The sequence below is a fragment of the Triticum urartu genome, chromosome 2A (genome assembly GCF_056163025.1).
Source record: "Triticum urartu cultivar PI428250 chromosome 2A, HENAU_Tu73, whole genome shotgun sequence".
In the NCBI taxonomy this organism is placed as follows: Eukaryota; Viridiplantae; Streptophyta; class Magnoliopsida; order Poales; family Poaceae; genus Triticum; species Triticum urartu.
This window is the reverse complement of record NC_141874.1, coordinates 389340052-389484230: the sequence shown is the minus strand read 5'-3', so window position 1 is coordinate 389484230 and position 144179 is coordinate 389340052.

Genomic DNA, 144179 nt, shown 5'->3' with positions numbered 1-144179 from the left:
TTTAGCAGCAATTGTCTAATGATCACATTCATATTAGCCTCGATATATAGTGATGTTAGGGGGAGGGGGCAGGGCCCTTACTGCCCCCTGTCTTCGCCATTGTGCACGCGTCTGAGAGATGAAGCAGAAGGCATGGATGATGAGAGGGGGCGTTGGATATATAATTAATGTGGGTGTATTAGCTATATATGTTAATCCTATATAGAGAGGTATAGATTGATCGATGTGGACGTGGGAAAGAGGGTGAGACCTCATGGATATATCGATTGATCAGTTTGTGTGGAAAACTATGACAGACCTAGCTATATACACACATACATAGAGGAACATCGATCGTTGCGCATGCACGCGTGAGAGATAAAGAATGCCCGATATGATGGAGAGGGGGATGTGTGTGGGTGTGTGCCTTCATGGGAGACCGACCTGAAGAAAAAGATTGCATGCGTGCGATGGATAATGCCGACTGGTAGTGTGTGTGCATGCATGCACGAGAGAAATTTAGTGGTACAATTATATAGAGAAGACTACTGTGTGGGTGTAAAAGAATAGGTGAGGTCATAATCAATGTAAAGTTGAATTCAAATATTTGAATAAGATATCCTGATGTTTGAAACACATGCATGCATGAATATAACGGAGATCTGCGCGGTGTGGTTTGGAAACGAGTATGTTGTAATGTATACACATTGAACAAGGTCAGACTGATTTGAATTTGAGATACCGATGGCAGACATCATTTGGCCACGTCACATCCGTGCATGGACACACTATTCTAATTGGAGATGATGGGCGGCTTTCGCATCACATATCTATATCTATACCCCTATATATATTATATTTTATATTTTTTTATATTGTGTGCGAGTAACTTTAACTTTGAAAGATGGTCGTTGGATGAGGTGAATCCAATGGTCCAAAGATGGAAAATTTGAGCACTACTGGCCGTTGGATATCATCTAGATTCCACCAGATTTCGCCACATGTATAATCTAGAAGACTCCATGGTTAAACTTTAGCATAATGCACAAACACCAAAACACAAGCACTTCTTATTTGTTCTAGAATCTTGCGTATCAGAATTGCCCAAATATTTTTCTACATGATTTGCCATTATTTGTTTTTACTTTATGTCTTACGACACACAACTCCATGAATCTTGAAATGGATTAGCTTTCTTATAAAAACTAGATGATTTTGAATGAAATGAACTGTAAGAATTAAACAAACATCTACATCATGCATATATGACTCAAAGCTTGCATGCTATAATGTGGTATTTATTCATAATTTGGTTGCCAAATCTCATGCGTGCAATGCACATGTACCTTACTCTAGTCTAAATGGTGTTTGTGTGTGTGTTGTGCGTGTTGAGGTGCAAATTGTCTTTTTTTGGGTACACATTAAGCTTGTTCTTCCGAAATTTCAAGCCCGCCTTGTTATGCTGAAAATTCAAGCTAGCGTCTCTGTCTATTGTGCTGCGAAACTCCCGCCTCTTCAACCCGCGCCTTGTTAGCCCGAAATATTTAAGATATATCTTTGTCTCGTTGTGCTCCGACAACTCCCTCCATCTCAACCCGCGCCTTGCTATTCCGAAATTACAACGCGCGCGAAAACTCCCACCTCCTGTGAAATCCCTACATGCGAAATGCCCGTGGTACCCCTGAACTGAAAGAACCGCGTCAAATCGGTGGGGTACTTTCGTAACTTACCCCACATTTCGGACAAGCGCGTCTCTAAGCCATGGTTCCCCACTGCCATCCCATCCGCCCACCCATTCATACACCGAGGCCGCGAAAACCTGCGACGAAACCCCACACCCTGCTCCGTCCGCCACCCAGCCGGAGCCTCTTCCCCGACGATGTCGTCCACAGCAACACCTCGACGTCCCTCATCCACCGTATTGGATGAGGATCCGCCATCAATCTCATCGTCCCGCCGGTTCAGCCACCCCATCCTCCACCTCCAAGGAGCTGCCCCGACGTTCCCCTCGTCTTTCGTGCCACCTCCATTCCCACACCGTCGTCTTCACCTGCACCATCGAAAGAGCATCATCATCACTGTTTCCTCGGATGAAGCTGCGGCCTAATCGGCGCCACCAAAGAGGTTGTACACTAATTGCCGCATTTTCTTCTTGATTCGATCTCAGGGTGCTGCCAGCGCTCGGTCCCGAGCCGACACGGCGCGGCTCCATCCACGGCGGTGTTGCCAGCCACTTCCTCCACGGCATCGCTCCCTCGGTGGCGACATCCACATCAGTAGGAGCTGCTGTTGCTTTAGCTCTCGCTCGCGCTGCTGCTCTGCTCTTGCACTCGGTCCCCTGCCTGGTCTGCTCTTGCTATTGCTCCTGCTCGCGTTGCTGCTCTCGCTCTTACTCTTGCTTGCGATGCTGCTCCGATTTAGCTACACTTCAGTCGACTGAATTGACTTTTGGGTCAGTCGATTTTCAGGGGGTGGGGGGCTCGCCGGGGTGAAGGAAGAACCAGCCGCGGTGGGGAGGGGGCTCGCCGGAGAGGTACCCCACTATCTATCTTAGGGTTCAAGATGGGGCGGTGGTCACTGGAGGTGGCGGGGCAGTGGCGGGGCGGTGGCGTGGGGATCGCCGGAGAAAAAGCTCGGCACTTGGGGGGGCTAGAGGGATGGCCGGGGCGGCGGCGGACCGGCGGTGGTGTAAGTGCATCTAGTGCCACCCCTAGTCGGTTTTGGAGTATTGACGACAAACCTAGTTGAGGGACTAATGTGTTTGTGAGAATTGCAGGATAACACAGGTAGAAGTCCCTCATTGATTCGGTTTTCCTACCAGAGATGACCCCTAAAAATGTATAAAGACATGAAGTCAAAGGTGGTATGTGAAGACATTCACATTGAAGACTATGACAAGAGAAGACATCGCGTGAAGACTATGGAGCGCGAAGACTTAGCAGTTTCGTCGTTCTGTGTTTTTCCTTGTTGAGTCATAGGAACCACCGTACTGTTAAGTGGGGTCCAAGAGAACTAGTCAGAATGACTGAAGTGATGCTTAACCAAAATCCTATGTCTTCGAGTGAAGACTATGAGAGCAAATCTTGTACAGAGTTGGATAAGTCAGCTTTGCTTGTAGCCCAAGTAAAGTTGTCGTGTGTGTTTGAAATCTGACCGTTGGAACACGTGTCAGTTCCTTAGTGACCCAGGGTCATTCGGACAAATCAGGTCGGGTTGCCTAGTGGCTATAAATAGCCCACCCCCTACAACCATAAACGGTTAGCTGCTCAAAGTTAAAGCATGGCTTTTGTCGTTTGAGAGAAACCCACCTCGAAGCCTTTGAGAGAGAATTCCTTGATAGGATAAAGCCCTAACCACCCAGAGCCAAAGAGTGTTAGGCATCACTTAAGTCTTCCTGTCTGTGTGATCTGAAGACTTATTACACTTGAGGACTGTGAATCCTCCAGCCGGTTAGGCGTCGCGTTCTGAGCATCCAAGAGTCATTGTGGATCGCCAGTGAACGAAGTCTGTGAAGGTTTGGAAGCCTACCTTGAAGACTTACTAGAGTGATTGGGCGAGGACTGGGTGTCCTTAGCTCAAGGGGAATAAGGTGAAGACGAGGTCTTCTGAGTTGAATCTCAGCCTCCCTAACCATACATACAGTTGTCATAGTAACTAGAACTGGTCCAACAAATCATTGTCTTCAACGAGTCACTGGTTTCATCCTTCCCTTCCCTTTACTTACTATTGGTCCTTGTGAAGTCATTGTACGATTGCATCACCATTTGGCTTCACTGAGTGATTACTTGTTCTGATTGGCTTCACAATATCTTCCTACCCGATCCTTACTGCCTAGCTGCTATTAGTCATTGTGCTTTCACTTCATTGAATACTTGACTATGGTTTGCCTAGTGTAGTCTACCTTCCGCTGCATGGTAATAGGTTTATTTCTATTGTTTGTCTTTGAAACTTACATGTTTTGAAGACTTTCCTAAAAATCGCCTATTCACCACCCTCTAGTCGATCACTAGCACTTTCAATTGGTATCAGAGCAAGGTACTCCCTTGTTCTGTGTGATTCGGTTTAACCACCTGGAGTTTTAGCTATGTCGACTGCAGGGATAATTAAAGTCTCCGCTGCGTGCCCCGTCTTCGATGGAACTGAATATCCCTACTGGAAGAATAAGATGCGCATGCATCTTGAAGCCATTGATGTCGACCTATGGTATGTCGTCAAGAATGGCGTTCACAAGGATGGAGAAGGTGTCACTGCTGCTGATGTCAAGAAGTTCGTTCAACTAGACTCTACTGCCAAGAATATCATCTGTGGTCATCTGACCAAAGGACAGTATGGCCGCGTGAGTGCTTTGGAAACATCTAAGCTAGTCTGGGACTGGCTCTCCAAGGTCAACGAAGGTGTCTCAACCCAGAGAGATCATAGAATCAATGTCCTTCGCAACCTCTTCAACCGCTTCAAGAGAAATGACAATGAGAATGTCCAGCTCACGTTTGATCGACTCACTGACATCACAAATGAGCTTCAAGCCCTCGGCGCTACTGAGATCACCAAGCATGAAGTCGTCAAGACACTCCTGAGATCACTTGACAGTTCGTTTGACACCCTATCCCTGATGATTCAAGAACGTCCTGATTTCAAGACACTCGATCCGTCTGACATACTTGAGAGGCTCAACACACACGAGTTTCAGCTTTCTGAGAAAAGAAACATCTACGGTCCCAACTATGGGCGAACTCGTGCCTTGAAGGCAAAGACTGTCTCCTCATCTGAAGAAGAATCTGACAGCAGTTCTGATGATCCTAAAGACATTGGAAAGGAGCTTGCTATGCTTGTGCAGAAGTTCCAAAAATTCACCAAGAAGAAAGGCTTTAGAAAGTCTTCACGATCAAGCTCAAGGAATGATGAAGCTTCTGCTCATGACTACAAGAAGAGAACATGTCACAAGTTCAAGAAACCTAGCCACTACATCTCTGAGTGTCCATAGTGGGACAATGAGAACAAGAAGAAGAAGAAGAAGAAGAGCAAGGAGTATGACTCCGACGACAAGAAGAAGAAGAAATACTCAATGTCTTCTTCCAAGTCTTCCGCCAAGTTTTCATCACACAAGAAGAGCTCATCTGGCAAGGCACGTGCGTTTGTTGGCAAGGAAATGGATTCTGAGGAGGAGTCCGCTTCTGAGGAGGCGGAGGTGGAGTCTGAGGAGGAGTCCGATTCTAGCGTTGCGAGTCTGGCTACAGCATACATTGCCAAGTCCATCTTCAACACTGAAGACAATGACTTCATCACCGCCACCGATGCAAATGACAAGGACTACTCCGCTCCTTCCTACTGCTTCATGGCACGCAGTGCCAAGGTAAACACACGCACTACTCACTATCAAACATCTAGTGACGATGACTCTGATTGTGGTTCCAAACCCAGCTACAAAACACTTGCTAAAATTGCAACTTAACAACAGAAAGCTATGGAACACATTCAAAAACTGTTAGACAAAAGCGATGATCTGTTAGACCCTGAAATGACTCGATCTCAATCCTTAATTGAAGACATAAAAAATCTTCATGTTAAGTATGAGGAACTTGAAAGTCGTCATGAAACGCTCTCAACAACTCATGAAAGGCTTTCCTATGATTATCTTCAAAGGAAGCAAGATCTTGAGAAATTGAGAGCGGCTCATGAAGATCTTCAAAAGGAAAACGAATCACTTCACGCCAAACAGATCAGTTCAGCTCAGGAAGGATTTGAACCACCATGTCTTAAATGCATTGAGCGTGATAACGCTACTTCTGTTGCTGAATGTTCTACTGCTGCTACTATTGCAATATCTTCAACTGTTGATGTGGTAACTAACCCCTCTGCTGAGGATACCACTGCTATTGCTGATGAGAATGCTAGGTTGAAGACACTGCTTGAAACAGGGATGTACAAAAGTCTCAAAGGGCATCAGACACTATGTGATGTCCTCAAAAGGCAGATCCTGAACCGAAACCCTAGGAAAGAGGGTGTTGGGTTCGAAAGGAAAATGAATGTTGATGGCTCTTACTGGAAACCTGAGCAATACCCCAAAACCACATGGGTTGCTGCAAAGGAACTTTCAGCGGATCCATCCACCCTATCTGGCTTCACTTGTGCTAATCGCATTGTTATTGATGAATCCTTTGATGCAAACTATAAACTGTTTAAGAATCATAATGGTGAAGTGTTTGCCAGGTATATTGGTACTAACTGCAGGAATGGACCGCCTATGAAGAAGATCTGGGTGCCGAAAAGGTGTTTGGAGAATCTTCCTGTGAATGTCATCATGACACCACAGGTGAAGAAGACAAACCCCAGACCACAGGCTTCATACGGTCCAAAGGCTTCATACAGACAGAGGACTCACCTGAGTCGCACTAACACAAATGTTTTGCAGGGAAACCATACTCAGGCATGTGAATATGAGCGCGTTTCATCAAACCGCCATGTTCATAAGACCAAGAACTATTCTGCTTATTCTTATGAGTACTATTGTCCACCTGCAAGACTTTTTGCTAGGGCTCCAAAGCCAAAGTTCTCAGATGCTGCACTTAGACTCATTGCTTCGAAGCCACCCTTGAAGATATGGGTGGCTAAGAAAGCTTAGCTCTCTTTTGCAGGGAAAGGTCTCCAGCCGAAAACCAAAATCGTCTGACACTATTGCTGGGGACCTTAAACATCTTGTAGGGTGCAAGATCAAATGCCCAAATGGTCTTATTATGTACTTTGTTCCTGAATCGCTTGCTACTTGCCCTATCAGTCCTAATCTCGATCTATGCTTTAATAATCCACTGGTTCGTCAAATGTTTTTGCTTCACATTCTCTTCGTGAAGCCTATCCCCCTAACTGCACTGTAGGGTACGACACCAGCTGCTTCAGAATGGATTATTGATAGTGGGTGTACAAATCACATGACTGGCAAGCAAAGCCTTCTCATGGACTGAACTTTACGTCCATCTGACAAAAGTCACATCACATTTGCTGACACTGGTAAAAGCAAGGTATTGGGTCTAGGTAGAGTTGCAATCTCAAAGGATCAACACATGGATAAAGTCATGCTTGTTGAATCCCTTGGTTTCAACTTAATGTCTGTCTCAATGCTTTGCGATTTAAACATGATTGTGATGTTTGGAAAATATCGTTGCCTTGTACTAATGGAATCTGACAAGTCTCTAGTGTTTGAAGGGTGTCGGAAAGATGATTTGTACGTGGTAGATTTCTCAACAGGACCGCAACTTGCAGTATGTCTTCTAGCAAAAGCTTCTGAATGCTGGCTCTGGCATCGAAGGCTAGGGCATGCTGGCATGAGGAACCTCCACACCCTTGCAAGGAAGAAGCATGTCATAGGCATCGAGGGCGTCAAGTTCAAGAAGGATCAATTATGCGGTGCCTGTGAAGCAGGAAAGATGACGAGGGCCAAGCATCCCTCGAAGACAATCATGACAACGACTCAACCCTTCGAACTGCTCCACATGGATCTTTTCGGTCCCACTCATTACTCAACCCTTACTACTACTGCTTGTCTCTATGGCTTTGTCATTGTTGATTATTATTCAAGATATACTTGGGTGCATATAATCCTCTACAAGACTGAAGTGCAGGATGTCTTCAGATGCTTCGCCAGTCAAGCAATGAACAACTATCGCGCCAAGATAAAGCACATCAGAAGTGACAATGGCACTGAATTCAAGAACACTGGCCTAGATACATATCTTGATACCTTAGGCATCACACAGAATTCTCAGCTCCGTACACGCCACAGCAGAATGGCATCGTCGAACGCAAGAACAGAACACTTATTGAGATGGCCCGGACGATGCTTGATGAATACAAGACTCCAAGAAAATTCTGGCCGGAAGCCATTGATACTGCATGCCATATCATCAACCGTGTTTACCTTCACAAGCTTCTGAACAAGACATCCTATGAGCTCCTTACTGGCAAGAAGCCAAATGTCAGTTACTTCAAAATATTTGGCGCCAGGTGCTGGATCAAGGATCCACATCACACTTCAAAATTTGCACCAAAAGCACATGAGGGTTTTATGCTTGGATATGGAAAGGATTCGCACTCCTACAGAGTCTTCAACCTTTTTCACTGTAAAGTGGTTGAAACAGTGGATGTGCGGTTTGATGAGACGAACGGCTCACAAAGAGAGCACCTGCCAAATGTGCTAGATGAAGTTCCATCCAACGAATCAATCAAACTTATGGGAACTGGAGAAATCATACCGTCTGAAGCTCAACCTGAAGAGGAACTTATCATCTCCGCACCTGATCAACTTGAAGACAATGCTCAGCCTGAAGACAATCCCTCTAACGATGACAATGATCAGCAAGAGCAAAATCTTCGTCCTGTACATCCTCGTGTTGCAAATGAAGTATAGATTGAGAGAATAATTGATAGCATCAATGCACCAGGTCCACTCACTCGTTCAAGGGCAACACAGCTAGCAAATTTCTGTGGGCACTTCGCATTCGTCTCAATATCTGAACCCAAGAAAGTTGAAGAAGCCTTCATGGAACCTGAATGGATTCAAGCTATGCAAGAAGAGCTTCAACAGTTTGAGCTGAATAATGTATGGGAACTGGTTAAGCGTCCTGATCCTCGCAAGCACAATATAATAGGCACCAAATGGATATATCGCAACAAGAAAGATGAGCATGGTCAAGTTATTAGAAACAAAGCTCATCTCGTTGCTCAAGGGTACACTCAAGTTGAAGGGATTGACTTCGATGAAACATTTGCTCCTGTGGCTAGACTTGAAGCCATACGCATACTGTTGGCCTATGCAAATCATCATAACATACTTCTATATCAAATGGATGTGAAGAGCGGTTTTCTCAATGGCAAGATTGAAGAAGAAGTGTATGTTGCACAACCGCCTGGCTTTGAAGATCCAAGACATCCTGACATGGTGTACAAGCTCAACAAGGCACTGTATGGCCTCAAACAAGCCCCTCGGGCTTGGTATGACACACTCAAAGACTTCCTGGAGAGCAAAGGCTTCAAATCTGGTTCCCTCGACCCCACTCTGTTCACGAAGACATATGATGGTGAACTGTTTGTGTGCCAAATATATGTGGATGACATTATCTTCGGCTGCACCAATCAGACACACAGTGAAGAGTTTGAATATATGATGCAAGAGCAATATCAGATGTCCATGATGGGTGAGCTGAAGTTCTTCCTTGGTCTTCAAATACGTCAGCAACGCAACGGCATCTTCATATCTCAAGAGAAGTACCTCAAAGATTGCCTGAAGAAATTTGGTATGCAAGACTGCAAACGCTTCACGACGCCAATGCCAGCCAAACATCATCTGGGTCCCGACGACAATGGTAAAGAGTTCGATCAAAAGGTATACCGCTCCATGATTGGTTGTTTACTTTATCTATGTGCATCCAGGCTAGATATTATGCTTAGTGTTTGCATGTGTGCTCGATTCCAAGCGGCACCAAAGGAATCGCATCACTTAGCTGTGAAGCGAATTCTTCGATATTTGGCTTACACCCCAACACTAGGATTATGGTATCCGAAGGGCTCAGAGTTTGATCTGGTTGGATTCTCGGATGCTAATTATGCTGGTGACAAGGTGGATCGCAAGTCTACATCAAGCACATGTCATTTTCTGGGACAATCACTTGTATGTTGGTCTTCAAAGAAGCAGAACTGTGTATCTCTCTCCACTGCTGAATCTGAATACATTGATGCTGGATCTTGCTGTGCTCAGCTTCTGTGGATGAAGCAAACACTCAAAGACTATGGCATTCATCTGAAGCAAGTGCCACTCTACTGCGACAACGAAAGCGCCATCAAGATTGCCAACAACCCAGTTTAGCACTCAAAGACAAAGCACATTGAAATTCGTCATCACTTTCTCAGAGATCATGTTGTGATGGAAGATATTGATATCATACACGTCAACACTGAAGAGCAATTGGCAGATATCTTCACCAAGCCCTTGGATGAGAAGAGATTTTCCAAGTTACGGTGTGAGCTAAATATCTTGGAATCCTCAAATGTCCTGTGATCAGGCACACATCCTAACACTTATGCATATTGATGACTTAGATGTGCAACACACAAAGTAAAGTATATCTTCAATCAATGAAGACATACATTCTAAGTGTGAATACATTAATGTGGAATTTGACTTCAGAGCTCCACGATAATTGTGCACCGTGTCTGGGTCTAATACTTCCTATACGGTGGGTAACGCCACCACCAAATTCTTCTGTTTGAAGTGTTTCACCCATGCGTTGCATTTGCTATGTCTTCACATTTGGTTTGGCTTCAATCTCAACCTGTCTTCATGATTATCTTCACTATGTTGATTATATATATATATACTAGTGTTCTGTCCTCTACAGCATTCACTTATAGCTATGTCTTCTTGTTGAATCTTTTGAACTAAGTGAATGTGATCGGACCCTAACCTCTCTATGCTTTCTATCTCAAACTATATCTCTCCAAATCATATGCATTCTCTTGAAACTGTCGAATGTCTTCTCTGCGTCCTTGTCAGCAGAAGATACAGAGACAAACATTAAGTCCACTTTCAATGCTAATTCCTTCACCTGAAACCCGGAGAAGTGGGAACGACCACCCGACAATCCAGACGTGCGTGGGAATGTGGAACAACCTCCGATATGTTGCATGATGGCCACGTGTCCTTCAGATGTGAATTGCCGGGGGCACCTGTGTAATAACACTGTGTCGTCCCTGTCCCTATAAATACACATCTCACCACAGTCATTATCCTTTCTTCCACTCTCGCACAAACCCTAGCGCCACCGCTAGCCCTCGATGACGCCGACGACGAAGCTCTTAGCTGTCGCGACCTCTCCGGCGCCGTCTTCACGCCGGCCGCGGACATCGTCTTCTCCGCCGTCGCCGTAGTTGTCCTCCGTCGCCAAGTTAGGGCACGGACGATCGAACTGCTCGGCCTCCTCTTCCACTCCGTCTAGCAGTTCTTCGTGTGGTAAATAAAACTTCCTTTTTACGGCCCCTTTGATCCTATAGATTCGTCACTGTCTACCACAAGCAGTTTCTGTTCACACAAGTTGGATCTATTTCATACTGCATCTCATAATATGCCTAGTATGTTCACTTATGCTTCACAAAGTAGTTAGATTCCTCACTTGTACTGATCCGTGGATTCGTAAAAATCTGGAACCAACTCCTTATCTATGAGTGAATGTCTTCGCACGATGAGGTCAATGTCTTCTAAACTGATTTATCTTCAAAATCTTCTGAGAATGCATATGACCTCTTCCCCTTCCCTCGCACCTTAATGCTGTCACAGGTACATGTCCGTAGGAGAATCCCTTGGTTCTCATAGTATGCATTCATTTGCAGAATTCTTACAGCATCATATAAATTCACCCGAAGCCAGTTCCTGTTTGTCCAGCAAGCGAAAGCCTTTGAAGCCTTTGAACATGTTGAAGCCATTTAGTTTGAAGTTCATGGCTGCAGAGAAATCAGTAAGGAATGGTGGCAGACAGCGTCGTGGGGGAACGTCAAGAGATTTGCCTGATGACCTCTTAGAGCTTTACAAGACAGATCCTGAAGAGGATTACAATCAGCGCAAGACCCGAATCCAATGGATTCGAAGATATTGGGCAGAACAATGGTTCAAGTACCGGTTTGTGACCAAGGAATATGCTGAGAAAAATGCCATAAAGCGACCTTGGGGAGACATCCTATACAGAAATCTTCAACCCAGGTCCAGAGATGAAGCCATTGAACAAGGCTTCTATCCCTGCATGGTCCGTGGACCATAGCCTGTGGATGCTCACCCATCGTCATTACTATGATGTCGTGACGACAATCTGTTCAAACGCAACTTCCAATTTGCCAAGAATTCGTCTAAGCAAAACAAGAAGTCATTGGGACTAGACTTCAACCCTGGCCCTTCTGCTCCCCGTGCCGATGGCACCCGCGAAGCTGAACCCAATCTTGTTGGGCCCTTCTATAACCTGGAAGGTCTCATCACTCATATCATGGTTCAAGGGACAGCCATGGATGAGCCTGCAGATGACGCTGAATCTGATGAAGCGCCTGCACTGACGAAGCCACAAAAACTGAAGAAGCCTAAAGCTTCAATGCCTGCCTCAGCACCAAAAATCTCACGGGCGAAGCCACTGGCTACTGCACCTCCTAAGACAGTGTGCAGTCTGAAGATTTGTCACGCATCTCCAAGCCCTCGAGAGTCAAGATGCCTTTGCAACACACCAGCCAAGAATTGACTGCTGCTGCTATTCTGTGCAACGACGCCATTGATCTGTCCAGCGATGAAGATCTTGTAGATGACGCTCTTGAGCAACTGATCAAGAGCAAAGAAGAAGCAGAAATCTTCAATGATTTGCCTCTCCTTGACGTGGCAATCATCCACAACTTCATTGATGAGTGGTTTGACACGCCCAACCTCAGCTTTGAAGATCTGCAACTTCCAATTGGCCTCAGTGTCGCCTTCCATGGCGCCATTGCTTCAGAGCTAGCTCTAGCTCAGCGCATTGTTGAACTGAAGCAAAAGATCAACTTTGAGAAAGCTCAGTTCAAGAAGCACATGGCCAAGCTCAGCATGGAAGAGGTCAAAAATTTCAAGATCATGTTGCACGAGCTCAAAGAAGCCTTTCTCAAGAAGTGTGAAGAAGCTCAAGGATCTCGTGAGCGCATGAAGAGCCTGGCTGACAAGTGTGTGCAAGCCTACAATGAGGCTGAGAAGCGCGAGGCCCTTGGTCATCCTGGCATCGATCCCAGGATGGCTGCAAAGAAGAAGAAGAAGCCAGCTGTGGCCGAACCCGAAGCACCAAGGCAGGAAGCACATCCCATTGTCTTCCCAGCCAGCATGACTGACTCGAAACCAAAGGTCAGGTCAACCGCTTCAGAACTGAAGAAGACGAGGACTGCTGAGGCTGAAGCGAGAAAGAGGAAACATCCTGAAGCCTTTGATGCTGCTCCCTCCAAGAAGAAGCGCAAGACCAAGAAGGATCGGGCTGCTCCCACAGAGCCCTTAGTTGTTGAACCTATCTCCATGGTTCGCCCTGCAACTGAACATCAAGAGCGCCAACTGACTGTCCATGAGCCTGCTTCCACAGAGGCTCATGAAGCTGAAGACATTCCAGCAGCTGATCCCACCGCTGCTGAAGACATTGGTCACCATGAAAATGTCGAAGATGATGTAGTTCTTCCTCAGATCGAGCACAACTTGGTATCATCGCCTGTGCTTACGCACAGCGAACTCATCAGCATTGGTCATCCTCTGAAGCCAATTGCTCAGGATGCATCATGGGCTGATCACCCACAACAACAAGTCACACCACCCCGGCAAGAAGAAGATGACTTTGAGGCCCAGCCAACTCCGTCTCCAGAGGCGTCGCCAGCGTTACGCAGGCTTCGCAAAGGACCAAGGTCTCAAGTCCCTCTTTCGAGCGTTCCAGAAGGAGAAGTGCCCCACCAATCTGTTGCACGTAAAGTGTTTCCAGATGCCACTCCTACTGTGAATGTCTCCGAGTCTGAGGCTAAAGCTGCTGAAGACATTCCGGCTACATCAGCCGACGACACACAAGAAGAAAAATGTGTCCCTACTCCCCCCATTACTGAAGAAGCTGTTCTCGAGGAGAACGTGTCTGTGCCCGACCCTCCAGCTCATCAAGTGGAGGTTGAGAATCTTGAGGCTGCCACCACCAACACAAATGAAGCCAATGACGTTGTCATGGCTGAAGCAAATGTGGAGCCTGCACCAACCAATGTGTCAGAAGTCAGTGAAGCCAATGATGCTACTCCTCCTGTTCCTGCGCCTGCTGCTGGTCCTCAGTTTGACTATCACGTTGAGCACAGGCCTCAGGTACAGAAGCCAATGCCAAGGTTTCCCAGGTTTCCAGGTCCTGCATCAGCACCCAGATCCATTAATGTCAACGGCTTCAAAGTAGACAACACCTTCTTCAATAGCGCCAAGAACCCCTACTCAAGGGAAAGAATATCTTCTTATCGGTTCTGGAGCTATCCGCAGCGAAGTTATTACTCATGCATTCTGTACAATCAAGGTCGCATTTCCCCTCATATGCGTCTTAACACTGAAGCCATAACTGGTCTGCCTTGCTTGGAAGAAGCTCTGGATTGCTTCAAAGAGTCTGGATTGTTGCCTTTCGTCACCGACCAAGAGCACTGGAACGAAGAGTTGCTGCTCCAATTATATGCCACTCTTCACATTCATGGCTACAACAGAGATCCGAAGACTTGGGTCCTTGAGTGGATGACCGGCAATGTTCATCACGAAGCCAAAGCCTTTGATATCATTGAGCTCACTGGTCTACCCACTCCTGGAGATCTTTATGAACCTGGTTGTCAGCTTCACAGTGCAGCTATGGAGAGCATCTTTCAGAAGCATGAACCGAACATGAGTCAGATGCTTAGCATGATGAAGCCTTTGCCTCCAGATGCTGCATATCCTAAGGAGTTCTTTGTTGAAGATCTTGAGTATCTGCCATGCACTATCTATCACATTATCAGGCGAACTCTCTGGCCCATCAAAGGACATTCTCCACATGCAAAGCTGGAAGGTGCAATGAAGACTTTGGTCTTTTATATTCTTCACGGCAAATGCTTCAATGCACAAGACTTCTTCATCCGCCAACTTGCTGCATCAGGATCTGATCTTTTTGGCTTGAAGTTTTACGCTCCATGGATAATGCGGCTGATCAAAATACACTCGGCTGTCTCATATCAGCCCTCTGCTCGCAATCATCGGATCCTTCTGCCTGACGTTGATATGTCCGTTGAAGCCATCTATCCAGAGCCTGCCAAGGAGCCTCTTAGTCTTCAGAATGCTGAGCATCAAAGTTTCTCTCAAAACATTGAAGGAGTTGAAGCAGTCACTTGTGTTTATCCTCTGGCTGGTACTACACGTGCACCTCATCATGCCCTCACTGAAGCCACCGGCCCAAGAAGCGATCTCGTGTTCTCAATGACCGAGAGCTTCTGGTTGCCCTTCATCAGAAACAGGATAGGCATCATGACTGCCTGAAGCGCCAAATGCAAAGCCTCTTGGTGGATGTCAACCGCATTCGCAATCTTGCCACCAAGAATGCCTTTGTTGCCCATGAAACCTGTCGGCGTACATGGAAAGGGCTGACGCTTATGTGTTCTGAAGATGATCTTCAAGAGGATGGCTTCTCTGAACGTTTCAAGTTTGACTCCACACCTCCAAGAAGGACTGTACTGCGATGAACTCCGTCTCTTGAAGACTCTGAGTTCTCTTCCTCCGCGGCAACTGTGAATGCCAGAGTGATCGAGGATGAAGACGATGCCACTTCACCGCTCCCTACTTCTGCACGCATCGACACTGCCCCGAGTTCGTCTGCACCGCCGAACAACACCGACGACCTTGCTGCTTCACCTACTCCTCATGGGAACGAGTAGACGCTCTATGTCTTCAAACCTTTTTGGTCCTTACTGACAAAAGGGGGAGAAGCATATGAGTTTGATAGTCTTCAAGCGGGTCCATATGGGCGGTTGCTTTATGTTTTGCCTAGTGTTTACAACTCTCGTTTTGATACATTTGGTTCTTTGAGTTGTAACACTTAAACTCGATGGTCGTCTGCTACTTATTTGCTATTCTGTGATGTGATGATAAATTCCGCATGTGCGATGATAAATTCCGCACTTAGATCATTTTGCAGACGTCCGTTTTTCATTATGCATGTCATTATCTTCACATACTTTTCATGCATGATGAATTGTCATCATAAGTTGAAGAGGATCTCCACAAGTACAACCTGCCATGTGCATTTGCATTCCAAAAGCAAATTACTTATATGCACATCTTCAGGGGGAGCCCTTGCAACTTATGAAGACAATTCCCTATCCTTTACAATTTCACATATTATATTCCCCGTTGAAAACTTCAACTAGTTTGTCATCAATCACAAAAAAGGGGGAGATTGTAAGTGCATCTAGTGCCATCCCTAGTTGGTTTTGGAGTATTGACGACAAACCTAGTTGAGGGACTAATGTGTTTGTGAGAATTGCAGGATAACACAGGTAGAAGTCCCTCATTGATTCGGTTTTCCTACCAGAGATGACCCCTAAAAATGTATGAAGACATTGAAGTCAAAGGTGGTATGTGAAGACATTCACATTAAAGACTATGACAAGAGAAGACATCGCGTGAAGACTATGGAGCGCGAAGACTTAGCAGTTTCGTCGTTCTGTGTTTTTCCTTGTTGAGTCATAGGAACCACCGTACTGTTAAGTGGGGTCCAAGAGAACTAGTCAGAATGATTGAAGTGATGCTTAACCAAAATCCTATGTCTTCGAGTGAAGACTATGAGAGCAAATCTTGTCCAGAGTTGGATAAGTCAGCTTTGCTTGTAGCCCAAGTAAAGTTGTCGTGTGTGTTTGAAATCTAACCGTTGGAACACGTGTCAGTTCCTTAGTGACCCAGGGTCATTTCGGACAAATCAGGTCAGGTTGCCTAGTGGCTATAAATAGCCCACCCCCTACAACCATAAACGGTTGGCTGCTCAAAGTTAAAGCACGACTTTTGTCGTTTGAGAGCAACCCACCTCAAAGCCTTTGAGAGAGAATTCCTTGAGAGGATAAAGCCCTAACCACCCAGAGCCAAAGAGTGTTAGGCATCACTTAAGTCTTCCTGTCTGTGTGATCTGAAGACTTATTACACTTGAGGACTGTGAATCCTCCAGCCGGTTAGGCATCGCGTTCTGAGCATCCAAGAGTCATTGTGGATCGCCGGTGAACGAAGTCTGTGAAGGTTTGGAAGTCTACCTTGAAGACTTACCAGAGTGATTGGGCAAGGATTGGGTGTCCTTAGCTCAAGGGGAATAAGGTGAAGACGAGGTCTTCTGAGTTGAATCTCAGCCTCCCTAACCAGACGTACAATTGTCACAGCAACTGGAACTGGTCCAACAAATCATTGTCTTCAACGAGTCACCGGTTTCATCCTTCCCTTCCCTTTACTTACTGTTGGTCCTTGTGAAGTCATTGTACGATTGCATCACCATTTGGCTTCACTGAGTGATTACTTGTTCTGATTGGCTTCACAATATCTTCCTACCTGATCCTTACTACCTAGCTGCTATTAGTCATTGTGCTTTCACTTCATTGAATACTTGACTATGGTTTGCCTAGTGTAGTCTACCTTCCGCTGCATGGTAATAGGTTTATTTATATCATTTTTCTTTGAAACTTACATGTTTTGAAGACTTTCCTAAAAATCGCCTATTCACCCCCCCCCCTCTAGTCGATCACTAGCACTTTCAGGTGGGGAGTGTTTTCAGGGCGGGCGGGGCGGCACACCGCCCGCCGCGGGCGGCGGGGGGCTGCTGTTTGGCCGGTGGTGGCTGGTGGCTCAGGGGGGTGGAGGTTGAAGATGAACCGCAGGCCCTTCATTTCGTATCCAACGGCTGCAAATCGACTGACCAGAGATGAAAAAGTCAGTCGACCGACGTGTAGCCTCACCTTGCTAGTGCGTTCAGTTTCGACAGCAAAATTCAGTTTCGACAGCAAAATTCAGTTTTGATAGTTAAGTTCAGTTTCGACAGTTAAGTTCAGTTTCGACAGTTAAATTCAGTTTCGATAGTTAAGTTCAGAGATGAACGGCTGATGTATTTTACATCTAGCACTTTGTGGTTATGTATTTTACGTCATGTATTGGAGATGCTATTAGAATTCCACTCAGGTTAACGTTGTTCGTTGTCTCTCTTGTCCTGCTTCAGCCTCGGCGTCGTACAACTCACCGGAGCTGCTCCAACGACGAAACCCTCCATCACAGCGGAGCAATACCTCGGGCTCCATCTCCAGACACCTAAGATCTTCTTCCCCTCCTCCGACAGCCAAGTCAGCCGGAGCATCCTCACCAGCCAACCCAATCACGCTGAGATCGACATGGCTTCGCCAAAGAGGTTGTACACTTGTTGCATCTCTTTTTACTCTACATGTTATATATATTGTCCACTGAGCACTCGTAGTAACGGGAAATACGATTATTTTATCCTACTATATGACAAGCAGTGAGGTACCAGGCAACTTAGCTATCCATGATGGACTCTCTTGAACGCCATCATTATTTATCTCTGCGCGTTTGAGCTGTGCATTTGTCGATGGGCCTAGGAGTTGAGCTAGTATGGCAGTGGCCTGGGTCCAAAGTAATAGAAGTAGCACAAAAACATTTTTTAGTGTAGGATTTTCCTTGCTCAAGCCTGCCTACTAGAATCGCCAGTGCTTGAAAGGAAAAGTGAATGAAAAACATCGGAATTGGAAATTTTCCTATGGTACTACTTTTCATGAATTTGGTGCAAAGGAATGGAGCAATGGAAAACTATAGGATTTGTTCCTTTAGTGTCTCCTTGAAAGAAAAACCGTAGGAATTCTAATTTCCATTTCTCCTCCTTTTCATATTCCTATTTATCAAGCACAAGACTAAGAGATAGTAGCATAATAGCATTATAACCGTACATTTTCTTGTGGTTTGACTTAATCTCACCATGCTTTTTTGCATCCTGTGATCTTCCAATTGTTGTGAATCAAACACCTAGATTGGCAGAAATCATGTGTTTTTAAATTCTCTGTTTTGCACGTGCATTCCTATCCTATTCATGTCTATTTCCTATCCCTGCATTGTTAGAATCCTCAAATTCAAACAAGCCCTTACTCAATTACTTCTGTTACAGATGTGTGTCCAATAAAACCTTGTGTGGTTTGTCCTGCTCCTGCGGCGCTGTGTTCCACCCCAGCTCAGCTGCTCCAATGACGGAAGGGTTCACCACAGCAGGGATCCGCTCTCCAGACTGTCTTTCGCCGCCTCAGATCTTCTTCGCCGCCGCCGGCAGCCACGGCAACTGCATTACCATCATCAACTGAGCAGATGACCTTGAGGACTACACGGGTCCGCAAGAGAGGTCGCACTCTTCCGTGTCTGCTTATGTTATGCGTCGCTTAATATGATGACATGCTACATTATCGTCGTGTTCACCTATTAGACTCCGAGTCATGTCCAAACTAATGCTGAAACTTGAGTTTTTAAATGGTTGTGGGGTACATATTGGGGCAGCAATCAGTACTATCTGTCTACTATCTAGTTAATCTCCGGTGTCTACTATGAGTTTCATGTTGCGTGCAAACAAACATTAAAGGAGCCATTATCTGTATTTTTAACTAAAGCTATCATCTGTCTGCTATCATTGGTTTTGGGTCTATCCACAGTTTGCTACCATCACTCTGGATTTGTGCATGCACTCCTTACATAATCTCACTATGTTATATTCCTATGCATGCCATTTATTATACACAATGGAACTGATCATGTAGAGCAAAAGAGACGAGCCTTGCGTGGCAATAAAATTTCATGCAGACGTCGTTCCATGGTGGGTGCAAAGGCAGCCCCCCTCCACACATTTTGGATTGTAATCAAGAGGAAGATAACTGTTCTGAGGGGGATTCAGAAGGAGAAGACCACTCCTATTTACCCCGTGAGGTCTTCGCTCTAACTTGGCATGCTGATGTTGGTAATATCATGCATATGGTGCCTTGCATTGCTTACTATATACATTAAAGATGTCATCTGCTTAGTTTAGACATGCTTTGTGTCAATGCCATCTATTTAGTTTCTTTATCGTATATGTGAATCATGCAATGCCATCTTGTCTAGCCAGGCATCATATATGTGAATTTTGCAATGCCACCCTGGTTAGCCAGTCATCTTATATGTGAATTATATCATGCCATCATTTTTTTATTACGTGTTAAATTTGTCAACGAAACAGAGACAGATGACCATGGAAAAATCTGGAGTGGAAACAAGGTCTTCAGAGCAGACAATGCTATCTGACGAAGCGCATGTCTTGCTAGTTACCGATAGCTCCTCAGAGGAGGATTCAGAGACAGATGACCAGTCATAGCCCCCCCCCCCCCCCCCGAGGTGCATGCCCTAACTTGGCAGGGTTATGTTGCTCATATCGTGTGTATGGTATCTTGCATTGCTATGTCATTTGCTTAGTTCAGACATGCTTTGTGTGAATGCCACATGTTTAGTGTCTAATTACCATATATGTGAATTATGCAATGCCATCTTGTTGCAAGACATTATATATGTGAATTATGCAATGTTATCTTGTTGCAAGGCATTATGTATGTGAATTATGCAATGCCATGCTGTTTAGGCAAGCGTCATATATGTGAATTATATCATGCCGTCCTTTTTTTGTATTTCTCATTGCTTTTGTCGACAATGTTTGTATATTCAACTGCACTTCCTGTGCATCAGCCATTTGAATTGGTGATGGAGAAATCTTGAGTGAAAACAAGGTCTTCGGAGCAGACAATGCTACCTGCTGAAGCAGATATCTTGCTGGTTACAGATAGCTCTTGAGAGGAGGATTCAGAGGTAGATGACCAGTCCTATTTATCCCGCTGAGGTGTATGCTCAAACTTGACAGGGTTATATTACTCATATAATGCATATGTTGTATTGCAATGCTTAGTTTTTACATCATATACACAATATTGAATGCCATCTCCTTAGTTGACACATCATATATGCGATTGCCCTCTGCTCACTTCCTTAGTATATAAATCATATATTTGAATAATGTCATGCCATGATGTTTACATAGACAGCATGTATCTGAATTATGGCATGCCAACCCATTTTCTAAAGACATAATATAGTTATATCATCTCATCCTGTTTACATAGTCATCATATTTTAAATTATGTCATTCTATCCGTGAATTATATCATGCCATCATGTTTCCATCGACGGCATGTTAGTGATTTATGGCATGCCAACCACTTTAATAGACACATCATATAGTTATATCATGTCATCTTGTTTACATAGTCATCATATTTTGAAGTATGTCATTCTATCCTATTTAGTTAGCCATCATACATGTGAAATTGTGTCATGCTATCCTGTTTAATTAGCCATCATATATGTGAAATTATGTCCTGCTATTCTGTTTGCTTAGACAACATAAATGTGAATTATTTCATGCCCTGTTTTCTTCCCTACTATCCATTGCACCTGTCTATCTTACAATGTCTGTACATTCAATTACTTTTCTTGTTTATCAGCCATTTCAATTGGAGGGAGTGATGGCAGTATATGTGGGAGTAAAAACACGGTCTTTATAAAAGATCGTGCTACCTGTCGATGCACACAGAACCACGGTTGTACTTGCCCAAGAACCAACCCCACCACACATAACCCACACTCATGCAGATTGTACCCCTACCCAGTTGGACAGAGAACCGGCTACACTCCTTCTCACCCCAACCCCGGCAAATAGACACCCAGTTCCCATTGACACAGCACCGTCTCCACCACAGAGCACCCAAACACGAGCAGTTAGTAAGGCAACTGCAGTGCCCAAATCACGAGGACCACCACTCCGAACCCGAAGTCAACGCTTAAAGAAGAAGAAGAATTGTTCTCAGGTCAGGTTCCGTAGCTATGGTTCATACTACTTTGCTCTTGCATCAGTGTATTTACTGATACCAACTAATTCAAATTTGAAGGATGCAATTGAAACTCCAATGGCGCAACAGGTATGTTTTAAACCTGTTTCTTCAACATGTTTGGCTGTTTGCTGTTGTAACTTGCTCTATGTTGATTTCAGTTTCAATTGAATAAACAGTTATGTTCTGATGCCATGCACATTACAAGTGTTGTTATTGCTGTGTAGTTTCCCACACTTATATTCTGTCTATGCTTCTTTGTCTTAAATAGATATGATTTGAACTGTATCTATCTTGATTTGGCAACATAAACTAGAATGATATAGACCATACAGTGACCATACTACATAGATATATGTTTGTTTCATGTTGTTATCCTGTCCACCTTACTACTTAACTGGTTTACCAAAATGAGTTTCATATACTACATTGTAAAGCTAAGATGTGTTTGTTTGTTTCTCTTTTAGAACGCGGATAAAATATTGGAGAAGAGTACCCTGTTATGCGATGGTAAAGGAAGTAATGCAGATAAGGTTCAAGATAGTGAGACATCCCTGTTGGTCTCCAAGAAAGCTGATAAAAACTATATTGAAGACACTGAGACAACCCCAAAGTCATGTCTTGATGTAGTGTTTGAGTTACTGGCTACCACTGCTGGCACCATCTCTTCGAACTCATTGCCTGAATCAGTTCGGCTTCTTGAGTCTCAACTTCAAGTTGAAAGACATCGATCAGATGTTATGCGACAGGAAGCCGAGGGACTAAGGAAGTCCCTGCAGAATTCAGATGCATACTTTCTGGTGCAACAGCAAGTGCTGGAGGACTTAAGCGCCAAACAAGAGAAAGTTAATAAGCTTGCTAAGCATCTTGCCAGCATTATGGGTACCCAGGATATTGTTTCTTGAGCTCTTCTGAAGTGGTTTCAGCTCTGGACTTATTTTGCTGCGGCGTTTATATGCTGCTGTGTTCCCTATATTTGCACTGGTGGCAAACTTTGATGCCCAGTGGATGTAATATGTGTAATAGTCGTGATAGCCTAGTGTAAGTTGCTTGCTTATTTATTTCCTTGTTGTCTTGTTTATTTGTTTGCTTGTAGTTAGTGCAGTTCTTTTTCTGCGGTTTGCTAGTGGCTGCAATAACCTATTTTTTAAAACTAGGCCACAATAATCATGGGCTAATATTTACTGTAGTGACACTGGGCCTCCTATGGGCCGTAGAAACAGTGGGCCTTCTACGGGCTGCATAAACAGTGGGCCTTCTACGGGCAGTAGAAACAATGGGCCTTCTACGAGCCATAGAAACAATAGGCCTTCTACAGGGCGTAGAAACAATGGGCCTTCAATGGGCCGTATCATCAATGGGCCTTATACGGGCCGTATGATCGATTGGCCAAACATGGGCCAAACAGACTGCATTCTGGCCGTAAACGGGCTAGAGTTGGAATTGTCCGTTCATGGGCCGACCATAATGGTCCATCGTTAATAGGACGTATTTGATGACGCTATGAAAACGTCCCAACATATTAACGGATCACAAACGGGCCGACTGTAACCACGGGCTGAATTTGGCCCACAAGAAGAAAATGACAGTAACGGGCCATAAGTAAACGAATGCTAGAAAATAGCCCAAGAATAAATGGGCTCTGAGAAGGCCGAAAGATAACATGGGCTCGAAACGGCCCAACGGAATAATGGGCCGTTAATGGGTATAAAGTGATACACTATTCTTTACGGGCCAGTTTCACCACGGGCCGTTAATGGGTGTAAAGTGATACACTGTTCATTACGGGCCAGTTTCACCACGGGCCGTTAATAGGCCAAGAGTTACATAGGGCCCCATATGGGCCGAAAGACGTCATGGGCCATATATGGGCCAGAAGTGAAAATGGGCTGGAATCATATTGGATGGCCTAGACGACGCTACTGGGCCTAATTCAAATAGGGCGTAACGGGCCTTGGGTTAGCGGGCTGTAAATGGGCTATATGCGAACAGGTCGTTAACAAGCTTTCCATGGGCCGGCCCGCCACCTTTTGACCAAGTCAAACGGGTCGGCCTTTTCACAGGAATGGGCCTCTGTAGGGCCGTGCCATGTGTCGACGTATCATAGGCGCCTTCTGTCCAATGAGTGGATGACATCTGTCCTAGCGATGAGCCGACACGTGTTTCCTCCAGCCAATGATGATTTTACACGTGGAAAATCCCCATTGGTCGAGGCTGTTAACGGGTTATCGGATCCAAAACCCGACCTGATAGCTTAACGGCATTCCATTACGGTGGATGCCACGTGTCGATCACCCTTGACGAAAGCACTTCTGTGACGCGCGATTTATCGTCATGGAAGTGGACACTTCCGTGATGATAATTTTGGTAATGTCATGGAACACTTCTACGACAGCACAGGTATGACTATCTTGATTCTGTCATAAAATCTTCATGGATGTACATGCATGACAGAAAATGTGACCTACTGTGACAAACACGTATCATCACGGAAGTGTATTTTTTTGTAGTGACAAGTGTGGAAAAATTTATTAGTTATCAAAACAAAGTACTACATGCATGCTCCTAGGGGGATAGATTGGTAGGAAAAGACCATCGCTCGTCCCCGACCGCCACTCATAAGGAAGACAATCAATAAATAAATCATGCTCCGACTTCATCACATAACGGTTCACCATACGTGCATGCTACGGGAATCACAAACTTTAGTACAAGTATTTCTCAAATTCACAACTACTCAACTAGCATGACTCTAATATCACTATCTTCATATCTCAAAACAATCATCAAGTATCAAACTTCTCATAGTATTCAACGCACTTTTTATGATAGTTTTTATTATACCCATCTTGGATACCTATCATATTAGGACTAATTCTTAACCAAAGCAAACTACCATGCTGCTCTAAAGGACTCCCAAAATAATATAATTTAAGCATGAGAGATCAATAATTTCTATAAAATAAAACCACCACCGTGCTCTAAAAGATATAAGCGAAGCACTAGAGCAAAATTATCCAGCTCAAAAGATATAAGTGAAGCACATAGAGTATTCTAATAAATTCCAATTCATGTGTGTCTCTCCCAAAAGGTATCTACAGAAAGGATGATTGTGGTAAAATAAAAATCAAAGACTCATATCATACAAGACGCTCCAAGCAAAACACATATCATGTGGTGAATAAAAATATAGCCTCAAGTAAAGTTACCGATAGAAGAAGACGAAAGAGGGGATGCCTTCCGGGGCATCCCCAAGCTTAGGCTTTTGTTTGTCCTTGAATTTTACCTTGGTGCACCTTTAGCATCTGCAAGCTTAGGCTCTTGCCACTCCTTATTCCATAATCCATCAAATATTTACCCAAAACTTGAAAACTTCACAATACAAAACTTAAACAGAAAATCTCATGAGCTCTGTTAGTATAAGAAAAAAACCACCACTTAAGGTACTGTAATGAACTCATTATTTATTTATTTTGGTGTTAAACCTACTGTTTTACAACTTCTCTATGGTTCATAACCTCTGATACTAGCCATAGATTCATCAAAATAAGCAAACAACACGTGAAAAACAGAATCTGTCAAAAACAGAATAGTCTGTAGTAATATGTAGGTTTCGAATACTTCTGTAGCCCCAAAAATTCTAAAATACATTCCTGGACGTGACAAATTTATCTATTAATCATCTGCAAAAAGAATCAACCTAATCGCACTCTCCAGTAAAAAATGGCAGCAAATCTCGTGAACGCTAAAGTTTCTGTTTTTTATAGCAAGATCGCAAAGACTTTCCCCAAGTCTTCCCAAAGGTTCTACTTGGCACAAACACTAATTAAAAGCATAAAACCACATCTAAACAGAGTCTAGATGAATTATTTGTTACTAAACAGAACCAAAAATCAAGAGAAAAAAATTGGGTTGCCTCCCAACAAGCGCTATCGTTTAACGCCCCTAGCTAGGCATAAAAAGCAAGAATAGATCTAGGTATTATCATCTTTGGTATGCAATCCATAAGGGGCTCTCATAATAGATTCATAAGGTAATTTAATTTTGTTTCTAGGAAAGTGTTCCATGCCTTTCCTTAACAGAAATTGGAATCTAATATTCCCTTCTTTCATATAAATAATCGCACCAATTGTTCTAAGGAAAGGTCTACCAAGAATAATAGGACATGTAGGATTGCAATCTATCAAGAACAATGAAATCTACAGGTACACAATTCCTATTTGCAACAATAATAACATCATTAATCCTTCCCATAGGTTTCTTAATAGTGGAATCCACGAGGTGCAAATTTAAAGAACAATCATTAAATTCACAGAAACCTAACACATCACACAAAGTTTTTGGAATCGTGGAAACGCTAGCACCCAAATCACATAAAGCATAGCATTCATGATCTTTAATTTTAATTTTAATAGTAGCTTCCTAATCATCATGAAGTTTTCTAGGGATAGAAACTTCCAATTCAAGCTTTTCTTCATAAGATTGCATTAAAGCATCAACGATATGTTTGGTAAAGGCTTTATTTTGATTATAAGCATGTAGAGAATTTAGCACGGATTGCAACAAGGAAATACAACCTATCAAATAGCAATTATAATAATTAAATTTCTTGAAATCCAAAATAGTGGGTTCATTGCTATGTAAAGTTTTGACCTCATCAATCCCACTTTTACCAATTTTTGCATCAAGATCTAAAAACTCCGAATCATTGGGACGCCTTTTAATTAAAGTTGACTCATCTCCAGTCCCATCATTATCAAGATTCATATTGCAAAACAAATATTTAATAGGAGACACGTCAATCACTTTTAGATCTTCATCCTTATTGTCATCAAAACTAGAAGAACACGATTTTATAAAGCAATCTTTTTTAGCATGCATCTAGCGGTTCTTTCTTTGCACTCATCAATGGAAATTCTCATGGCTTTGAGAGACTCATTGATATCATTCTTAGGTGGAATAGATCTAAGTTCCAAAGAATCAACATCAAGAGAAATTCTATCCACGTTCCTAGCCAACTCATCAATCTTAGACAATTTTTCTTCAATCAAAGCATTGAAACTCTTTTGCAAACTAATAAATTCTTTAATACTAGATTCAAAATCATATGGCATATTATTATAATTTCCATAAGAATTGTTGTAGGAATTACCATAATTATTAGAGGAATTACTAGGAAACGACCTAGGATTAAAATTACCTCTATATGCGTTATTACCAAAATTGTTCCTACCAACAAAATTCACATCCATAGATTAATTATTATTCTCAATCAAAGTAGACAAAGGCATATCATTAGGATCTAAATAAACACTCTTATTAGCAAACAATTTCATAAGTTCATCCATCTTTCCACTCAAACATAATTTCTTCTATAACATCAACCTTTTTACTAGTAGATCTTTCAGTGTGCCATTGAGAATAATTAACCATAATATTATCTAGGACTTTAGTAGCTTCTCCTAAAGTGATTTCCATAAAAGTGCCTCCCACGTCCGAATCTAAAAGATTTCTAGAAGCAAAATTCAATCCGGCAAAAAAATTGTATAATCATCCAAAGATTCAAACCATGTGTAGGGCAATTACGTATCATTAATTTCATCCTCTCCCAAGCTTGTGCAACATGTTCATGATCAAGTTCCTTACAATTCTTAATATCGTTTCTAAGAGATATGATCTTAGCGGGAGGAAAATACTTAGAGATAAAAGCATCTTTGCACTTATTCCATGAATCAATACTATTTTTAGGCAAAGAAGAAAACCAAGTTTTAGCACGATCTCTAAGTGAAAACGGAAATAGCTTCAATTTAACAATATCATTATCCACATCTTTGTTATTTTGCATCTCACACAAATCAACAAAGCTATTCAGATGGGTAGCGGCATCTTCACTAGGAAGGCCGGAAAACGGATCTTTCAAGACAAGATTCAGCAAAGCAGTATTAATCTCACAAGATTCAGCATCGGTAAAGGGAACAATCGGAGTGCTAATAAAATCATTATTGTTGGTATTGGAAAAATCACACAATTTAGTATTATCTTGAGCCATCGTGACAAACAATCCAACACACAAGCACACAAGAAGCAAGTTAAAAAGAGGCGAACGAAAAAGAGGCAACCGGAAAAGAGGGCGAATAAAACGGCAAGGGTGAAGTGGGGGAGAGGAAAACGAGAGGCAAATGGAAAATAATGCAATGTGAGGGATAAGATTTTATGATAGGTACTTGGTATGTCTTAACTTGTGCATAGATCTCCCCAACAACGGCGCCAGAAATCCTTCTTGCTACCTCTTGAGCACTGTGTTGGTTTCCCTTGAAGAGGAAAGGGTGATGCGGCAAAGTAGCGTAAGTATTTCCTTCAGTTTTGGAGAACCAAGATATCAATCCAGTAGGAGACTACACGCAAGTCGCCTCGTACCTACACAAACAAATAAGAACCTTGCAACCAAAGCAATAAAGGGGTTTTCAATCCCTCCACGGCCACTTGCAAAAGTGAGATCTGATAGAGATAATAAATATTTTTGGTATTTTTATGATATAGATTGAAAGTAAAGATTGCAAAGTAAAAATAGATTGGAAACTTATATGATAAAAGATAGACCCGGGGGCCATAGGTTTCACTAGTGGCTTCTCTCAAGATAGCATAAGTATTACGGTGGGTGAACAAATTACTGTCGAGCAATTGATAGAAAAGTGCATAATTATGAGAATATCTAGGCATGATCATGTATATAGGCATCACGTCCGCGACAAGTAGACCGAAACGATTCTACATCTACTACTATTACTCCACACATCGACCACTATCCAGCATCCATTTAGAGTATTAAGTTCATAAGAACAGAGTAACGCATTAAGCAAGATGACATGATGTAGAGGGATAAACTCAAGCAATATGATATAAACCCCATCTTTTTATCCTCGATGGCAACAATACAATACGTGCCTTGCTGCCCCTGTTGTCACTGGGAAAGGACACCACAAGATTGAACCCAAAGCTAAGCACTTCTCCCATTGCAAGAAAGATCAATCTAGTAGGCCAAACCAAACTGATAATTCGAAGAGACTTGCAAAGATAATTAAATCATACATATAAGAATTCAGAGAAGAACCAAATATTGTTCATAGATAATCTTGATCATAAACCCACAATTCATCGGATCTCGACAAACACACCGCAAAAAGAGTTACATCGAATAGATCTCCAAGAAGATCAAGGAGAACTTTGTGTTGAGATCCAAAGAGAGAGAAGAAGCCATCTAGCTAATGACTATGGACCTGAAGGTCTAAGGTAAACTACCCACACATCATCGGAGAGGCTATGGTGTTGATGTAGAAGCCCTCTGTGATTGATTCCCCCTCCGACGAAGCTCCGGAAAAGGCCCCAAGATGGGATCTCTTGGGTACAGAAGGTTGCGGCGGTGGAAATAGGGTTTCGTGGTGCTCCTGGATGTTTTCGGGGTATATGGACATATATAGGAGGAAGAAGAAGGTCGGTGGAGCCATGAGGGGTCCACGAGGGTGGGGGCGCGCCCAGGGGGCAGGCACGCCTCCCTGCCTCGTGGCCTCCTTGTTGATTTCTTGACGTCCACTCCAAGTCCTCTAGATCACGTTTGTTCCAAAAATAACTCTCCCGGAGGTTTCATTCCATTTGGATTCCGTTTCATATTCCTCTTCTGCGAAACACTGAAATAGGCAAAAAACAGCAATTTGCACCATGCCTTGGGTTAGTAGGTTAGTCACAAAAATAATATAAAAGTGCTTAATAAAGCCCGTTAAACATCCAAAACAGATAATATAATAGCATGGAACAATAAGAAATTATAGATACATTGGAGACGTATCAGCGCGCCCTAGGGGAGTCCTACTCCAACCGGGAGTAGGATTCCCCCCTTCCAAGTAGTAGGAGTAGGAGAGAAGGAAGGGGAGGAGAGGGGAAGTAAAGGGGGGGCCGGCCCCCACCCAATTCAGATTGCGCTAGGGGGCGCGCCTCCCACCTTTTCCCTTCCTCTCCTCTATTCCACTAAGGCCCAATAAAGCCCATATACTCCTCGGGGGGTTCCGGTAACCTCTCGGTACTCCGGAAAATGCCCGAACTCATCCGGAACCATTCCGATCTCCAAACATAGGCTTCCAATATATCGATCTTTACGTCTCGACCATTTAGAAACTCCTCGTCATGTCTGTGATCATATCCGGGACTCCGAACTACCTTTGGTAAAACAAAACACATAAACTCGTAATACCGATCGTCACCGAACATTAAGTGTGCGAACCCTACGAGTTCGAGAACTATGTAGACATGACCGAGACTCATCTTTGGTCAATAACCAATAGCAGAACCTGGATGCTCATATTGGTTCCTACATATTCTAAGAAGATCTACATCGGTCAAACCGCACAACAACATACGTTGTTCCCATTGTCATCAGTATGTTACTTGCCCGAGATTCGATCGTCGGTATCTCAATACCTAGTTCAACCTCGTTACCGGCAAGTCTCTTTACTCGTTCCGTAATGCATCATCCTGCAACTAACTCATTAGTCACATTGCTTGCAAGGCTTATAGTGATGTTCATTACCGAGAGGGCCCAGAGATACCTCTCCAATACTCGGAGTGACAAATCCTAATCTCGATCTATGCCAGCTCAACCAACACCATCGGAGACACCTGTAGAGCATCTTTATAGTCACACAGTTACATTGTGACGTTTGATAGCACACTGAGTGTTCCTCCGGTATTCGGGAATTGCATGATCTCATAGTCATAGGAACATGTATAAGTTATGGAGAAAGCAATAGCAACAAACTAAATGATCATCGTGCTAAGCTAACAGATGGGTCAATTCAATCACATCATTCTCTAATGATGTGATCCCATTAATCAAATGACAACTCATGTCTATGGTCAGGAAACATAACCATCATTGATTCAACGAGCTAGTCAAGTAGAGGCATACTAGTGACACTCTGTTTGTCTATGTATTCACACATGTACTAAGTTTCCAGTTAATACAATTCTAGCCTGAATAATAAACATTTATCATGATGTAAGGAAATATAAATAACAACTTTATTATTGCCTCTAGGGCATATTTCCTTCGCCCACTACCTACGGCATCGCTGCCCGGCGAACAGGCAAGGGTGTCGGTGTCAAAACAGGCAGATCTTGGGTAGGGGTCCCGAACTGTGTGTCTAAGGATCGAAGGTAACATGAGGCAGGGGACACGGTGTTTACCCAGGTTCGGGCCCTCTTGATGGAGGTAAAATCCTACGTCCTGCTTGATTGACTTTGATGAGTATAGGGGTTACAAGAGTTGATCTACCCCGAGATCATAATGGCTAAACCCTAGATATCTAGCATGTATGATTATGGCTGCCTCTACGGACTAAACCCTCCAATTTATATAGATACCGGAGGGGGCAAGGGTTTGTACATAGTTTGTTTACAGAGAAAGGAATCTTCATATCCGAACGCCAAGCTTGCCTTCCACTCAAAGGAGAGTCCCATCCGGAGATGGGGGAAGCCTTTTATCTTGTATCTTCATGGCCCACCAGTCCGGCCCACGTCACATAGCCCGGACGCCCGGGGACCCCCTAATCCAGGACTCCCTCAGTAGCCCCTGAACTAGGCTTCAATGACGATGTGTCCGGCGCGCAGATTGTCTTCAGCATTGCAAGGCGGGTTCCTCCTCCGAATACTCCAAAGTAGTTGATCAAAAGAACTATATCCTACTCTGCACAATAGTTGCAACCCTGGCCCTTGAGGGCAAAACACTTTAAAAAATACGTTATGTCTTCCGACAATTTTTTCGGTGAGGTATTGTGTTCCGGCCTTATTATTATTTAGAACCGTTTTCCAACCTCCCATTTCGCATTTTGAGACGCAGTATTCATTTACACGTCTTGTCAAAGCAGAGATCATGTCCCCTTATTGTGGGGTTCTCATCAATACAGATTTGGGTAATCCAACCGTGCCACTCACACGACTCCTAGGGAGTAGGCGAGTTTTCAGGCTCATGGGGGAGACGCTTGATATTCACTGCCTTTATAAGGAGACAAGGATCCACCTTTTTACCCCACGCCTTCTTCCTCCTCGGCCCATCTACCCTCAAGCTCCAGTGCCCAAGCTTCATCCCTTTCCGTCCCCCACAAACGCTCCAACCATGTCCAGATCTGGAGCACAGGGCAAGTGGATGGCCTCCTCCGTCACGGAGGAGCGCATCAAAGAACTCCGGGAGGCGGGTATTTAGACAAGGAAATTGCCCATCGGCTCCCTGCCAAAAAGAAGATCATTCCCACACGAGAGCCTAATGAGAGGGTAGTATTCATTCCCCACTTCCTTCGCAGGCTAGGGTTTCCTCTCCACCCTTTCCTCCGTGGATTCGTGCACTACTACGGGCTAGATTTCCATGATCTAGCCCCAAATTCATTCCTCAACATCTCGGCGTTCATCATCGTGTGTGAGGCATTCCTCCGCATCCCCCCACTTCGGCCTATGGCTCAAGGTATTCAATGTGAAGCCGAAGGTGGTCAAGGGTCAACGCGGGAGTGCGGCGGCGTCATGGTGACCAAGCTCCCTAACGTCACTTGGCCCAAGGGGGGCTTCATAGAGACCATAAAGTGGTGGCAATAGGAGTGGTTCTATGCTACGGAACCTCGCGAAGCCTCATGGGCCGCCACTCTTGAGTTAACCGGTCCGCCAAAGCGGCTCACATCATGGCTCAAGAAGGGCCTAGATTGGGCATCATCCGACGAGGTGACGACGCTACAAAAGCGCGTCAAGAGCATGATGGACAAGAACACCATCCTCGCCAGCGTGATCTAGGTGATGCTATTTCGTCGGATTCTCCCCTGCCAACGCCAGACTTCCCATATGTGGGAGTTCGATCCAGCAAGTCCTCGGACCTTGCAGCGTTCTTCGGCATGAAGCACGAAGACATATGGAAACTGTTGTTCAAGGCCCAAACGTCATGGCCGCCAACGACCGAAGACCTCGGCCATGACTGCGCTCACCTAGCCACTCCAGTAAGTTTTTCGGATTTCTAATCATATCCTTGATTTGTAGATCCAAGGAGTAAGTTCAACCCCCCCCCCCTTGTCTCCTAGGGCTGGACGAAGAAGGCAGAGCGGATCAAGGGTCCGGCTCCCTTGCCCGAAGACCCAGCTATTCCTCTTCTGACGAAGATGCTGGTTCCGGCACCGTACCACGCGCCGGAAAAGAAGGCCAAGAAGAAGGGCAAGGAGGCACAGAGTGGCCTTCGTGAAAAGTTGCTTCAGACATATCATCCGAAGACACTGAAGCTCTCTCCTCCCATGATGAAGACGAGGAGGAAGAGGAGGAGCACAATTCTCCTCCCAAGGGGGAAAAAGGGGAGCTTCCACAGATCTAGAGGCAGAAGCATCCAAGAAGGGGAAACTCTCCCTTTCAGACGATTCGAAATCGAACGCTGAAGCCGTCCCCGAATGGAACCCCAGGCCGAAGCCTTCGGCCGAATCGTAAGTATTTATGGATAATATATGTATCAGGCTTTATCCCTTGTAATTCTAACGCACAAAATCATGTATTGTAGTCCGGCCCGTGATCTCCCCCGGCAATCATCGTCCTCTGGGAATTCGCTGGGTTTGGACATGATGGCGAGCGAGTCGCCTCCACCGGCCTCTCCACCCACTGCTACGGACAACCCCAAAGTGTTGTCTCGAAGGGCCTCTCCAGGACACTGAGAGGTGCTGGAAGCCGTCAAGGTGGCGTCAGAGGGCAATACCTCTGCAGCTGAGAACATGGGGGAGTGGACCCCCGTGGAGACTCGCAACGGGGGCCATGCCCAATTCGGCCCCCAATCAAATATCATTTTGGAGGCCACTACAACTTCGGAATCAGGCGAGCAGCCTCCTTCGAAAGAAGGGGGTGTGTTGACTCCTCCGGCGACCTCTGTCAATCCGGAGGCGCCGGACACTCTGATGGAAGCACTTCAGAGCGCCTCCGTCATTGAAGAAAATCGTACCCATACTGGTGCGGTGGTCAAAAAGATTCGGTCCGCTAAGAGCGGATTGAACGAGGCCTATACTAGCCTTCTGACAGGATTTGAGGTACGTGGTTTAAATAAATTGAATGCCTGTGTATAGTTAGTAGCCCCTGAGACTCCGTTTGGCGTTCGCGAAGAAAAAGCCGAACAGAGGATCGAATATTTCGCAGGAGATTAACATACATGTGTGCTTGAACAAACGGGCATCGAGGTTGGCGGCAGTCGCCCATGCCAATGAAGTTTCTGAACTAAAGCGGCAGCTGGAGCGGGCCAATGAAGAGCTCATCCGCACCAACAAATTGTTGGCGGAGAAGCAAGGTATGCGATTCACATTTGACATGATATGGCTTGTTGTCTGTGTTGTCTTGCTGAGTTTTGTAATTATGCTCACAGTTGACGCGTCTGAGGTCGAGACCCTCAAAAACACACTGGCCGAGGCCAAGAAGAAGGTGGAGGGGGAATGAGCCACCCGCCAAAAGCATGAATCACGGGTGGAGGAAGTTCAGCAAGAGCTCAAGGATGCCATCGGCAAATTTGAGTCTGGAGAGCGCAAGCTTTCGGATCGAGATTCCGAACTTGCTGAGGCCCTCTAAAGTGTGAAGGCTGCCTAGGTTGAAGCCCAAGACGCCTGCCGGGAGATCCAAGAAGCGAAGTAGATCGCGGCGGGTAAGGCCTTTAACATGCAAAGCAAATTTGTAAGGAGGAGGTACATATTATTGACCCGCGTTTGGAGTTCTCCAGGGGCGTTTGTGGATCTACCATGGACTATTGTCGATGCTGCAGAGTTCTTCCGAGACGAATAGGGGAGTTCAAAGGAGAAGCTGTTCTGGAAGCAGTACCCTGCACCAGAGCATCCGGTGCCCTTCAGCGATCAGCTGAAGTAGCTGACCGAGCTACATAGGGTGGCCGAACTGGCCATGAAAGATGTTATAGTTCGACTTTGGCTAGCCGAACCCATACTCGACAGTTACTTCGGGCTCATGAAGTGGCTCGTCTGCGCCTGCCCCCGGCTTGATGTCATAAAGGGGTCGACCTGTATCGAAGGTGCCCGGATGGCCTTCGCCTGTGTAAAGGTGCAGTGGGCGAAGATGAACGCTATCAGCTGGCAACCGAGGGACTGCCCGCGGGAAAAGAGCACCGCACGCTGATGTCTACTACACAACCTTCTTCTTGTAGACGTTGTTGGGCCTCCAAGTGCAGAGGTTTGTAGGACAGTAGCAAATTTCACTCAAGTGGATGACCTAAGGTTTATCAATCCGTGGGAGGCGTAGGATGAAGATGGTCTCTCTCAAACAACCCTGCAACCAAATAAAAAGATTCTCTTGTGTCCCCAACACACCCAATACAATGGTAAATTGTATAGGTGCACTAGTTCGGCGAAGAGATGGTGATACAAGTGCAATATGGATAGTAGATAATGGTTTTTGTAATCTGAAAATATAAAAACAGCAAGGTAACAAGTGGTAAAAGTGAGCATAAACGGTATTGCAATGCTAGGAAACAAGGCCTAGGGTTCATACTTTCACTAGTGCAAGTTCTCTCAACAATAATAACATAATTGGATCATATAACTATCCCTCAACATGCAACAAAGAGTCACTCCAAAGTCACTAATAGCGGAGAACAAACGAAGAGATTATGGTAGGGTACGAAACCACCTCAAAGTTATCCTTTCTGATCGATCTATTCAAGAGTCTGTAGTAAAATAACACGAAGCTATTCTTTCCGTTCAATCTATCATAGAGTTCGTACTAGAATAACACCTTAAGACACAAATCAACCAAAACCCTAATGTCACCTAGATACTCCAATTTCAACTCAAGTATCCGTGGGTATGATTATACGATATGCATCACACAATCTCATATTCATCTATTCAACCAACACAAAGAACTTCAAAGAATGTCCCAAAGTTTCTACCGGAGAGTCAAGACGAAAACATGTGCCAACCCCTATGCATAAGTTCACGGAACTCACAAGTTGATCACCAAAACATACATCAAGTGGATCACGTGATATCCCATTGTCACCACAGATAAGCACATGCAAGACATACATCAAGTGTTCTCAAATCCTTAAAGACTCAATCTGATAAGATAACTTCAAAGGGAAAACTCAATCCATTACAAGAGAGTAGAGGGGGAGAAACATCATGAGATCCAACTGTAATAGCAAAGCTCGCGATACATCAAGATCGTACCACCTCCAGAACACGAGAGAGAGAGATCAAACACATAGCTACTGGTGCATACCCTCAGCCCCGAGGGTGAACTACTCCCTCCTCATCATGGAGAGCGCCGGGATGATGAAGATGGACACCGAAGAGGGATTCCCCCTTCGGCAGGGTGCCGGAACAGGGTCCCGATTGGTTTTTGGTGGCTACAGAGGCTTGCGGCGGCGGAACTCCCGATCTATTCTGCTCCCGATGTTATTAGGGTATATGGACATATATAGGCGAAAGAAGTCGGTCAGGGGAGCCACAAGGGTGGGGGCGCGCCCAGGGGTAGGGCGCGCCTCCCTGCCTCGTGGCTTCCTTGAAGCTTCCCTGACGTCTACTCCAAGTCTCTTGGATTGCTTCCGTTCCAAAAATAACTCTCCCGAAGGTTTCATTCCGTTTGGACTCCGTTTGATATTCCTTTTCTTCGAAACACTGAAGTAGGCAAGAAAACAACAATTTGGGTTGGGCCTCCAGTTAATAGGTTAGTCCCAAAAATAATATAAAAGTGTATAATAAAGCCCATAAACATCCAAAACAGATAATATAATAGCATGAAACAATCAAGAATTATAGACACATTAGAGACATATCAGCATCCCCAAGGTTAATTCATGCTCGTCCTCGAGTAGGTAAATGATAAAAAGAAAACTTTTGATGTGGAATGCTACCTAATATTTATCCATGTAATTCTCTTTCTTGTGGAAAGAATATTCAGATCCATAAGATTCAAGACAAAAGTTTAATATTGACATAAAAATAATAATACTTCAAGCATACTAACAAAGTAATCATGTCTTCTCAAAATAACATGGCCAAAGAAAGCTATCCCTACAAAATCATATAGTCTGGCTATGCTCTATCTTCATCATAGAAAATATTTAAATCATGCACAACCCCGATGACAAGCCAAGCAATTGTTTCATACTTTTGATGTTCTCAAACTTTTTCAATCTTCACGCAATACATGAGCGTGAGCCATGTATATAGCACTATAGGTGGAATAGAATGGTGGTTGTGGAGAAGACAAAAAGGAGAAGATAGTCTCACATCAACTAGGCATATCAACGGGCTATGGAGATGTCCATCAATAGATATCAATGTGAGTGAGTAGGGATTGCCATGCAACGGATGCACTAGAGTTATAAGTGTATGAAAGCTCAAAAAGGAACTAAGTGGGTGTGCATCCAACTCGCTTGCTCACGAAGACCTAGGGCATTTTGAGGAAGCCCATCATTGGAATATACAAGCCAAGTTCTATAATGAAAGATTCCCACTGGTATATGAAAGTGACAACATAGGAGACTCTCTATCATGAAGATCATGGTGCTACTTTGAAGCACAAGTGTGGTAAAAGGAGAGTAGCATTGCCCCTTCTCTCTTTTTCTCTCATTTTTTTGTTTTTTTGTTTTTTTGGACCTTCTCTTTTTTTATGGCCTCTTTTTTCTCTTTTTTCGTCCGGAGTCTCATCCCGACTTGTGGGGGAATCATAGTCTCCATCATCCTTTCCTCACTGGGATAATGCTCTAATAATGATGATCATCACACTTTTATTTACTTACAACTCAAGGATTCCAACTCGATACTTAGAACAAAATATGACTCTACATGAATGCCTCCACCGGTGTACCGGGATGTGCAATGACTCATGAGTGACATGTATGAAAGAATTATGAACGGTGGCTTTGCCACAAATACGATGTCAACTACATGATCATGCAAAGCAATATGACAATGATGGAGCGTGTCATAATAAACGGAACGGTGGAAAGTTGCATGGCAATATATCTTGAAATGGCTATGGAAATGCCATAATAGGTAGGTATGGTGGCTGTTTTGAGGAAGGCAAATGGTGGGTTTATGGTACTGGCAAAAGTTGCACGGTACTAGAGAGGCTAGCAATGGTGGAAGGGTGAGAGTGCGTATAATCCATGGACTCAACATTAGTCATAAAGAACTCACATAGTTATTGAAAAAATCTATTAGTTATCGAAACAAAGTACTAAGTGCATGCTCCTAGGAGGTTAGATTGGTAGGAAAAGACCATCGCTCGTCCCCGACCGGCACTCATAAGGAAGACAATCAATAAATAGATCATGCTCCGACTTCATCACATAACGGTTCACCATACGTGCATGCTATGGGAATCACAAACTTCAACACAACTATCTCTCAAATCCACAACTACTCAACTAGCATGACTAATATTACCATCTTCATATCTCAAAACAATTATCAAGTATCAAACTTCTCATAGTATTCAATGCACTCTATATGAAAGTTTTTATTATACCCATCTTGGATGCCCATCATATTAGGACTAGTTTCATAACCAAAGAAAATTACCATCCTGTTTAGGACTCACAAAATAATATAAGTGAAGCATGAGAGTTCATCTATTTCTTCAAAATAAAACCACCGCCGTGCTCTAAAAAGATATAAGTGAAGCACTAGAGCAAATGACAAACTACTCCGAAAGATATAAGTGAAGATCAATGAGTAGTCGAATAATTATGCCAATATGTGAAGACTCTCTAACATTTAATAACTTCATATCTTGGTATTTTATTCAAACATCAAGCAAAACAAAATAAAATAAAATGACGCTCCAAGCAAAACACATATCATGTGGTGAATAAAAATATAGCTCCAAGTAAAGTTACCGATGAACGAAGGCGAAAGAGGGGATGCCTTCCGGGGCATCCCCAAGCTTAGGCTCTTGGTTGTCATTGAATATTACCTTGGGGTGCCTTGGGCATCCCCAATATTAGGCTCTTGCCACTCCTTATTCCATATTCCATCGAATCTTTACCCAAAACTTGAAAACTTCACAACACAAAACTTAACAGAAAACTCGTAAGCCCCGTTAGTATAAGAAAATAAGTCACCACTTAGGTACTGTTGTGAACTCATTCTAAATTCATATTGGTGTAATATATACTTTATTCCAACTTCTCTATGGTTCATACCCTCCGATACTACTCATAGATTCATCAAAATAAGCAAACAACACAATGAAAACAGAATCTATCAAAAACAGAACAGTCTGTAGTAATCTGTATCAAACGTATACTTATGGGACCCCAAAAATTCTAAAATAAATTTATGGATGAGAGGAATTTATCTATTAATCATCTTCAAAAAGAATTAACTAAATATCACTCTCCAGTAAAAAATGGCAGCTAATCTCGTGAGCGCTAAAGTTTCTGTTTTTTACAGCAAGATCGCAAGAACTTCCCCCAAGTATTCCCAAAGGTTCTACTTGGCACAAACACTAATTAAAACATAAAACCAAATCTAAAAATAGGCTAGATGAATTATTTATTACTAAACAGGAACAAAAATAAAATTGGGTTGCCTCCCAACAAGCGCTATTGTTTAACGCCCCTAGCTAGCCATGATGATTTCAATGATGCTCACATAAAAGATAAGAATTGAAACATAACGGGAGCATCATGAAGCACATTACAAGCACATTTAAGCCTAACCCACTTACTATGCATAGGGATTTTGTGAGAAAACAACTTGTGGGAACAATAATCAACTAGCATAGGAAGGCAAAACAAGCATAACTTCAAAACTTTAAGCACGTAGAGAGGAAACTTGGTATTATTACAATTCCTATAAGCATATATTCCTCCCTCATCATAAATTTCAGTGGCATCATGAATGAATTCAACAATATAGCTATCACAAAACATATTCTTAACATGATCCACATGTATGCAAAGTTGACACTCTTCCAAGATAGTGGGATTAACATTAACTAAAGTCATGACCTCTCCAAACCCACTTTCATAATTATCACAATAAGATTCAACACCCTCCAAAATAGTGGGATCATTACTTCCTAAAGTTGACACTCTTCCAAACCCACTTTCATGAGTATAATCATCATAAATAGGAGGCATGCTATCATCAAAATAAATTTGCTCATCAAAACTTGGGGGGCAAAAAATATCATCTTCATCAAACATAGCATCCCCAAGCTTGTGGCTTTGCATATCATTAGCATCATGGATATTCAAGGAATTCATACTAACAACATTGCAACCATGCTCATCATTCAAATATTTAGTGCCAAACATTCTAATGCATTCTTCTTCTAGAACTTGAGCACAATTATCGGAATCCTTATTTTCACGAAGACATTAAAAAGATGAAGCATATGAGGTACCCTTAATTCCATTTTTTGTAGTTTTATTTTATATACTAAACTAGTGATAAAACAAGAAACTAAAAGATTCGATTGCAAGGTCTAAAGATATACCTTCAAGCACTCACGTCCCCGGCAACGGCGCCATAAAAGAGCTTGATGTCTACTACACAACCTTCTTCTTGTAGACGTTGTTGGGCCTCCAAGTGCAGAGGTTTGTAGGACAGTAGAAAATTTCCTTCAAGTGGATGACCTAAGGTTTATCAATTCGTGGGCGGCGTAGGATGAAGATGGTCTCTCTCAAACAACCCTGCAACCAAATAACAAAGAGTCTCTTGTGTCCCCAACACACCCAATACAATGGTAAATTGTATAGGTGCACTAGTTCGGCGAAGAGATGGTGATACAAGTGCAATATGGATAGTAGATAATGGTTTTTGTAATCTGAAAATATAAAAACAGCAAGGTAACAAGTGGTAAAAGTGAGCATAAACGGTATTGCAATGCTAGGAAACAAGGCCTAGGTTTCATACTTTCACTAGTGCAAGTTCTCTCAACAATAATAACATAATTGGATCATATAACTATCCCTCAACATGCAACAAAGAGTCACTCCAAAGTCACTAATAGCGGAGAACAAACGAAGAGATTATGGTAGGGTACGAAACCATCTCAAAGTTATCCTTTCTGATCGATCTATTCAAGAGTCTGTAGTAAAATAACACGAAGCTATTCTTTCCGTTCAATCTATCATAGAGTTCGTACTAGAATAACACCTTAATACGCAAATCAACCAAAACCATAATGTCACCTAGATACTCCAATGTCACCTCAAGTATCCGTGGGAATGATTGTATGATATGCATCACACAATCTCAGATTCATCTATTCAACCAACACAAAGAACTTCAAAGAGTGCCCCAAAGTTTCTACCGGAGATTCAAGACGAAAACGTGTGCCAACCCCTATGCATAAGTTCACGAAACTCGCAAGTTGATCACCAAAACATACATCAACTGGATCACGTGATATCCCATTGTCACCACAGATAAGCACATGCAAGACATACATCAAGTGTTCTCAAATCCTTAAAGACTCAATCCGATAAGATAACTTCAAAGGGAAAACTCAGTCCATTACAAGAGAGTAGAGGGGGAGAAACATCATAAGATCCAACTATAATAGCAAAGCTCGCGATACATCAAGATCGTACCACCTCAAGAACACGAGAGAGAGAGAGAGAGATCAAACACATAGCTACTAGTACATACCCTCAGCCCCGAGGGTGAACTACTCCCTCCTCGTCATGGAGAGCACCGGGATGATGAAGATGGCCACCGGATAGGGATTCCCCCTCCGGCAGGGTGCCAGAACAGGGTCCTGATTGGTTTTTGGTGGCTACAGAGGCTTGCGGTGGCGGAACTCTCGATCTATTCTGCTCCCCTATGTTTTTAGGGTATATGGACATATATAGGTGAAAGAAGTCGGTCAGGGGAGCCACGAGGGGCCTACAAGGGTGGGGGCCGCGCCCAGGGGGTAGAGCGCGCCTCCCTACCTCGTGGCTCCCTCGAAGCTTCCCTGACGTCTACTCCAAGTCTCCTGGATTGCTTCCGTTCCAAAAATAACTCTCCCGAAGGTTTCATTCCATTTGGACTCCATTTGATATTCCTTTTCTTCGAAACACTGAAATAGGCAAGAAAACGGCAATTTGGGCTGGGCCTCTGGTTAATAGGTTAGTCCCAAAATAATATAATAGTGTATAATAAAGCCCATAAACATCCAAAACAGATAATATAATAGCATGAAACAATCAAGAATTATAGATACGTTGGAGACGTGTCACACACCTGAGCGGTATTTCGATGAAGTCTTGGAGGGTTCCCGCATTGTAGAGTTCCAGTGTTTGAAGGACACTATTTTCGAATGAATGTACCTGTAATGCCCATACTTTGTATTATAAAACAAGGCTTATGTATGATGTGTTGCTTGTTTTATTTTGAAATCCTCTCCTCCTATGCGGCCGTTTACGGTATCTGAGAGTTGGCAAGTCGTCGGCTTCAGGCCCCATGTAGGTAGTACAGGGGTGTTTGGAATGGCACCTAGACACACTTGACCCAATTAGCATGGTCCTTGAAGGAGGTGTCAGTGCGGCGAACCAGCCAATCAGACTATATGGCTTTATCGCTCTCACTTAGCCATAGGAGTTTGACAATGAGGTTTATAGGTGTAGCCCCTGGTGTTGCTCGATTATCCGTACTTGGGTGCTATAGACGTCTGACCGAGCATAGACCGGTCCTTCCCATAATGCGAGCAAAATCGCAAGAGATTTGTAGTTAGTCGCCGAATAGCTGACCAGCTCTCGCCGCACCATGATAGTCAGTTTTCGTCTTTCTCTACTGAGGTGTTTATGCGGATGAGCCGGAAACACAATCGCAGTAGTTCTCCCTTTACTGCCTTAGCCGAAAAAGCGGAACGTAAGGCAATAACCACAGGAGCCGGGCAACCCAACTATTGACCAAAGACATGATTCAAAGCCGATGCATATAATGCTATATTTGTGACGCCGAATCTGCACTGCAAAAGTGTTTCAGACTTATTTTATTTTTAGGTCATGTACGTGGCCGAATGGAGCCCTGGCAATTTAGATAGTACCAAGGTGTACATGGCAATCAGACGGAGAAAAAAAACAAGGAATACAAGTTAGGAAATAAGCCAGTACCGAGTACGCTGGGCGAAAGACTGTTTCCATTATTGACTGATTGATACGTCAAAACATATTTTTACAAATGATGTGACAAGCATCCAGGCTATTTTACATGTCGAATACTAGGGAAAGTTGTGTACGAGTCCTAAAGAGGAAGAAGCGATCTTTAAAGATCCTTTAGATAATATGTCACATGTCTGCGCAGCGTTGCTCCTTGTTGTGTGATCCTTCAAGAGGATCAATGATTGGTTTTTCACAAAGGGACTGGAGACGGTGCCCTTGTTACCATTAAAAGTTGACGTGGGTTTAAGGAATCTGAAAAAGAAAAAATAAGGAAAAGAGAAATGATATGGGGGTCCACATAGGGTCGAGCCGTATTGTGGATTTTATTTTTAATATGCCTCTGTCTTTGCCCATGGTATCTTCAGTGTGTAGTTATGTACGCGTGGTACATATGCCGGGATGCGGTTGGGGATGAGACGGAGGCCAAACTGCTAATCGAGATCCTGACGATCTTGATCGTCGCTTTGCAGGGTGGTCCGGACACATTTAACAATGTCTGGGGGCTTGACTGCCGATGTAGTATTTGGCTTGATAAGGCCATTCTGGACTTCCGCTGCAAGGACCGCTGTGTGCTCCTCAGTACGGAGGGAGCGCTCCGTGTTTCCATTGACTGTTATGACACCGCGGGGTCCGGGCATCTTGAGTTTGAGGTAGGTATAGTGCGGGAACGAATTGAAGCGAGCGAACGTGGTTCGTCCGAGTAGTGCATGATAGCAACTGCGGAAGGGGACGATGTCGAAGATCAAGTCTTTGCTTTGGAAGTTGTCTGGCGAGCCGAAGCCGACTTCCAATGTGATTGAGCCCGGGCAACGGGCCTCTACTCCAGGTATTACTCCTTTAAAGGTAGTTTGGTGGGTTTGATTCTTGATGAATCAATACCCATTTTACTGATCGTGTCCTGATAGAGAAAGTTAAGACTACTACCGCCGTCCACGAGGACTCGCGTAAGGTGGAATCCATCGATAATCGGGTCGAGGACCAATGCGACCGAGCCTCGGTGACGGATACTAGTCGGATGGTCTCTGCGATCTAAAGTGATCGGGCAGGCTGGCCATGGGTTAAATTTTGGGGCGACTGGATCTATCGCGTAGACGTCCCTCAGAGCGCGCTTGCACTCCCGTTTGGGGATATGAGTAGCGTATATCATATTCACCATTTTGACTATGGGGGGAAATTTCTTCTATCCCCCTATATTCGGCGGATGAGGTTCGTCGTCATCATCCTTGCTAGGCGACCCCTTCTCCTTATGTTCAGTATTCAGCTTACCGGCATGTTTGAAGACCCAACAACTTATGTGGGTATGGTTGGCAGGCTTGTCTGGGGTGCCATGAATCTGGCAAGGTCAATCGAGTATTCGGCCCAAGTTAAATGAACCGCCTTTATTCTTTTTGAATGGCCTCTTCCATTAACCGGATTTAGAGCCACTGAATCTAGCGTTGACCGTTGTGTCTTCGGTATTATTATTGTTGCTCTGACGCTTGTGTTTGTTGCGTCGGGGCCTCCCGTTGCCGTTTCTAGTTTTAGAGGTACCTGCGTCACTGGTACTATTGTTGTTGCGGGCTAACCACCTATCCTCTCCCGCGCAAAAGCGGCTCATGAGTGTTGTAAGGGCTGCCATGGACTTTGGCTTCTCTTGGCCGAGGTTGTTGGGGAACGTACTAATTTCAAAATTTTCCTACGCACACGCAGGATCATGGTGATGCATAGCAATGAGAGGGGAGAGTGTTGTCTACATACCCTCGTAGACCATTCGTGGAAGCGTTATATCAACGTGGTTGATGTAGTCATACATCTTCACGATCCGACTGATCCAAGTACCGAAAGCACGGCACCTCCGAGTTCTGCACACGTTCGGCTCGGTGACGTCCTCGCCTTCTCGATCCAGCAAGAGGGGTGAAGTAGTAGATGAGTTACAGCAGCATGACGGCGTGGTGACGGTGTTGGTGAAGAACAATCTCTGTAGGGCTTTGCCTAAGCACTACAAAAACTATGACGGAGGACAAACTACAGGGGACGGGGTTGCCGGCACACGGCTTGGTGTTTCTTGATGTGTCTTGGGTGCTAGCCCTACCCCTCTATTTATTTGTTGAGCCCTAGGGTCGAAACATGGAGCAAAAGCCTCCTCAAAGTCGGTTCTGCCCGAAAGGCAAGAGTCCCACTCAGACTCCAGGACCAAGCTCCACAATCCTTGGCGTCTGGCCCAGACGCCATGGGCCTCGGCGTCTGGCCCAGGGCCAGATGCCAGGGTCTCCACAAAACTCCTTTTGCACCGACTTATAGCCCCGTGGGCCTGACCCCTTGGCCTAACCATATCATCCAATATATGAATCTTTACCTCCAGACCATTCCGGAGCTCCTAGTCATGTCTGTGATCTCATCCGGGACTCCGAACAACATTCAGTCACCAACATACATAACTCATATAATACTATCGTCAACGAACGTTAAGCGTGCGGACCCTACGGGTTCGAGAACTATGTAAACATGACCGAGACACTTCTCTGGTCAATAACCAATAGCGGAACTTGGATGCCCATATTGGCTCCTACATATTCTACGAAGATCTTTATCGGTCAAATCGCATAACAGCATACGTTTGTTCCCTTTGTCATCGGTATGTTACTTGCCCGAGATTCGATCGTCGGTATCTCAATACCTAGGTCAATCTCGTTACCGGCAAGTCTCTTTACTCATTCCGTAACACATCATCCCGCAACTAACTCATTAGTTGCAATGCTTGCAAGGCTTAAGTGATGTGTATTACCGAGTGGTCCCAGAGATACCTCTTCGACAATCGGAGTGACAAATCCTAATCTTGAAATACGCCAACCCAACAAGTACCTTCGGAGACACCTGTAGAGCACCTTTATAATCACCCAGTTACGTTGTGATGTTTGGTAGCACATAAAGTGTTCCTCCGGTAAACAGGAGTTGCATAATCTCATAGTCATAGTAACATGTATAAGTCATGAAGAAAGCAATAGCAACAACTAAAGGATCAAGTGCTAAGCTAATGGAATGGGTCAAGTCAAGTCAATCACATCATTCTCCTAATGATGTGATCCCGTTAATCAAATGGTAACTCATGTCTATGTCTTAGGAAATGCAACCATCTTTGATTAACGAGCTAGTCAAGTAAAGGCATACTAGTGACACTATATTTGTCAATGTATTCACACATGTAGTATGTTTCCCGTTTAATACAATTCTAGCATGAATAATAAACATTTATCATGATATAAGGAAATAAATAATAACTTTATTATTTCCTCTAGGGCATATTTCCTTCAGTCTCCCACTTGCACTAGAGTCAATAATCTAGTTCACATCACCATGTGATTTAACATCCATGGTTCACATCTTTATGTGGTAACCCCCATAGTTAACATCAACATGTGACCAACACCCAAAGGGTTTACTAGAGTCAATAATCTAGTTCACATCGCTATGTGATTAACACCCATAGAGTACTAAGGTGTGATCATGTTTTGCTTGTGAGATAATCTTAGTCAACGGGTATGTCACATTCAGATCCGTAAGTATTTTGCAAATTTCTATGTCTACAATTCTCTGCACGGAGCTACTCTTAGCTAATAGCTCCCACTTTCGATATGTATCCAGATTGAGCCTTAGAGTCATCTGCATCAGTGTCAAAACTTGCATCGATGTAACCTTTTATGGTGAACTTTTTGTCGCCTCCATAATCGAGAAACATATCCTTATTCCACTAAGGATAATTTTGACCGATGTCCAGTGATCTACTCCTAGATCACTATTGTACTCCCTTGCCAAACTCAGTGGTAGGGTATACAATAGATCTGGTACACAGCATGGCATACTTTATAGAACCTATGGCTGAGGCATAGGGAATGACTTTCATTCTCTTTCTATCTTCTGCCGTGGTTGGGCTTTCAGTCTTACTCAATTTCACACCTTGTAACACAGGCAAGAACTATTTCTTTGACTGTTCCATTTTGAACTATTTCAAAATCTTGTAAAGGTATGTACTCATTGAAAAAATTTATCAAGTGTCTTGATCTATCTCTATAGATCTTGATGCTCAATATGTAAGCAGCTTCACTGAGGTCTTTCTTTGAAAAAACTCCTTTCAAATACTCCTTTATGCTTTCCAGAAAATTCTACAATATTTCTGATCACCAATATGTCATTCACATATACTTATCAAAAATGTTGTAGTGCTCCCACTCACTTTCTTGTAAATACAGGCTTCACCGCAAGTCTGTATAAAACTATATGCTTTGATCAACTCATCAAAGCGTATATTCCAACTCCGAGATGCTTGCACCAGTCCATAGATGGATCGCTGGAGCTTGCACACTTTGTTAGCATCCTTTGGATCGATAAAACCTTTAGGTTGCATCATATACAACTCGTCTTCCAGAAATCCATTCAGGAATGCAGTCTTTACATCCATTTGCCAAATTTCATAATCATAAAATGCGGCAATTGCTAACATGATTCGGACGGACTTAAGCATCGCTGCGGGTGAGAAAGTCTCATCGTAGTCAACTCCTTGAACTTTGTCAAAAACCTTTTTCGACAAGTCTAGCTTTGTAGATAGTAACACTGCTATCAGTGTCCGTCTTCCTCTTGAAGATCCATTTATTTTCTATAGCTTGCCGATCATCGGGCAAGTCAACCAAAGTCCACACTTTGTTATCATACATGGATCCCATCTCAGATTTCATGGCCTCAAGCCATTTTGCGGAATCTGGGCTCATCATCGCTTCCTCATAGTTCGTAGGTTCGTCATGGTCTAGTAACATAACCTATAGAACATGATTACCGTACCACTCTGGTGCGGATCTTACTCTGGTTGACCTACGAGGTTCAGTAACAACTTGATCTGAAGTTCCATGATCATCATCATTAACTTCCTCACTAATTGGTGTAGGCGTCACAGGAACCGATTTCTGTGATGAACTACTTTCCAATAAGGGAGAAGGTACAGTTACCTCATCAAGTTCTACTTTCCTCCCACTCACTTCTTTCGAGAGAAACTCCTTCTCTAGAAAGGATCCATTCTTAGCAACGAATATCTTGCCTTCGGATCTGTGATAGAAGGTGTACCCAACTGTCTCCTTTGGGTATCCTATGAAGACACATTTCTCCGACTTGGTTTTGAGCTTATCAGGATGAAACTTTTTCTTACAAGCATCGCAACCCCAAACTTTAAGAAACGACAACTTTGGTTTCTTGCCAAACCACAGTTCATACAGTGTCGTCTCAACAGATTTAGATGGTGCCCTTTTTAACGTGAATGCAGCTGTCTCTAATGCATAACCCCAAAACTATAGTGGTTAATCGACAAGAAACATCATAGATTGCACTATATCCAATAATAGTACGGTTATGACGTTCGGACACACCATTATGTTGTGGTGTTCCAGGTGGCACGATTTTGTGAAACTGTTCCACATTGTTTTAATTGAAGACCAAACTCGTAACTCAAATATTTGTCCCTGCGATCAGATCATAGAAACTTTATTTTCTTGTCACGATGATTTTCCACTTCACTCTGAAATTCTTTGAACTTTTCAAATGTTTTAGACTTATGTTTCATCAAGTAGATATACCCATATCTGCTCAAATCATCTGTGAAGGTCAGAAAATAACGATACCCGTCGCGAGCCTCAACACTCATTGGATTGCATACATCAGTATGTATTATTTCTAATAAGTCATTTGCTCGCTCCATTGTTCCGGAGAACGGAGTCTTAGTCATCTTGCCCATAAGGCATGGTTCGCAAGCATCAAGTGATTCTAAAATCCCATCAGCATGGAGTTTCTTCATGCGCTTTACACCAATATGACCTAAACGGCAGCGCCACAAATAAGTTGCACTATCATTATTAACTTTGCATCTTTTGGCTTCAATATTATGAATATGTGTATCACTACGATCGAGATCCAACAAACCATTTTCATTGGGTGTATGACCATGGAAGGTTTTATTCATGTAAACAGAACAACAATTATTCTCTAACTTAAATGAATAACCGTATTGCAACAAACATGATCAAATCATATTCATCCTCAATGCAAACTCCAAATAACACTTATTTAGGTTCAACACTAATCCCGAAAGTATAGGGAGTGTGCGATGATGATCATATCAATCTTGGAACTACTTCCAACACACATCGTCACCTCGCCCTTAACTAGTTTGTGTTCATTCTGCAACTCCCGTTTCAAGTTACTACTCTTAGCAACTAAACCAGTATCAAATGCCGAGGGGTTTCTATAAACACTAGTAAAGTACACATCAATAACATGTATATCCAATATACCTTTTTTCACTTTGCCATCCTTCTTATCTGCCAAGTATCTAGGGCAGTTCCACTTCCAGTGACCATTTCCTTTGCAGTAGAAGCACTCAGTTTCAGGCTTGGGTCTAGCTTTGGGCTTCTTCATGGGAGCAACAACTTGCTTGCCGTTCTTTTTGAAGTTCCCCTTCTTCCCTTTGTCCTTTCTCTTGAAACTAGTGGTCTTGTCAACCATCAACACTTGATGTTTTTCTTGATTTCTACCTTCATCGATTTCATCATCATGAAAATCTCGGGAATCGTTTTCGTCATCCCTTGCATACTATAGTTCATCACGAAGTTCTACTAACTTGGTGATGGTGACTAGAGAATTCTGTCAATCACTATTTTATCTGGAAGATTAACTCCCACTTGATTCAAGCGATTGTAGTACCCAGACAATCTGAACACATGCTCACTGCTTGAGCTATTCTCCTCCATATTTTAGCTATAGAACTTGTTGGAGACTTCATATCTCTCAACTCGGGTATTTGCTTGAAATATTAACTTTAACTCCTGGAACATCTCATATGCTCCATGATGTTCAAAACGTCTGTGAAGTCCCGATTCTAAGCTGTTAAGCATGGTGCACTAAACTATCAAGTAGTCATCATATTGAGCTAGCCAAACGTTCATGACGTCTGCATCTGCTCCTGCAATAGGTTTGTCACCTAGCGGTGCATCAAGGACATAATTCTTCTGTGCTGCAATGAGGATAATCCTCAGATCACGGATCCAATCCGCATCATTGGTACTAACATTTTTCAACTTAGTTTTCTCTAGGAACATATCAAAAATAAAACAGAGGAGCTAAATGCGAGCTATTGATCTACAACATAGATATGCTAATACTACCAGGACTAAGTTCATGATAAATTAAAGTTCAATTAATCATATTATTTAAGAACTCCCACTTATATAGACATCCCTCTAATCATCTAAGTGATCACGTGATCCAAATCAATTAAACCATAACCGATCATCACATGAAATGGAGTAGTTTTCAATGGTGAACATCACTATGTTGATCATATCTACTATATGATTCACGCTCGACCTTTCGGTCTCCAGTGTTCCGAGGCCATATCTGCATATGCTAGGCTCGTCATGTTTAACCCGAGTATTCTGCGTGTGCAAAACTGGCTTGCACCCACTGTAGATGGACGTAGAGCTTATCACACCCGATCATCACGTGGTGTCTGGGCACGACGAACTTTGGCAATGGTGCATACTCAGGGAGAACACTTTTATCTTGAAATTTAGTGAGAGATCATATTATAATGCTACCATCAATCAAAGAAAAATAAGATGCATAAAAGATAAACATCACATGCAATCAATATAAGTGATATAATATGGTCATCATCATCTCGTGCGTGTGATCTCCATCTCCGAAGCACCGTCATGATCACCATCGTCACCGGCGCAACACCTTGATCTCCATCGTAGCATCGTTGTCGTCTCGCCAATCTTATGCTTCTACGACTATCGCTACGGCTTAGTGATAAAGTAAAGCATTATAGGGCGATTGCATTGCATACAATAAAGCGACAACCATATGGCTCCTGCCAGTTGCCGATAACTCGGTTACAAAACGTGATCATCTCATACAATAAAATTTAGCATCATGTCTTGACCATATCACATCACAACATGCCCTGCAAAAACAAGTTAGACGTCCTCTACTTTGTTGTTGCAAGTTTTACGTGGCTGCTACTGGGCTTAGCAAGAACCGTTCTTACCTATGCATCAAAACCACAACGATAGTTCGTCAAGTTGGTGAGGTTTTAACCTTCGCAAGGACCGGGTGTAGCCACACTCGGTTCAACTAAAGTTGGAGAAACTGACACTCGCCAGCCACCTGTGTGCAAAGCACGTCGGTAGAACCAGTCTCAAGTAAACGTACGCGTAATGTCGGTCCGGGCCGCTTCATCCAACAATACCGCCGAACCAAAGTATGACATGCTGGTAAGCAGTATGACTTATATCGCCCACAACTCACTTGTGTTCTACTCGTGCATATGACATCTACGCATAAAACCTGGCTCGGATGCCACTGTTGGGGAACGTAGTAATTTCAAAATTTTCCTACGCACACACAGGATCATCGTGATGCATAGCAATGATAGGGGAGAGTGTTGTCTACATACCCTCGTAGACCGTCCGCGGAAGCGTTATATCAATGCGGTTGATGTAGTCGTACGTATTCATGATCCAACCAATCCAAGTACCGAAAGCACGGCACCTCCGAGTTCTGCACATGTTGGGCTCAGTGACATCCCCGCCTTCTTGATCCAGCAAGAGGGGCGAAGTAGTAGATGAGTTCCGGCAGCATGATGGCGTGGTGACGGTGTTGGTGAAGAACAATCTTCGTAGGGCTTCGCCTAAGCACTACGAAAACTATGACAGAGGATAAACTACAGGGGACGGGGTTGCCGGCACATGGCTTGGTGTTTCTTGATGTGTCTTGGGTGCTAGCCCTACCCCTCTATTTATATGTTGAGCCCTGGGGTCGAAACTTGGAGCAAAAGCCTCCTCAAAGTCGGTTTTGCCCGAAAGGCAAGAGTCCCACTCGGACACCAGGACCAAACGCCATAATCCATGGCGTCTAGCCCAGACGCCATGGGCCTCGGTGTCTGGCCCGGGGCCAGACACCAGGGTCTCCGGCGTTTGGCCCCCTGGCCTCCGCAAAACTCCTTTTGCACCGAGTGATAGCCCCGTGGGCCTGACCCCTTGGCCTAACCATATCATCCAATATATGAATCTTTACCTCCGGACCATTCCGGAGCTCCTCGTCATGTCCGTAATCTCATCCGAGACTCCAAACAACATTCGGTCACCAACATACATAACTCATATAATACTATATCGTCAACGAACGTTAAGCGTGCGGACCCTACGGGTTCGAGAACTATGTAGACATGACCGAGACACTTCTCTGGTCAATAACCAATAGCGGAACCTGGATGCCCATATTGGCTCCTACATATTCTACGAAGATCTTTATCGGTCAAACCGCATAACAACATACGTTTGTTCCCTTTGTCATCGGTATGTTACTTGCCTGAGATTCGATCGTCGGTTTCTCAATACCTAGTTCAATATCATTACCGGCAAGTCTCTTTACTCATTCTGTAACACATCATCCTGCAACTAACTCATTAGTTGCAATGCTTGCAAGGCTTAAGTGATGTGTATTACCAAGTGGGCCCAAAGATACCTCTCCGACAATCGGAGTGACAAATCCTAATCTTGAAATACGCCAACCCAACAAGTACCTTCGGAGACACCTGTAGAGCACCTTTATAATCACCCAGTTACGTTGTGACGTTTGGTAGCACACAAAGTGTTCCTCCGGTAAACGGGAGTTGCATAATCTCATAGTCATAGGAACATGTATAAGTCATGAAGAAAGCAATGGCAACAAACTAAACGATCAAGTGCTAAGCTAACGGAATGGGTCAAGTCAAGTCAATCACATCATTCTCCTAATGATGTGATCTTGTTAATCAAATGAAAACTCATGTCTATGGCTTAGGAAACTCAACCATCTTTGATTAACGAGCTAGTCAAGTAGAGGCATACTAGTGACACTATGTTTGTCTATGTATTCACACATGTATTATGTTTCCCGGTTAATACAATTCTAGCATGAATAATAAACATTTATCATGATATAAGGAAATAAATAATAACTTTATTATTGCCTCTAGGGCATATTTCCTTCAGAGGTGTCGGGCGAGCCATTCATCTCGGATGCTGTGTTTGAAGGCCGTTAGGGCTTCGGCGTCCGGACAGTCGACAATTTGGTTCTTTTTAGTTAAGAACCTTGTCCATAGTTTCCGGGCTGACTCTCTGGGTTGCTGAACTATGTGACTGAGGTCATCGTCGTCTGGGGGCCGTACATAAGTACCCTGGAACTTGTCTCTAAAGGCATCTTCCAGATCTTCCCAGGTGCCAATAGAATTCTCTGGGAGGCTGTTTAACAAGTGCTGAGTTGGTCCCTTTAATTTGAGCGGGAGGTACTTGATGGCATGTAGATCGTCACCACGAGCCATGTGAATATGGAGAAGAAAATCTTCTATCCATACTGCAGGATCTGTCATGTCGTCGTATGATTCGATGTTAACGGGTTTAAACCCTTATGGGAACTAATGTTCCATTACTTCGTCGGTGAAGCATAGGGCCTGTGCGGCGCCTCTGTACCAGGCGACATCGTGGCGTAGTTCAGACGGAGGCCCTATGCGGTTTTCAACCCATGTGAGGTTGTGTCTATCACGTTAAGTCTGATGGCCATCCTTGCGCGTTGGAGCACGCCCCCTTGATCCGTAGATTGATCTGGTCTGACCGGCTCTATTGTCCAGGTCTTGTCGTAGGTCATAGGTGTATCCTGGGCCGCTGGTTCTCTACCTCTATGGCGAGGTGGTGCGGGATGGTGTTCGGCTTGAGCTGTCGCTCTGTCCGGGCCACGCGGTGGTCGGTCAGGTTTGTCAGCATCGCGCACTAGCGGTATGGGCTCTGGGGCCCCTCATTAAATTGTGGCAGTAGCTTGCGCTTCGGGTAGCTCTTTGGGGGTGCGAGGTCGTATTCCTCGGCTACCAAGACGTTAGTCTATCTGTCGTTGAGCAAATCCTGATCAGCTTGAAGCTGTTGCTACCTCTTTTTCAGGCTTATTGCAGTGGCGATTAGCCGTAGCTTAAAGCACTCTTGTTCGTGGGGTTCCTCTGGCACGATGAAGTCTTCGTCGCCGAGGCTCACATCCTCTTTGGAGATCAGTAGGTAATTACTGTCCTCCGAGTCCTCGTTCCCAACAGGATCATCGGGGTTACTTGCCCATCCTCCCAATCATCTTGTTCGGATGTTGGCTTTAGAGAGGCTTCAGGGTCTTCGGCATTCTCTGGATTGTTATTCTCTTCGATGCTGATATTGCTGTCTTTTTGGCGACACGATTTTGAGCGGCGCCGCTGGCGTCGATGTTTTGGAGGTTCTTCGGCAGGCTTATGCTCAACCGGATTCTCCTTGTCGTCGTCGCCGTCCTCTTTGGGTGTGTCCACCATGTACACGTCGTATGTGGAGGTGGTCTTCCATCGTCCGCTAAACGGAGGGTTTTTGCCTTGTTCGTCTCCAGCAGCGTCGTCCATACCGTCGACGTCTTTGGAGGCGTAATCCAAGATGTCGGTTAAATCCCCGATAGTGTCTATGAAGTGGGTGGTGGGTGGGACATAAAATTCCCCGCTCTCAGCCCCTAGTCTGGGCTAGGCATAATTTTGAAGCGATCCTTCCGCAATGGCGAGTGGTCACATTAAGTCCAGAGCCTCGTTTAAAGGTGAGGGTTGGACAGAGAAGTGAGAGTCCGTGGGGTCGTCCGGAGTTGGAGCCTCCTGGCGGCGCCCACTTGGCACGGACCTCGAGAGTTCGGACTTAGAGTTTGGACTTAGAGTCCGGCGGAGTGTCTGGCGCTTCTCTGGTTGCAAGCTCCATAAGTGCAGAGAGTCCGACGGGCTCTAGACTCCTGTCTTCAGACCTAACATCCTGCTCTAGATCTGAGGCCAGGGCGGTAATCGGGGTCGCAAACCCTTCGAGGATCAAATCTCCTCGGATATCGGCAATGTAGTTTAGGTTCCCGAAACTGATCTGATGACCAGGGGCGTAATTGTCGATCTGCTCAAGGTGACCAATCGAGTTGGCTCGCAACGCGAAGCCACCGAACACGAAAATTTGACCCGGGGGGAAATCTCCCCCTGAAATAGCATCATTGTGGATGATCGAATGAGCAATCGAACCCTTTGTCGATGACAAAGGGGATCTCTCAATGAAAGCACCAATGTCGGTGTCAAAACTGGCAGATCTCGGGTAGGGCGTCCCGAACTGTGTGTCTAAGGATCGAAGGTAACAGGAGGCAGGGGACACGGTGTTTACCCAGGTTCGGGCCCTCTTGATGGAGGTAAAACCCTACGTCCTGCTTGATTGTATTTGATGAGTATAGGGGTTACAAGAGTTGATCTACCCCGAGATCATAATGGCTAAACCCTAGATGTCTAGCATGTATGATTATGACTGCCTCTACGGACTAAACCATCCGGTTTATATAAATACTGGAGGGGGCTAGGGTTTCTACAGAGTTGGTTTATAGATAAAGGAATCTTCATATCCGAATGCCAAGCTTGCCTTCCACGCCAAGGAGAGTCCCATCTAGACACGGGGGAAGCCTTCTATCTTGTATCTTCATGGCCCACCAATCCGGCCCACGTCACATAGCCCAGACGCCCGGGGACCCCCTAATCCAGGACTCCCTTAACGGGCGCGCGCTGCACCCCTACCCGCGGGCCCGGCGAGGCTGGCGACCAAGGCGACCACCGTGTCTCCCTAGCCAGCCCCGCAGTCATGCCGCCCTACACGACTTCCTCCGCCGAACCAGAGTCCAAGACACTTCCTTTCCTCCTGCCAAGCTGGACGACCCGTCCCCTGCTGACTTCGATCCAGATCTCGCGCCCCCAACTCTGGGGAGAACCCCCCGGTCCGGTTGCACGCCGCACTTCCTGCTCCCAACGCCCCGCAGCACCGCCGCCCTGAGATTCCATGGCGCCGCTGCCATTCCCCAGCGAGATCCGCCGTGCGGAGAGCACTACTCGAGCAGCTCCTCTCTCAGGCGTGGATTCCACCACGGCTTCCACCTCATCCACGTCCGCCACCCCAAGCACCCAAAATGACCCCCGGCACCTCGCCCGAGCCCCCCCTCCCCACCCCCTAGGGGGAAGAGCACCTGGCCCCCCCTGGCCGGCGAGCCGCCCACCGGAACCACCCCTCCGGCAGTGGCGCCCAGCGCAGGGGAACGGTGAGAGCCGGACGAGAGTGCAATGCGCGAGCACGCCCCAACGGTCATATCTCCCTTTCCTAGAGAGTCCAGTCTGCCAAACAAAAACCTCCGCTAACACATCCGGAAAAGCGCCGATCACCACTCATCTGTCCGCGTCCACATTCTTCCCATTATATTTCACATAGATCATAGCACATAGTTCATCCCCCCTCCCCACTCCGCATGTTTTGCCAAGATCCGGGCAGGGATATCCTCTGCGGCCTTGTCCGACGCACCACAGGGTGACTCGCCCTCCATGGAGCGGCACGCCTTGGCCCTCCCATGGAAGGAATGCTAGGCCTCGGACTCGAAGCCTAACGCCACGGCGATCAAGCCCCAACACAAGGCTTACTCGGACTCCTCGGCTCGGCTTTCGGATTGGTCACGGGCCTCGAGCCGCTATTGGATCCATGCCACACTTGCTTGGACGCATTGTCGAAGGTGCGCGATTGGGTATCCTCTCAGGTCCGGCGGAGAGCCAGCCGGACGGCTCGCTCCTCCTCGTGCATGCAAGGGATGAGATCCTTGTCGACGGATCTGGAGTTGTTGGACTTAGATCTGCTGCCCGCCGTGCCAGAAATGGTCGGAGATCACAAGTGGTACTCGGCGGATCGGAGTAGAAATGGAGTGGAGTGGCAAACACGACTAACATTTGGTCTGGGCGGCGGATAGGGACGAGATATATGTGTTGGGGAACGCAGTAATTTCGAAAAATTTCCTATGCACATGCAAGATCATGGTGATGCATAGCAATGAGAGGAGAGAGTGTTGTCCACGTACCCTCGTAGACCGTAAGCGGAAGCGTTATGAGAACGCGGTTGATGTAGTCGTACGTCTTCACGATCCGACCGATCCAAGTACCGAATGTATGGCACCTCTGAGTTCATCACACATTCAGCTCGGTGACGTCCCACGAACTCCGATCCAGCAGAGCTTTGAGAGAGATTTCCGTCAGCACGATGGTGTGATGACGGTGATGATGATGCTACCGACGAACGGCTTCGCCTAAGCACCGCTACGATATGACCGAGGTGGATTATGGTGGAGGGGGGCACCGCACACGGCTAAAAGATCAACTGATCAACTTGTGTGTTCTAGGATGCCCCCCTGCCCCGTATATAAAGGAGCAAGGGGGAGGCCGGCCGGCCCTAGCAGGGCGCGCCAGGAGGAGGAGTCCTCCTCCTAGTGGGAGTAGGACTCCCCTTTCCTAGTCCCACTAGGAGGGGGAAGGAAGGAGAAGGGGAGGAGAAGGAAAGAGGGGGCGCAGCCCCTCCCCTAGTCCAATTCGGACTAGGCCCATGGGGGCGCGCGGACAGCCCCCGTGGCTTCTCGTCTTTTTCCCTTAAATCCCAGTAAGGCCCATATGTACTCCCGTATTCCCGTAACTCCCCCGGTACTCCGAAGAATACCCGGATCACTCGGAACCTTTCCGATGTCTGAATATAGCCTTGCAATATATCGATCTTTACGGCTTGATCATTTCGAGACTCCTCGTCATGTCCCCGATCTAATCCGGGACTCCAAACAAACTTCGGTCATCAAATCGCATAACTCATAATACAAAATCGTCATAGAATGTTAAGCGTGCGGACCCTACGGGTTCGAGAACTATGTAGACATGACCGAGACTCATCTCCGGTCAATAACCAATAGCGGAACCTGGATGCTCATATTGGTTCCTACATATTCTACGAAGATCTTTATCGGTCAAACCGCATAACAACATACGTTGTTCCCTTCGTCATCGGTATGTTACTTGCCCGAGATTCGATCGTCGGTATCCTCATACCTAGTTCAATCTCATTACCAGCAAGTCTCTTTACTCGTTTCGTAATGCATCATTCCGCAACTAACTCATTAGTCACAATACTTGCAAGGCTTATAGTGATGTGCATTGCCGAGAGGGCCCAGAGATACCTCTCCGATAATCGGAGTGAGAAATCCCAATATCGATCTATGCCAACTCAACAAGTACCATCGGAGACACCTGTAGAGCACCTTTATAATCACCCAATTACGTTGTGATGTTTGGTAGCACACAAAGTGTTCCTCCGGTACTTGGGAGTTGCATAATCTCATAGTCATAGGAACATGTAGAAGTCATGAAGAAAGCAATAGCAACAAACTAAATGACCATCGTGCTAAGCTAATGGACGGGTCAAGTCAATCACATCATTCTTTAATGAAGTGATGTTGTTAATCAAATGACAACTCATGTCTATGGTTAGGAAAGATAACCATCATTTATTCAATGAGCTAGTCAAGTAGAGGCAAACTAGTGACACTCTGTTTGTCTATGTATTCGCACATGTACTAAGTTTCCGGTTAATACAATTCTAGCATGAATAATAAACATTTATCTTGATATAAGGAAATATAAATAACAACTTTATTATTGCCTCTAGGGTATATTTCCTTCAGTCTCCCACTTGCACTAGAGTCAATAATCTAGTTCACATCTTTATGTGATTAGTTCACATCTCCATGTGACTAATACCCAAAGGGTTTACTAGAGTCAATAATCTAGTTCACATCACTATGTGATTAACACCCAAAGAGTGATCATGTTTTTCTTGTGAGAGAAGTTTAGTCTACGGGTCTGCAACATTCAGATCCGTACGTATTTTTGCAAATTTCTATGTCAACAATGCTGTGCACGGAGCTACTCTAGCTAATTGCTCCCACTTTTAATATGTATCTAGATTGAGACTTAGAGTCATCTAGATCGGTGTCAAAAGCCTGCATCGACGTCATTCTTTACGACGAACTCTTTTTATCACCTCCATAACCGAGAAATATTTCCTTACTCCTCTAAGGATAATTTTGACCGCTGTCCAGTGATCTACTCCTAGATCACTATTTTACTCCCTTGCCAAAATCATGCTAAGGTATACAATAGGTCTGGTACACAGCATAGCATACTTTATAGAACCTATGACTGAGGCATAGGAAATGACTTTTCATTCTCTTTCTATTTTCTGCCGTGGTCGGGTTTTGAGTCTTTACTCAACTTCACACCTTGTAACACAGGCAAGAACTCCTTCTTTGAACGTTCCATTTTGAACTACTTCAAAATCTTGTCAAGGTATGTACTCAATGGAAATATATCAAGCGTCTTGATCTATCTCTATAGATCTTGATGCTCAATATGTAAGTAGCTTTACCGAGGTCTTTCTTTGAAAAACTCCTTTCAAACACTCCTTTATGCCTTCCAGAAAATTCTACATTATTTCTGATCAACAATATGTCATTCACATACACTTATCAGAAATGTTGTAGTGCTCCCACTAACTTTCTTGTAAATACAGGCTTCACCGCAAGTCTGTATAAAACCATATGTTTTGATCACTTTATCAAAGCATATATTCCAACTCCGAGATGCTTGCACTAGTCCATAGATGGATCGCTGGAGCTTGCTCACTTTGTTAGCACATTTAGGATCGACAAAACATTCTTGTTGTATCATATACAACTCTTCTTCAAGAAATCCATTAAGGAATGCAGTTTTGACATCCATTTGCCAGATTTCATAAAATGTGGCAATTGCTAACATGATTCGGACATACTTAAGCATCGCTACGAGTGAGAAAATCTCATCGTAGTCAACATCTTGAACTTGTCGAAAACCTTTTTGCGACAATTCGAGCTTTGTAGGTAGTAACACTACTATCAGTGTCCGTCTTCCTCTTGAAAATCCATTTATTCTTAATGGCTCACCGATCAACGGGCAAGTCAATCAAGGTCCATACTTTGTTCTAATACATGGATCTCATCTCAGATTTTATGGCTTCAAGCCATTTCATGGAATCTGGGCTCATCATTGCTTCCTCATAGTTCATAGGTTTGTCATGGTCTAGTAACATGACTTCCATAAAGGATTACTGTATCACTCTGGTGCAGACCATACTCTGGTTGTCCTACGAGGTTCGGTAGTAACTTGATCTGAAGTTTCATGATCATCATCATTAGCTTCCTCACTAATTGGTGTAGAGATAACTAGAACTGATTTCTGTGATGAACTACTTTCCAATTCGGGAGAAGGTACAATTACCTCATCAAGTTCTACATTCCTCCCACTCACTTCTTTCGAGAGAAACTTCTTCTCTAGAAAGGATCCACTCTTAGCAACAAAGATATTGCCTTTCGGATCTGTGATAGAAGGTGTACCCAACAGTTTCTTTTAGGTATCCTATAAAGACGCACTTTTCCGATTGAGGTTTGTGCTTATCAGGCTGAAACTTTTTCACATAAGTATCACAACCCCAAACTTTAAGAAATGACAGCTTAGGTTTCTTTCTAAACCACAGTTCATATGGTGTCGTCTCAATGGATTTAGATGGTGCCCTATTTAATGTGAATGCAGTTGTCTCTAATGCATAACCCCAAAACGATAGTGATAAATCGGTAAGAGACATCATTGATTGCACCATATCTAATAAAGTATGGTTATGATGTTCGGATACACCATTACGCTATGGTGTTCCAGGTGGAGTGAGTTGCAAAACTATTCTGCATTGTTTCAAATGAAGACCAAACTCGTAACTCAAATATTCTCCTCCACAATCAGATCGCAGAAACTTTATTTTCTTGTTACGATGATTTTCCACTTCACTCTGAAAATTTTTGAACTCTTCAAATGTTTCAGACTCATGTTTCATCAAGTAGATATACCCATTTCTGCTCAAATCATCTATGAAGATCAGAAAATAATGATACCCACCACGAGCCTCAACACTCATTGGATTGCATACATCAGTATGTATTATTTCCAGTAAGTCAATTGTCTGCTCCATTGTGTCGGATTTCGGGTTCCGGCAGACCCTTGAGGTTCGAACACTGGGGTGCGTGCGGAGATTTCGCCTCCTACCTACCTGCACTCCTCCGCCTTGCTAGGATCTAAACTACAGAAAGAACAACACAAGAGACACAGGGTTTATACTGGTTCGGGCCACCGTTGTGGTGTAATACCCTACTCCAGTGTGTGGTGTGGTGGATTGCCTCTTGGGCTGATGATGATGAACAATAGAAGGAAGAACAGCCTCGCGAGGGTCTGTTCTTGGCTGGGGCGATGAACTGCTGGGAGGAGTTCAGTCACCTTTCTCTCTCTCTCTCTTTCTGATCGAAACCTCTCTCTAAAGAGCCTCCTTCTTCGAACCCCTCCACTTTCTCTTTCCCTCTTGCGGGTGGCTGATCCTATTTATAGAGGCCCTGGTCCTCTTCCCAAATATCGAGCGGGAAGGGAGCCAACAATGGCGGGCTAATTTGAAGGGGGACAGCTAGTATCAGCTATCCTGACAAAAGTAGTCTTCACCTGCGCAAAGCTCTGGTGATGACGCCGTCTTGGGCTCCACGGTGACCTCCGTCTCGTAGTCCTCCTGGTCTTGGTCTCGTTGCACCGAAATGGCAACCTTTGCCTGATGCCTCGGTACTCCACGGCTGCACTTGCCCCCTTTGCACCAAAGGGGAAAGGAGAACACTGCGCGGGTTGGCACCCGTCTGGCGCCCTTGGTCATCATGGCTTGCGTCACGCGCACCTCGTGAGGTATCCTGCCTTGGTCTCTCCGCCTCCTCGTGAGCCAGCCTGACGAGGCCGTGCCTGAGGAAGCTCCGCGACGTCCGCCCCGCGAGGCTTGGCCCCTCGCGAGGGTCTTGGGTTTGTGTTGCTGAAGATGGGCCGCGCTGGGCCCCCCTTTGAGCCACGCCGCAGGCCGCAGGCAGGCAAGTCTGGGGACCCCCGTTCCCAGAACGCCGACGGTAGCCCCTGGGCCCAAGGCGCGCCCGGACTTGGCCGTGCAGGGAGGCGAAAGGGCAAGAGCGAAGCGCCGCGGGCCCTAACAGCCTGCGGCCTTGGGCGCCGTGTGGCGGTTGATTGGACGCGGGCGCCTCCACTTCCCCGTGGCGCCTCGGCAACCGCACGGACTGGACAAGTCCCTGCATGCAAAGTGGGTCATGATTACCTGCAATCGTGGAGGTCGGCAGTTGGCCTTCGCCGGCCATAAGTACAGAACAGCGCGCGCCCTTCTAGTCCATCCCCCCTTGCTTCTCCTTCTTCCCGATCCTTGCTCCGTCTTGCTGCGATGGCTCCGATCCGCTGGTTCTCGACGGCAGAGAGGGGAAAGGCTCCCCGAGAGGAACCATACCCACTCCCGCCGAAGAAACGGCTCGTCCCCCGTGGCCCGGACGAAGGGGCCCTTCAGGTGGTGTCGAGGCCTTGGTGCGAGCGGGCGCCGCCGGGGTTCCCGCTTCCATTGTACGCCCACGTCGAGGACCCCGAAGGAGCTGATGCTGACCGCCACGGGCGGCGCCTCCGTCGGCGCCGACGGGTCACGAAGGTGTGGGTCGTCCCCCCTGGGGTCCACACCGAGGGCTCCTCCCAAGAGTTCGTGCTCCACGTCGCCATTCCTCTTCAGTCTTGGATCCGCCTTCCTCCCTTCTTCGCCTCCATCATCCCGCAGGGGGAGCCCTGGAGCTCTGGCTGCAGCACGCCGGCTGCAGCACCCTCGCGACCGAGGCAGAGGTCGCGGTCGTTGCCCCGGGCGAGGTCTTCATGACTCGGGGCTGGAGAGAGATCTCCCGGGTTTGCAGGGTAAGGGGCGTCTTCGCGGTCCACTTGGATTACGACGGTGCTTCGGTGATGCTCTTCAAGGACTTCAATGCGAGCGGGCACCGGCTGGAGTGCTGCCCCGGGAAAGGTGGCCAGGACCCTGCCGCGATGAGGACTGGGCCCGCCAACCGCTCCCTTGGCGGCTCCTCAGGCGGTGGAGGCGTCGGAGGTTCCAGCGACTCCGGTGAGCTCTTCGCGACTCCGGAGATGAGCGACGACAGCTACGAGCCCCCGAGCCGGCGCCGCTCCTGGAGCAGGGCGGGCTCATCAGGCCGCCGCCGACTCTGATCTGGATGGGGTTGGCGTCGGTGCTTGATGGCTCACTGTTGATGATGGCGTCTTTTGCAGGGACGCGCGTAGTTTGTGTCCCTTTAGGATCTGTTCCCTGCGAGGAATCAAAAACGCGTCCCGTGGGGGCTTGTAAGGTGCCTGTGATCCTGTTTTGTTAATATAACCCTTGTCGTAGAATTGCGCGAGTTGCTCATTCCGTCTTAGCTTAGTCCTCCCTTTCGAACCTCACGAGGGCTTGGTGCTCTGCGCCGACAGGTCCCAGTCCCAAGGCGGCTTCAGCCGTCGCTGGTATGCCAGGTCGCGATGCCGTGGTCAAGGCCAGGAGGTGAGTGACCCGGAGTCCGGTAAGAGCCCCTGAGTCGCGATGCTCAGGAGGTCCCCTTTGGCGCCCAAGCAGCCGTTGTTTGGTGAGAAAGGAGAGCGGCGTCGATAACACGGGATAGCATTAGGTGCGGGGATGGTGCCACGGTAGCCGGCGCTTCCGGGTGATGACTTATCTCGAGGATCAGGGGCCGCTCTCTGGTGTGTCGCCGGGTCCGTGCATCGGCAGGTGCGAGGTTGCTTGGCGAGGTCCTCGTGTGTCTCTCCCCTCTCGCCTTTGCTCCCCTTTCTGCTCTACGTCCTCGGGTCCCGGCCCTCAAGCGAGTCTCGGCCGTCGCTGGTATGCCAGGTCGCGATGCCGTGGTCAAGACCAGAGGGTGAGGGCTAGAGAGCCAGTAGGAGCCCTGAGTCGCGATGCTCAGGCACCCCCCTTTAACGTGCAAGCGGTTCACGCGGACGAGAGCGAAGGAGACACCGCAAGGGCCTCTCCTGACGCGGCTCCTTCAGGAGGTCCTGCAGGTCCATCATAGAAAAAAAAACAAGGGGTTGCCATGACAATTGACAGTCAGCCGTTGGTTGCTTCCGAGGGGTAGTGAGGAACTGAAGGCTTGATGAGGTGACGCTATGCGGGGCTACAGCGGCCAGAGCTCAGCCATCCAGGTTTGTCGGTGTTGCAGGGACGGATCCATGCGCAAGCGTCGTGCCGTTTGGGAGCAGCTCCGTTAGTTGGCGTCAGCTGAGCAGGCAACTAGGTAAAACACATTAGCCGCGAAGGAGTGGATTCGTTCAAATAGATGCTGGGAATGCGGACATCACTGGGTCAGGCCCGAGCAACTTGGGGGGTCATGCAGCCCGAGGGGCGCCCCCAACAAGGTAAGCTAACAACATGGAATAAAAAAGGGATACACGCCGCAGGGACGGACCCACGCGGCCTGGGAATAATGCTGCCCTGGGGGGGCGCTCCCAGCTGGAAATAAAACTAGAAAGATATCACCTGATGATGTTGAGGACGAAGGAGCGTTGATGTAGCAGGATCGGTGGGCTGCGGGAGCCGATCCTCACGAGCCCCCGGGCCCAGGGGCCTCGGGAGGCTCCGGAGACGCTGGCGGCTCCTTGCGGGCCATCTCCATCCCTGCCAGGGCCGCGGAATGCCTGGCCTCTCATGCCTCCGCGATGCCCCTCATGAGGCGCTGGTACGTGTCAGCCGCGTTCGGCAAGCCGTAAGGCATGCGAACGTAGCTGTGGGGTGGGCCTCCGCAGCGCCCCACTCGCGAGGGCCAGAGGCGCTCCAGAGAGGCGACTCGGTTGAGCCCTGGTATGTCGATGCAGACGCGCAGCCCACCATCTTCGCCTGGATGGGGAGCCACTGCTGGTAGGCGGCGGCCGCCTTTCATGACTCTTGACTCCTGTAGCTCCTGAATGGCCTTGCTCACGAACTCCTGAGGGTCTGGATCTCCTTGCCTTGCTCCTTCTTGAGGGAAACGTGCTTCGAAACACGCCTCCATGTGGTGCCCAAGCGCCTCCCTCGTGACCCTAGCTAGGTCGGTGGCCCTCCAGGGGAGAGCCCCCGAGCCCTGCCTGAGGAGGGCGCCGGGCGCGCTTTCCTATGCGATGGAAGGAGGTTCTCCCTGGGCAGGCGCAGGCCCAGAGGAGCCTGCCTCCTGAGTGGTCGGGTCGGACGATGTCTTCTTCTTCTTAGGGGCGGTCTCGGGAGGCCTCCTGCTTCCATGATCCGGGTCTTCCAGTGACGCTGCCTGAAAGGCTCATTCCAGGGAACACACCGCGTCCTTCTCTTCACAGGGCACCATGATGACTCCGCCGCTTCCTGGCATCTTGAGGACGTTGTAGCCGTGGTGAGTTACGTCCATGAACTTGGCCAGCGCTGGGTACCCAAGGATGGCGTTGTACGGCAGGCGAATGTGAGCGACGTCGAAGTCGATGAGCTCGGTGCGGTAGTTGTCGCGTGCCCCGAAGGTGACAGGGAGGCGGACCTGCCCAATCGGGACCGTGGAGCCGTCGGTGATACCGGAGAAAGGCTTGGTTGGCTGAAGCTGGCTGTAGGGCACTTGGAGGTTGTTGAACGTCTCCACGGACAGGACGTTGAGCCCTGCCCCGCCATCGATGAGGGTCTTGGTGAACACCACGTTGCTGATGATCGGGGAGCAAAGCATCAGGAGAACTCCGGCTGTAGCTGCACACTTGAGCTGATCTGCTGAGCTGAACGTGATGGCGCACGCCGACCACCTGAGAGGGCGCGTGGCTTCGAGCCTGGGGAGGACTGCGTTCACGGGCGAACTGCTTGAAGATGCGCTGAGAGGCTGGGGCTTGTGCCCCTCCCAGGATGCAGGCGATCACGCGCGGCTCCTGGAAGCCCCCAGCCCCCTCGTCCTGGTGGCGGTCCTCGTTTCTCCTTGGCTGCGGCGGCAGCGGGTGGAGGCCTGCGTTGCCTTGCGGGCGATCCTCGCGAGGCTGATCCCTCCAGTCTCCCTCGCGAGGCTGGTCCCTCCAGCCTCCCTTGCAAGGCGGGTCTTGCCAGCGATCCTCGCGAGGTTGATCGCACCACCCTTGGCGCGGGCCACGGTCTTCCCAGCGTCCTGCGTTCCTTCCTCCTCCTCGACCGTAGCCCCGGTCACCGCGGTCAGGGCGACGGCCGATCCTTCCTTCTCGCATGGCTCGGAGCTCTTGACATTCGTTGGTGTTGTGGGTGTGGAGGTCGTGGTACACACAGTACCGGCTGCCCTTGGAAGGTTCGGGCTGATCTCTGCCTCGCTTGGTGTCTGGTTCTGCCGCGAGCACGGCAGCCCCCTTGCGCTTCACATCCTTGGCCTTGGGCTTCTTCTCTTCTGGGTCTGCGGCAGGCAGCTTGAGGAGGGAGAGATGCCCTTCCTCGGCCCTGGCGCACTTGGTTGCCAGGTTGAACAGCTCCAAGGAAGTGCACAGGTCTTCATGCATCGCTAGCTCCTCCTTCATCTTGACGTCGCGCACGCCATCGGAGAAGGCCGAGATGATGGCCTCCTCAGTCACCTTGGGAATCTTGAGGCGCGCGTTGTTGAAGCGCTGGATGTACTTCTGCAGGGTCTTCCCGGGCTGTTGCTTGATGCGGCGCATGTCGCTCACGGTGGGTGGCCGGTCGCGAGTGCCTTGGAAGTTGGCGATGAAGCGGGTGTGCATCTCGTCCCAGGAGGAGATTGTGCCTGGAGCCAGGTTCAGGAGTCACGTGCGGGCCCCGTCCTTGAGTGCCATGGGGAACCAGTTCTCCATGACCTTCTCGTCTCCGTTGGCAGCTTCGATGCCCAGCTCGTAGAGCTAGAGGAACTCCGCAGGGTCGGTCGTGCCGTCATAGCGAGGAGGCAAGTCCGGCTTGAACTTGCCGGGCCACGCGACACTGCGTAGCTCGACGGTGAAGGCGCGGCAGCCTGCTGTGGCCACGGGAGGCCTTGGATGACGGGGAGCTTGGTCTTGCATGTCCCCACGCGCTGCAGCTGGGAGCAGCGCGGGGTCTTGATGCGCGGGAGCAGGAGCATGGTCGCGACGTGCTGGAGCAGGGAGCGCCCGGGCAGCTTCTTGCGGGCGAGGGACTTCTTGACAGCTCTGCTCTTGCCGCACTGGCGCCTGACAGAGCGGGTTCTGCCCAGGGGCCACGCGCCTTGGAGCCATGGCGCCGTCCTGAGGAGGAGGCGGCCGGGGCACCGCCGGAGCTTCATCGCCCGCGCGGGGCGGGGTGCAGTCCAGCGGAACAGACGGCGCAGGAGAGCCCCCTGTGGCGCGGACGAGCTCGGCGACGCGATCGAGCCATTCTTCGTAGACGTCATCGACGGGACGGTAGCGCAAGAGCTCGTTTGCCGCGATGAGTGCAGCCCGAGCCTCCATGGGCGCGCGGAGCGCGCGGGACGAAGATCCAGCTGGGGTGAGCGAGGGAGTTGCGGTGCGGCCGTCCTGCCGCACGGACGGATGCTGGGATGATGCTTGCTGCTCGTCCCCCGTCGGGCCGGTGGCGGCGTTGATGGCAGGTGACGGGGAACGGCGAGGACACCCGCCGACAGGGGCCGTCTGGGCGACGCGGGAAGCGAGTGCGGCCTGGCGCTCGGCGCGGGCCCAACGAGCGTCAGACATGGGCGTGATGGTCGGAGGAGAACGGGGTGGTGGAAGACGAATCCCGGCGCACCCCTACCTGGCGCGCCAAATGTCGGATTTCGGGTTCCGGCAGACCCTTGAGGTTCGAACACTGGGGTGCGCACAGAGATTTCGCCTCCTACCTACCTGCACTCCTCCGCCTTGCTAGGATCTAAACTACAGAAAGAACAAGGCAAGAGACACAGGGTTTATACCGGTTCGGGCCACCGTTGTGGTGTAATACCCTACTCCAGTGTGTGGTGTGGTGGATTGCCTCTTGGGCTGATGATGATGAACAATAGAAGGAAGAACAGCCTCGCGAGGGTCTGTTCTTGGCTGGGGCGATGAACTGCTGGGAGGAGTTCAGTCACCTTTCTCTCTCTCTCTCTTTCTGATCGAAACCTCTCTCTAAAGAGCCTCCTTCTTCGAACCCCTCCTCTCTCTCTTTCCCTCTTGCGGGTGGCTGATCCTATTTATAGAGGCCCTGGTCCTCTTCCCAAATATCGAGCGGGAAGGGAGCCAACAATGGCGGGCTAATTTGAAGGGGGACAGCTAGTATTAGCTATCCTGACAAAAGTAGTCTTCGCCTGCGCAAAGCTCTGGTGATGACGCCGTCTTGGGCTCCACGGTGACCTCCGTCTCGTAGTCCTCCTGGTCTTGGTCTCGTTGCACCGAAATGGCAACCTTTGCCTGATGCCACGGTACTCCACGGCTGCACTTACCCCCTTTGCACCAAAGGGGAAAGGAGGACACTGCGCGGGTTGGCACCCGCCTGGCGCCCTTGGTCGTCATGGCTTCCGTCACGCGCACCTCGTGAGGTATCCTGCCTTGGTCTCTCCGCCTCCTCGTGAGCCAGCCTGACGAGGCCGTGCCTGAGGAAGCTCCACATCGTCCGCCCCGCGAGGCTTGGCCCCTCGCGAGGGTCTTGGGTTTGTGTTGGTGAAGATGGGCCGCGCTGGGCCCCCCTTTGAGCCACGCCGCAGGCCGCAGGCAGGCAAGTCTGGGGACCCCCATTCCCAGAACGCCGACACATTGTTTCGGAGAACGGAGTTTTTAGTCATCTTGCCCACGAGGCGTGGTTCGCAATCATCAAATGATTCATAATCAAGTGATTCCAAAAGCCCATCAGCATGGAGTTTCTTCATGCGCTTTACACCAATATGACCTAAACGGCAGTGCCACATATAAGTTGCACTATCATTATTAACTTTGCATCTTTTGGCTTCAATATTATGAATATGTGTATTACTATAATCGAGATTGAATAAACCATTCACCTTGGGTGTATGACCTCAGAAGGTTTTATTCATGTAAACAGAATAACAATTATCCTTGACTTAAATGAATAACCATATTGCAATAAACATGATCCAATCATATTATGCTCTACGCAAACACCAAATAACATTTATTTTAGGTTCAACACTAATCCCGAAGGTAAAGGAAGTGTGCGATGGTAATCTTATCAACCTTGGAATCACTTCCAACACATATCGTCACTTCACCCTTAACTAGTCTCTGTTCATTCTGCAACTCCCGTTTCGAGTTACTAATCTTAGTAACTGAACCAGTATCAGATATTGAGGTGTTGTTATAAACACTAGTAAAGTACACATAAATAACATGTATATCAAATATATATACTTTTGTTCACTTTGCCATCCTTCTTATCTGCCAAGTATACAGAGCAGTTCCACTTCCAGTGACCATTTCCTTTGCAGTAGAAGCACTCAGTTCCAGGCTTGGGTCTAGCTTTGAGATTCTTCATGGGAGCAGCAACTTGCTTGTTATTCTTCTTTGAAGTTCCTCTTTCTTTCGCTTTGCCCTTTTTCTTGAAACTAGTGGTCTTATTAACCATCAACACTTGATGCTATTTCTTGATTTCTACCTTCGCCGATTTCAGCATCGCGAAGAGCTTGGGAATTACTTTCGTTATCCCTTGCATATTATAGTTCATCATTAAGTTCTAGTAACTAGGTGATAGTGACTAGAGAACTTTATCAATTACTATCTTATCTGGAAGATTAACTACCACTTGATTCAAGCAATTGTATTACCCAGACAATCTGAGCATATGGTCACTAGTTGAGCTATTCTCCTCCATCTTGTAGGCAAAGTACTGTCAGAGGTCTTCTACCTCTCGACACGGGCATGAGTATGAAATACCAATTTCAACTCTTAGAACATCTTATATGTTCTGTGGCGTTCAAAACATTTTTGAAGTCCCGGTTCTAAGCCATAAAGCATGGTGCACTAAACTATCAAGTAGTCATAATACCGAGCTTATCAAAACATTCATAATGTCTGCATCTGCTCCAGCAATAGTTCTGTCACCTAGCAGTGCATTAAGGACATAATTTTCTGTGCAACAATGAGGATAAACCTCAGATCACGGACCTAGCCCGTATCATTGCTACTATCATCTTTCAACATAGTATTTCTCTATGAACATATCAAAAAATAAACAGGGAAGCTATATGCGAGCAATTGATCTACAACATACATATGCAAACACTATCAAGACTAAGTTCATGATAAATTAAAGTTCAATTAATCATATTACTTAAGAACTCCCACTTAGATAGACATCCCGCTAGTCATCTAAATGATCACATGATCCAAATCAACTAAACCATGTCCGATCATCACGTGAGATGGAGTAGTTTTCAATGATAAACATCATTATGTTGATCATATCTACTGTATAATTCACGCTCGACCTTTCGGTCTCCAGTGTTCCGAGGCCATATCTTCATATGCTAGGCTCGTCAAGTTTAATCCAAGTATTCTGCGTGTGTAGAACTGGCTTGAACCCGTTGTATGTGAACGTAGAGCTTATCACACCCGATCATCACGTGGTGTCTCGGCACGACGAACTGTCGCAACGGTGCATACTCAGGGAGAACACTTATACCTTGAAATTTAGTGAGAGATCATCTTATAATGCTACCGCCGAACTAAGAAAAATAAGATACATAAAGGATAAACATCACATGCAATCAAAATATGTGACATGATATGGCCATCATCATCTTGTGCCTTTGATCTCCATCTCCAAAACACCGTCATGATCTCTATCGTCACCGGCATGACACCATGATCTCCATCATCTTGATCTCTATCAATGTGTCGTCACATGGTCGTCTCACCAACTATTGCTTTTGCAACTATTGCTATCGCATAGCGATAAAGTAAAGCAATTATATGGCGCTTGCATCTTATGCAATAAAGAGACAACCATAAGGCTCCTGCCAGTTGCCGATAACTTTAACAAAACATGGTCATCTCATACAACAACTTATATCTCATCACGTCTTGACCATATCACATCACAACATGCCTTGCAAAAACAAGTTAGACGTCCTCTACTTTGTTGTTTCAAGTTTTACGTGGCTACTACGGGCTGAGCAAGAACCGTTCTTACCTACGCATCAAAAACCACAATGCGGTATAGTGATTGCTTTTTAATCTTCAGAAAAAACCCTGTTCATTGAATCCAATTCAACTAAAGCTGGAGACCACTAGCCACCTGTGTGCGAAGCACGTCGTTAGAACCAGTCCCGCGTAAGCGTACGCGTAATGTCGGTCTGGGCTGCTTCATCCAACAATGCCGCTGAATCAAGAATCAACTAGTGACAACAAGAAATATGTATATACCCACGCCCACAACTCCTTTGTATTCTACTCGTGCATATGACATCTACGCATAAACCTGGCTCGGATGCCACTGTTGGGGAATGCAGTAATTTCAAAAAAATTCCTACGCACACGCAAGATCATGGTGATGCATAGTAACGAGAGGAGAGAGTGTTGTCCACGTATCCTCGTAGACCGTAAGCGGAAGCGTTATGAGAACATGGTTGATGTAGTCCTACGTCTTCACGATCCGATCGATCCAAGTACCGAACATACAGCACCTTTGAGTTCAGCACACATTCAGCTCGGTGACGTCCCACGAACTCCGATCCAGCAGAGCTTTGAGAGAGAGTTCCGTCAGCACGACGGTGTGATGACGGTGATGATGATGCTATCGACACAGGGCTTCGCCTAAGCACCGCTACGATATGACCAAGGTGGATTATGGTGGAGGGGGGCACCGTACACGGCTAAAAGATCAACTGATCAACTTGTGTGTTCTAGGGTGCCCCCCTGTCCCCGTATATAAAGGAGCAAGGGGGAGGCCGGCCGGCCCTAGCAGGGCGCGCCAGGAGGAAGAGTCCTCCTCCTAGTGGGAGTAGGACTCCCCTTTCCTAGTCCCTCTAGGAGGGGGAAGGAAGGAGAAGGGGAGGAGAAGGAAAGAGGGGGCGCAGCCCCTCCCCTAGTCCAATTCGGACTAGGCCCATGGGGGGCGCGCGGCCAGCCCTCGTGGCTTCTCCTCTTTTTCCCTTAAATCCTAGTAAGGCCCATATGTACTCCCGTATTCCCGTAACTTCCCTAGTACTCCGAAAAATACTGGATCACTCGGAACCTTTCCGATGTCTGAATATAGCCTTCCAATATATTGATCTTTACGGCTCGATCATTTCGAGACTCCTCATCATGTCCCCGACCTCATCCGGGACTCCGAACAAACTTCGGTCTTCAAATCACATAACTCATAATACAAATCGTCACAGAACGTTAAGCGTGCGGACCCTACGGGTTCGAGAACTATGTAGACATGACCGAGACTCGTCTCCGGTCAATATCCAATAGCGAAACCTGGATGCTCATATTGGTTCCTACATATTCTATGAAGATCTTTATCGGTCAAACCGCATAACAACATATGTTGTTCCCTTTGTCATCGGTATATTACTTGCCCGAGATTCGATCGTCGGTATCCTCATACCTAGTTCAATCTCGTTACCAGCAAGTCTCTTTACTTGTTCTGTAATGCATCATTCCACAACTAACTCATTAGTCACAATGCTTGCAAGGCTTATAGTGATGTGCATTGCCGAGAGGGCCCAGAGATACCTCTCCGATAATCGGAGTGACAAATCCTAATCTCGATCTATGCCAACTCAACAAGTACCATCAGAGACACCTGTAGCGCACCTTTATAATCACCCAGTTACGTTGTGATGTTTGGTAGCACACAAAGTGTTCCTCCGGTACTCGGGAGTTGCGTAATCTCATAGTCATAGTAACATGTATAAGTCATGAAGAAAGCAATAGCAACAAACTAAACGATCATCGTGCTAAGCTAACAGATGGGTCAAGTCAATCACATCATTCTCTAATGATGTGATCTCGTTAATCAAGTGAAAACTCATTTCTATGGTTAGGAAACATAACCATCATTGATTCAACGAGCTAGTCAAGTAGAGGCAAACTAGTGACGCTCTGTTTGTCTATGTATTCACACATGTACTAAGTTTCCGGTTAATACAATTATAGCATGAATAATAAACATTTATCATGATATAAGGAAATACAAATAACAACTTTATTATTGCCTCTAGGGCATATTTCCTTCAACATGTGGGGCCGAGGTCGGCCCTTTTGACAGGGTAGGCGCGTCTGGACAACCTCAAATCCACCTCACATATGGACCGGGTTTGAGGGGTGGGTGGAATATATAGTATGGCTAGAGTATTTATGTTGTTGTACTGATCTAACCCTGATATAGGTATATAAAGAGTACAATATGGGGTGAGGCTCGGACTACAAGACAAGTCGTAGTTTGCTTAAACTATTCTATCTCTATCTCCTTACCTCTACACAATTATACTTCTAACATCCCCATTAGTTGTAGTGGGAGTGAAGCGGACGATTGCGACTTAATCTAAAGTACCGTGCTCGTGTCGTCATCTCCTCTTCGCCATCATCACCTACGTCACTGATTGGTCGGCACATGGGGCGGTGACCGCGTCCCCTTCCGGTGCCTTCCTTGTCTCTCCTCTATTCCCTCCCACAGTCACAGTGGGAGTGGAGTGAATGCTAGTGATGAAGCGGACATTGTTGACTAGGGTTGTTGTCGATGTGTTGCTGTAGATGTACTTGTCGACTCAATGTCGAGGTCATAGATCGTGATGTATACATGGTCGAAGTAGGCGTAGTCAATGTAGAATTTGTCGTAGTTGGTGTAGCCGCAATTGCCATCGGCACAAATTTTTTGCATGATCTGGATGACGGAGATGCAATCGACGATGTTTTGCACCTTGTGGAGTTCATATGGTACCATCGGGGCAACGGTTTTCTCCTTGAGTGGTACCTTTGCGAGCGTCTTGCCGATGTAGAGAATGCGGTTGTAGGTGAGACCACCAGTTTTGCCAAGAACGGGGAAGCCCACCGCACACAATAGTTTTGCCAATGTGTGCGCCATGCAGGGGCTATCACAATAGTGATGCCAGTGTGTCGATGTACTTGCTCTACATCGGTGTCATGGAGCATCTTGCAGTAATACTAACAGAAGACACGTGTCCATCCTTGTGAATGATTAGTGGCGGCGGCGGTGTGTTTGATGAAGATGTTGGTGAAGACCACGTTAATGAAGACCTTGGCGATGAGGTGTCGGCGATGAAATAGTAGGCATGAAGTAGCATGTCACTTGGATGTGTCCCTTGCTGCGGCATGTGTTGAAGCCTTGTTGTTGGAGAAGTCAGAGAATTTACATCTCTTCCCACACCAGCCTGGCTTGTGCTTGGCGATGATGTTGCTTCTTGTCTATTTGCTCGATGCTGATCTTAACTCGTAGTCAACTTGATGTTGTGGTTCGTCCTCATGTAGTTCGGCTTGATGCAATGCAGATCGGTCAGTGTAGTTGTTCTGCTTGATGTAGATGGCATGTGGGCAGACGGGTAGTCATTAGAGTCGGGTTGGACGAGATTGTGTATCAGCGTACGTGTTGAAGTAAAAATGCATAGCCTATCTTTCCCATCAATTTGATCTTTTGGATGAACTAACCGGTGTGTGCAATTCTATAGTATACAGGCATATATCTTGTATTTGGCAGACTACGATTAGTAATCACCTCCTACCTTATCTCTAGGAGAGGCTTCATACCCTTCAAGCCATGTATTTTCTATAACCCACCCGAGAGGCTCAATACAACACTCACCGCATTATGCCAATCACTCCTAACCCTGATCCTAAACCCTAGTCACCGCCGCTTCTGCACCGTGCCGCTCCCGGGGCAGTGGATCTCCATGCTCGCCACGAGAGGCCACGCCACCCATACCTAGGGTCCGTCTATCGATCATGTTGATCGACTACCCTAGAGAGTCTTTTTCCCGATTGTTTGATCTAGGTTTTTCTCTCATCGGTTGTTTGATCGACGTTTTTCTTGGTTATCTAATCTAAGATCGGTTTGCGTCACCCGCCGCCCGTGGACCCTCATGTGGCCCTACTCTGACTTCAGCGTCGACTATATCAGCCTCTTCTCCTACTTAGCGTCCTCGTTCGACGTGGCGGCCCGACAATCGTCTTCCGCACCACTGTCTGCACGTCAATCTTCAGGAGCCATCGTCGTTGCCTTCTCCGATTGAGGCACCACTAAAGGAAATATGCCCTAGAGGCAATAATAAAGTTATTATTTATTTCCTTATATCATGATAAATGTTTATTATTCATGCTAGAATTGTATTAACCGGAAACATAATACATGTGTGAATACATAGACAAACAGAGTGTCACTAGTATGCCTCTACTTGACTAGCTCGTTGATCAAAGATGGTTATGTTTCCTAACCATAGACATGAGTTGTCATTTGATTAATGGGATCACATCATTAGGAGAATGATGTGATTGACTTGACCCATTCCGTTAGCATAGCACTTGATCGTTTAGTTTGTTGCTATTGCTTTCTTCATGACTTATACATGTTCCTATGACTATGAGATTATGCAACTCCCGTTTACCGGAGGAACACTTTGTGTGCCACCAAACGTCACAACGTAACTGGGTGATTATAAAGGTGCTCTACAGGTGTCTCCGAAGGTACTTGTTGGGTTGGCGTATTTCGAGATTAGGATTTGTCACTCCGATTGTCGGAGAGGTATCTCTGGGCCCTCTCGGTAATGCACATCACTTAAGCCTTGCAAGCATTGCAACTAATGAGTTAGTTGCAGGATGATGTATTACGGAACGAGTAAAGAGACTTGCCGGTAACGAGATTGAACTAGGTATTGAGATACCGACGATCGAATCTCGGGCAAGTAACATACCGATGACAAAGGGAACAACGTATGTTGTTATGCGGTCTGACCGATAAAGATCTTCGTAGAATATGTGGGAGCCAATATGAGCATCCAGGTTCCGCTATTGGTTATTGACCGGAGACGTGTCTCGGTCATGTCTACATTGTTCTCGAACCCGTAGGGTCCGCACGCTTAAGGTTTCGATGACAGTTATATTATGAGTTTATGAGTTTTGATGTACCGAAGGAGTTCGGAGTCCCCGATGAGATCGGGGACATGACGAGGAGTCTCGAAATGGTCAAGACGTAAAGATCGATATATTGGACGACTATATTCGGACATCGGAAAGGTTCCGAGTGATTCGGTTATTTTTCGGAGTACCGGAGAGTTAAGGGAATACGTATTGGGCCTTACTGGGCCATACGGGAAAGAAGGAAAAGGGCCTCAAGGGTGGCCGCACCCCTCCCCTTGGTCTGGTCCGAATTGGACTAGGGAAGGGGGGCACCCCCTTCCTTCCTTCTCCTTTTCCCTTCCTCTTTTCCTATTCCATATGGGAGGTGGAATCCTACTAGGACTAAGGAGTCCTAGTAGGACTCCACACTTGGCGCGCCCCCTCCTAGGGCCGGCCTCCTCCTCCCTTGCTCCTTTATATACGGGTGCAGGGGGGCACCCCAAAGACACAACAATTGATCATTGATCTCTTAGCCGTGTGCGGTGCCCCCCTCCACCATAATCCTCGATAATATTGTAGTGGTGCTTAGGCGAAGCCCTGCGACGGTAGAACATCAAGATCGTCACCACGCCGTCATGCTGATGGAACTCATCCCCGACACTTTGCTGGATCGGAGTCTGGGGATCGTCATCGAGCTGAACGTGTGCAAAAACTCGGAGGTGCCGTAGTTTCGGTGCTTGATCGGTCGGGCCGTGAAGACGTACGACTACATCAACCACGTTGTTATAATGCTTCCGCTTCCGGTCTACGAGGGTACGTAGACAACACTCTCCCCTCTTGCTGTTGTGCATCACCATGATCTTGCGTGTGCGTAGGAAATTTTTTGAAATTACTACGTTCCCCAATAGTGGCATCCGAGCCTGGTTTTATGCGTTGATGTTATTTGCACGAGTAGAACACAAGTGAGTTGTGGGTGATATAAGTCATACTGCTTACCAGCATGTCATACTTTGGTTCAGCGGTATTGTTGGATGAAGCGGCCCGGACCGACATTACGCGTACGCTTACGCGAGACTGGTTCTACCGACGTGCTTTGCACACAGGTGGCTGGCGGGTGTCAGTTTCTCCAACTTTAGTTGAACCGAGTGTGGCTACGCCCGATCCTTGAGAAGGTTAAAACAGCACTAACTTGACAAACTATTGTTGTGGTTTTGATGCATAGGTAAGAACGGTTCTTGCTCAGCCCGTAGCAGCCACGTAAAACTTGCAACAACAAAGTAGAGGACGTCTAACTTGTTTTTGTAGGGCATGTTGTGATGTGATATGGTCAAGACGTGATGAGATATAAGTTATTGTATAAGATGATCATGTTTTGTTGAAGTTATCGGCAACTGGCAGAAGCCTTATGGTTGTCTCTTTATTGCATAAGATGCAAGAGCCAAATAATTACTTTACTTTATCGCTATGCGATAGCAATAGTTGCAAGAGCAATAGTTGGCGAGACGACCATGTGATGACACATTGATATAGATCAAGATGATGGAGATCATGGTGCCATGCCGGTGACGATGGAAATCGTGACGATGCTTTGGAGATGGAGATCAAAGGCACACGATTATGATGGCCATATCATGTCACATATTTTGATTGCATGTGATGTTTATCTTTTATACATCTTATTTTGCTTAGTTCAACGGTAGATTTATAAGATGATCTCTCACTAATTATCAAGGAACAAGTGTTCTCCCTAAGTATGCACCGTTGCGAAAGTTCTTCGTGCCGAGACACCACGTGATGATCGGATGTGATAGGCTCTACCTTCAAATACAACGGGTGCAAAATAGTTGCACATGCGGAATACTCAGGTTAAACTTGACGAGCCTAGCATATAACAGATATGGCCTCGGAACACGGAGACCGAAAGGTTGAGCGTGAATCATATAGTAGATATGATCAACATAGTGATGTTCACCATTGAAACTACTCCATCTCACGTGATGATCGGACATGGTTTAGTTGATTTGGATCACATGATCACTTAGAGGATTAGAGGGATGTCTATCTAAGTGGGAGTTCTTAAGTAATATGATTAAATTAAACTTAAATTGAACTTAAATCATATAGTCCTGAGAGTATTTTGCAAATCATGTTTTAGATCAATAGCTCGCGTTGTTGCTTCCCTGTGTTTATTTTGATATGTTCCTAGAGAAAACTAAGTTGAAAGATGTTAGTAGCAATGATGCGGATTGGATCCGTGATCTGAGGTTTATCCTCATTGCTGCATAGAAGAATTATGTCCTTGATGCACCGCTAGGTGACAGACCTATTGCAGGAGCAGATGCAGATGTTATGAACGTTTGGCTAGCTCAATATGATGACTACTTGATAGTTTAGTGCACCATGCTTAAAGGCTTAGAATCGGGACTTCAAAGATGTTTTGAACGTCATGGACCATATGAGATGTTCCAGGAGTTGAAGTTAATATTTCAAGCAAATACCCGAGTTGAGAGATATGAAGTCTCCAACAAGTTCTATAGCTAAAAGATGTAGGAGAATAGCTCAAGCAGTGAGCATGTGCTCAGATTGTCTGGGTACTACAATCTCTTGAATCAAGTGGGAGTTAATCTTCCAGATAAAATAGTGATTGACAAATTTCTCTAGTCACCACCACCAAGTTAGTAGAACTTCGTGATGAACTATGATATGCAAGGGATAACGGAAACGATTCCCAAGCTCTTCGTAATGCTAAAATCGACGAAGGTAGAAATCAAGAAAAATATCAAGTGTTGATGGTAGACAAGACCACTAGTTTCAAGAAAAGGGCAAAGGGAAGAAGGGGAACTTCAAGAAGAACGGCAAGCAAGTTGCTACTCAAGTGAAGAAGCCCAAGTCTGGTCCTAAGCTTGAGACTAAGTGCTTCTACTACAAAGGGACTGGTCACTGGAAGCGGAACTGCCCCAAGTATTTGGCGGATAAGAAGGATGGCAAAGTGAAAAAAGGTATATTTGATATACAGATTATTGATGTGTATTTTACTAGTGTTCGTAGCAACCCATCAGTATTTGATACTGGTTCAGTTGCTAAGAGTAGTAACTCGAAACGGGAGTTGCAGAATGAACAGAGACTAGTTAAGGCTGAAGTGACGATGTGTGTTGGAAGTGGTTCCAAGATTGATGTGATCATCATCGCACACTCCCTATACTTTTGGGATTAGTGTTAAACCTAAATAAATGTTATTTGGTGTTTGCGTTGAGCATGAATATGATTTGATCATGTTTATTGCAAAACGGTTATTCATTTAAGTTAGAGAATAATTGTTGTTCTGTTTACATGAATAAAACCTTCTATGGTCATACACCCAATGAAAATGGTTCGTTGGATCTCGATCATAGTGATACACATATTCATAATATTGAAGCCAAAAGATGCAAAGTTAATAATGATAGTGCAACTTATTTGTGGCACTGCCATTTAGGTCATATTGGTGTAAAGCGCATGAAGAAAATCCATGCTGATGGGCTTTTGGAATCACTTGATTATGAATCAGTTGATGCTTGCAAATCATGCCTCATGGGCAAGATGACTAAGACTCCGTTCTCCGGAACAATGGAGCGAGCAACATAGTTGTTGGAAACCATACATACTGATGTATGTGGTCCGATAAATATTAAGGCTCGCGGCAGGTATCATTATTTTCTGATCTTCATAGATGATTTGAGCAGATATGAGTATATCTACTTGATGAAACACAAGTCTGAAACATTTGAAAAGTTCGAAGAATTTCAGAGTGAAGTGGAGAATCATCGTAACAAAAATAAAAGTTTCTACGATATGATCGCAGAAGTAAAATATTTGAGTTATGAGTTTGGCCTTCAGTTAAAAACAATGTGAAATAGTTTCACTACTCACGCCACCTGGAACACCACAGCATAATGGTGTGTCCGAACGTCATAACCGTACTTTATTAGATATGGTGCGATCTATGATGTCTCTTACCAATCTACCACTATCATTTTGGGGTTATGCATTAGAGATAGCCGCATTCACGATAAATAGGGCACCATCTAAATCCGTTGAGACGACACCGTATGAACTATGGTTTGTCAAGAAACCTAAGCCGTCGTTTCTTAAAGTTTGAGGTTGCAATGCTTATGTGAAAAAGTTTCAACCTGATAAGCTCTAACCCAAATCGGAGAAGTGCGTCTTCATAGGATACCCAAAAGAAAATGTTGGGTACACCTTCTATCACAGATCCGAAGGCAATATATTCGTTGCTTTGAATGGATCCTTTCTAGAAAAGGAGTTTCTCTCGAAAGAAGTGAGTGGGAGGAAAGTAGAACTTGATGAGGTAACTGTACCTGCTCCCTTATTGGAAAGTAGTTCATCACAGAAATCTGTTCCTGTGACTACTACACCAATTAGTAAGGAAGCTAATGATGATGATCATGTAACTTCAGATCAAGTTACTACCGAACCTCGTAGGTAAACCAGAGTGAGATCCGCACCAGAGTGGTACGGTAATCCTGTTCTGGAGGTCATGTTACTTGACCATGACGAGCCTACGATCTATGAGGAAGCGATGATGAGCCCAGATTCCGCGAAATGGCTTGAGGCCATGAAATCTGAGATGAGATCCATGTATGAGAACAAAGTATGGACTTTGATTGACTTGCCCATTGATCGGCGAGCCATTGAGATTAAATGGATCTTCAAGAGGAAGACGGACGTTGATAGTAGTGTTACTGTCTACAAAGCTAGAATTGTCGCAAAAAGGTTTTCGACAAGTTCAAGGTGTTGACTACGATGAGAGTTTCTCACTCGTATCTATGCTTAAGTCTGTCCGAATCATGTTAGCAATTGCCGCATTAATCTGGCAAATGGATAAACAAAAGTGCATTCTTTAATGGATTTTTTAAAGAAGAGTTGTATATGATGCAACCAGAAGGTTTTGTCAATCCTAAAGGTACTAACAAAATATGCAAGCTCTAGCGATCCATCTATGGACTGGTGCAAGCATCTCGGAGTTGGAATATACACTTTGATTAGTTGATCAAAGCATATAGTTTTATATAGACTTGCGGTGAAGCCTGTATTTACAAGAAAGTGAGTGGGAGCACTACAACATTTCTGATAAGTATATGTGAATGACATATTGTTGATCGGAGATAATGTAGAATTATTCTGCAAAGCGTAAAGGAGTATTTGAAAGGAGTTTTCAAAGAAAGACCTCGGTGAAGTTGCTTACATATTGAGCATCAAGATCTATAGAGATAGATCAAGACGCTTGATAAGTTTTTCAATGAGTACATACCTTGACAAGATTTTGAAGTAGTTCAAAATGGAACAGTCAAAGAAAGAGTTCTTGCCTGTGTTACAAGGTGTGAAGTTGAGTAAGACTCAAAACCCGACCACGGCAGAAGATAGAGAGAGAATGAAAGTCATTCCATATGCCTTAGCCATAGGTTCTATAAAGTATGCCATGATGTGTACCAGACCTATTGTATACCCTGCCCTGAGTTTGGCAAGGGAGTACAATAGTGATCTAGGAGTAGATCACTGGACATTGGTCAAAATTATCCTTAGTGGAATAAGGATATGTTTCTCGATTATGGAGGTGACAAAAAGGTTTGTCGTAAAGGGTTACGTCAATGCAAATTTTGACACTGATCCAGATGACTCTAAATCTCAATCAGGATACATATTGAAAGTGGGTGCAATTAGTTAGAGTATTTCCGTGCAGAGCATTGTTGACATAGAAATTTGCAAAATACTTTCGGATCTGAATGGGGCAGACCCGTTGACTAAACTTCTCTCACAAGCAAAACATGATCACACCTCAGTACTCTTTGGGTGTTAATCACATAGGGATGTGAACTAGATTATTGACTCTAGTAAACCCTTTGGGTGTTGGTCACATGTCGATGTAAACTATGGGTGTTAATCACATGGTGATGTGAACTATTGATGTTAAATCACATGGCGATGTGAACTAGATTATTGACTCTAGTGCAAGTGGGAGACTGAAGGAAATATGCCCTAGAGGCAATAATAAAGTTATTATTTATTTCCTTATATCATGATAAATGTTTATTATTCATGCTAGAATTGTATTAACCGGAAACATAATACATGTGTGAATACATAGAAAAACAGAGTGTCACTAGTATGCCTCTACTTGACTAGCTCGTTGATCAAAGATGGTTATGTTTCCTAACCATAGACATGAGTTGTCATTTGATTCACGGGATCACATCATTAGGAGAATGATGTGATTGACTTGACCCATTCCGTTAGCATAGCACTTGATCGTTTAGTTTGTTGCTATTGCTTTCTTCATGACTTATACATGTTCCTATGACTATGAGATTATGCAACTCCCGTTTACCGGAGGAACACTTTGTGTGCCACCAAACGTCACAACATAACTGGGTGATTATAAAGGTGCTCTACAGGTGTCTCCGAAGGTACTTGTTGGGTTGGCGTATTTCGAGATTAGGATTTGTCACTCCGATTGTCGGAGAGGTATCTCTGGGCCCTCTCGGTAATGCACATCACTTAAGCCTTGCAAGCATTGCAACTAATGAGTTAGTTGCAGGATGATGTATTACGGAACGAGTAAAGAGACTTGCCGGTAACGAGATTGAACTAGGTATTGAGATACCGACGATCGAATCTCAGGCAAGTAACATACCGATGACAAAGGGAACAACGTATGTTGTTATGCGGTCTGACCGATAAAGATCTTTGTACAATATGTGGGAGCCAATATGAGCATCCAGGTTCCGCTATTGGTTATTAACCGGAGACGTGTCTCGGTCATGTCTACATTATTCTCGAACCCGTAGGGTCCGCACGCTTAAGGTTTCGATGACAGTTATATTATGAGTTTATGAGTTTTGATGTACCGAAGGAGTTCGGAGTCCCAGATGAGATCGGAGACATGACGAGGAGTCTCGAAATGGTCGAGACATAAAGATCGATATATTGGACAACTATATTCGGACATCGGAAAGGTTCCGAGTGATTCGGGTATTTTTGGAGTACCGAAGAGTTACGGGAATACGTATTGGGCCTTATTGGGCCATACGGGAAAGAAGGAAAAGGGCCTCAAGGGTGGCCGCACCCCTCCCCTTGGTCTGGTCCGAATTGGACTAGGGAAGGGGGGCACCCCCTTCCTTCCTTCTCCTTTTCCCTTCCTCTTTTCCTATTCCATATGGGAGGTGGAATCCTACTAGGACTAAGGAGTCCTAGTAGGACTCCACACTTGGCGCGCTCCCTCCTAGGGCCGGCCTCCTCCTCCCTTGCTCCTTTATATACGGGTGCAGGGGGCACCCCAAAGACACAACTATTGATCATTGATCTCTTAGTCGTGTGCGGTGCCCCCCTCCACCATAATCCTCGATAATATTGTAGCGGTGCTTAGGCGAAGCCCTGCGACGATAGAACATCAAGATCGTCACCACGCCATCGTGCTGACGGAACTCATCCCCGACACTTTGCTGGATCGGAGTCCGGGAATCGTCATCAAGCTGAACGTGTGCAAAAACTCGGAGGTGTCGTAGTTTCGGTGCTTGATCGGTCGGGCCGCGAAGACGTACGACTACATCAACCGCGTTGTTATAACGCTTCCGCTTCCGGTCTACGAGGGTACGTAGACAACACTCTCCCCTCTCGTTGCTGTGCATCACCATGATCTTGCGTGTGCGTAGGAAATTTTTTGAAATTACTATGTTCCCCAACAACCACCACCTCGCCACATGACCAGTTTGATCAGCCGGTTGCACATGTCTCTGCAGGATCATGTGAAGATTAGCATCACATGATGCGCCTTTCTAACGATTGAGCAACGGGTTGCTGTTGCGTTGCCTTGTCGGGCTGCAGTGTCGTCGCCCCATGGTTCTCCACGTGTGAGCACCGACCCACGCGCTGCTGCTATGTCGCCCCTTTGGGGTGTAGCACCACGGCACGCGGTCCGCACTGGCGTCGTGAGGTCTTCCCCGCCGTCACCCCAACCTATATGTTGACACTGCATCGCCCTAACCTGCGTGTTACCATTGGGTCACCCCTTCGGGCCATAGCACCGGGAGACGCGGTCCACTCCACTGATGACGCATGATCAGTGAGGAGTTGTCACTTAGCGTCTGCTCTGCCAACGCCGACTGGGGTAAGACCGTCGGCGATGTCGTTGTTTGCCGTGGTGGCCCTCCTCACTGCAACTCCTTCATGAGCGGTAGGTAGCCGACGAACAAGGCTACCGCGGCCCTCCGGTGCCCTTCCACCGTTGGAGGGACCACGATGACGACGACGGTGGCATGGACGGCGACGACGTGCGGAGGGCAGAGTGTGTACGAGGTGGCCGTCTAGTATAGTGTGTAGTTTTTCTAGTTTGTAATTAAACAGTCGAAATATCAACCTTTTATGCAAATTATGTCTGAAATTTTATGAAATCCGCCGAGTTTGCATGAATTTTGTCTGGTCTTATGAAACCCTACTTGAAATGTATGCAGGTGTCGGAATGGGGGCTCCGCGGACCCAAGGAAAGGCTCAAACTCTGGGGTGTGCTCGAAGGACCTTGCCCAGCTCTAGCCCTCTTCCTACTACCTCACGATGAGGCTCCGGCATGTTCGAGCGAGAAGGGGGATGAACAACAGGTATGGAAGTTTACCCAGGTTCGGGCCACCTTGCGGTGTAAGACCCTACTCCTGCTTTGTGGTGGATTGCCTCGCATGGGAGAATGAATATATGAGTACAAGTGGCCTCTGGAGGCTTCAGGAGCGGCTCCGGGCTTGAGGGGTGGATGAACTCGATCCTCTCCTAAGGTGGCGACCGAGCTATACTTATACTGACCTTGGTCCTCTTCCCCCAAAAACTCTAGGAGGGAAGGGTTGCCACAATGGCCAATTTTGAAGGTGGAGAGGAGTACGTCTTATCCTGACTAAAGGTGGTCTTCTCCTTCCAAAGTTTCTGACATGACACGGTGGTGGGCTCGGTTATGACCTCCATCCTGGCGAGCCCGATGTCCTGGTCTTCTTGCACCAAGCGGCACCCTTTGGGGATTTCCTCAGGAACCCGCATGTTGTCCTTGCCTACTTAGCACAAAAGAGAAAAGCATCCTTATCCGGTCCCGCTGGCATGGCTCATGGCACCGCTCGTCGTGGCTCGTGTCACCCACATGTAGTGCAAGGGGGGCTTGGCGAGCCTAGAGATATCCACCCTGCGAGGGGCCTTGGGAGGCAGCTTCGGGAGGCTGCCCTGAGTGAGGCCCTCAAGAGCTCTGGACGACCCTTGCTGACATCCGTCTCGCGAGGCGGGAGCCCTCGTGAGGGTCTTACTGGTGAAGCCTTGTTGTTGGACCGCGCCGAGCCTTCTACTCGTGCCACGCGATGGGCCGCAGGCAGACGGACCTGGGTACCCCCAGTCCCAAAGGCCCGATAGCAGGCAACGTTGAATGGCCGGCTCCCACATCTGTGTCCATGTACTGGTCCCTCTGTCCATGGATGAATGTGGGAGGAAATTTGTGGCTGAGTGTTGGAGAAGCCCTAACAAGGAAGCCTCGTTAAGTTGACTACATGTTTGCCTACCTGATTCTGGGAAGAGTTTCCTGTCCCAAATAGAAATAGGCCTTCCATGGTAAGGGCATCTCCAGCACTGACCCGCAACCGTCCAGACCGCGGAAGCCATCCAACGCGGTCCTGTATCAGTCCACGGCACGGTCTGGACGTGATTTCTCCGGCAAACAGGAGAAAAAAGTGTGTGTGGGGGGGGGGGGTTGCGGGAGTCCGGGCCGATCCCAAGCCCACTTTCTAACTGCACTGGCACACCAAAAAACCCTTCCCCCTCCAGCGTGTTTTCGGTCAATGCCTCCCTAGAGCGTTAGCGCCCACAGTCATGCCCGGCCAGAGCAGACACGACCGTTCGCTGGCGCCGGCATTGAAGCGGCGCGGCTGCCGAGAGAGCGCCGCCCGCGTCTTTTCCCGATGCAGGTGACTGCCGCACGTTCAACCGATATGGCGGCCGCATGTCCTTCTGCCGCCCGCATTGATGGCACTCAGTTGCCGAGGCATCTCCTCCAGCACCACCCGTCTGTCCCGCTGCCGCCCACCGGTGCTATATAAACCGCTGCCCCAGTGCCTCGTCCATAGCCACAGTTATCCCTCTCTGCACCACTCCCCGCCATGGATCCCTCCGCCGCCAAAGCTCTTTCCGACGGGCTGACGTCGGAGCATGAGAAGGCCATGGCCGCCATTGCTGCCAACTAGCAGGACGGCAGGCAGCCGGAGGACGTGCGGATGGAGGACACCTCCGACGACGAGCCAGTGCCACCTTCATCTCCCTCCGTGGCACCCTCCTCCTCCGCTCCTCCCTCGCCGATGCATTTCACCGTGACCAAGGCAAGGCCCGTGCCCATTGTATGGACATGGTGTGGGAGGAGCGGGAGGAGGAGTTTCGGTAGGCGCAAGCAGACGCCAACTACAACCACAACCTCCTCTAGGAGCATCTACAGGCGGGAGAGCAGGTCGCTGCCCGCAGGGTGGTCGCGCCAGACGTGGATCTGGCGGAGTAGGAGGCACTTCTCAAGTCCTACCGCTTCGCCCGCGAGATCTGCCTCGCCCGCTGGCAGTACCGGCAGCGAGTGGCGGAGGTGGCGGCCACCGGCAAGGAGTGCGACAACGCCACGGGCGAGGCGTTGTTCCGCGACACCAACAGGGAGGACATCGCCGAGGCCGCGCCCCGGTGCCACGACCACGAAGAAGTCGGCACGTTCGCGGGCGGCGACAGCGACGAGGAAGAATAGTGCACGGTAGGTCGCCGTCGCTCGGGTCCCAGGAAGGCCACTACCCCTTCCCTCCCGTCGATGCCAAGCTTGGTGGGCTGAGCATCTTCGGCCGATTAGTCGCCTGGCGGCGACGTCGAGGCGGACAACTTCAGTTCCCAGGGCTCCGGAGGCGGAGGTCCGGAGGCGGAGCTGGAGAGCGCCGAGCCAGAAATGGAGATGGTGAAACTTCAGTTCTCGGGGCTAATGGCCGGAGACGGGGTCCGGACGTCGGCGATCATTTAGAATATATATTAATTATACTCCATGGCCCGCCTAAAACCGCTTTGATGTTTATAATAAAACCGCTTTGATGTCCCAGAATGTCCATTCTCTCGTTCCACCCCACATATGACACAAACATCAGAGATTTTCAGGTGACAGATACATTTGTTTTCCATAGTAGCAAGAGAATCAGTAGCTAGTTGTCAGGCAAACATTCGTACCTTATGAGGAGCAGGGCACCTCCATAACATCGTCCAAACAAACACGGCAGTCATCCAATGCCCTGCTCATAGCGCACCTCATAGTGTGAACTTTTTCCTCGGAGGCGAGCTTGTAAGCGCTCCTCATGGAAGATTCTCTCTATTGTTTATATCAAATTTTGAAAGTTCCTTTTATTGCCAAAATGGCTGATGACATGAAGTGTAAGTGAATGGCAGCAGGGCGGATTAATTCTCTCCGCATGGCAACAACAAGCGGCACGGGACATCCTATTTAGCACATACTCCCTCCATTCCAGAATATAAGATGTTTTGTTCTCCGTGCAAGTCAGCCATTTAGATGTTTCGCCAAGATTATAGAATAAACTAACAACATCCGCAATACCAAATAGATAAGATATGAAAGTACATTTTATGATGGATCAATTGACATAAATTTTGTAATGTGAATATTGATATATTTTTCTAAAAACTCAGTTAAACATGGCCTCGTTTGACTTTTGAAAAAACAAATACACCTTATATAAAGGAACGGAGGGAGTAGAAAGCAATGGGTGACGCGCAAACATGCAACCCCCGCTCCCCATGCAAGCTTCTAGGTCAGCCCATACATGGGGGACATGGCACGCTCTTGCTTTGTTCCTTCTTTTTTCTTATTTTTTGCTTCTTTAAAAAATGTTTGGGATTTCAAAAAAAGTTTTGAACTTCAAAAAATGTTTAAGGTTTTGATATTTTTTACAAATTTCAAAACATGTTCACAAAATTAACAACTATTCCCGCATTACAAAAGTTGTTCTGACTTCCAAATATTGCGAATTTGAATAATATTCCTGGATTCCAAAAAGATTCAAGATTTTTTTATAAGTGTTCACAATTTTAAAAACTGTGCCAATTCTCAGTAAAATTTTATAAATTCAAAAGGACGTTCATTAATTTACGAAATATTTTAAATTTCAAAAACATCCACTGACCCAAAAAATTCTCGCGAACTCATATTTTTAATGAATTAAGAACCTGTTCCCATATTACAAAAAATGTTCACAAATTTTAAGAATTGTTCGCTACTTTAAAAAAGAACTCATTGATTCAAAAAAGCTAAAGAGGTTTTTTTAAGTCAGAAATTTAATAAATGTTCATGAATTTCAAAAGAAATTCTAGAGTGCAAACAATATTTACAATTTCAAAAATATATTCACAAGTTTGAAAAAAGTTCACAAATTTCGAACAAAATGCATGAATTTAAAAATATTCACTAGTTTGAATTTTTTTATGAATTTATAAATGTTTCTATATTTGAAAAACTATGGATTTCAAAATTGTTCACGAGTTTAACAGAGTGTTCATGAATTGAAAAAAAGTTCACATGTTTGAAAAAGCATGAATTCGAAAAAAATAATCATGGATTTCAGAACATATTCATGAGTTAGAAAATGGTTCGTGAATTTGAGAAAAGTTAGCATATTTGAAGAAGCATGAATTCAAAATTTCTTCTCTATTTTATGAAGAATTTAAAAACTGTTCACGATTTAAAAAATTGTGATTTTTTGAAAAAGTTCATGAATATTTTAAAGAGTTTGCAGATTTGATAATATAAAAAGGAAAATTTAAAACAAAAAGACGGACAGAAAACAGAGCTAGACTAATGGGCCTGCCCTTTACCGTAGGTGGTGGTGTGCATTTGGTTGCTATAGGGGAGCAACTAGGTGACGAGCGCTCCTTCGAGAGCCTCACAATGATCAGTGCTACTTGGCGCGCTCTCAACCGCCCGTCACGTGTCGCACTCTGGACGCTCCCTTCGATTTTTATTTTATTTTTCGCACACATTTTCGGCCTTTGAATTGTTTTTTCCAGGTTTTTTCGACGTTTCGGTTTTTCACCGGTCTTCCTTACCTTTTGGATTAAAAACTTGAAAAAAAATTGTGTGAAAAAACTCGTTTTATTTTTTTTCCGCGAGAGTCACAATTTTGCTTCCGCGAGGGGCACGGGTTTGCTTTCACGAGAGTAACGACCGTGCCTCTCGAAAACGAAAAGGCGCATTTGTTGTTTTTTTCCTTCCACGAGAGGCATGATTTTGCTTCAGTGAAGGCACGGATGTGTTTTCGCGAGAGTCACGGCCGTGCCCTCGGAAACGAAAAAGATGTTTCTGTTTTTCTTTTCTTTCGTGAGAGGCACGGTTTTGCTTCTGCGAGAGGCACGCATGTGCCTCTCGGAAACAAAAAAAGCACGTTTTCTGTTTTTTCTTTCTTCCGCGAGAGGCGCGGTTTTGCAACCGTGAGAGGTATGGTTGTGTTTTTGCGAGAGGCACGGCCGTGCCTCCTCAGAAACGAAAAAAACATGTTTTATTTTTTTCCTTCCGCGAGAGGTACGGTTTTGCTTCCGCGGGAGGCACGGTTGTGATTTCGCGTGAGGCACGAGCGTGCCTCTTTCGGAAAAGGAAAAAACCCATGCTCCCGGTTCGATTTTTTTGTCCTGTTTTTTTCGTCAAAAGCTATCAACATGAGATCTAGTTTTGAATATCTCGGCGCAAGGAATCCAACGATAAAAACGATCCTAGATTTGGACGCATGATTTGAAAGATAAAAGATTTTGAATAAACGGATGTACGAAAATAAAGAAAACTCTCAGGTTGCGACAAGTGACGCACGTGCAGTGCGCCACTTGTCACAATCTGAAAAGATGAGAATGATCTTTGCAATGAGTATTTCTCAATTAATGATTTCGCCCGGAATATGATCTTCGCCACTGCACGAGCGCCGATATTTCTCGTTTTGAGCAAGACAGGGGCAAACGCAAGATGGTCCGGCCCAGCCACACGGAGGCCACAGCCTAGTTTTTGTTTAAAAAATTATGTGTTCAGTTATTTTTATTTTTGTATTTTTTTATAATTTAAAATACACTACGTATATATTACAATATCACTCTTCAAAAACACATTTGAAAAATCTTGAACAAGTAGTTGGGAAAATGTTTAATAATTAGTAAATAATATTAAACTGGAATTTGAAAATGTTGAACAAATATTAAATAAGTCTTAAAAATATTGAACAAGTATTTGAAAAATGTTGAATAAGTATTAAACCTGTTGACCAATTATTTGAATTTTTTGTAGGAGTATTTGAGAAATGTTAAATTAGTATTTAAAATGTTGAACAAGTATTTAAAAAATGTTGAATAAGTATTAAAAAATGTTGAATTGGTATTTTAAAATATTGAATTAAAAATTGGAAATATTGAATAATTCTTAGAATGTTCAAGAAGTATTTGAAAAATGTTAACTAAGCGTCCGGACAATGTTGAATGTGTATACCAAAAATGCTGATCACTTAATTAAAAAAATATTTTGACATACACGACAATGTGGAATGAAAATGAAAACAAACACAAGAAAAAAGAAAAACAAAAAACAAAAAATGGACAAGAAAACCAAAAGAAACAAAGAAAACGAAAAAATAAATACAATAAAACAAGGAAAAATGAAAATGAAAAAAGAGAAAACAAATGAAAAAAGAACTAAAAAAGGGGAAATGGAGAAGAAAAAAAGGAAAGAAATAACAGAAAACAAAAAAAAGAGGGGAAAACCCTGAAATAAAGCAAATAAAATAGAAGAAAAAAACCTAGAAAAACCTATCAATTACGTAGCGCCTTAGAATTTTACATGAGATGCATGCTATCCTAGTGGCTAGCAATGTATTTTCTTATGTATTTTCTCTTTTAGGTGCGAGTAATGGGCCGGCCCGATTAATACAATGCTTCAACAAGAGATCCCTTCAACCTCGCTGAATGGGAGAAAATAGTCCTCGCGCCAGTGCAGAGGACTAGGCATCAGGCCCCACTCCCTGTTGCTGCGCTTTTTTCTTATGTATTTTTCTCTTTTAGGTGCTAGTAATGGGCCGGCCCGATTAATACAACGCTTCAGCGAGAGATCTCTTCAACCTTGCTGATTGGGAGAAATAGTCCTCGCGCCTCTGCACAGGACTAGGCGTCAGGCCTACGATACACGATCATTCACAACAGGCTGCCGGGAAGATACGCTTTGGGCGACAATATTTTTATTGTAAAACTATTAGCACATGTACTACGTGATCATGTTCTATGTGCACATGCTATGTCTGCACGAAGATTTTCAACCATGAAAATGTCAAAAGAAAAAAATTAAAATAAATATATCTCGAGTCTGTTAATTTACTAATGTGAGAAAGGTTCTCACTATTGTTGCCATCAGATTTTGGCATGGAAAAAAGTGTAATTAAAATAGCCTTATATTGAAAATCTTTAACATGAAAGTTCTTTGTATCGTCGAAATGTATAAACTTTGATATTTAGATCGTTGCCATCCAAGATTGTATACGATCTTGATAGTCAAAATAGTGTGCTGCAACACCGGAGTATGAGGATGTCAGACTGTTCGCCCGGACCCGTACAAAGGCCGGACAGTGGACTCTGTCCGGTTTGGACGAGGGACCTTAGATAACATTCCAACATAAAAAAAACATAGTCCCGGAGAAGGACCGGATAGTCTTGGCCTTGTCTGGCCTATGTTTTCTAATTTATTCTTGCACTTAGCCGGAGCAATTACACCTTCAAGATGATCCTGAATCGGAAAACGTTCGGCAAGAAAGTTGCTGATCTCGTCGAGACGAACATGTTTTATCAGAGGTCAACAGAGATAGAATTCTTGAAATGGGTGGGCGACCTCTCACACTGTCTATAATGCTACTGTATGTTGGTAGATACTTCCTTCGTCCCACTGAAACACTGTCTAGCCAAAATTTGGGTCTGAGGCCGGATGACCGCGGGTGATTCCGAGTCGGATCATAGTTTGGTACTTTGGCCGGGAACTCGAGTTGCCCCCTCGAGCCACACGCGCCGATCGGTATCAAACGCATGGCGTGTGTATGATATGGACCTACACATGTCCACTACTATACCATATACCCGTGGCTTCTGGCCGGCGCCAAGAGCCAGACCGCACGACATTTATGGATCATTTTGTACGTGTTCGCGTGCCTGATGAGCCAAATATGAACTTAGCATATATACGATCGAGGAGGAGACTGTTGCTTAGCTTTCAGCTAATCCACTCCACCAGTGGCAGTGCTCCCACTGAAATACCCAGGTTAGAGGACTCGATCTGCATGCATGCTTTGATTCTAGCCCGTTTGTGCCGTCGGTTTCAGTAAATCTCGTGCCCGGTGACGACCCCCATCTCAGCACGTGCCAAGAGCTGAAGACTAGGATTCAAGTGCAGCAGCTTTGCTTCCATTTAATCCCAGGCCAGGCCTGCCGACTTATTTGGGCCATCGATCTGACCATCGCGTCACCTTTACAGGCGAGGTGAAGATGCAGCACTAACCCACTGTGAAAGATAAGGTAGACACTGTGCCTACCTACCTGGAGATGCCAGCCCACTGTCTGCAGCCAGCAGCCGATCTGCTTACCTGCGGTTCATATGGAACCTCATCCTGCACTGCAAGCTACAGAAGCGTTTGTAGCCACCATTGAATTCTAAGAATGCGTCGTGGCGTCATGGCTCAGATCCTCGCCGACGTCGGCCCGCGCGTAACTAACTATTCGTCCCTGGTTACATGGTGCGGGGGCAGAGGGCACATGCGTGCGAGCTGAACCGGGTACGGAGATCCATCCTCTTGTTTGTGCCCATGGTGACCTTATCGGCGCCGTTGCGTGCGTATCGTCTGCACGCGCAAGTGATCAAACATCCAACCCTCAGGTGGTCGGCGGTGGAAAATACGTTCGTCATTCGCTGCTCTCGTCTTGGAGCGGAGGATTCTTCTAACCTTCCATTTGTTCATGCTCTGAAGCAAACGAATCGGCCAGGGCAGTACATGGATGATTCAACGATCGGCGTCATTTGCCTCCATCTTGGTTACACAAGTTAAAGTTGGAGGAAGCTTTCTGCATATGGCAAGGTCCTTGCTGCCGTCCACATGGTAAATAAACAGCTTCTCAAGACATTCAGACCCGAATTAGATACAACGATTGAGGCCCTCCCTCCCTCTCCCGCGCCGCCTCCTCTGAGGCGACTCGGGGGCAAACCCTAATCGCCCCAACCCGCTTCTCCCTGCGCGTCCCCCCTCTCCGCCGCCGCCGCGTGGTACTGGTGAAGGTGGCGGCGGGGATCTTGGCGTCTCCTCCTCGGGCGGGGAGCCACGGATCCATGGCGGCGGCCCTGGCTGGTGGCACGCGGCGCCGGCGTGGACAGGTGGGCCACTTCCCTGGCCATGTGGATGGCGGGGAGGTGGTGGGCTTCGGCTGCGGCGGCGGTTCCTCGCTGGTTGTTGGTGGCCGTGGTGATGTTCGTCCTCGACCCCGATCTACTCCGATCTGCAGCGGATCCGGCCTTGGTGGCTTCGGTCACCATTCTTGGGTGTTGGCCTTGCAGATCCGGTGGCTGGAAGGGTTACGGGGGAATCTCTTGGCCGGCGTGGCGACCACTCCGATGGCAGTGCCTTTGGGTGTTGCTTCCCTCGTTGGAGGCTTCGGAGAGGAAATCCTTCCTTCCACCCCTCCCAGGAGCTCAGGTGAAAACCTCAGACCCTCCTGTTCCAAGCGACGACGACACCACGGTGGCGTGCTCCTTCCTGAAGGCGTTGCTCGGGGGCTGCTCAAGCGGCGGTGGAAGTGGTGGCGGTTCAGTGTCGACACATGCATTCTGGCCAGCTTCATCTTGGAGGCTGCGGCGACGTAGGCGACGCTCGTCTGGTGGAGCTACTGCCGATGGTCGAGGCATCGTCGGTAGTCTGCGCCATCAGGCTCGGGGTGTTCAGGGGGAAACCCCAGATCTGGGTCTTCCGTATCGGATGATGATGGCATTCTATCGCTTTCCCTTCTAGGGGCATCGTTTTGGAGCAAGTGCTGGCTGGAGGGATGGTGGAGCGGTGCTTCATCTCACACATTGATGGCGGCGGAGATCGATGGCATGGCGCTGTGGAGACTCGGCGTCCGATGCACGGAGATGGGCTCGCGCAAGAGCAGGTTGCTGTTTGGCGTCATGGTGACGTCAATGGCAGAGTGGCCAGACAAGGTAGAAGCCTCAATATGATCTGAAGACCTGCGAAAGATGGCGGCGATGACACATGAGTGCGTCTGACCGGATTGTGCCCCAGACCCGGTATGTGGCTCGGCTGGGGCTTCCGAATGAGTTTCGGCTTCCGGCTTTTGATGTTAGGCTAGGTGAGTGGTTTGGGTAGTGGCCCAACTAGCACCCCTTCATCATATTGGATAGGAGTAGCGGCATATGTTGCCAAGATGGTGGATTCAGGCACATTGTTGTAATACTTTGTACGGTCCTCAAAAATAATCAATAAAGTGGTCGTATTCATCTCCCAGATGTAGAGGCTGGGGGTCATCCTCCTTTTCTAAAAAAAGATACAACTATGTCTGAAACATGACCTTTTCGAGGTCAGCTACACAGACCGGTCAAATTTGGAGACCCCATCAGTCCACTAGTTTTTTTTTTGAAAAATAGGTTAAACCCTGGCCTCTACATCAATCGATGCATGCAACCATCTTTATTAATTATTTCACAAAGGTATGACAAGAACATACATTAATCCACTCGAAGCCACCACTCACACCTACAAACTCGATAATATGGAGTGTTCTCACTTCCTATATCTAAAACCGGTGTCGTCGCCGATCCATTCACATAATGTATCGGGACCAACAGCCGTTGCAGTCTACCTAAAGCGCACACCACATGCGTACGTTTTAGAAATCGCCATCATCATCGGATCCACTTACCCATCTTCAGGAGAGAGATCCGCATCATCCTTGCCAGTCTGGACATCCGTCGACGCCGCCACGGCACCACTGCCCTGCGCTCGTCCGTCTAGACGCGAAGACTTTGGAAGATCTATCGTGCGTAGCACTTGCCAACCAGACATGACTCAGTGTAGCACCTGTCGGCCAGGCATGACTTGACAGCTCCACCGAATCTCCGTGCAAGACAGTGGGCATAAATACAATTCTGTTTTAAAAAATAGACTCTAACCCTAGTAAAATTTTAACTAAGCCATCAAATTTCAATTTATCTGTGTTGCAAAAGTAGGGATGGCACCTGCAGGGTATGGTACGAGTGGAGCCACCCCGTACCCTTACCTGTCCATCCTGAACTTACCTATCACCCATACCCATATCCATCAAGGGTATAACTTTCTTCATACCCGTCACTTGACAGGGTAATTGGGTACCCGCGGGAAAAAATACCCGAGTTTACAACACATCAAATTGAGCAGAAGTAGTTATAAAAGGCAACATATAATCATAATAAGTTATTAATAGCAACACATATTAAACAATAATGTACAACAAAATATTGTAACAACGACACATTCACATAAACAAAAAAAACTTGCCTATAAAGCATAAAAATGTTAAACAACAACACATAATCATAAATAACAACACATAGTCATACACCTTAAGTTCATAAAATCATGATAAATTCTAGAGATAATTTGAATGCATGTTAGAGTTTCTACCTAGCGCGATTGGGGAGGAAAATTTAATACGTTAGGACATTAAAGGAAACCCACTTGTCAACATTTTAGATGGGTACATGGGTACACTTGCATGACTTATACGATCCCATACACGTACCATCTCTACCTGATGGGTATGATATTTTCCCATTTAAGTACCCATGAGTAAATTTTTGTCCCATACCCTTACCCTAATAGGGTTTTTACCTGCAGGGTACGCGGGTAATGGGTACCCATTGCCATCCCTAGGCAAAAGTATTAGCCCCTAAAATTCCTTTCGGATACTAATCCAGGGCAATTGCAACTTGTTTATTTTAGTTTCAGACATGAATTTTATATCACTTACAAATGCACACTTGGTATATGGTAGTCTAATAATGAAATAGGAACATAAACATATTATTAGGAATGTCATCCTGAACTTGCTCATTGTTAAACATGACCCTCTTACAAGTGACCAAGGTAAGTAAACAAAATCATCAATCAATAAAGCTCCTAAAAGAACATTCATTACCAACTAATTTGAGGTCGTTAAGAAAGTTGCTTGATGTAGCAGAACTAACAATAGATCTGCTTAGACCATATATGTTCCTGTTTTGAATGACAAAGCGCCTCCAGGTTGTATGGATGACTGACCACTTAGAATGCACAAACTTGTATTGAAAGAAGAGGTGTGTTATGGCATGATACAATTTAAACTCCATTAGGATGACTGACCACGTAGAATGTAGAGACTTGCATTGAAAGAAGTGATGTTTGATTGAGTGCAAAAGCTATAACACTTGCTTCCTTTCCATTTGCAACGAAAGAGGTCGTATTTAGTTAGCACACAACTCCCCTATGAAGATATCTGATATGTCTCCAACATATCTATAATTTGTGATTGTTCCATGCTGTTATATTATCATTCTTGGATGTTTTACAATCATTTTATAGCAACTTTATATCAGTTTTGGGACTAACCTATTGACATAGTGCCCAGTGCGAGTTGTTGTTTTTTGCTTCGCAGAATATCAGTACCAAACGGAGTCCAAACACAGCGAAACTTTTTGGAGATTTTTTCTGGACCAGAAGACACCCAGTGGGCCAAGAAAGTACTAGAGGGAGGCCCGTGGGGAGCACAACCCACTAGGGCGCGCCCAGGGGGGTTGTGGCCCCCACGGAGCCCTCCTGCACCGCCTCTTCGCCCTATAAATTCCCAAATATTCTAGAAACCCTAGGTGAGTCGATGAAACACAATTCCAGCTGTCGCAAGTTCCAGAACCACGAGATCCAATCTAACACCATCACGGAGGGGTTCATCATTCTCATTGGTGCCTCTCGGATGATCGTGAATAGTCCACCATAGACCTAAGGGTCCGTAGGCAGTAGCTAGATGGCTTCCTCTCTCTCTCTCTTGATTCTCAATACAATGGTCTCTTGGAGATGTATTTGATGTAACTCTTTTTTTGCGTTGTGTTTGTTGGGATCCGATGAACTTTGAGTTTATGATTAGATCTATATCCATGAATATTATTCGAGTCTTGTTTGATCTCTTATATGCATGATTATTAATAGCCTCGTATTTCTTCTTCTTCGAATCTTTGGTTTAGTTAGGCCAACTAGATTGATTTTTCTTGCCATGGGAAGAGGTGCTTTATGATGGGTTCGATCTTCCGGTGTTCTTTCCCAGTGACAGAAGGGGCAGGAAGACACGCATGTATCATTGTTATTAAGGATAACAAGATGGGGTATATTCCTACATGAATAGATCTCGTCTACATCATGCCATCGTTCTTATTACAGTACTCCGTTTCTCCATGAACTTAATACACTAAATGCATGCTGGATAGCGGTCGATGTGTGGAGTAATAGTAGTAGATGCAGGCAGGAGCCAGTCTAGTAATCTTGCACATGATGCCTATATATTGATCATTGCCTTGGATATCGTCATAATTATTCGATCTTCTATCAATTGCCCAACAATAATTTGTTTACCCACCGTGTGATATTTCTCGAGAGAAGCCACTAGTGAAATCTACGGCCCCTGGGTCTATTCTCTATCATATTTGCTTTCCGATCTATTGTTTTCTATTTTTATTTTCAGATCTATATTTCTAAAAACCCAAAAATACATTCCTGTGGTTTTTTATTACTTATTCTATTTCATGTTTTATCGAGATCTATTTATCCAATCTACCGCAAAACAATTTATCTTTTTACCAAGGAGGGATTGACAACCCCTCTTACGCGTCGGGTTGCAAGTATTTGTTCTTTGTGTGTAGGTACAATTTTCATAGTGTTGCTTGGTTGTCCTACTAGATTGATACCTTGGTTTCACAACTAAGGGAAATACCTACCGTAGTTGTATTGCATCATCCCTTCCTCTTTGGAAAAATACCGACACAGTTTCAAGAAACATTAATATCACATGAAAATTTTAACTTTGTGTCTTCGATCTCAATAATTGTTTATTCTTGTCCACTGAAATCTCTTAGTGTAAGAGTGCACGATAAATAGGGTTGACTATGAAGGATCCATCTTTAGTTAGATTCCAAAAAAACACATCCCATCCTTGCGTCAGGTTAATCGAATTAAAATTGGACATAGGATTTGTCCATGACACAAGACGAGGGCCGATATCGAACCCGCCTAAAGGATGCATCTGGTAGGAAGGAGTTGAGCATGTGCTCAAGAGTGTCATTTTTATTGCATACAAATGTAGAATAAGTCTAGATACTATTCCTAGATAGTATAGTTTCCTAGCTACTTGTTCTCCCAAAAACTTAACTTAGAATCGTCCATTATTGAAAAGGATCCAAAGAAGAAAATATGTTCATTTGCCGCCATCATAACAACCCAAAAACTGTGAATCTTCATCCATCCAATATGCGCTGAAGGGTTTTCCAAATTCCATCCTAAGTAAGTAGCTTGAACAACCATTTACTAAGTAAGGAATCATTCTTGACCTAGAGGTCTTGAGTATGTAAACCTTCTTAGTCTTTTTATCGACAAACCACACTCCATTTGTTAACCTATACTATCTCTTTTAGAAATAAGAATCGGAATATGAAATAATTTGGTCTTTACATGACCCCTTTTAGAAATTAAAAAAATGGAGAGCATGTAGAGAACCATGTTTGTGAGAACAGAATTGATCAAAATCATTCGTCCTCCAATGAAGTGCAGTTTTATTTTACAACTGCTCAACCCTTTCTCTAAATGCTCTTCCACATGTTTCTGCTCCGCGTTAGTGATATGGCGATAATGTATCAGAATTCTAAAATAATAAATGGGGAATTGGTCTTGTGCGCAAACAAACATGTCAGTATATTGTGTGGCCACCTCCTAGGTTTCTCTGAAATAGAACAATTCACTTTGATGGAAGTTAATTTTAAGACAAAAAATTTGTTCAAAAGATGAAAGTAAGAGTTTAGAATTTCTAGCCTTATCAAGGTCATGTTCCCTAAAAAGAATCACACCCTTGTATTCCGCAAGATTAAGGGGCCCCATACACAAGATGAGGCAGTACTCCCGCAATTTAGCCATCCTGTTGGGCGCGTTCGGTCATAATAACCAACATGTTGTCCACCATCTTGAATAACATTGGAGATATAGGGTCACATTGATGTAGTCATGTTTTGGTGTGGAAGTAATGGCTATGTCATCATTGAATTTGATAGCCACACTACCTCAAGTAACTAATTTTTTGATTCATTCATGCCATTTCTCAGATAAACCTTTCCTTATCCCGGTCTATCGGAGAAATAAACATTCGGCTTTATCTTAAGCCTTTTCAATGTCAAATTTGAATACTACTGCATTGAAGTTCTTACGGTGCATCCCATGAACGGTCTCGTTAAGGATAACTAGTCCATTGAGTATATTTCTTCCTTGCATGAAAATTGGTTGTGATAGCCAAAAAAGATGGTCAACAACCACATTAAGCCTATTAGAGGCAACTTTGGTGAAAGTTTGAAGTTGACACTAAGGATCCATATCATCTGTATTGATAGATTTGTTCATCCTCCATAATCTTTGGCAACAAATCAATCTCACAAAATTAAGCCTATATAGGTCAAGTGGCTGATGTGAAGAAAATTGAACAACACCATTAGGTCAGCCTTGAGGACATCTGAGATGTACTGATAGAACCTTATGGGAAGCCATGAAGTAAGGGAGCTTTGTTCTGCTACATTAGAAACACCGGAGCTCACCTCCTCCACAGAAAAAGGGGTCGTGAGGATATTATTCTCTTCTGAAGTGACCTATAAAATATCATCCCTCTAGGTCTAATCGAGGGTAGAATTCCCTCCGTCTGGAGCCCTAGACAAAGACTGGTAGTATGGAGTGATATAAATTTTAGCTCCGCCTGACCCTCAATGCATCTCTCATCTTGTTGGAGACTAAAAGTACACTTATTCCTATGTTGTCCGTTGGTGACCATGTGAAAATATCGTGTATTGTTGTCTCTTTCCAAAATAAATTGGCCTTTGGATCTTTGGTACTACTTGATTTCATCTTCTCGCAATAGATGTGCTATCTGCTTGTTGGATTGATGTTTCATACCAAACAAATGTTGAGATGAAGTGTGGAACCCAACGATTTTATCGAGATCATTAATAATGGTGGTGGCGGCGGGGTCGTCTTCTTCCTCCACCACCGCTGCCTCTCTCGTGCATATTTAACCTGATATGTCTCCAATGTATCTATAATTTTTTATTGTTCCATGCTATTATATTATCTGTTTTGGATGTTTTATATGCATTAATATGATAGTTTATATTATTTTTGGGACTAACTTATTAACCTAGAGCCCAGTGCTAGTTTTTGTTTTTTCCTTGTTTTTTAGCTTCATGGAGAAGGAATACCAAACGGAGTCCAAACGAAATAAAACCTTCACGATGATTTTTCTTGGACCAGAAGACACCCCGGAGACTTGAAGACCAAGTCAAAAGAGCCACGAGGCGTCCACAAGGGTGGAGGGCGCGCCTAGGGGGGTAACATGTCACCCTGCCTTGTGGGCCCCACGGTGACCCCCTGACCTAGTTCTGCCTCCTATATATTCACCTATATTCCCAAACCACCAGAGGAATCCACGAAAACACTTTTCCACCGCCGCAACCTTCTGTTCCCATGAGATCCCATCTTGGGGCCTTTTCCGGCATCCTGCCGGAGGGGGATTCGATCACGGAGGGCATCTAGATCAACTCTATTGCCCTTCCGATGAAGCGTGAGTAGCTTACCTCAAACCTATGGGCCCATAGCTAGTAGCTAGATGGCTTCTTCTCTCTCTTTGATTCTCAATACCATGTTCTCCTCGATGTTCTTGGAGATCTATCCGATGTAATCTTATTTTACGGTGTGTTTTGTCAAGATCTAATGAATTATGGATTTGTTATCAGATTATCTATGAATATTATTTCAATCTCCTCTAAATTCTTTTATGCATGATTTGATATCTTTGTAATTCTCTTCAAACTATCGGTTTAGTTTGGCCAACTAGATTGGTTTTTTTTGCAATGGGAGAAGTGCTTAGCTTTGGGTTCAATCTTGCGGTGTCCTCACCCAGTGATAGTAGGGGTAGCGAGGCACGTATTGTATTGTTTCCATTGAGGATAAAAAGATGGGGTTTACATCATATTGCTTGAGTTTATTCCTCTACATCATGTCATCTTACTTAAAACGTTACTCTGTTCTTCATGAACTTAATACTCCAGATGTAGGCAGGAGTCGGTCGATGTGAGGAGTAATAGTAGTAGATGCAGGCAGGAGTCGGTCTACTTAACACGGACGCGGTGCCTATATTTCATAATCATTGCCTTAGATATCGTCATAACTTTGTGCTTTTCTATCAATTGCTCGACTGTAACTTGTTCACCCACCGTATTATTTTCTATCTTGAGAGAAGCCTCTAGTGAAACCTATGGCCCCAGGGTCTATTTTCATCATACTAGTTTCCGATCTTCTATTTTTCATCATACTAGTTTCCGATTTTCTATTTTCCATCATACTAGTTTCCAATCTACTATTTTGCAATTTTTTACTTTCCGATCTATAAACCAAAATAACCCCGAAAATATTTACTTTATCTTTTGTTTAGTTTTATCTATCTCTATGAGATCTCACTTTTACAAGTGACCGTGAAGGGATTGACAACCCCTTTATCGCGTTGGGTGCAAGTGTTTGATTGTTTGTGCAGGTATTGGTGATTTTTCCGTTGTCTCCTACTGGATTGATACTTTGGTTCTCTAACTGAGGGAAATACTTATCTCTACTTTGCTGCATCACCCTGTCCTCTTCATGGGAAAAAGCAACGCAAGCTCAAGAAGTAGCAGGAATAATTTCTGGCGCCGTTGTCGGGGAGATCTACACCAAGTCAAGACATACCAAGTACCCACCATAAAACTCTCGTGTCTTGCATTACATTATTCGCCATTTACCTCTCGTTTTCCTCTCCCACTTCTAAAACGATTTTCGAAAATATTTGCCTTTTTCTTCGCCCCTCTTCCATTCGTCTTTTCATTCACTTTTTGTTTGCTCGTGTGTTAGATTGCTTGGTTTGTCACGATGGCTCAAAAGAATACCAAATTGTGTGACTTTTCAAATAGTGATAAGAATGATTTTATTAGTTCTCCGATTGTGAAGGAAATATGCCCTAGAGGCAATAATAAAGTTATTATTTATTTCCTTATTTCATGATAAATGTTTATTATTCATGCTAGAATTGTATTAACCGGAAACATAATACATGTGTGAATACATAGACAAACAGAGTGTCACTAGTATGCCTCTACTTGACTAGCTCGTTAATGAAAGATGGTTATATTTCCTAACCATAGACAAAGAGTTGTTATTTGATTAACGGGATCACATCATTAGGAGAATGATGTGATTGACTTGACCCATTCCGTTAGCTTAGCACTTGATCGTTTAGTATGTTGCTATTGCTTTCTTCATGACTTATACATGTTCCTATGACTATGAGATTATGCAACTCCCGTTTACCGGAGGAACACTTTGTGTGCTACCAAACGTCACAACGTAACTGGGTGATTATAAAGGAGCTCTACAGGTGTCTCCAAAGGTACATGTTGGGTTGGCGTATTTCGAGATTAGGATTTGTCACTCCGATTGTCGGAGAGGTATCTCTGGGCCCTCTCGGTAATGCACATCACATAAGCCTTGCAAGCATTGCAACTAATGAGTTAGTTGTGAGATGATGTATTACGGAACGAGTAAAGAGACTTGCCGGTAACGAGATTGAACTAGGTATTGAGATACCGACGATCGAATCTCGGGCAAGTAACATACCGATGACAAAGGGAACAACGTATGTTGTTATGCGGTCTGACCGATAAAGATCTTCGTAGAATATGTGGGAGCCAATATGAGCATCCAGGTTCCGCTATTGGTTATTGACCGGAGACATGTCTCGGTCATGTCTACATTGTTCTCGAACCCGTAGGGTCCGCACGCTTAAGGTTTCGATGATAGTTATATTATGAGTTTATAAGTTTTGATGTACCGAAGGAGTTCGGAGTCCCGGATGAGATCGGGGACATGACGAGGAGTCTCGAAATGGTCGAGACGTAAAGATCGATATATTGGACAACTATATTCGGACATCGGAAATGTTCCGAGTGATTCGGGTATTTTCGGAGGTACCGGGGAGTTACGGGAATACGAGGAAGAAGCAATGGGCCTTGATGGGCCTTAGTGGGAAGGACCAGGAGGTGGCGCACGCCTCTCCCAAGCCCAGTCCGAATTGGACAAGGGGTTTGGGGCGCGGCCCCTCTCTCCCTTCCTTCCCCTCTTCCCCCCTTTCCCCCCTTCTCCTAGTTGGACTAGGAAAGTAGGAAACCTACTCCAACTAGGAGTAGGAATCCTACTCCCCTGGCGTGCCCCTCCTAGGGCCGGCCTCCTCCCCCCTTGCTCCTTTATATACGGGGACAGGGGGCACCCCATGAACACACAAGTTGATCCACGTGATCGTTTTCTTAGCCGTGTGCGGTGCCCCCTTCCACCATAATCCTCGATAATATTGTAGCGGTGCTTAGGTGAAGCCTTGCGACGGTAGAACATCAAGATCGTCACCACGCCGTCGTGCTGACGGAACTCTTCCCCGACACTTTGCTGGATCGGAGTCCGGGGATCTTCATCGAGCTGACTGTGTGCTAAAACTCGGAGGTGCCGTAGTTTTGGTGCTTGATCGGTCGGGCCGTGAAGACGTACGACTACATCAACCGCGTTGTGCTAACGCTTCCGCTGTCGGTCTACAAGGGTACGTAGATCACACTCTTCCTTCTCGTTGCTATGCATCACCATGATCTTGCGTGTGTGTAGGAATTTTTTTGAAATTACTACGTTCCCCAACAGTGGCATTAGAGCCTAGGTTTTATGTGTTGATGTTATATGCACGAGTAGAACACAAGTGAGTTATGGGCGATATAAGTCATACTGCTTACCAGCATGTCATACTTTGGTTCGGCGGTATTGTTGGACGAAGCGGCCCGGACCGACATTACGCGTACGCTTACGCGAGACTGGTTCTACCGACGTGCTTTGCACACAGGTGGCTGGCGGGTGTCAGTTTCTCCAACTTTAGTTGAACCAAGTGTGGCTACGCCCGGTCCTTGCGAAGGTTAAAACAGCACCAACTTGACAAACTATCGTTGTGGTTTTGATGCGTAGGTAAGATTGGGTCTTGCTTAAGCCCGTAGCAGCCACCTAAAACTTGCAACAACAAAGTAGAGGACGTCTAACTTGTTTTTGCAGGGCATGTTGTGATGTGATATGGTCAAGACGTGATGAGATATAAGTGGTTGTATGAGATGATCATGTTTTGTTGAAGTTATCGGCAACTGGCAAAAGCCTTATGGTTGTCTCTTTATTGTATAAGATGCAAGCGCCAAATAATTGCTTTACTTTATCGCTATGCGATAGCAATAGTTGCAAGAGCAATAGTTGGCGAGACGACCGTGTGACGACACATTGATATAGATCAAGATGATGGAGATCACGGTGTCATGCCGGTGACGATAGAGATCATGACAGTACTTTGGAGATGGAGATCAAAGGCGCAAGATGATGGCCATATCATGTCACATATTTTGATTTCATATGATGTTTATGTTTTATACATCTTATTTTGCTTAGTTTGACGGTAGCATTTTAAGATGATCTCTCACTAATTATCAAGAAGTGTTCTCCCTGAGTATGCACCGTTGCGAAAGTTCTTCGTGCTGAGACACCACGTCATGATCGGGTGTGATAGGCTCTACGTTCAAATACAACGGGTGCAAAACAGTTGCACACGCGGAATACTCAGGTTATACTTGATGAGCCAAGCATATACAGATATGGCCTCGGAACACGGAGACCGAAAGGTCGAGCGTGAATCATATAGTAGATATGATCAACATAGTGATGTTCACCAATGAAACTACTCCATCTCACGTGATGATCGGACATGGTTTAGTTGATTTGGATCACGTGATCACTTAGAGGATTAGAGGGATGTCTATCTAAGTGGGAGTTCTTAAGTAATATGATTAAATTGAACTTAAATTTATCATGAACTTAGTCCTGATTGTATTTTGCAAATTATGTTGTAGATCAATAGCTCGCATTGTTGCTTCCCTGTGTTTATTTTGATATGTTCCTAGAGAAAACTAAGTTGAAAGATGTTAGTAGCAATGATGCGGATTGGATCATCTGAGGTTTATCCTCATTGCTGCACAGAAGAATTATGTCCTTGATGCACCGCTAGGTGAACAGACCTATTGCAGGAGCAGATGCAGACGTTATGAATGTTTGGCTAGCTCAATATGATGACTACTTGATAGTTTAGTGCACCATGCTTAACGGCTTAGAATCGGGATTTCAAAGACGTTTTGAACGTCATGGACCATATGAGATGTTCCAAGAAGTTGAAGTTAATATTTCAAGCAAATACCCGAGTTGAGAGATATGAAGTCTCCAACAAGTTCTATAGCTAAAAGATGGAGGAGAATCGCTCAAGCAGTGAGCATGTGCTCAGATTATCTGGGTACTACAATCGCTTGAATCAAGTGGGAGTTAATCTTCCAGATAAAATAGTGATTGACAGAATTCTCTAGTCACCATCACCAAGTTAGTAGAACTTCGTGAGGAACTATAATATGCAAGGGATGACGAAATTAATTCCCAAGCTCTTCGTGATGCTGAAATCGACAAAGGTAGAAATCAAGAAAAACATCAAGTGTTGATGGTTAACAAGACCACTAGTTTCAAGAAAAGGGCAAAGGGAAGAAGGGGAACTTCAAGAAGAACGGCAAGCAAGTTGCTACTCAAGTGAAGAAGCCCAAGTCTGGATCTAAGCCTGAGACTGAGTGCTTCTACTGCAAAGGGACTGGTCACTAGAAGCGGAACTACCCCAAGTAATTGATGGATAAGAAGGATGGCAAAGTGAACAAAGGTATATTGGATATACATGTTATTGATGTGTAATTTACTAGTGTTGATAGCAACCCCTCGGCGTTTGATACTGGTTCAGTTACTAAGAGTAGTAACTCGAAACGAGAGTTGCAGAATAAACAGAAACTAGTAAAAGTCGTGGTGACGATGTGTGTTGGAAGTAGTTCCTAGATTGATATGATCATCATCGCACTCTCCCTATACTTTCGGGATTAGTGTTGAAACTAAATAAGTGTTATTTGGTGTTTGCGTTGAGCATGAATATGATTTGATCATGTTTATTGCAATACGGTTATTCATTTAAGTTAGAGAACAATTGTTGTTCTGTTTACATGAATAAAACCTTCTATGGTCATACACACCAACGAAAATGGTTTGTTGGATCTCGATCGTAGTGATACACATATTCATAATATTGAAGCCAAAAGATGCAAAGTTAATAATGATAGTGCAACTTATTTGTGGTACTGCCGTTTAAGTCATATTGGTGTAAAGCGCATGAAGAAACTCCATGCTGATGGGATTTTGGAATCACTTGATTATGAATCACTTGATGCTTGCGAACCATGTCTCTTGAGCAAGATGACTAAGACTCCGTTCTTCGGAACAATGGAGCGAGCAACAAACTTATTGGAAATAATACATACGGATGTATGCGATCCGATGATTATTAAGGCTCGTGGCAAGTATCGTTATTTTCTAAACTTCAAAGATGATTTGAGCAGATATGGGTATATCTACTTGATGAAACATAAGTCTGAAACATTTGAAAAGTTCAAAGAATTTCAGAGTGAAGTGGAAAATCATCGTAACAAGAAAATAAAGTTTCTACGATCTAATCGTGGAAGAGAATATTTGAGTTACGAGTTTGGCCTTCAGTTAAAACAATGTGAAATAGTTTCACTACTCACGCCACCTGGAACACCACAATGTAATGGTGTGTCCGAACGTCATAACCGTACTTTATTGGATATAGTGCAATCTATGATGTTTCTTACAGATTTACCAACATCGTTTTGGGGTTATGCATTAAAGATAGTTGCATTCACATTTAAAAGGGCACCATTTAAGTCCGTTGAGATGACACAATCTGAACTGTGGTTTGGCAAGAAACCAAAGTTGTCGTTTCTTAAAGTTTGGGGTTGTGATGCTTATATGAAAAAGTTTCATCCTGATAAGCTCAAACCCAAATCAGAGAAATGTGTCTTCATAGGATACCCAAAGGAGACTGTTGGGTACACCTTCTATCACAGATTCGAAGGCAAGTTATTCATTGCTGAGAATGGATCCTTTCTAGAGAAGGAGTTTCTCTCGAAAGAAGTGAGTGGGAGGAAAGTAGAACTTGATGAGGTAACTGTACCTACTCCCTTATTGGAAAGTAGTTCATCACAGAAATCTATTCCTGTGACTACTAGACCGATTAGTGAGGAAGCTAATGATGATGATCATGTAACTTCAGATCAAGTTACTACCGAGCCTCGTAGGTAAACCAGAGTGAGATCCGCACCAGAGTGGTACGGTAATCTAGTTCTGGAGGTCATGTTACTTGACCATGACGAGCCTACGAACTATGAGGAAGAGATGATGAGCCCAGATTCCACGAAATGGCTTGAGGCCATGAAATCTGAGATGAGATCCATGTATGAGAACAAAGTATGGACTTTGATTGACTTGCCCAATGATCGGCGAGCCATTGAGATTAAATGGATCTTCAAGAGGAAGACGGATGCTGATAGTAGTGTTACTATCTACAAAGCTAGAATTGTCGCAAAAAGGTTTTCGACAAGTTCAAGGTGTCGACTACGATGAGAGTTTCTCACTCGTATCTATGCTTAAGTCTGTCTGAATCATGTTAGCAATTGCCGCATTTTATGAAATCCGGCAAATGGATGTCAAAACTGCATTCCTGAATGGATTTCTTAAAGAAGAGTTGTATATGATGCAACCAGAAGGTTTTGTCAATCCTAAAGGTGTTAACAAAATGTGCAAGCTCCAGCGATCCATCTATGGACTGGTGCAAGCATCTCGGAGTTGGAATATACGCTTTGATAAGTTGATTAAAGCATATAATTTTATACAGACTTGTGGTGAAGCCTGTATTTACAAGAAAGTGAGTGGGAGCACTACAACATTTCTGAAAAGTATATGTGAATGACATATTGTTGATCGAAAATAATGTAGAATTATTCTGCAAAGCATAAAGGAGTGTTTGAAAGGATTTTTTTCAAAGAAAGACCTCGGTGAAGCTGCTTACATATTGAGCATCAAGATATATAGAGATAGATCAAGACGCTTAATAAGTTATTTCAATGAGTACATACCTTGACAAGATTTTGCAGTAGTTCAAAATGGAACAATCAAAGGAAAAAGTTCTTGCCTGTGTTACAAGGTGTGAAATTGAGTAAGACTCAAAACCCGACCACAGCAGAAAATAGAAAGAGAATGAAAGTCATTCCCTATGCCTCAACCATAGGTTCTATAAAGTATGCCATGCTATGTACCAGATCTATTGTATACCCTACCACTGATTTTGGCAAGGGAGTACAATAGTGATCTAGGAGTAGATCACTGGACATTGGTCAAAATTATCCTTAGTGGAATAAGGGTATGTTTCTCGATTATGGAGGTGACAAAAAGGTTCGTCGTAAAGGGTTACGTCGATGCAAATTTTGGCACCGATCCAGATGACTCTAAGTCTTCATCTGGATACATATTGAAAGTGGGAGAAATTAGCTAAAGTAGCTCCGTGCAGAGCATTATAGACATAGAAATTTGCAAAATACTTACGGATCTGAATTTTGGCAGACCCGTTGACTAAGCTTCTCTCACAAGCAAAACATGATCACACCTTAGTACTCTTTGGGTGTTAATCACATAGCGATGTGAACTAGATTATTGACTCTAGTAAACCCTTTGAGTGTTGGTCACATAATGATATGAACTATTGGTGTTAAATCACATGGCAATGTGAACTAGATTATTGACTCTAGTGCAAGTGGGAGACTGAAGGAAATATGCCCTAGAGGCAATAATAAAGTTATTATTTATTTCCTTATTTCATGATAAATGTTTATTATTCATGCTAGAATTGTATTAACCGGAAACATAATACATGTGTGAATACATAGACAAACAGAGTGTCACTAGTATGCCTCTACTTGACTAGCTCGTTAATGAAAGATGGTTATATTTCCTAACCATAGACAAAGAGTTGTTATTTGATTAACGGGATCACATCATTAGGAGAATGATGTGATTGACTTGACCCATTCCGTTAGCTTAGCACTTGATCGTTTAGTATGTTGCTATTGCTTTCTTCATGACTTATACATGTTCCTATGACTATGAGATTATGCAACTCCCGTTTACCGGAGGAACACTTTGTGTGCTACCAAACGTCACAACGTAACTGGGTGATTATAAAGGAGCTCTACAGGTGTCTCCAAAGGTACATGTTGGGTTGGCGTATTTCGAGATTAGGATTTGTCACTCCGATTGTCGGAGAGGTATCTCTGGGCCCTCTCGGTAATGCACATCACATAAGCCTTGCAAGCATTGCAACTAATGAGTTAGTTGTGAGATGATGTATTACGGAACGAGTAAAGAGACTTGCCGGTAACGAGATTGAACTAGGTATTGAGATACCGACGATCGAATCTCGGGCAAGTAACATATCGATGACAAAGGGAACAACGTATGTTGTTATGCGGTCTGACCGATAAAGATCTTCGTAGAATATGTGGGAGCCAATATGAGCATCCAGGTTCCGCTATTGGTTATTGACCGGAGACATGTCTCGGTCATGTCTACATTGTTCTCGAACCCGTAGGGTCCGCACGCTTAAGGTTTCGATGATAGTTATATTATGAGTTTATAAGTTTTGATGTACCGAAGGAGTTCGGAGTCCCGGATGAGATCGGGGACATGACGAGGAGTCTCGAAATGGTCGAGACGTAAAGATCGATATATTGGACAACTATATTCGGACATTGGAAATGTTCCGAGTGATTCGGGTATTTTCGGAGGTACCGGGGAGTTACGGGAATACGAGGAAGAAGCAATGGGCCTTGATGGGCCTTAGTGGGAAGGACCAGGAGGTGGCGCGTGCCCCTCCCAAGCCCAGTCCGAATTGGACAAGGGGTTTGGGGCGCGGCCCCTCTCTCCCTTCCTTCCCCTCTTCCCCCCTTTCCCCCCTTCTCCTAGTTGGACTAGGAAAGGAGGAAACCTACTCCAACTAGGAGTAGGAATCCTACTCCCCTGGCGTGCCCCTCCTAGGGCCGGCCTCCTCCCCCCTTGCTCCTTTATATACGGGGACAGGGGGCACCCCATGAACACACAAGTTGATCCACGTGATCGTTTTCTTAGCCGTGTGCGGTGCCCCCTTCCACCATAATCCTCGATAATATTGTAGCGGTGCTTAGGTGAAGCCCTACGACGGTAGAACATCAAGATCGTCACCACGCCGTCGTGCTGACGGAACTCTTCCCCGACACTTTGCTGGATCGGAGTCCGGGGATCGTCATCGAGCTGACCGTGTGCTAAAACTCGGAGGTGCCGTAGTTTCGGTGCTTGATCGGTCGGGCCGTGAAGACGTACGACTACATCAACCGCGTTGTGCTAACGCTTCCGCTGTCGGTCTACAAGGGTACGTAGATCACACTCTTCCCTCTCGTTGCTATGCATCACCATGATCTTGCGTGTCCGTAGGATTTTTTTTGAAATTACTATGTTCCCCAATAGATTGCTCCCGCCACTATTGTGGAATCTTATGAAATCAATGCCGCTTTGCTGAATCTTATTATTAAAGATCAATTTTCCGGCCTTCCTAGTGAAGATGCCGCATCCCATCTGAATAATTTCATTGAGTTGTGTGATATGAAAAATAAAAAAGATGTGGATAATGATATTGTTAAATTGAAGCTATTTCCATTCTCACTTTGAGATCGTGCTAAAACTTGGTTTTCATCTTTGCCTAAAAATAGTATTGATTCATGGAATAAGTGTAAAGATGCGTTTATTCCCAAGTATTTTCCTCCCGCTAAGATCATCTCCCTTAGGAACGATATTATGAATTTTAAGCAACCAGATCATGAACATGTTGCACAATCTTGGGAGAGGATGAAATTGATGATACGAAATTGCCCTACTCATGGTTTGAATCTGTGGATGATTATACAAAAATTTTATGCCGGATTGAATTTTGCTTCTAGAAATCTTTTAGATTCGGCCGCGGGAGGTACTTTTATGGAAATTACTCTAGGATAAGCTACTAAACTCCTAGATAATATTATGGTTAGTTATTCTCAATGGCATACCAAAAGATCTTCCACTAGTAAAAAAGTGCATGCGATTGAATAAATTAATGTTTTGAGTGGAAAGATGAATGAACTTATGAAATTATTTTCTAGTAAGAGTGCTTCTATAGATCCTAATGATATGCCTTTGTCTACTTTGATTGCAAATAATAATGAATCTTTGGATGTGGATTTTGTTGGTAGGAACAATTTTGGTAATAACGCGTATAGAGGTAATTTTAATCCTAGGCTGTTTCCCAGTAATTCCTCTAATAATTATGATAATTCCTACAACAATTCTTATGAAAATTATAATCATTTGTCCTATGATTTTGAGAATAGTGTTAAAGAATTTATGATTTCGAAAAAAGTTTCAACGCTTTGATTGAAGAAAAATTGCTTAAGATTGATGATTTGGCTAGGAACGTGGATAGAATTTCTCTTGATGTTGACTCTTTGAAAATTAGATCTATTCCACCCAAGCATGATATTAACGAATCTCTAAAATCTATGAGAATTTCCATTGATGAGTGTAAAAAAGAACCGCTAAGATGTGTGCTAAGCGAGATTGGTTTGTAAAAGCGTGTTCTTCTTGTTTTCACGAAAATAATGATGAAGATCTTAAAGTGATTGATGTGACTCCTATTGAATCTTTGTTTTCCAATATAAATCTTGATAAATATGGGAACGGAGATGAGTCAACATTAGTTAAAAGGCGTCCCAATGATTCGGAGTTTTTAGATCTTGATGCAAAAATTGATAAAAGTGGGATTGGAGAGGTCAAAACTTTAAGTAGCAATGAACCCACTCTTTTGGATTTCAAGGATTTTAATTATGATAATTGTTCTTTAATAGATTTTATTTCCTTGTTGCAATCCATGTTGAATTCTCCTCATGCTTATAATCAAAACAAAGCTTTTACTAAACATATCATTGATGCTATGATGCAATCTTTTGAAGAAAAGCTTGAATTGGAAGTTTCTATCCCTAGAAAACTTTATGATGAGTGGGCGCCTACTATTAAGATTAAGATTAAAGATTACGAGTGCCATGCTTTGTGTGATTTGGGTGCTAGCGTTTCCACAATTCGAAAAACTTTATGTGATGTGCTAGGTTTCCGTGAATTTGATGATCGTTCTTTAATTTGCATCTTGTGGATTCCACTATTAAGAAACCTATGGGAAAGATTAATGATGTTCTTATTGTTGCAAATAGGAATTATGTGCCCGTAGATTTCATTGTTCTTGATATAGATTGCGATCCTACATGTCCAATTATTCTTGGTAGACCTTTCCTTAGGACGATTGGTGCAATTATTGATATGAAAGAAGGAAACATTAGATTTCAATTTCCATTAAGGAAGGGCATGGAACACTTTCCTAGAAAGAAAAATAAATTTCCTTATGAATCTATTATGAGAGCTACTTATGGATTGCATGCCCAACATGACAATACCTAGATATGTGTGTTTTTATGCCTAGCTAAGGGCGTTAAACTATAACGCTTGTTGGGAGGCAACCCAATTTTATTTTTGTTCTTTGCTTTTAGGTTCGGTTTTGCAATAAATAATTCATCCAGCCTCCGGTTAGATGTGTTTTCATGTTTTAATTAGTGTTTGTGCCAAGTAAGACCTTTGGAATGGCTTACAGTGATAGTTGTTTTGATCTTGCTGAAAAACAGAAACTTTTGCGCTCAGGAAAACAATTCTCATTTTTTACATAAGCGCGATAAAATACTGATTATTTTTTCAGAATATTAACATACAAATTTCCCAGGTTGTCCTAATTGTTCATAATTGTTGGAGTTACAAAGTATTCGAGAGTTACAGATTACTACAAACTATTCAGTTTTTGACAGATTCTATTTTCTATGTGTTGTTTGCTTATTTTGATGGATCTATGGGTAGTATCGGGGGGGGGGGGTATGAACCATGGAAAAGTTGGAATATAGTAGATATTACACTAATATAAATAAAGAATGAGTTCACAACAGTACCAAAAGTGGTGATTTATTTTCTTATACTAACGGAGCTTATGAGATTTTCTGTTGAGTTTTGTGTTGTGAAGTTTCCAAGTTTTGGGTAAGCATTTGATGGACTATGGAATAAGGAGTGGCAAGAGCCTAATCTTGGGGATTCCCAAGGCACCCCAAGGTAATATTCAAGGACAACCAAGATCCTAATCTTGGGGATGCCCCGGAAGGCATCCCCTCTTTCGTCTTCATATATCGGTAACTTTACTTGAGGCTATATTTTTATTCACCACATGATATGTGTTTTGCTTGGAGCGTCTTGTATGATATGAGTCTTTACTTTTTAGTTAGCCACAATCATCCTTTTTGTACACACCTTTTGAGAGGGACACGCATGAATTATGATTTATTAGAATACTCTATGTGCTTCACTTATATCTTTTGAGCTAGGCAATTTTGCTCTAGTGCTTCACTTATATCTTTTTAGATCACGTCGGTGGCTTTATTTTATAGAAATTGTTGAACTCTCATGATTCACTTATATTATTTTGAGAGTCTCTTTAAACATCATGGTAATTTTCTTTGGTTGTGAATTTAGTCCTAATATGGTAGACATCCAAGAGGGATATAATAAAAACTTTCATATAAAGTGCATTAAATACTATGAGAAGTTTGATTCCTTATGATTGTTTTGAGATATAGAGATGGTGATATTAGAGTCATGCTAGTGAGTAATTGCGAATTGGAGAAATACTTGTGTTAAAGTTTGTGATTCCCGTAGCATGCATGTATTGTGAGCCGTTATGTGATGAAGTCGGAGCATGATTTATTTATTGATTGTCTTCCTTATGAGTGGCGGTCGGGGACGAGTGATGGTCTTTTCCTACCAATATATCCCCCTAGGAGCATGCGCGTAGTAATTTGTTTTGATGACTAATAGATATTTCCAATAAGTATGTGAGTTCTTTATGACTAATGTTGAGTGAGTCCATGGACTATACGCACTCTCACCCTTCCACCATTGCTAGTCTCTCTACTGCCGCACAACTTTCGCCAGTACCTTAAACCCACCATATACCTTACTCAAAACAGCCACCATACCTACCTATTATGGCATTTCCATAGCCATTCCGAGATATATTGCCATGCAACTTTCCACTATTCGGTTTTATTATGACACATTCCATCATTGTCATATTGCTTTGCATGATCATGTAGTTGACATCGTATTTGTGGTAAGGCCACCATTCATCATTTTTTATACATGTCACTCTTGAGTCATTGCACATCCCGGTATACCGCCGGAGGCATTCATATAGAGTCATATTTTGTTCTAAGTATCGAGTTGTAAATAAATAGAAGTGTGATGATCATCATTATTAGAGCATTGTCCCATGTGAGGAAAGGATGATGGAAGCTATGATTCCCCCACAAGTCGGGATGAGTCTCTGGACTTTACAAAAAAATAAAAGAGGCCAAAGAAGCCCAAATAAAAAAAGAGGCCAAAGAATCCCAAAAAAATGAGAGAAAAAAGAGAAGGGGCAATGTTACTATGCTTTTCCACACTTGTGCTTCAAAGTAACACCATGATCTTCATGATAGAGAGCCTCCTATGTTGTCACTTTCGTATACTAGTGGGAATTTTTCATTATAGAACTTTGCTTTTATATTCAAATGATGGGCTTCCTCAAATTGCCCTAGGTCTTCCTGAGCAAGCAAGTTGGATGCACACCCACTTAGTTTTCTTTTGAGCTTTCATAAACTTATAGCTCTAGTGCATCCGTTCCATGGCAATCGCTACTCAATCACATTGATATCTATTGATGGGCATCTCCATAGCCCGTTGATACGCCTAATTGATGTGAGACTATCTCCTTATTTTTGTCTTCTCCACAACCACCATATTCTATTGCACCTATAGTGCTATGTCCATGGCTCACGCTCATGTATCGCGTGAAAGTTGAAAAGGTTTGAGAACATCAAAAGTATGAAACAATTGCTTGGCTTGTCATCGGGGTCGTGCATGATTTGAATATTTTATGTGATGAAGATGGAGCATAGCCAGACTATATGATTTTGTAGAGATAAGCTTTCTTTGGCCATGTTATTTTGAGAAGACATAATTGCCTTGTTAGTATGCTTGAAGTATTATTGTTTTTATGTCAATATAAACTTTTGTTTTGAATCTTATGGATCTGAACATTCATGCCACAATAAAGAAAATTACATGAATAAATATGTTAGGTAGCATTCCACATCAAAAATTCTGTTTTTATCATTTCCTACTCAAGGACGAGCAGGAATTAAGCTTGGGGTTGCTTGATACGTCTCCAATGTATCTATACTTTTTGATTGTTCCATGCTATTATATTATCTGTTTCAGATGTTTTATATGCATTAATATGCTATTTTATATTACTTTTAGGACTAACTTAATAACCTAGAGCCCAGTGCTAGTTTCTGTTTTTTTCCATGTTTTTTAGCTTCATGGAGAAGGAATACCAAACAGAGTCCAAACGGAATAAAACCTTCGCGATGATTTTTCTTGGACCATAAGACACGCAGGAGACTTGAAGACCAAGTCAGAAGAGCCATGAGGTGGTCACAAGGGGGGAGGGCGCGCCCCCTGCCTTGTGTGCCCCATGGTGATTCCCTGACCTAGTTCTGCTTCCTATATATTCACATATATTCTAAACCACCAGAGGCATCCACAAAAACACTTTTCCACTGCCGCAACCTTCTGTTCCCATGAGATCCCATCTTGGGGCCTTTTCCAGCATCCTGCCGGAGGGGGATTCGATCACGAAAGGCATCTACATCAACTCTATTGCCCTTCCGATGAAGCGTGAGTAGTTTACCTCAGACCTACGGGTCCATAGCTAGTAGCTAGATGGCTTTTGCTCTCTCTTTGATTCTCAATACCATGTTCTCCTTGATGTTCTTGGAGATCTATCCGATGTAATCTTCTTTTGCGGTGTGTTTGTTGAGATCCGATGAATTGTGGATTTATGATCAGATTATCTATGAATATTATTTCAATCTCCTCTGAATTCTTTTATGCATGATTTGATATCTTTGTAATTCTCTTCGAACTATCGATTTAGTTTGGCCAACTAGATTGTTTTTTCTTACAATGGGAGAAGTGCTTAGCTTTGGGTTGAATCTTGCGGTGTCCTCACCCAGTGACAGTAGGGGTAGCGAGGCATGTATTGTATGGTTGCCATCAAGGATAAAAAGATGGGGTTTACATCATATTGCTTGAGTTTATTCCTCTACATCATGTAATCTTACTTAAAGCGTTACTCTGATCTTCATGAACTTAATACTCTAAATGAAGGTAGGAGTCGGTCGATGTGTGGAGTAGTAGTAATAGATGCAGGTAGGAGTCAGTCTACTTGACACGGACGTGATGCCTATATTTCATAATCATTGCCTTAGATATAGTCATAACTTTGCACTTTTCTATCAATTGCTTGACAGTAATTTGTTCACCCACCGTATTATTTGCTATCTTGAGAGAATCCTCTAGTGAAAACTATGCCCCAGGGTCTATTTTTCATCATACTAGTTTCCGATCTTCTATTTTCCATCATACTAGTTTCTGATCTACTATTTTGCAATCTTTCACTCTCCGATCTATAAACCAAAAAAACCAAAAATATTTACTTTATCTTTTGTTTAGTTTTATCTATCTCCGTGAGATCTCACTTTTGCAAGTGACCGTGAAGGGATTGACTACCCCTTTATCGCTTTGGGTGCAAGTGTTTGATTGTTTGTGCAGGTATTGGTGATTTGTGTGTTGTCTCCTACTGGATTGATACCTTGGTTCTCTAACTGTGGGAAATACTTATATCTACTTTGCTGCGTCACCCTAGCCGGATGCACTGGCTCCGAGCGTCGCTCCTCTGCAGTGGCTGGTCTGCTCGTTGTTGGGAAATTTACTAGAAAACAAAAAATGGGCCTACGATCACTGATGAACAATATGAAGATGCATTAATGATTTGGATCCGATCATAGCCGACTCTGAGTTCTAGAAGAAGAAGACGAGTTGGTGTAGATCGTACTTGGAGTCCCTCAAACTGTAGATGAACGATCCCGCAGACCTACCACGAACAGTCCCTCGAACGGAAGACCGAAAGCATGGCTTCTCTACAAGTTGCAAATGTACGATCTTCATGATCTGGCAGCGCTTCGCCGTCCAGAACTAATCATCACTGGAGAATTAGAGGGATGAGATTAGAACCACACTAGGCTTCTAATTATGAGTATTAGAGGATCTACTTCAAGCTCTAACTGATCAATTTGGACCAACTAGAACTAGAACTTCAGAACTAGAGGAGGCTCCAATACATGTGTGTCTCAAAGGTGCAAAAGCCTCTAGTATATACTCCATTCATTCCTTTATGTAAGGTGTATTATTTTCGGCACGGTGACCAAGGCACAAATTTATAGACAACTAAGGACAAAATTACCCTTCGCAAATCGTTGGTTAGTGGCAAGTAAATCAATTAGTCCAGGAAATAAAGAGATAGACACAATCGAGAGAGCGATACTTCCCTTTTTGCCACAAGGAGAGATACATGAAATAATAAAAGATATAATTTCCTTTTTTTCTACAGGGCTATGAACATAATTAGGAGGAATTAGAACAAATGCACCTAACATTGTGGAATTTTATCGAAAAACAAATACACCTTATATAAAGGAACGAAGGGAGTATAGGTTAGAGGGGAGAGGAGGCGGTGCCACAAGGAGGGGAAGACTCCCCTCCTTGCGCCGACGAAAGGGGGAAGGGGGAGTCCTTCCCCCACCCCACCTTGGCCTCCCCTCTTAGGCCCTTGTGGCCCAACTTGGCTTCAACCTCTTGGCCTGTTAAGGCCCGTCGATATTTAATTAATTATAAAAGCATCCTAATAATTACTAGAGACTTTTATTATTAATTAAACATCTCAGAAAACATTTACCATATATATATATATATTATTTATCGGTAATACGGAGTATTACCTGATAAACTCTGAAACCCTTCCGATGACCCCGAAACACTTCCGGTTCCTCTCGAAACTATTTCCAATATTAAAGAAACTATTTCACGAAAAAAATCCTCGTCATTCCAGTCCTACTAACACTCAGCAAATCTCGATTACCTTAAGCTTATGACTCTGTAGGTTCGGTAAAACATACACATGAACAAAACCCCTTTGTTCAATGACCGATAGCGGAATAGGGGTCGTCCATATCGATCCCTATGAGTACACAAATGATATTCGAATGAACCTTTTGTTATCATGTGATATTCCCTTTGCTTTGTGATACTTCAGAAAACCCGAAGTGAGATGTATCTGTATCCTCTTGAGTCATACACATGCTCATTATACCGTTATCCTCGTTACCGGTTTTGTTCTTCTTTATCATTGAAATATTCCGGCATCCCGGTGACATAGTCACCTGTGTCTGGCCAGACGACAATGGATGTTGTCATAAAGAGAGGGCCCTGATACATCTCCAACGTATCTGTAATTTTTTATTGTTCCTTGCTATTATAGTATCAATCTTGGATGTTTTATATGCAATTATATGCTATTTTATATCATTTTCTGGGACTAACCTATTAACCCAGTGCCTAGTGCCAATTGCTGTTTTTTGCCTTTTTTGGTTTTCGAGGAAGTTAGTACCAGGCGGAGTCCAAACTCTATGAAACTTTTTGACAATTTTTTGCTGGACAACAGAGAACCTAGAAGCTTCGGGAGGAGGCCAGAAGGCAAACGAGGAGATGACAGGGCAACAGGGCGCGCCCTGATGCCTTGTGGGCCCTTCGTGGCTCCGTCTGACATAATTGCACCTCTATAAATTCTCTAAAATTGGGAAGCCAACAGAGAGCCATCCAAAATACTTTTTTCGTCACCACAAGCTTCCGCGATCCCATCTGGAGGCCTTTTCCAATACTCTGCCGGAGGGGGAATCGATCACAGAGGGCTTCTACATTATCCTTGTTGCCTTCCGATGATGTGTAAGTAGTTCACCTCAGACCTACAGGTCCACAACTAGTAGCTAGATGGCTTCTTCTCTCTTTGATCTTCAATACAATGTTCTCCTCAATGTTCTTGGAGTTCTATCTGATGTAATCTTCTTTTGCGGTGTGCTTGTTGGGATTCGATAAATTGTGGTTTTATGATCAGATTATTTATGAATATTAATTGAGTCTTCTCTGAACTTTATTATGCATGACTATTATAGCTTTTATTTCTCTCTGATCTATCCGTTTGGTTTGGCCAACTACATTGATTTATCTTAAGTGGGAGAGGTGCTTTGTGATGGGTTCAATATTGCAGTGCTCTATATCCCAGTGATAGAAAGGGACAAGACACATATTTGTATTGTTGCCACTAAGGGTAAAACGACGAGGTTTATTCATATTGATTGGGTTACATCATCTTATCTTGCTTAAGGCGTTACTATGTTTTATACATAATATCATAGACTGAAGGAAATATGCCCTAGAGGAAATAATAAAGTTGTTATTCTATATTTCCTTATTCATGATAAATGTTTATTATTCATGCTAGAATTGTATTGACCGAAAACCTAAATACATGTGTGAATACATAGACAAACACTATGTCCCTAGTGAGCGTCTACTTGACTAGCTCGTTGATCAAAGATGGTTAAGGTTTCTAAACCATGGACATGAGTTGTCATTTGATAACGGGATCACATAATTAAGAGAATGATGTGATGGACAAAACCCATCCGTTAGCTTACCATAATGACTGTTCAGTTTTATTGCTATTGCTTTCTTCATGTCAAATACATATTCCTTCGACTATGAGATTATGCAACTCCTGGATACCGAAGGAATTCCTTGTGTGCTATCAAACTTCACAACATAACTAGGTGATTATAAAGATGATCTACATGTATTTCTGAAGGTGTTTGTTGAGTTGGCATAGATCGAGATTAGAATTTGTCACTCTGCTTTCGGAGAGGTATCTCTGGGCCATCTTGGTAATACACATCATAAGCTTGCAAGCAAACGACTAAGGAGTTGGTCACGAGGTGATGTATTATGGAACGAGTAAAGAGACTTGTCGGTAACGAGATTGAACTAGGTATGAAGATACCAACGATCGAATCTCGGGCAAGTAACATACCGGTGAACAAAGGGAATTACGTATGTTGTCATAACGGTTCGACCGATAAAGATCTTCGTAGAATATGTAGGAGCCAATATGGGCATCCAGGTTCCGCTACTGGTTATTGAATGGAGAGGTGTCTCGGTCATGTCTACATAGTTCTCAAACCCGTAGGGTCCGCGCGCTTAACGTTCGATGACGATATAATATTATATGAGTTATGTGATTTGCTGACCGAATATTGTCCGGAGTCCCGGATGAGAACACAGACATGACGAGGAGTCTCGAAATGGTCGAGACGTAAAGATTGATCTATAGGACGATAGTATTCGGACACCAGAAGTATTCCGAAGGGTACCGTGTACATATCGGGTCACCGGAAGGGGTTCCGGGCACCCCCGGCGAAAGATATGGGCCTAATGGGCCAAGAGGGATAACGCGCCAGCGACCAGGGGCTGGTGTGCTCCCCATATGGGCCGAACCAGAGGATAAGGAAAGAGGGGTAGGGAGAAGGAAATGGGGGGATTCAGCCTCCCCCTTTTTTGGTAATTGATGACAAGACATGGATCAAAGCTTCGACAAATGATAATATGATTGAAATACGTCATCGCTTTGAGAAGTTTGTGATAAGCAAGAGCTCCCCCTAAATTTGTGCATTATTTAAAATTTTCTTTTGAATGCAAATGCACAATCGATTAGGATCATGGGTTACTCTTCCATGTCACATACATCTTGGTGGAGCGCTCAAAATGATAAGATATAAAGAACATGCACTCATCACCAAGGGAAACATTATTGATCATACACAAGTATCAAGATATCATCATGCAAGCACACATTAAAGTATAATATGATCAAACACATTATCACAAGGGTATCTCACAAACAAGCATAGAAATCAAACGAGCAAATGATCAAATAGCAAGTAGCAAGAGAGGCAAACAAAAAGGCAAAACACTCTCTCTCTTGAAACCTAATAGTCTATACACTTTCTCCCCTTTGGCAACAAGTTACCAAAAAGCTTGAAAATGCATGGTGCTATGCGACACTCTAGGCACGATCTCGGGGAGCTCCTGAAGTGGTCTTCTGGCTGGTTGCTCCGGTGTGCGTAGATGGCGTGGAGAGGACAACATCTGCAAACGCTTCTGAAGATGCCTGAAGAGCTGGAGGAGTTGCAACTAGAGGAATGACTGGGGCAGTTGCTGCAAGTGCCGAAATGGTAGTCTTGGTGTCACTGACTACTAGCACTACTGAAGACCTTGGTGCCCTTGGCACACGCTGAAAAGTGTCAGTGGTAGGTCTATCATTCCTGTCTTCAATCTCTTCCTGTAGCTTCTCAACAGTGGTCTGAATCTCGGTGACCTTCAAATCTAGATCATGAATTTTAGTCTCAAAGATCCTCTCAAGACTCTCTTAACTTTGAGTTAGGGTGGCTAGTCCTTTCTCAATTCTCACGGTTGCCTCAAGCAGATAACTAAGTTGATCTTGCTTGGTCTTGAGATTGACAACTGAAGCATATGGTATTGTTGAAGTCTTTGATGCCTTTGCTTTCTCTCTCTTATCCTGGGCTTCTACTGAAGTAGAATGTGATGCATCCATGACAACCTCATTGTCCTCAAATTCTGGCCTCAGGGGAAGATGCTCTTTATAAAGAAGATATGTCCATGTCCCTGATACTTCTCCAATGTATCTATAATTTATAAAGTATTCATGCCGTTTTATTATCATTCTTGGATGTTTTACAATCATTTTATAGCAACTTTATATAATTTTTTGGGACTAACCTATTGACCTAGTGCCCAGTGCCAGTTACTGTTTTTTTGCTTGTTTTTTACATCGTAGAAAATCAATATCAAACGGAGTCCAAACACCGCGAAACTTTTTGGAGAATTTTTGTGGACCAGAACACCCAGGATGGGCCAGAGCAACACCTGGGGGTACCCCGAGGGCGGCACAACCCACCAGGGCGCGCCTGGGGGCCCAGGCGCGCCCAGGTGGGTTGTGCCCACCTCGGTGGCTTCCTGCACCCCCTCTTTACCCTATAAATTCACAAATATTCCAAAAACCCTTGGGGTTAACCTTGATCAGAAGTTCCACCGCCGCTAGGCTCTGTAGCCACTAAAAACTAATCTAGACCCCGTTCCGGCACCTTGCCGGAGGGGGGAATCATCACCGGTGGCCATCTTCATCATCCCGGCAGCCACCACGATGAGGAGGGAGTAGTCCACCCTCGGGGTTGAGGGTTTGTACCAGTAGCTATGTGTTTAATCTCTCTCTCTCTCATGTTCTTGAGATTTCATGATCTTGATGTAGCACAGGCTTTGTTAATATAATCGGATCATATGGTGTTTTCGCCTCTCTATCTTGTTGTGATGAATTGAGTTTTTCCCTTTGAGATTTCGTTGTTATCGGATTGAATACTTCCATTGATTTGAGAACACTTGATATATGTCTAGCAATTGAATACTCATGGTGACAATGGGGTATCATATTGATTAACTTGATATATGTTTTGGCACTCAACTCGCAGATTCCCGAGGTGACATTGGGGTAATCTATGCATAGGGGTTGATGCACGTTCTTGTCTTTGTTTCTCTGGTAGAAATCTTGGGGCACTCTTTGAAGTTCTTTGTGTTGGATTGAATATTATGAATCTGAATGTGCTTTGGTGTTATTTTAGTACGAACTCTTGGTTACATCAATTGGAAAGAATAGCTTCGTGTTATTTTAGTACGAACTCTAGGATACACTACTGCAGGTTGCTGCTAACACGACACTACGATCAGAGACCTTTCGACGAAACTGTGTGCGATGCCATAATCGCAAACGGTGGTGTAAAATAACCGTCAAAAAAGGTGCAAAACATTTGCGATGGAGGATGCATCAAACACGATTCATATTTTAGTTGCATGTGTGGTGAAGGGCATATGGTTCAGCTCAATTAACTATTTGCGATGAGGAGGAACAAAAGAAACGGGCAGCCAAATGAAGGTGTGTGCGATATACAACATACGGTTCACTCGGATGAACTGTTTGTGATTAGGCAACACAAAAGAAACGGGCAGTCAGATGAAGGTGTGTGCGATATACGTCATGCAGTTCACTCGGATGAATTGTTTGCGTTGAGACAAGGGAACATAAACGGTTCAATATAACAAGATGTGTGTGATACGCGGCAAACAGGTCTGTAATCAGAAATATGTGTGAAGACCGATAATAACATAGATGATTGCTTCTAATAAGACGTATGTGATATGCTCTGCCTACACATCATCTATTGGCCATTGGGGACGGGCGGTCATCCGGATATGCCATTAGGATGCAAAGAGGCATCCTATCAGCAAGGACTAGTTGTTCCACTAGTAGCTCATGTAAGAAAACTCTCAAGTTAAGTGTGCTCAGACTGGAGCAACCATCAGGTGGGTGACTGGATGGGAAGTTGTGTTGATGTTAAATTAACTGATAGGATGGGTCATATCTGTCAAATTAAATGACTGATATGACCCATCCCATGAGTTAATTTAACCTTGAGGTCCTTGTTTTTTATTCTATTTATTTGTTAACACATGTTAAATAAGGTCTACCGCATTACTTTTTGACAATGTGCGATACGTGGCATACAGTTGATCCATCCGACCTATTTGTGATGGAATTGGCTGTGTGTGTTGTGGGCAAACGCTTGCTAGTATTCAACTATTTGGGATTGATGAATTCATCACCGACGGGTTCCCTAGTGTGGTCCGTGTTCATCTGATCATCATCTACTTCTTGTGCTAGCTCGATGTTCCTTCTATGCTAAGTTTCCATTAATTGATGGTGTTTTATGAACACGCCACCGTTTCCCGCCATTTCCTCACCTTTTTCCTGCCACCCAGCGATATTGCGCATAGGAGGCGTGCGACACATGGAGGCGACAAGCGCAGCCTGTAACACATCCACCTTTTTCAAGCATGCCAACCCGCCAAAGCGCCGCCTCTGCCATCAACCTCGTCGACGAGGAAAATGAGCAGGCGCCATGGTCCGTCGAGGCCGAGGCGCTCCCCGGCAACGCGATGGATGATGCCGTGATGCGCGTCATCGCCAGAGTTGAGCAGACCTTTGGTGCATGGCAATTGAGCGCCGCAAATCAAGATAGGCATATCAGCGCCAATAGGCTGCAGCTCGTCGCACAACATGATCGATGGCGCGCCGCAGAGCAAGCTAGGTGCGTCTGCACCGATAGGCTGCGGCTCACCGCACAGCGAGACTGTTGGAGCGCTGCAGAGCGAGAGGCGCGGCGCGCCGCACAGCAAGAGCGGATCCATCAGTGCTTGCCTGCTATCGACACGGCATCGCAACTGGATACACGTCCCGTCAGTACCCCCATTCCTTGCGGGGAGTGGGCAGAGGCCCTTAGCACCGTACTTGCACCAGAGGCTGGCCGCACCGTACTTGCATCGGACACCCGCTGCGCCGTTCGCATGGGTGTCGCCGTTCGCCTTGTCCGTGGCCCGCTGGATGCCAACGCCCTGGTCCATAGGCTCGACCGCCTCCTTGGTCACAGCAATCATAGTATTGCTCTGTTTATTGCTCTATTTCAATGTGTGTACTCGATTTTCCATTCTTATATATTCTATTTCAATGTGTGTATATACGCTTTCTATTATGTATATGTGGATGATAACAGCTAGATTCAAGTTAGTATACAAAAACAGATAGAAAATGAAATTCATAATATATATATATATTAATTGTTCATTAGTTCATCACAGAATATATTTATATATGTGTGTGTGTGTGTGTGTGTATAATATCATCACATATATTTGATGATACTTAACTACTAGGTATAATGCATAAAATTGAAAACGAACAATACAAAAACTAATAATCCCTCCTGGGGCCAGTATTCCGGCAGCACCTCGCCAGCAGCTCCCTGGTGCGAGGAGTCTTCCCAGTGCAGAGGCAGTAGTCCGCCTCCTCTGCCTCGCAGCGCTTGACTACCGATCTGCCTCTTGTTGGCGGACGCGCGCGGCCGATCTTGCCATTTCGTTGGGCACCCACAGGAGCTCCTCTTCGGTGGCACGCTGGAGCTTATAGGCCCACCTCCACCCAGCGACGAGGCGCCCAGCGCCTATGACCTTTCTCGTGAAGTACCCATCTTCGTACACCTCCTCTGCACGACGACGTGCCCGCCCCCAAAGCTCCACCGCGTCCTTTTTTCAGGCGGCATCACGGGCTTCACAGGCCGTCTGGTACCTGTCTTCCTCCTCCGCCATCTCCTTCTTGAATGCCACTTGCCTGGCTTTTCTCAGCCGGCGGTAGCGACTTCCACAAACAAAGATTGTACTGGCCCCAAAACCAATCCAAAGTTGGGGGGTCCGGCGCAACCTCATCAGGCGGCGCGTAGGGGTCCTCGTCGCTGCTAATCGAGTGAGCGTCCTCGGGGGGCGGCGACTCCTCGTCGGCACGTGGGAAAACCGACGGTGCCATGGTTGAGATTTGAGAGAGAGAGGGGAGGCGAGCGAGGGGAGGATGTAGATGAGAATGCAGGCGGGACAACATGAGCAAGGTAGTATTTATTGGCGGCCGGAATCTAGATCCACGGGGACAGTACACACGCAGGTCGCCGGAATTTACGAGTACTATAGTTTGAATTACACACGATTCCCGCAGCAAAATCCGTGGGTGAACATAATAGCCAAAATCCGTGTGTGAACATAATAGCTGACGGTTTCCAATGCAGAACGGTGTCTGGTTAATGATCCCCGCCACTCACCTACCAAACCTCGAGCCGCGAGATAGAGTGCCAATCATGTGGGTGCCGGTTGTCTTGCCAGATCTTTACATTTTCTTTTTTTAACACAAGATATTTACATCGTCTAATGATTTTTTAACTCGCACACAAGTACACAAAATGTGATTTTTCAAACTGTTATGGTTAGGCGTTGTATGTAGATGTATTTCAAATTTGAATTACGGTCATTAAATGGTTAGAAAATCACTTAAATATCTTTAAAAGGTCAAATGACCCGTGAAATTTTCCAAATTTTCACATGACAGTTGTATTAGTGCACGTTAAACATAGAAAAAAATTGAAGGCCATAAGAGGAAGCTATATCACGTTCGTCATCAAACATACATTGTTCCCTCTCGGAACCACGAACCTTCTAGTGAGTTGCTCCGGTTTGTGAGGGGTGTGTGTCCAAACTTTCGTCAAACAGGCCAATTTTTTACCACATCATCTTGGTGGCATGACATTAAATCAAGGAAGGTTTTATGTTTTTTTGATCATTTTTTTATTTTTTGGAATTAAAATGCAATGGCACTCCATACATGTGCCCATGCCTTGAGACCAATATGTTTGAAAATTCCTTCTAATTTACCGCACATGAAATTAACTCGCACACAAGTACAGAAAAATATGATTTTTCAAACCGTTATGGTTAGGCGTTGCATGTAGATGTAGTTCAAATTTGAATTACAGTCATTGAATGGCTTGAAAATCACTTAAATGTCTTTCAAAGGTCAAATGACCCCTGAAATTTTAAAAAAAATTCACATGACAGTTCTATTAGTGCATGTTAGACATAGAAAAAAAATGAAGGCCGTAAGAGGGAGCTATCTCCTGTTCGTCACCAAACATGCATTGTTCCCTCTCGGAACCACGAACCTTCTAGTGAGTTGCTCTGGTTTGTGAGCGGTGTGTGTCCAAACTTTCGTCAAACAGGCCAATTTTTTTACCACATCATCTTGGTGGCATGACATTAAATCAAGCAAGGTTTCAAGTTTTTCTGATCATTTTTTAATTTTTGGGAATTAAAATGCTATGGCAATCCATGCATGTGCCCATGCCTTGAGACAAATATGTTTGAAAATTCCTTCTAATTTACTGCACATGAAATTAACTCGCACACAAGTACACAAAATATGATTTTTTTCAAACCGTTATGGTTAGGCGTTGCATGTAGATGTAGTTCTAATTTGAATTACGGTCATTAAATGGCTAGAAAATCACTTAATGTCTTTAAAAGGTCAAATGACCCCTGAAATTTTAAAAAAATCACATGACAGATGTATTAGTACACATTAGACGTAGAAAAAAATTGAAGGCCGTAAGAGGAAGCTATCTCCCGTTCGTCATCAAACATGTATTGTTCCCTCTCGGAACCACGGACCTTCTAGTGAGTTGCTCAAATTTGTGACAGGTGTGTGTCCAAACTTTCGTCAAACAGGCCAATTTTTTTACCACATCATCTTGGTGGCATGACATTAAATCAAGCAAGGTTTCAAGTTTTTCTGATCATTTTTTAATTTTTTGGAATTAAAATGCTATGGCAATCCATGCATGTGCCCATGCCTTGAGACCAATATGTTTGAAAATTCCTTCTAATTTACTGCACATGAAATTAACTCGCACACAAGTACACAAAATATGATTTTTCAAATCGTTATGGTTAGGCGTTGCATGTAGATGTAGTTCAAATTTGAATTACGGTCATTAAATGGCTAGAAAATCACTTAAATGTCTTTAAAAGGTCAAATGACCCCTGAAATTTAAAAAAAATCACATGACAGTTGTATTAGTACACATTAGACGTAGAAAAAAATTGAAGGCCGTAAGAGGAAGCCATCTCCCGTTCGTCATCAAACATGTATTGTTCCCTCTCGGAACCACGGACCTTCTAGTGAGTTGCTCCAGTTTGTGACGGGTGTGTGTCCAAACTTTCGTCAAACAGGCCAATTTTTTTACCACATCATCTTGGTGGCATGACATTAAATCAACCAAGGTTTCATGTTTTTCTGATCATTTAAAAAAAATTAATTAAAATGCCATGGCACTCCATGCATACGTATTCATGTGTCCATGTCATGAGACCAATATGTTTGAAAATTCCTTCTAATTTACTACACATGGAATTAACTCGCACACAAGTACACAAAAATATGATTTTTCAAACCGTTTGGTTAGGCGTTGCATGTAGATGTAGTTTAAATTTTAATTACGGTCATTAAATAGTTAGAAAATCACTTAAATGTCTTTAAAGGTCAAATGACCCCTGAAATTTCCAAATTTTCACATGACAGTTGTATTAAGGTTTCATGTTTTTTTGATCATTTTTTTGGAATTAAAATGCCAAGTCACTCCATGCATACGTATGCATGTTTCGATGTCGTGAGACCAATATGTTTGAAAATTCCTTCGAATTTACTGCACATGGAATTAACTCGCACAGAAGTACACATATATGATTTTTCAACCATTTTGGTTAGCCGTTGCATGTAGATGTAGTTCAAATTTGAATTACGATCATTAAATGGCTAGAAAATCACTTAAATGTCTTTAAAAGGTCAAATGACCCCTAGAATTTTCCTAATTTTGACATTACAGTTGTAGTAGTGCACGTTAAACGTAGAAAAAATTGAAGGCCGTAAGAGGAAGCTATCTCCCGTTCGTCCTCAAACATGCATTATTCCCTCTCGGAACCACGAGCCTTCTAGTGAGTTGCTCCGTTTTGTGAGGGGTGTGTGTCCAAACTTTCATCAAACATGTCAATTTTTTTTACCACATCATGTTGGTGGCATGACATTACATCAACTAAGGTTTCATGAGTTTATGATTTTTTTTGGAATTAAAATGCCATGTCACTCCATGCATATGTATGGATGTGTCCATGTCGTGAGACAAATATGTTTAAAAATTCCTTCTAGTTTACTGCACATGGAATTAACTCGCACACAAGTATACAAATGTGATTTTTCAAACCATTTTGGTTGGGCGTTTCACATAGATGTAGTTCAAATTTGTATTACGGTCATTAAATGGCTAGAAAATCACTTAAATGTCTTTAAAAGGTCAAATGACCCCTAGAATTTTCAAAAATTTCACATTACAATTGTAGTAGTGCACGTTAGACGTAGAAAATTTTTAAAGGCCGTAAGAGGAAGCTATCTCCCATTCGTCATCAAACATGCATTGTTCCCTCTCAGAACCACGAACCTTCTAGTGAGTTGCTCCGGTTTGTGAGAGGACTGTGGCCAAACTTTCGTCAAACATACCAATTTCTTTAACACATAATCTTGGCAGCATGCCATTACATCAACCAAGGTTTCATATTTTTCTGGTCATTTTTTTTGGAATTAAAATGCCATGTCACTCCATGCATACGTATGCATGTGTCCATGTCGTGAGACCAATATGTTTGAAAATTCCTTCAAATTTACTGCACATGGAATTAACTCGCACACAAGTACACAGATATGATTTTTCAAACCGTTTTTGTTAGGCGTTGCATGTAGATGTAGTTCAAATTTGAATTACGGTAACTAAATGGCTAGAAAATCACTTAAATGTCTTTAAAAGGTCAAATGACCCATAGAATTTTCAAAAAAAATCACATTACAGTTGTAGTAGTGCACGTTAGACATAGAAAAAAATTGAAGGCCGTAAGAGGAAGCTATCTCCCGTTCGTCATCAAACATGCATTATTCCCTCTCAGAACCACGAGCCTTCTAGTGAGTTGCTCCGGTTTGTGGGGGGCGTGTGTCCAAACTTTCCTCAAACATGCGAATTTCTTTACCACGTCATCTTGGTGGCATGACATTACATCAACCAAGGTTTCATGTGTTTCTGATTTTTCTTGGAATTAAAATGCCATGTCACTCCATGCATACGTATGCATGTGTCCATGTCGTGAGACAAATATGTTTGAAAATTCATTCTAGTTTACTGCACATGGAATTAAATCGCACACAAGTTCACAAATATGATTTTTCAAACCGTTTTGGTTAGGCGTTGCATGTAGATGTAGTTGAAATTTGAATTACGGTCATTAAATGGCTAGAAAATCACTTAAATGTCTTTAAAAGGTCAAATGGCCCCTAAAGTTTTCAAAAATTTCACATTACAGTTGTAGTAGAGCACGTTAGACGTAAAAAAATTGAAGGCCGTAAGAGGAAGCTATCTCCCGTTCGTCATCAAACATGCATTATCCCTCTCGGAACCACGAACCTTCTAGTGAGTTGCTCCGGTTTGTGAGGGGTGTGTGCCCAAACTTTCGTCAAACATGTCAATTTGTTTACCACATCATCTTGGTGGCATGACATTACATCAACCAAGGTTTCATGTGTTTCTGATTTTGTTTGGAATTAAAATGCCATGTCACTCCATGCATACGTATGCATGTGTCCATGTCGAGAGACAAATATGTTTGAAAATTCCTTCTAGTTTACTGCACATGGAATTAACTCACACACAATTATACAAATATGATTTTTCAAACCGATTTGATTAGGCATTGCATGTAGATGTAGTTCAAATTTGAATTACGGTCATTAAATGGCTAGAAAATCACTTAAATGTCTTTAAAAGGTCAAATGACCCCTAAAATTTTCAAAATTTTCACATTACAGCTATTGTAGTGCACGCTAGACGTAGAAAAAAAATTTGAAGGCCGTAAGAGGAAGCTATCTCCCATTCGTCATCAAACATGCATTGTTCCCTCTCAGAACCATGAACCTTCTAGTGAGTTGCTCCGGTTTGTGAGGGGTGTGTGTCCAAACTTTCGTCAAGCATGCCAATATCTTTACCATATCATCTTGGTGGCATGACATTACATCAACCAAGGTTCATGTTTTTCTGATCATTTTTTTATTTTATGGAATTAAAATACCATGTTACTCAATGCATACATATGCATGTGCCGATGTCGTGAGGCCAATATGTTTGAAAATTCCTTCTAATTTACTGCACATGGAATTAACTCACACACAGGTACACAGTTATGATTTTTCAAACCGTTTTGGTTAGGCGTTGCATGTGGATGTAGTTCAACTTTGAATTACAGTCATCAAATGGCTAGAAAATCACTTAAATGTCTTTAAAAGGTCAAATGACCCCTAGAATTTTTAAAAAATTCACATTACAGCTGTAGTAGTGCACGTTAGACGTAGAAAAAAATTGAAGGCCGTAAGCGGAAGCTATCTCCCGTTCGTCATCAAACATGCATTATTCCCTCTCGGAACCATGAGCCTTCTAGTGATTTGCTTCGATTTGTGAGGGGTGTGTGTCCAAACTTTCGTCAAACATGCAAATTACTTTACCACTTCATCCTGGGGGCATGACATTACATCAACCAAGGTTTCATGTACCACATGAAACATGTGGTAAGCAATCCAAACAATTCAAAAAAAACCAAGGTTTCATGTGTTTCTAATTTTTTTGGAATTAAAATGCCATGTCACTCCATGCATACGTATGCATGTGTCCATGTCGTGAGACAAATATGTTTGAAAATTCCTTCTAGTTTCCTGTACATGGAATTAACTCGCACACAAGTACACAAATATGATTTTTCAAACCGTTGTGGTTAGGCGTTGCATGTAGATGTAGTTCACATTTGAATTACGGTCATTAAATGGCTAGAAAATCACTTAAATGTCTTTAAAAGGTCAAATGACCCCTAAAAGTTTCAAAAATTTCACATTACAGTTATAGTAGTGCACATTAGACGTAGAAAAAAATTTGAAGGCCGTAAGAGGAAGCTATATCCTGTTCGTCATCAAACATGCATTGTTCCCTCTCGGAACCACGAACCTTCAGGTGAGTTCCTCCGGTTTGTGAGGGGTGTGTGTCCAAACTTTCGTCAAACATGCCAATTTCTTTACCACATCATCTTGGTGGCATGAAATTACATCAACCAAGGTTTCATGTTTTTTTGATCATTCTTTTATTTTTTGGAATTGAAATGCCATGTTACTCCATGCATACGTATGCATGTGTTGATGTCGTGGGACCAATATGTTTGAAAATTCCTTCTAATTTACTGCACATGGAATTAACTCGCACACAGGTACACAGATATGATTTTTCAAACCGTTTTGGTCAGGCATTGCATGTAGATGTAGTTCAAATTTGAATTACGGTCATTAAATGGCTAGAAAATCACTTAAATGTCTTTAAAAGGTCAAATGACCCCTAGAATTTTCAAAAATTTCACATTACAGTTGTAGTAGTGCATGTTAGACGTAGAAAAAAATTGAAGGCCGTAAGAGGAAGCTATCTCCTGTTCGTCATCAAACATGCATTGTTCCCTCTCGGAACCACGAGCCTTCTAGTGAGTTGCTCCGGTTCGTGAGGGGTGTGTGTCCAAACTTTCGTCAAACATGCCAATTTATTTACCACATCAGTTTGGTGGCATGACATTACATCAACCAAGGTTTCATGTGTTTCTGATTTTTTTGGAATTAAAATGCCATGTCACTCCATGCATATGTATGCATGTGTCCATGTCTTGAGACAAATATGTTTGAAAATTCCTTCTAGTTTACTAAATTAACTTGCACACAAGTACAAAAATATGATTTTCAAACCGTTTTGGTTAGGCGTTGCATGTAGATGTAGTTCAAATTTGAATTACGGTCAGTAAATGGCTAGAAAATCACTTAAATGTCTTTAAAAGGTCAAATGACCCCTAGAATTTTCAAAAAAAAATTACATTACAGTTGTAGTAGTGTACGTTAGACGTACAAAAAAATTGAAGGCCGTAAGAGGAAGCTATCTCCCGTTCGTCCTCAAACATGCATTATTCCCTCTCGGAACCACGAGCCTTCTAGTGAGTTGCTCCGGTTTGTGAGGGGTGTGTGTCCAAACTTTCATCAAACATGCCAATATCTTTACCACATCATCTTTTGGTGGCATGAAATTACATCAACCAAGGTTTCATGTGTTTCTGATTTTTTTAATTTTTGGAATTAAAATGCCATGTCACTCCATGCTTAATTGTGTCATTGCCGTTAGACCAATATGTTTGAAAATTCCTTCCAATTTACTGCACATGTAATTAAATCGCACACAAGTACACGAAATATGAGTTTTCAAACCGTTATGGTTAGCTATTGCATGTACATGTAGTTCAAATTTCAATTACGGTCATTAAATGTCTAGAAAATCACTTAAATGTCTTAAAAGGTCAAATGGCCCCTGAAATTTTCCAAATTTCGACATGACAGTTGTATTAGTACTATAAAATTTCTCGTTCATTTAAAACACCATCCGTTGCCACTTTACTCCACATTCGTCTTTCACAGCTAATAAAAAATATCTACAACATCACACACAATTGTTTTCTAGGAACCGTTTGTGATGAAAATATCTGGGTCTATTTAAGTCTCCCTCCTCAAGCTTCGCCGGCTCGTCTGCTCCAGTGCCGGCAACCCCCGAATCCATGAATCCCGATCGCATTCCCGCACCCCCTTCTTGCAAAGATGAAGTCGTGGAAACGCTTGGTGAAGGTTGATACGTCTCCAACGTATCTATAATTTTTTATTGTTCCATGCTATATTATATCCTATTTTGGACATTATTGGGCTTTATTATACACTTTTATATTATTTTTGGGACTAACCTATTAACCGGAGGCCCAGCCCAGAATTGCTATTTTTTTTGCCTATTTCAGAGTTTCGCAGAAAAAGAATATCAAACGGAGTCCAAACGGAATGAAACCTTTGGGAACGTGATTTTCGGAACGAACATGATCCAGAGGACTTGGACCCTACGTCAAGAAAGCAACCAGGAAGGCACGAGGTAGGGGGCGTGCCTACCCCCCCCCCCCCAAGCGCGCCCTCCACCCTCGTGGGGCCCACATTGCTCCACCGACGTACTTCTTCCTCCTATATATACCTACGTACCCCCAAACTACCAGATACGGAGCCAAAACCCTAATTCCACCGCCGTAACTTTCTGTATCCGCGAGATCCCATCTTGGGGCCTTTTCCGGAGCTCCGCCGGAGGGGGCATCGATCACGGAGGGCTTCTACATCAACATCATAGCCTCGCCGATGAAGTGTGAGTAGTTTACTTCAGACCTTCAGGTCCATAGTTATTAGCTAGATGGCTTCTTCTCTCTTTTTGGATCTCAATACAAAGTTCTCCCCCTCTCTTGTGGAGTCTATTCGATGTAATCTTCTTTTGCGGTGTGTTTTTTGAGACTGATGAATTGTGGGTTTATGATCAAGTTTATCTATGAACAATATTTGAATCTTCTCTGAATTTTTTATGTATGATTGGTTATCTTTGCAAGTCTCTTCGAATTATCAGTTTGGTTTGGCCTACTAGATTGATCTTTCTTGCAATGGGAGAAGTGCTTAGCTTTGGGTTCAATCTTGCGGCGTCCTTTCCCAGTGACAGTAGGGGCAGCAAGGCACGTATTGTATTGTTGCCATCGAGGATAACAAGATGGGATTTATATCATATTGCATGAGTTTATCCCTCTACATCATGTCATCTTGCTTAAAGCATTACTCTGTTCTTTTGAACTTAATACTCTAGATGCATGTTGGATAGCGGTCGATGTATGGAGTAATAGTAGTAGATGCGGGCAGGAGTCGGTCTACTTGTCTCAGACGTGATGCCTATATGCATTATCATACCTAGATATTCTCATAACCATGCTCAATTCTGTCAATTGCTCAATAGTAATTTGTTTACCCACCGTAATACTTATGCTCTCGAGAGAAGCCACTAGTGAAACCTATGGCCCTTGGGTCTATTTTCTATCATATTAATCTTCCGTCAACAAGCTATTTCCTTTTTCTTTTATTTTGCTTTCTTTACTTTGCATCTTTATCATAAAAATACCAAAAATATTATCTTATCATATCTATCAGATCTCACTTTCGTAAGTGACCGTGAAGGGATTGACAACCCCTTTATTGCATTGGTTGCGAGAATTTTATTTGTTTGTGTAGGTGCGAGGGACTTGCGCGTGGCCTCCTACTGGATTGATACCTTGGTTCTCAAAAACTGAGGGAAATACTTACGCTACTTTGCTGCATCACCCTTTCCTCTTCAAGGGAAAACCAACGCAGTTCTCAAGAGGTAGCAAAGGCCCGTATGATGGTTGCATGCCCCCGAGCACCGCCGCCTACGCCGAGAGCGCTGCCGCCTACGCCGAGAGTGCCGCCACATCACATTGAGCGCGGCCGCTTCCGCCGAGAGGGCGTCTGTGGCAGCCGACAGGGCAGCTGCAGCAGCCGAGACGGCTGCAGCTGCTGCTGCGACGGCGGCTGCAAACGCCGAGAGCGCTCGAGCTGCCGTCCGTGCCGCGATGTCGCCCTAGACCGGGTCGAGGCCATCCACGCCAAGATCGAGGATGCACATGCCAAGATATTCCAGGCCACCTGGGACTCCAGCATGCAACCCATGTCTGAAAAGGCGGCGGTGGCCATGGAGCACCTGCTTCCTCATGAGGTCGCCCAGCGGGAGCTGGAGATGCAGGAGGCGGCGGAGATCGTGGAGCGCTGGGAGGAGGAGTTGCGCGTGGCCGTGGCCGAGGTCGAGGTAGAGAAGAGTTTGTCGGTCGAGGAATCGACGGTGGAGTACAAACATGAGCTCTGGCGCAGCCACTACTACGAGCACTACAATCTTGAGGGCGGCGCCAAGGACGAGGACGAGGACACGGTCGACTTCAGCAGGGGGACGCGGAATCCACCAACGGCGGCATGTCGCCAGGACAAGACATCGACGGCTCATCTCACACCGGCGATGCATAGGCCGGCACGACGGCGGATGTCTTAAAATTATGCATACTTAGGCTTTGTTTTTAATGCTGGTATTTTGTTAGAGCAATGTTTAGGTCAACTGGCTTTGTTTAATTACTAAAATTGCTCGATTCAGTAAGTGTGGTCTGTTTGTTGTACGCTCTTTTTTGTGCCCAAATTAGCAAGCGATGTTAAATTATGCAATGATGTACCCGAGGAAATTTCCACCAAAATTTGAATTATCAAACTCATCCCATGCGCGTAAAGCATAGAATCGTTTGCGATGCACACAATCGTTCAAAGTGAATGGTCCGGCGGCACCACGCGCAAGGTTTCCCTCCACATTTCCAAAATTTTGGCCTACCGCCAAAATATCTACCCCACCCCCTTTTCTCCCTGACCACAAGTCACATTTCCCCCATTTCCTCCTTCCTTCCTTGCTAAGATATAGCCGCTTCCTCGCTCTCGCCATCTCGCATCCTACTGCCGGGGTCGCCATGGTCTTCTTCGAAGACCTCTCCAGCGGTTCCTCCTCCGGTGACGACTACTTCACCACCCAAGTATGCCTATCTTCTCTCTCTCGGGCTATGACTTAGAATGAAGGATTTTTACCTGACGTCGATTTGAGTCATTTCTTCCTCTTGTAGCTCCCTAGGACCATTAGTGGCAACGAATGGAGCAGGGTGGCTGAAGATCTATCTGCTCGTTGTCACCATCAATCTCCATGCATGAAGCTAGTTGCGTTTGATTCTATGGACAGTGGGATGAATTTTCTGGCATGTGTAGAGAAGGTTAGACCCTCTTTTGTTGTTACAAAGCATTTGTTAGATGTGATTCAGACACTATAGTCACCTAGTTATGTTGTGACGTTTGATACACCCAAAGCACTCGTACGGTATTTGGGAGTTGCACAATCTCATGGTCTAAGGAAACAATACTTTACATTAGAAAATCTCTAGCAAACGAACTACCCGATCTTGTGCTATGCTTAGGACTGGGTCTTGTCCCTCACATCATTCTCCTAATGATGTGATCCCGTTATCAATGACATCCAATGTCCATGGTCAGGAAACTACAACCATCTATTGATCAACGAGCTAGTCAACTAGAGGCTCACTAGGGACATGTTGTGATCTATGTATTCACACATGTATTACGGTTTCCGGTTAATACAATTATAGCATGAACAATAGACAATTATCATGAACAAGGAAATATAATAATAACCACTTTATTATTGCCTCTAGGGCATATGTCCAACAGTCTCCCACTTGCACTAGAGTCAATAATCTAGTTACATTGTGATGAATCAAACACCCATAGAGTTCTGGTGTTGATCATGTTTTGCTCGTGGAAGAGGTTTAGTCAATGGATCTGCGACATTCAGATCCATATGCACTTTACAAATATATATGTCTCCATCTTGAATATATTCATGAATGGAGTTGAAGTGACGCTTGATATGCCAGGTCTTCTTGTGAAACTTGGGCTCCTTGGCAGGGGCAATAGCTCCAGTGTTATCACAGAAGAGAGTCATCGAGCCCGATGCATTGGGAATGACTCCTAGGTCGGTGATGAACTCCTTCATCCAAACTGCTTCCTGTGCTGCCTCCGAGGCAGCTATGTACTCCGCTTCACATGCAGATCCCGCCACGACGCTTTTCTTGAAACTGCACCGGCTGACTGCCCACCATTAAAAATGTACACGTATCCGGTTTGTGACTTGGAGTCATCCAGATCTGTGTCGAAGCTAGCATTGACGTAACCCTTTAAGACGAGCTCCTCGTCACCTCCATAAACGAGAAACATATCCTCAGTTCTTTTTAGGTACTTCAGGATATTCTTGACCACTTTCCAATGTTCCATACCGGGATCACTTTGGTACCTCCCTACCAAACTTACAGCAAGGTTCACATCAGGTCTGGTACACAGCATGGAATACATAATAGAGCCTATGGCTGAGGCATAGGGGATGACACTCACCTTTTCTCTATCTTCTGTCGAGCTCGGGCATTGAGCCATGCTCAATCTCACACCTTGCAATACAGGAAAGAACCCCTTCTTGGTCTAATTCATACTGAACTTCTTAAATATCTTGTCAAGGTACATGCTTTGCGAAAGACCAATGAGGCGTCTCGATCTATCTCTATAGATCTTGATGCCTAATATGTAAGCAGCTTCTCCAAGGTCCTTCATTGAAAAAAACTTATTCAAGTAGGCCTTTATGCTTTCCAAAAGTTCTATATCATTTCCCATCAATAGTATGTCATCCACATATAATATGAGAAATGCTACAGAGCTCCCACTAACTTTCTTGTAAACACAGGCTTCTCCATAAGTCCGCATAAACCCAAACGGTTTGATCATTTCATCAAAGAAAATGTTCCAACTCCGAGATGCTTGCACCAGCCCATAGATGGAGCGCTGGAGCTTGCATACCTTGTCAGCATTCTTAGGATCGACAAAACCTTCTGGCTGCATCATATACAATTCTTCCTTAAGGAAACCATTAAGGAATGCCGTTTTGACGTCCATTTGCCATATTTCATAATCGTAGGATGCGGCAATTGCTAACATGATTCGGACGGACTTCAGCATCGCTACGGGTGAGAAGGTCTCATCGTACTCAACCCCTTGATCTTGTCGATAACCCTTAGTGACAAGCCGAGCCTTATAGATGGTCACATTACCATCCGTGTCAGTCTTCCTCTTAAAGATCCAATTATTCTCTATGGCTTGCCGATCATCGGGCAAGTCTGTCAAAGTACATACTTCGTTTTCATACATGGATCCTATCTCGGATTTCATGGCCTCAAGCCATTTGTTGGAATTCGGGCCCGCCATTGCTTCTTCATAGTTCGAAGGTTTCACCGTTCTCTAACAACATGATGTCCAGGACAGGGTTGCCGTACCAATCTAGTGCAGAACATGTCCTTGTGGACCTACAAAGTTCAGTAGCAACTTGATCCGAAGTTTCATGGTCATCATCATTAACTTCCTCTCTAGTCGGTGCAGGCACCACAGAAACATCTTCCTGAGCTGCGCTACTCTCTGGTTCGAGAGGCAGTACCTCATCAAGTTCTACTTTCCTCCCACTTACTTATTTCGAGAGAAACTCTTTCTCCAGAAAGGATCCATTCTTGGCAACAAAATATCTTGCCTTCGAATCTGAGGTAGAAGGTATACCCAATAGTTTCCATAGGGTATCCTATGAAGACACATTTTTCTGACTTGGGTTCGAGCTTTTTAGGTTGAAGTTTCTTGACATAAGCATCGCATCCCCAAACTTTCAGAAACGACAGCTTAGGTTTCTTCCCAAACCATAATTCATACAGTGTTGTCTCAACGGATTTCGACGGAGCCCTATTTAAAGTGAATGTGCAGTCTCTAAAGCATAACCCCAAAATGATAGCGGTAGATCGGTAAGAGACATAATAGATCGCACCATATCCAATAGAGTGCGATTACGACGTCCAGACACACCATTAGGCTGAGGTGTTCAAGGCGGTGTGAGTTGTGAAACAATTCCACATTTCCTTAAGTGCGTGCCAAACTCGTGACTCAAGTATTCCCCTCCACGATCTGATCGTAAGAACTTTATTTTCCTGTCACGTTGATTCTCTACATCACTCTAAAATTCCTTGAACTTTTCAAAGGTATCAGACTTGTGTTTCATTAAGTAGACATACCCATATCTACTCAAGTCATCAGTGAGGGTGAGAACATAACGATAGCCACCGCGAGCCTCAACGCTCATTGGACCGCACACATCAGTATGTATGATTTCCAATAAGTTGGTTGCTTGCTCCATTGTTTCGGAGAATGGAGTCTTGGTCATTTTTCCCATGAGGCATGGTTCGCACGTGTCAAATGATTCGTAATCAAGAGACTCCAAAAGTTCATCTGCATGAAGTTTCTTCATGTGCTTGACACCAACATGACTAAGGCGGCAGTGCCACAAGTATGTGGGACTATCATTATCAACTTTACATCTTTTTGCATTCACACCATGAATATGTGTAACATCACATTCGAGATTCAATAAAAATAAACCATTGACCAGCAGGGCATGACCATAAAATATATCTCTCATATAAATAGAACAACCATTATTCTCGGATTTAAATGAGTAGCCATCTTCATTAAACAAGATCCAGATACAGTGTTCATGCTCAAATTTGGCACTAAATAACAATTATTGAGGTTTAAAACTAATCCCGAAGGAAGATGTAGGGGTAGCATGCCGACGACGATCACATCGACCTTGGAACCATTCCCGACACGCATCGTCACCTCGTCCTTCGCTAGTCTCTGCTTATTTCGTAGCTCCTGTTTTGAGTTACAAATATGAGAAACCGCACCGGTATCAAATACCTAGGAGCTACTACGAGCGCTGGTAAGGTACACATCAATAACATGTATATCACATATACCTTTGGCATTGCTGGCCTTCTTATCCACTAAGTACTTGGGGCAGTTCTGTTTCCAGTGACCAATTCCCTTGCAATAAAAGCACTAAGTCTCGGGCTTGGGTCCATTCTTTGGCTTCTTCCCGGCAACTGATTTATCGGGCGTGGCAACTCCCTTGCCGTCCTTCTTGAAGTTCTTTTTACCCTTGCCTTTCTTGAAACTAGTGGTCTTATTCACCATCAACACTCGATGTTCCTTTTTGATTTCCACCTCCGCTGATTTCAGCATTGAATATAACTCAGGAATGGACTTCTCAATCCCTTGCATATTGTAGTTCATCAAAAAGCTCTTGTAGCTAGGTGGAAGCGACTGGAGGATCCTGTCAATGACCGAGTCATCTGGAAGATTAACTCCCAGCTGAGACAAGCGGTTGTGCAACCCAGACATTTTGAGTATATGCTCGCTGATAGAAATGTTTTCCTCCATCTTACAACTATAGAACTTGTCGGAGACTTCATATCTCTCGACCTGGGCATGAGCTTGGAAAACCATTTTGAGCTCTTGGAACATCTCATACGCTCCGTGCTGCTCAAAACGCTTTCGGAGCCCCGGTTCTAAGCTATAAAGCATGCCACACTGAACCAAGGAGTAATCATTACTACACGGCTGCCAGGCGTTCATAACGTCTTGAGTTGCTGGGAAAATGGGTGCGTCACCTAGCGGTGCTTCAAGGACATATGCTTCTTGGCAGCTATGAGGATGATCCTCAAGTTACGGACCCAATCTGTATAGTTGCTACCATGTCTTTCAGCTTGGTTTTCTCTAGGAACGCCTTGAAGTTGAGGGCAACATTAGCATGGGCCATTTGATCTACAAGACATATTGTAAAGACATTTTAGACTAAGTTCATGATAATTAAGTTCATCTAATCAAATTATTTAATGAACTCCCACTCAGATAGACATCCCTCTAGTCATCTAAGAGACACATGATCTGAATCGACTAGGCCGTGTCCGATCATCACGTGAGACAGACTAGTCATCAACGGTGAACATCTCCTTGTTGATTGTATCTACTATACGACTCATGTTTGACCTTTCGGTCTCTCATGTTCCGAGGCCATGTCTGTACATGCTAGGCTTGTCAAGTCAACCTAAGTGTTTTGCATGTGTAAATAGGGCTTACACCCGTTGTATGTGAACGTTAGAATCTATCACACCCGATCATCACATGGTGCTTTGAAACAACGAACCTTCGCAACGGTGCATAGTTAGGGGGACACTTTTCTTGAAATTTTAGTGAGGGATCATCTTATTTATGCTACCATCGTTCTAAGCAAATAATATATAAACATGACAAACATCACATGCAAATCATAAAGTGACATGACACGACCAATGTCATCTTGCGCCTTTGATCTCCATCTTCGAGGCGCGGCATGATCACCTTCGTCTCCGGAATGACACCATGATCTCCATCATCGTGTCTTCATGAAGTTGTCTCGCCAACTATTACTTCTACTCCTATGGCTAAAGGTTAGCAATAAAGTAAAGTAATTACATGGCATTTTTGTTGACACGCAGGTCATACAATAAATTAAGACAACTCCTATGGCTCCTGTCGGTTGTCATACTTATCAACATGCAAGTAGTGATTCCTATTACAAGAACATGATCAATCTCATACATGAAATATATCATTCATCACATCCTTTTGGCCATATCACATCACATAGCATACCCTGCGAAAACAAGTTAGACGTCCTCTAATTGTTATTGCATGTTTTACGTGGCTGCTAAGGGTTTCTAGCAAGAACGTTTCTTACCTACACAAAAGCCACAATGGTGATATGCCAATTTATATTTACCCTTCATAAGGACCCTCTTCATAGAATCCGATTCGAGTAAACTGGGAGAGACAGACACCCGCTAGCCACCTTATGCATCAAGTGCATGTCAGTCGGTGGAACCAGTCTCACATAAGCGTACGTGTAAGGTAGGTCCGGGCTACTTCATCCCACAATGCCGCTGAATCAAGATAATACTAGTAACGGTAAGCAAATTGAACAAATCATCGCCCACAACTACTTTGTGTTCTACTCGTGCATAGAATCTACGCATAGACCTAGCTCATAATGCCACTGTTGGGGAACGTAGTAATAATTTAAAATTTTCCTACATGTCACCAAGATCAATCTAGGAGATGCTAGCAACAAGAGAGAGGGAGTGCATATTCTTTATACCCTTGAACATCGCTAAGCGGAAACGTCACAAGAACACGGTTGATGGAGTCGTACCCGCGGTGATTCAAATCACGGAAGATCCGATCAAGCGCCGAACGAACGGCGCCTCTGCATTCAACACACATACAGCTCGGGGTCGTCTCCTCCTTGTTGATCCAGCAAGGGGAGAGGGAAAGTTGAGGGAGAACTTCGGCAGCACGACGGCGTGGTGGTGGAGCGCGTGGTTCTCCGGCAAAGCTTCGCTAAGCACTACGGAGGAGGAGGTGTTGGTGGAGAGAGGGGCTGCGCCAGGGAAGGGGAAGCGACTGTCCTCCCACCCCCCCTCTATTTATAGGGTGAAGGGCAGAGGGGGCCGGCCCCCCTCGATGCATCTAGAGGGGGGCGGTGGCCAGTGGGGAGACTTGCCCCCCAAGCAAGGTGGGAGGTGCCCCCTCCCCTTAGGGTTTCCAACCATACGCGCCTTGGGCCCTTGGGGGCGCACCAGCCCACCAGGGGCTGCTTCCCTCCCATATTCAGCCCATTAAGTCCCCCGGGGCAGGTGGCCCCAGCCGGTGGACCCCCGGACACCTTTCGGTGGTCCTGGTACAATACCGATAACCCCCAAAACTATTCTGGCAACTGAAACTGGACTTCCCATATATAAATCTTCACCTCCGGACCATTTCGGAACTCCTCGCAACATCCGAGATCTCATCCGGGAGTCCGAACAACCATCGGTAACCACATACAATTTCCCATAACAACTCTAGCATCACCGAACCTTAAGTGTGTGGACCCTATGGGTTCGGGAACCATGCAGACATGACCGAGACATCTCATCGGCCAATAACCAACAGTGGGATCTGGATACCCATGTTGGCTCCTGATACGTCTCCAACGTATCTATAATTTTTGATTGCTCCATGCTATATTATCTACTATTTTGGACATTATTGGGCTTTATTATCTACTTTTATATTATTTTTGGGACTAACCTATTAACCGGAGGCCCAGCCCAGAATTGCTGTTTTTTTGCCTGTTTTAGGGTTTCAAAGAAAAGGAATATCAAACGGAGTCCAAACAGAATGAAACCTTCGGGAACGTGATTTTCTCAACGAACAAGACCCGGGAGACTTGGACCCTACGTCGAGAAATAAAACAGGAGGCCACGAGGTAGGGGGGCGCCCATCCCCACCAGGCGTGCCCTCCACCCCCATGGGCCCCCTGTTGCTCCACCGACGTACTCCTTCCTCCTTTATATATCCACGTACCCCAAACGATCAGAACAGGAGCCAAAACCCTAATTCCACCGACGTACTCCTTCCTCCTTTATATATCGATGTAATCTTCTTTTTGCAGTGTGTTTGTTGAGATCGATGAATTGTGGGTTTATGATCAAGTCTATCTATGAATAATATTTGAATCTTCTCTGAATTCTTTTATGTAAGATTGGTTATCTTTGCAAGTCTCTTCGAATTATCAGTTTGGTTTGGCCTACTAGATTGATCTTTCTTGCAATGGGAGAAGTGCTTAGCTTTGGGTTCAATCTTGCGGCGTCCTTTCCTGGTGACAGTAGGGGCAGCAAGGCACGTATTGTATTGTTGCCATCGAGGATAACAAGATGGGATTTATATCATATTGCATGAGTTTATCCCTCTACATCATGTCATCTTGCTTAAAGCATTACTCTGTTCTTTTGAACTTAATACTCTAGATGCATGTTGGATAGCGGTCGATGTATGGAGTAATAGTAGTAGATGCGGGCAGGAGTCGGTCTACTTGTCTCAGACGTGATGCCTATATGCATTATCATACCTAGATATTCTCATAACCATGCTCAATTCTGTCAATTGCTCAATAGTAATTTGTTTACCCACCGTAATACTTATGCTCTCGAGAGAAGCCACTAGTGAAACCTATGGCCCTCGGGTCTATTTTCTATCATATTAATCTTCCGTCAACAAGCTATTTCCTTTTTCGTTTATTTTGCTTTC